The following is a 144,179-nucleotide window of genomic DNA, read 5'->3' as shown; positions in this document are numbered from 1 at the left end:
CTGAGACATAAAAATACACAAAGAAAATGGGAGACGTTTATTAGCATCCTGAATAGGACCTGTGCACAATATATACCATATGGGAATAAACATGCTAGAAATAGGAGGAAACCACTATGGCTAAATAGAGCTGTAAGGGGAGCAATAAGAGATAAAAATAAAGCATTTAGAGAATTAAAGCAAGTAGGTAGTGATGAGGCATTAAATAAATACAGAAAATTAAATAAATTCTGTAAAAAGCAAATCAAGACAGCAAAGATTGAGACAGAGAGACTCATTGCCAGAGAAAGTAAAAATAATCCCAAAATATTCTTTAACTACATAAATAGTAAGAAGCTAAAAAATGATAGTATTGGTCCCCTTAAAAATAGTCTGGGTGAAATGGTGGATGAGGATGAGGAAAAAGCCAATATGCTAAATGACTTTTTTCAACAGTATTTACACAAGAAAATCCCATGACGGATAACGTGATCAGGGATAAAAATTCTCCGTTAAATTTCACCTGCTTAACCCAGCAGGAAGTACTAAAATTGACAAATCCCCGGGCCCGGATGGGATACACCCCCGAGTACTGCAGGAATTAAGCACAGTCATAGATAGACCATTATTTTTAATCTTTAAAGATTCCATAATAACAGGGTCTGTACCACAGGACTGGCATATAGCAAATGTGGTGCCAATATTTAAAAAGGGGACAAAAACTGAACTTGGAAATTATAGACCAGTAAGTTTAACCTCAACTGTGGGTAAAATCCTGGAGGGTTTTCTAAGAGATACTATACTGGAGTATCTGGAGAAGAATAACCTTATGACCCAATATCAACATGGGTATACAAAGGACCGTTCCTGTCAGACTAATCTGATAAGCTTTTATGAAGGGGTAAGTTCCGGACTGGACCAAGGGAATGCAGTGGACGTGGTGTACATGGACTTTTCAAAAGCTTTTGATACGGTGCCACACAAAAGGTTGATACATAAAATGAGAACAATGGGGATAGGGGAAAATATGTGTAGGTGGGTTAAGAGCTGGCTCAGGGAAAGGAAACAAAGGGTGGTTATTAATGGAGCACACTCAGACTGGGTCACAGTTAGCAGTGGGGTACCACAGGGGTCAGTTTTGGGCCCGCTTCTTTTTAACATATTTATTAATGACCTTGTAGGGGGCATAGAGAGTAGAATTTCAATATTTGCAGATGACACTAAACTCTGCAGGGTAATCAATACAGAGGAGGACAATTTTATATTACAGGAGGATTTATGTAAACTAGAAGCTTGGGCTGATAAATGGCAAATGAGCTTTAATGGGGATAAATGTAAGGTCATGCACTTGGGTAGAATGAACAAGATGTATAATTATGTGCTTAATTGTAAAACACTAGGCAAAACTGTCACTGAAAAAGACCTGGGTGTATGGGTGGACGACAAACTCACATTTAGTGGCCTGTGTCAGGCAGCTGCTGCAAAGGCAAATAAAATAATGGGATGCATTAAAAGAGGCATAGATGCTCATGAGGAGAACATAATTTTACCTCTATATAAGTCACTAGTGCGACCACACTTAGAATACTGTGTACAGTTCTGGTCTCCGGTGTATAAGAAAGACATAGCTGAACTGGAGCGGGTGCAGAGAAGAGCGACCAAGGTTATTAGGGAACTAGGGGGTCTGCAATACCAAGACAGGTTATTACACTTGGGGTTATTTAGTTTGGAGAATCGAAGGCTTAGGGGTGATCTTATTACAATGTATAAATATATGCGGGGACAATACCAAGACCTTTCTAATGATCTTTTTACTCTTAGACCTGTGACGGGGACAAGGGGGCATCCTCTACGTCTGGAGGAAAGAAGGTTTAAGCATACTCACAGAGGCGGATTCTTTACTGTAAGAGCAGTGAGACTATGGAACTCTCTGCCATATGATGTTGTAATGAGTGATTCCCTACTAAAATTTAAGAAGGGACTGGATGCCTTTCTTGGAAAGTATAATATTACAGGGTATATACACTAGTTACCTTAATATTGCGTTGATCCAGGGAGCTAGTCTGATTGCTGTATGTGGAGTCGGGAAGGAATTTTTATTCCCCAATGTGAAGCTTACTGTTGCCACATGGGTTTTTTTTGCCTTCCTCTGGATCAACATGTTAGGGCAAGTTAGGATAGGATATGGGTTGAACTAGATGGACTTAAAGTCTCCCTTCAACCTTAATAACTATGTTACTATGTTACTATGTAATGGAAAGTTGAGTGGAAGGAAAAAGTGTGATAGAAAAAGGTGCAGTCTTGCATAAATCAATAATTAGAAGGGTGTGCATAACCTGCTAACTAGAATTAACCTTTACAAAATATAACTTGTGTTAAGTTCCATATAAAAATAATATTTATAAACCCACCACACAAGGTGAAAAGTGCAATGTGCAAGGGAAAATTGGTCATATCGGGTTAGAAAGAACGATTCAAAATATAGACTGGTATAGCATATAAAAGCCTAGCTATATTTTCTCAAGTGCAGTAGTATATTACTTTACAACTGCTATGAATTATTTGGACATCACACAGGGTTAATCAGATAGTTTAACCAGTGAACAGATAAATGGCGACTACTAGCCCTATGACACAATGCCCTATCATAGGAGACGATATAGCTACTTGCCTAGGGTACCCCACATAATTCCCTGCCTAGACAGATGGTCAATTGCTACATTGGAATGACTAATGGCTGTGATTACAAACAATAACCAGTCAAATTAAGCCGATGTGGAGAAGGTGGTGTACTGGCCCTACATGCCGCCCCTGCTGTACACCTACCTATTTGTGGAGGTTGGCACCCTAAGAATGCAAGAGATGGCGCCCCCGCTCGTGTGTCGACTGCCCCTATGCTCCTACACAGCCCTGATGCAGACGTATAGTGAGAAACAGAGGGCCAGATGGCCTGTATCCACTGTTAGTAGTGTGTGAGGTCACAGATAAGGATATAAGACTTCGCAAAAATACAGATCTCACATATAGAGTACAATAAGGGTATATGTGTGAAATATGATGGATCACAGGAGCAGACACACCACATGAATCTTGAGTGCTAGATGAATATAGCACACCTTTAACCCCTTAACTACCAAGGGTGGTTTGCACGTTCATGACTGGACCAATTTTTACAATTCTGACCACTGTCCCTTTATGAGGTAATAACTCTGAAACGCTTCCATGGATCTCGGTGATTCTGACATTGTTTTCTCGTGACATATTGTACTTCATGTTAGTGGTAAAATTTCATTCAAATAACTTGTGTTTATTTGTGAAAAAACAGAAATTTGGCGAAAATTTCGCAATTTTCCAACTTTGAATTTTTATGCCCTTAAATCACACAGATACGGCACACAAAAAACTTAATAAGTAACATTTCCACATGTTTACTTTACATCAGCACAATTTTGGAACCAAAATTTTTTTTATTGGGAAGTTATAAGGGTTAAAAGTTGACCAGCGATTTCTCAATTTGCAACACCATTTTATTTTTACGGACCACATCACATTTGAAGCCACTTTGAGGGGTCTATATGATAGAAAATACCCAAAAGTGACACCATTCTAAAAACTGCACCCCTTAAGGTGCTCAAAACCACATTCAAGAAGTTTATTAACCCTTCAGGTGCTTCACAGGAATTTTTTGAATATTTAAAAAAAAAAATGAACATTTAACTTTTTTCACAAAAAAATACTTCAGGTTCAATTGTTTTTATTTTACCAAGGGTAACAGGAGAAATTGGACTGCAAAAGTTATTGTGCAATTTGTCCTGAGTACAAAGATACCTGATATGTGGGGGGGAACCACTGTTTCGGTGCATGGCAGAGCTCAGAAGGGAAGGAGCGCCGTTTGACTTTTTCAATGCAAAATTGGCTGGAATTCAGATCGGACGCCATGTCACTTTTGGATAGCCCCTGATGTACCTAAACAGTGGAAACCCCCCACAAGTGACCCCATTTTGGAAACTAGACCCCCCCAATGAACTTATCTAGATATGTGGTGAGAACTTTGAACCCACAAGGGCTTCACAGAAGTTTATAACGTACAGCGGTACAATTAAAAAATCATATTTTTTCCACAAAAATGATCTTTTCACCCCCAATTTTTATTTTCCCAAAGGTAACAGGACCCTAAAAGTTATTGTGCAATTTGTCCTGAGTACGCTGATACCCCATATGTGGGTGCAAACAACTATTTGGGCGCATGGCAGAGCTCGGAAGGGAAGCAGCGCCATTTGACTTTTTTGGCAGGAATTGAGATCGGACACCATGTCGCGTTTGGAAAGCCCCTGATGTACCAAAACAGTGGAACCCCCCCACAAGTGACCCCATTTTGGAAACTAGACCCCCCAATGAACTTATCTAGATGTGTGGTGAGAACTTTGAACCCACAAGGGCTTCACAGAAGTGTATAATGCCCGGGCGTGAAAATTAAAAAAATCATATTTTATCTACAAACATGATCATTTAGTCCCCAATTATTTTATTTTCCCAAGGGTACAAGGAGAAATTGTACCCCAAAAGATGTTGTCCAATTTGTCCTGAGTACATTGATACCTCATATGTGGGAGAAAACTACTGTATGGGCACACGTCGGGGCTTGGAAGGGAAGTAGTGACTTTTGGAATGCAGACTTTGATGGAATGGTCTGCGGGTGTCATGTGCGTTTGGAGAGCCTCTGATGTGCCTAAACTATTCAAACTATTCAAACAAGTGACCCCATTTTGGAAACTAGACCCCCACGGAACTTATCTAAATGTGTGGTGAGCACTTTAAACCCCTAAGTGCTTCACAGAAGTTTATAACGCCCGGGCGTGAAAATAAAAAAATCATATTTTTTTCCACAGAAATTATATTTTTGCCTCCAATTTTTTATTTTCCTAAGGGTACCAGGAGAAATTGGACCCCAAAAGTTGTTTTGCAATTTGTCCTGAGTAGGCTGATACCCCATATGTGGGGGTAAAACACTGTTTGGGTGCATGGCAGAGCTTGGAAGGGAAGGAGCATCATTTGACTTTTTCAACGCAGAATTGGCTGGAATTGAGATCAGATGCCATGTTGCGTTTGGAGAGCACCTGATGTGCCCAAACAGTGGAAACCCCCCCAATTCTAACTCTAACCCTAACCCACCCCTAACCCTAATCTCAGCCCTAACCCTAGCCCTCACTCTAACCCTAATGGGAAAATGGAAATAAATACATTTTTTTTAATTTTATTATTTTTCCCTAACTAAGGGGGTGATAACGGGGGGTTTGATTTACTATTCATGGCGGTTTTTATGTTTGGCAGCTGTCACACGCTAAAAGACGCTTTTTATTGTAAAAATAGTTTTTGCATCACCACATATTGAGAGCTATAATTTTTCCATATTTTGACCCACTGAGTCATGCGAGGTATTATTCTTTGCGGGACGAGTTGACGTTTTTATTGGTATCATTTTCGGGCTCATGACATTTTTTGATCGCTTTTTATTCCGATTTTTGGGACGCAGAATGAACAAAAACCAGCGTTTCATGAATTTCTTTTGGGGGGGTGCGTTTACACCGTTCCGCGTGCGGTAAAATTGATAAAGCGGCTTTATTCTTCGGATCAGTATGGTTACAGCGATACCTCATTTATGTCGTTGTTTTATGTTTTTTGGTGCTTTTATGCAATGAAAACAATTTTATATAAAAAATAATTATTTTTGCATTGCTTTATTCTGTGAGCTATAACTTTTTTATTTTTTCGCTGATGATGCTGTGTGGCAGCTCGTTTTTTGCGGGACAAGATGATGTTTTCAGCGGTACCATGGATATTTATATGCGTCTTTTTGATCGCGCGTTATTGCACTTTTTGTTTGGCAGTATGATAATAAATCATTATTTTTTGCTTCGTTTTTTTATTTTTATTTTTTAAGGGGTTTGCTAAAGGGGTTAACTAATGGGACAGTATTATAGGGCGGGTCATTACAGATGCGCCGATACCAAATATGTGTACTTTTATTGTTTTTTTTCTTATTTCCAAAAAATGAATTTATTAGGGAATATTTTTTTTTTTTTTTAATTTATTTAGCGATTTTTTTTAAAAATTATTTTTACACTTTTTTTTTTTTTTTTTTTTAAATTTTATTACATTGTCCCAGGTGGGACATCACTGTCCTGTGACACTTTGCTGATCTGTCACATCACAGATCGCTGTGACAGATCAGCAATCTGTCACAGGCACTACACGGGCTTCCTCCTTGCCTGCGCTTTGCAGGCATGAGGAAGCCAGCTCCCTGAAGGCCCCCGAAGGTCCCTGTCGCCATATTGGATCCGGGGACCTGCAGGGAAGGAGCCCCTTGCAGCAGCACTACACATTGCGCTGCTGTGGGGGGCTCAGGGAAGCACGGAGGGAGCCCCCTCCCTGCAGATGCTTCCCTTTAACCCCCGGTACACCGCGATCGTGTTTGATCGCGGTGTGCCAGGGGTTAACGTGTCGGGGGCCGTCCGTGACCGTCCCTGACACATTGTGCCGGGTGTCAGCTTTGATAATCAGCTGACACCCGGCAGCGATCAGCTGCGCTCCCCCCGTGAGCGCAGCTGATCGCATTAGACGTAATATTCCGTCCATGGGAATTAGGTCCCAGGTCACATGGACGGAATATTACGTCCATTGTAGGAAAGGGGTTAAAGTATTAGAGACAGGTAAGATATTATTATTATGAGCACTAAACATTTCACAGCAGATGCATATATATATAAACCAATTGGCCCACCCAACACAAAATCAATATAACAGGGATATAGGGTCACAATTGATAGCTTATCTGCTTAGGTGTGGTGCTCCAGGTAAAGGATAATCATGCCAGATAAGATCTCACCGAAATAAGATCTCGACGCGGTTTATGTCACCAACTGATCCCTTGCTGGTGCCGCCCTAATCCTGAGCCAGTGTCAGTCAGTAAAGGGGGCACAGTTACAGCTTCTCTCTATACAAAGAGCAGTGACTGAGCCCCCACCGGTGCTGCCCCAATCCTGAGCCAGTGTCAGTCATTACAGAGGACGTGGTTACAACCGCTCTCTATACACAGAGCAGCGACTGATCCACCGCTGGTTCCGCCCCAGCCCTGAGCCAGTGTCAGTCAGTACAGAGGATGCAGCTACAGCCGCTCTCTATACACAGAGCAGTGACTGATCCCTTTCCGGTGCTGCCCCAATCCTGAGCCAGTGTCAGTCAGTACAGGGGACACGGTTACAGCTGCTCTCTATACACAGAGCAGTGGCTGATCCCCCGCCGGTGCCACCCCAATCCTGAGCCAGTGTCAGTCAGTAAAGAGGACACGGTTACAGAAAATGTCACCGTCATTATATCACTGAATAAGTCTGAGATAGACGTATATGAGAAGTGAATAATTTGGGCAGATGGACCATGAGGTCTATTTATGCCACCAGGCTTTTAGGTGTCGTCTGTCCATATACAGGGAGCACCCTCTAGTGGTAGTGGGTCACCCTCCCAGGGCTGTGGGGTACTCGGTCCTGGGGCGATGTCAGGGGGATGTGTCACAGCAGCGGTGACCCGGTCCGTGGCCCTGGGCGCCCAAGTAATCAGGGGTGTTGAATGGTGGTTTGTAGTTAATGGAATAGTTTGTGACGCCACCTGTGGTGTTAAGCAAGTGTGATGTTGGGCCGAAGCTGCATGCAGATCCTCTGGGGCTGGTGGTGTGTTGCAGCCAAGATGGTGAAGCTCCCCACAGGTGGAGCTGTAGCCCCAGGGCAGTGTAGATGTAGGGGCAGAGGAGAGGTGCAGGTGGTGTACAAGCTGATACCCAGATGTAGTGGCACAGGGTGTGTTGGCGCAGGAATAATTGGAGGACACCAGGGCGTGCAGTTCCAAAGCTTTACTTAGACTGTAGCACACACAGATGCCTGCCTCCGTGCTGTGTCCTCCGGGTCAGGGACTCAGTCAACCTCCAGGCAAGATGGAATGCTCCCTTTCAACACTCTGCCAACATGTGCCTTTCTGAGCGTCTCCTCTTATAGCGCCTTTAAGTGTGAAGTACTCCTAGTACTGAGTTACACTGGAGTGCCTCCTGACAGATGTTCCAAGAACTCTAATTGTACGGCAGACAGCTGTAGCCTGCTTCGGGGACTCCTCTCTCCTGAGTCCCGGCTCACTATCCAAGTTGCTGTTGTGCCCCCCAGTCTTAGATAGGAGTAGTGTATTTACAGCCCACTACTCCACCGGTGTCTGCTGCAGGACCTTCAGTATCCATACAATCTCAGGGACCGGGCCCCGGCCTTGCGCTTAGAACTTCTAGGTAGGGTTCTCCTGTAACCCACGTCCTCTCTGTTCCCTTTTTACTCCTTCGTTCCGTACTAATCTCTCTCTCTCATAGAAGATCAGGTTTCAGTCCAATGTCTTTCTCCTTTTTTCCTTGCCTGTGCCAGCTGGCTCAGATCACTGAGGCAGCTGCAGCACTCCTTACTCCATCCCTCTTCCAGGGATCCTCACTCCTCTCTGAGTGACTCTCACCCACTCACTGACTAACTGACCTAAACCTTCCCGCTCTTTATGTATTCTAAACTCCACCAGCCTCCCAGCACCTTTCGTATTTCAAGCAGGGAGCCACCAAAGGTGCTCTGCTACACTCCAAGCAGGGAGCCGCAATGTGGCTTTGCTGAACTACCATGTTGTGTGGGATGCGAGTGTTGGAGCGTGGTCAGGAGCCTCCAACTCACCTGGATGGTGGGGAACCACACCTCAGGAGGAGAAGCAGTACCTCTGTGGCAACTGAATCCTCAGGGGCGCCACAGTAGCTTAATGATGACAAAATTGTATCATTTGTGTGATGTCGATGGAAAATGTTGGGAAAGTATCTTGTATGGAGGCCGAGGAGCGGAATATCTTCACAAATGCTCCTCAAATTGCTGATATTGCTACACTTACATATGAGATGATGAGTGCTTTTTCCTCAGGTAGAGATGATATAAACCTGTCGGCACATACTATATATCTGTCTGCATGATAGTTGTCATTCAGAAGGCGAAAGTCGTTTCTCAGTCTAAGAGGTTTATAGGACACATGATTTAGAGGAAGTTTACTTATTTGACTCTTTAATATGTGCGAGAAGGACCACCTTGGGGCATTATACTGTGTGTGGGTGCAACTTTTTGCTGTCTCATGTGTGGGGTCATCGTAATATGTTTGTTGGGGGTATTACCCTATGGGTGGGAATGCATCACTGGGCCATCATACTATGCATCGTGGGGTGTCATACTGGGGGGGTTATACTATGGGAGTGGAAAAGATAAACAAAATGTCACTTTTTATTGAAGATTTGGAATTTATGCACCAAGTAAACATAAGGGCGCATCATTCAGGGGCCTTAAGGGCATTTTAACCCCTTAATGACGTGACTAATTTTAGCTTTAAGAAACAGTTTGTTAATAGAACAAAAAACTTTATCGGAGTTACATTAAGAAAGAAAATCTAAGGTCCAGATACATCAAGGTGGTGTTGATGAGGGTGACCCTCCTGATCCATGAAGGGATGTTCGCCTCTTCTGGAAGTAGGAGCATCTGACAAGTGGCGTCCACCTCTGTGCGCCACACCAGAAATCTTACTGTTGTGCCTCTGGGTAACCCTGGACTCTGATCTCTCCTTCAAATCATATATCCAATCCTTTCCACTTCCAGCCGACTCCAACTCAAAAATATTTCCCGGATCCGCACATTCCTTAATAAAGAATCTGCAAAAACACTAGTGCATGACCTCATCATCTCCCGCCTTGACTACTGCAACCTCCTGCTTTGTGGCATCCCTTCTAACACTTTTGCATCCCTTCAATCCATCATCAACTCTGCTGCCCGAATAATCCACCTGTCCCATTCATTGCTATTCCCCGGTGTTAGCAGCGGATAATTCAGGATACTCTCCAAGCGGGTGACAACAGCGCTTCTTTATTCAGGAAAAATCAGGAACAATATATGATAAGCTTAATAGATCAGGAATACATAATTTGTGTGTGTCTATCTGTGCATCATCTACAGTAGGCTGCGTCTTAACTCATACATAGACACAGGAAACAAAACAGAAAATACAGTCACATGCTCGTCTTGTGTGAGCCTCTGGGAGTTTTTTTTGTTCTAAGGGCCCCGTCACACATAGCGACTCACCAGCGATCCCGACAACGATATCAATGTGTCAGGATCGCTGGTGAGTCGCTACATGATCGCTGGTGAGCTGTCAAACAGACAGCTTCACCAGCGATCAGGACCAGCGACGCCGAGCGCGGTGTGTCGCTGTGTACTTTAGTTACCAGCGCGCTGATGCAGGGAGATGGTAATTAAGGTACACATCGGGTTTCTAAGGGACGTGCGTCACTTAGAAACCCGATGTGTACCTTAGTTACCAGCTCCCTGCATCAGTGTGCTGGTAACTAAGGTACACAGAGGGTTTCTAAGCACAGCGCAGTGCTTAGAAACCCTGCGTTTACCTTAGTTACCAGCTGATCGCTGGTCTCCCGCCTGCCACACGCAGCAATGCGTGCTGGCCAGCGGGAGACCAGCGACCAAAAAAATGTCCAGGGCTTTTCTACAGCGATCAGCAATACCGGCAGTGGGGCCGGTCCCTGATCGCTGTCACACACAGCGATCTCGCTGGTGAGATTGCTGCTATGTCACAAAACGGGGCACTAACTTTATAAGCAACTAACTGAAAAAAACCCTATTAAAATATAACTTTTATTAAGTACAAAAATAACAATATAAAATTACACAGATGTCCCCTATTTTAAAGCCTAGAAAAAAACGGGCTATTATATTGCTGGAAAGAGATAAGGTATGTCCTATTAAGGGAATAGAAGAATCCAGGATATCTATAAACAGAAATATAGTGAGGAAACACTTAGCTAACATAAATGAATTCAAGTCTCCAGGTCCAGATGAATTACACCCCAGAGTACTGAAGGAGATAGCAGAAGAAATTTTTGAACCCCTCTCCATAATCTTTGAAAATTCTTGGAGAACAGGAGAAGTGCCAGAAGACTGGAGAAGAGCAAATGTTGTTCCTATCTTCAAAAAGGGGAAGAAGGTGGACCCAGGCAACTATAGGCCGGTGAGTCTGACTTCTATACCAGGAAAGATCTTTGAGCAAATTATTAAACAACATGTATGTCAGTACCTGGATAGGAATGAAGTGATTAAACAGAGTCAGCATGGGTTTGTAACTAATAAGTCATGTCAGACTAACTTAATTTCCTTCTATGACGGAATCACTGATTGGGTGGATCAAGGAAATGCTGTAGATATAGTATATCTTGACTTCAGCAAAGCATTTGACAAAGTATCTCATGCAATCATTATTGAAAAAATGACTAAGTATGGAATGGACAAGGCAACTGTTAGGTGGATTCATAACTGGCTTAGTGATCGGACCCAAAGAGTGGTCGTAAATGGCTGCACATCCAGTTGGAAGAATGTCTCAAGTGGGGTACCACAGGGCTCTGTCCTGGGCCCTGTATTGTTCAACATCTTTATCAACGATTTAGATGAAGGAATTGAGGGTACACTGATTAAATTTGCTGATGACACAAAGCTAGGAGGGATAGCTAATACTAGAGAAGAGAGAGAGAGGATTCAAAAAGATAAACTGGAGAAGTGGGCAGCAACTAACAGAATGGTTTTTAACAGGGAAAAATGCAAAGTACTACATCTGGGCAATAAAAATGAAAAAAGCATATACAGAATGGGAGGAATAGGGCTAAGCAACAGCACATATGAAAAAGACTTGGGTATACTAATAGATCACAGACTGAATATTAGTCAACAGTGTGATGCAGCAGCAAAAAAGGCCAATGCAATTCTAGGATGTATTAACAGAAGCATACAGTCTAGATCACGTGAAGTCATTATTTCCCTCTACTCCTCTTTGGTCAGACCTCATCTGGAATATTGTGTCCAGTTTTGGGCACCACATTTTAAAAAAGACATCAACAAACTGGAGCAAGTTCAGAAAAGAGCGACCAGAATGGTGACCAGTCTGCAAACCCTGTCTTATGAGGAAAGGTTGCAGGATTTGGGAATGTTTAGTTTGCAAAAGAGAAGACTGAGAGGAGACTTAATAGCTGTCTACAAATATCTAAAGGGCTGTCACATTGTAGAAGGATCAACTTTATTCTCATTTGCACAAGGAAAGACTAGAAGCAATGGGATGAAACTGAATGGGAGGAGACACAGATTAGATATTAGATAAAGCTTTTTGACAGTTAGAGTGATCAATGAGTGGAACAAGCTGCCACGAGAAGTGGTGAGTTCTCCTTCAATGGATGTCTTCAAACAGAGGCTGGACAGACATCTGACTGGGATGATTTAGCAAATCCTGCTTTGAGCAGGGGGTTGGACCAGATGGCCCAGGAGGTCCCTTCCAACTCTACGATTCTATTCTAACAGTTAAACCAAATATAACCAGCTGAATCTGCCAATACAATCACATAGTCATAAAAATCTGAATACAAGCAGTTAAAAACTGCAAAATACTATTCTAGCCCAAAAACCTCAAAAAACTGAAAAAAGGGAAATGGACATAAAGAGAATGTGAAAAAATTGATAGTACGCGCTACCATCTGATTTCACTCAGCCGATGTGAAGAAAAGATTGACCTGGCCCTAGACAAAGTGACTGTCTGAACACCTACCCAGGTGTGGAGGTTGGCACCCTAAGAAATATGAGAATGGCGCCCCCGTTCCTGCGATGGCTATCCCTAATCTTCTATATCATCCTATAAGACAACAGATTAGTAACAGAGGGCCAGACGCCTGTATCCAATTGCTTAGAATATCTTCATGAATGCGGTAAAACAGATTTATACAATCATATATGGATGTGAGGAAAGGTAGAAAGTCCAAACAGTCTGAATAGATGCAACACTCACAGTAGAACCAGTTACATATAAATTAGTAGCAAATTATGCCCTTTTCCAAAAACCACCATGTTATGTATATGAAGTATATGTAAATTGTCACAGAAAGTACCCAGATAAAAAACTACCAATTAAACACAATGATAAATCAATAGTAGGTATACAAGAAAGGCTTATCTGATATCAAATTGTCAGAAATCCTAGACACACTCATAGACACCACTGAATATGCCCGATTTACAAGTCTCAGTGTAAATTAGCAGGGGTACTACAGCCACTCCAGATAACAGATATATACCATACCCCTAGTTTGAATCACCAGATACTGACAACAATAAGCCCATACATGCAAAAAAAAACAGTACTTATCTGTGCATATATACTCCTTTATAATGATAGCCATAAGGTCCATGATAACATCATTCCTCATATATAGTCCGTACACTCTCAACGCGTTTCCCCCTACTGCGGGTTCATCAGGAGAGATGCATATTGGTCAGAGCGGTCTGGCAGTGGAGACTAATCCAATTGATGAATATATAAAAATACAATAGTAACAAACATCAGGTACATGCAATCATCACTACACAATACGCTATACACATAACAAACATGGGGGTATCAAAATAAACAAAAACATAAATGAAAATTTGCAATAAACAAATCCCCTTGTGATCACCCAATACAGATGTAGCATCACGATCCCCATGGTGACAATGCACCAATCAAAAATCACCTCTCTTCAAAGCGTCCTCCCCACCAATGGAAATATATCACAGCGTTGGCGCCAATTGTGCAACCCATGGGAGATATTTACACATTCCTTAAAGGCCAACCCCTTGTACATATGGGTCGCCCTCCCAGGGCCGGGGGGTACTCGGTACCAGGCCGGTGTCAGCGGGATGTGTCACAGCAGCAGTGACCCGGTCCGTGGCCCTGTCCGTGGCCCTGGGCGCCCAAGTAATGGCGGGAATTGGAAATGGTGGGATGCAGTTAATGGAATAGTTCGTGGCGCCACCTGTGGTGTTCGGCAAGTGAGATATTAGGCCGACGCTGCTTAAAGATCCTCTGGGGCTGGTGGTGTGTTTCAGCCAAGATGGTGTAGCTCCCCACAGGTGGAGCTGTAGCCCCAGGGCAGTGTTGATCTAGGGGGAAGAGGAGAGGCGCAGGTGGTGTGGAAGCTGGTACCCAGATGTAGCGGTGCTGGGTGTGTTGGCGCAAGAATCAATGGAGGACACCAGGGCTTGTAGTTCCAAAGCTTTACTCACAGTCTGTAGTACACACAGGTGCCGGCCTCCGTACTGTGTCCTCCGGGTCAGGGACCCAGCCAACCTCCAGGCCAGATGGAATGCTCCCTTCCCACACTCCGCCAACATGTGCCTTTCCGAGCGTCTCCTCTTATAGCGCCTTTTAGTGTGAAGATCTCCTAGTACTGAGTTACACTGGAGTTCCTCCTAACAGATGTTCCCAAGAATGCTACTTGTACAGCAGACAGCTGTAGCCTACTTCGGGGACTCCTTACTCCTGAGTCCCGGCTCTCTATCCGTGTTGCTGTTGTGCCCCCAAGTCTTAGATGGGAGTAGTGCATTTACAGCCCACTACTCCACCGGTGTCTGCTGCAGAACCATTAGTGTCCATACAACCTTGGGGACCGGGCCCCGGCCTTGCTCTTAGAACTTCTAGGCAGGGTTCTTCCTCTAACCCACGTCCTCTGTGTTCCCTTTTTCTCCTATGTTCCGTACTTGTCTTTCTTTCCTATGGAAGCTCAGGCTTCAGCTCAATGTCTTTCTCCTTCTTTCCTTTCCCGTGCCAGCTGGCTCAGATCACTGAGGCAGCTGCAGCACTCCTTCCTCCATCCCTCTTCCAGGGTCCTCACTCCTCTCTGAGTGACTCTCCTACTCACTGACCTCTAAGACTGACCTGTCATCCTAAACCTTCCCACTCTTTTATATATTCTCAACTCCACCCACCTCCCAGCACGTTTCGTGTTCCAAGCAGGGAGCCACCAAAGGTGCTCTGCTACACTCTAAGCAAGAGCCGCAATGTGGCTATGCTGAACTAACCGGTTGTGTGGTGTGCGAGTGGTCAGGAGTACCCACCTTACCTGGATGGTGGGGTACCACACCTCAGGAGCATGTGCAGTACCTCTGTGGCGACTGAGCCTCAGGGGCGCCACACATACATCACCGGCTCCAAGATGACGTGCAGTGCAGGAGCGCAGCCGCAGCCAGATGAGACTACAGGATGAGATCCCGCGATACAGCACCGGCAGAGACACCGCGCATGCGCGGTATCCTAGCCAGCACGCCACCGACGAGACCACATCCCGCCCCATGAGACCGCGATCACGCACGCGCACAACATCCTCATCAAGACAATGAGCCTTACCTTGGCCCAGATATGTCAGCTAGAGCACAAGCGCCAGTCAGAGAGAGAAAACCATCACATGACAAGTCACATGGACCGGTCACATGAGCGGAATCTCACCACAGACCAGACTCCAGCGCTCCCAACATAACAACAGAGCCATAGTTACATATATTTACCATATCCAGGGGAAGAGTCTTGAGGAGATCATTTGCATATTCCCAGTGCCTTCTGGGATAAGTGAAGAGTCTCCGCGAGCTCAACGATCACTGGGTTTTGGCCGTTGCAGCTGAAAAGAGGAAATCGGAAAACCAGGGGAAGAGTCTTGAGGAGATCATTTGCATATTCCCAGTGCCTTCTGGGATAAGTGAAGAGTCTCCGCGAGCTCAACGATCACTGGGTTTTGGCCGTTGCAGCTGAAAAGAGGAAATCGGAAAACCAGGGGAAGAGTCTTGAGGAGATCATTTGCATATTCCCAGTGCCTTCTGGGATAAGTGAAGAGTCTCCGCGAGCTCAACGATCACTGGGTTTTGGCCGTTGCAGCTGAAAAGAGGAAATCGGAAAACCAGGGGAAGAGTCTTGAGGAGATCATTTGCATATTCCCAGTGCCTTCTGGGATAAGTGAAGAGTCTCCGCGAGCTCAACGATCACTGGGTTTTGGCCGTTGCAGCTGAAAAGAGGAAATCGGAAAACCAGGGGAAGAGTCTTGAGGAGATCATTTGCATATTCCCAGTGCCTTCTGGGATAAGTGAAGAGTCTCCGCGAGCTCAACGATCACTGGGTTTTGGCCGTTGCAGCTGAAAAGAGGAAATCGGAAAACCAGGGGAAGAGTCTTGAGGAGATCATTTGCATATTCCCAGTGCCTTCTGGGATAAGTGAAGAGTCTCCGCGAGCTCAACGATCACTGGGTTTTGGCCGTTGCAGCTGAAAAGTGGAAATCGGAAAACCAGGGGAAGAGTCTTGAGGAGATCATTTGCATATTCCCAGTGCCTTCTGGGATAAGTGAAGAGTCTCCGCGAGCTCAACGATCACTGGGTTTTGGCCGTTGCAGCTGAAAAGAGGAAATCGGAAAAACTGCGCGCCTATCGGCGCGCGAATTTGGGCTCATCTTTCATCGTTTTTAAGAAATCTCAAGATGGAAGAGGCCAGGAGCCATTTGGTGAGCTGCATTTCTTGCTACATGTTCACAGACTTACCAGTGGAAAAGCCAAACTTCACATGCCACAAATGCAAGCTTGTGTCCCTGTTGGAGGAAAAGTTGCAAAATCTCAAAGAGAGGTTAGCTACGTTGAAGATCATTAAGGAAGGTGAAGAGTTCTTGGACAGAGCAGAATTATCTCTTCATGTTACAGAAAGAGAAGAAATTCGAAGTGCACCTGAAGAAACAGAGGAATGGAGACATGTGACCCAGAGAAGCAGGAGGATCAGGAGGCAGTCAGCACCCATACTGCTCAGAAACCAGTACCAGGCTCTCACGCAGGAAAACAATGAAGAAATACATCAGGATAAGACTTTGCCAACAAGCAGCAACCTTGTACGCCTTCAGAGTCCTCCTGGATGGAGAAAGAAAAATGTTGTGAAGAAGAAACGGAGAGTGGTGGTCATGGGGGATTCCCTGTTGAGAGGAACTGAGGCCGCTATCTGCAGACCGGATATAACTACAAGAGAAATGTGCTGTCTTCCAGGTGCAAAAATTAAAGATGTGTCTGACAGGATATCAGGACTCTTCAGACCTACAGATGACTACCCATTCCTGCTACTACATGTGGGGACAAATGACACTGCAAGAAACGACCTGGAAACCATCTGCAGAGACTTTGAAGACTTAGGCAAGAAAGTGAAAGAACTGGGAGCGCAGGTGGTCTTCTCTTCCATCCTCCCAGTGGATGGCCATGGAACAAGGAGGTGGAATAAGATTCTGCAGGTGAACAACTGGCTACGTCGATGGTGCCGTCAGCAACGATTTGGATTTCTGGATCACGGAGTGAACTACTTATACGATGGACTACTTGCTAGAGATGGGGTGCACCTTACGAAGACTGGAAAGCATGTATTTGGAAGTCGCCTTGCTACACTTGTAAGGAGAGCTTTAAACTAGAACAACATGGGAAGGGAAGCAAAAGACCAGAAAAAGCCATACACCTGACAAATGCTATTGAGAACTCTGCTATTAGAAGTGGAAAGGAAGAACAAAGACGAAAGAATCTAATTAATAAAAATATTGGAGAAAGAGAAACCAATCACAAACTAAAATGTTTCTATACTAATGCACAAAGCATGGGCAACAAACAAGGAGAATTGGAACTACTAACACAGGAAAAGAAATATGATGTCATTGGAATCACTGAAACTTGGTGGGACAATACACATGATTGGAATACAAGACTAGAAGGATACAACTTATTTGCAAGAAACAGACTTGATTAACGAGGAGGGGGTGTCGCATTGTATGTTAGAAACGCGTATATCTGCACAGAGATTGAAGCTTCAGAGACTGGGAGTTCTGTGGAAACTGTTTGGGTAAGAATACAAGGACAGAACAATGGAAAGGACACCATTGTAGGCATTTACTACAGGCCGCCTGTGCAAGCTGAAGCTATGGATGAACTCTTTATGCATCAAATGGCCAAGTTCTCCAAAAAATATGACATAGTTGTCATGGGAGATTTCAACTATCCAGACATTTGTTGGGAATCTCTCTCAGGCAAAACTAACAGGTCAAGGAAATTCTTATCCTCTCTTGCTGACAACTTTATCTTCCAAAAGGTCAGGGAGAAAACAAGGGGAACTGCTACCTTGGATCTAATCCTTATAAACAGGGAGGAAATGGTTGAGGAGGTAAAAGTGGCTGGGACCCTAGGAGGTAGCGACCATGCTATTTTAGAATTTTGGATAACTAGAGGCGGAAGACCTGTGAAGACTCAGACGTCAAGGTTAGATTTCAGAAAGGCAGATTTTAAGGGATTCAGAAAGAGAATTGGAGGGATCCAATGGCTGGATATCCTTAAAGACAAAAATGTCCAGGAAGGATGGGAAATCTTGAAAAATGAAATTCTCAAAGCACAGTTGTTAACAATTCCGAAAAGAGGGAAGAATAGGAAGCAGTTAAGGAAACCAGGATGGATGAACACAGAACTTAAGCACATGCTAAAAAGGAAGAAAAAAATGTTTATAAAATGGAAAGAGGGAGGCATATCTAAAGAAGAATATAATGCTGTCTGCAGAACCTGCAGGGCACAAATCAGATTAGCTAAAGCTGAAAATGAATTGAGGCTTGCAAGAGATGTCAAAAGCAATAATAAAGGATTTTGGGGATATGTCAAAAGTAAAAGAAAAGTCAAAGATGCTATAGGATTTTTACAGGATGAAAATGATGAAATGGTAAGACAGGATGTTGAGAAGGCTGAACTTTTAAATTCCTATTTTGCATCTGTTTTCTCTCAGAAAGGAAATGTAACATCAACTGTTATTCACTGTCCTATTAAGGGAATAGAAGAATCCAGGATATCTATAAGCAGAAAGATAGTGAGGAAACACTTAGCTAGCCTAAATGAATTCAAGTCTCCAGGTCCAGATGAATTACACCCCAGAGTACTGAAGGAGATAGCAGAAGAAATTTTTGAACCCCTCTCTATAATCTTTGAAAATTCTTGGAGAACAGGAGAAGTGCCAGAAGACTGGAGAAGAGCAAATGTTGTTCCTATCTTCAAAAAGGGGAAGAAGGTGGACCCAGGCAACTATAGGCCGGTGAGTCTGACTTCTATACCAGGAAAGATCTTTGAACAAATTATTAAACAACATGTATGTCAATACCTGGATAAGAATGAAGTGATTAAACAGAGTCAGCATGGGTTTGTAACTAATAAGTCATGTCAGACTAACTTAATTTCCTTCTATGACGGTATCACTGATTGGGTGGATCAAGGAAATGCTGTAGATATAGTATATCTTGACTTCAGCAAAGCATTTGACAAAGTCTCTCATACAATCCTTATTGAAAAAATGATTAAGTATGGAATGGACAAGGCAACTGTTAGGTGGATTCATAACTGGCTTAGTGATCGGACCCAAAGAGTGGTCGTAAATGGCTGCACATCCAGTTGGAAGAATGTCTCAAGTGGGGTACCACAGGGCTCTGTCCTGGGCCCTGTATTGTTCAACATCTTTATCAACGATTTAGATGAAGGAATTGAGGGTAAACTGATTAAATTTGCTGATGACACAAAGCTAGGAGGGATAGCTAATACTAGAGAAGAGAGAGAGGATTCAAAAAGATTTAAATAAACTGGAGAAGTGGGCAGCAACTAACAGAATGGTTTTTAACAGGGAGAAATGCAAAGTACTACATCTGGGCAATAAAAATGGAAAAAGCATATATAGAATGGGAGGAATAGGGCTAAGTGACAGCACATGTGAAAAAGACTTGGGTATACTAATAGATCACAGACTGAATATGAGTCAACAATGTGATGCAGCAGCAAAAAAGGCAAATGCAATTCTAGGATGTATTAACAGAAGCATACAGTCTAGATCACGTGAAGTCATTATTTCCCTCTACTCCTCTTTGGTCAGACCTCATCTGGAATATTGTGTCCAGTTTTGGGCACCACATTTTAAAAAAGACATCAACAAACTGGAGCAAGTTCAGAAAAGAGCGACCAGAATGGTGACCGGTCTGCAAACCCTGTCTTATGAGGAAAGGTTGCAGGATTTGGGAATGTTTAGTTTGCAAAAGAGAAGACTGAGAGGAGACTTAATAGCTGTCTACAAATATCTCAAGGGCTGTCACATTGTAGAAGGATCAACTTTATTCTCATTTGCACAAGGAAAGACTAGAAGCAATGGGATGAAACTGAATGGGAGGAGACACAGATTAGATATTAGAAAAAACTTTTTGACAGTTAGAGTGATCAATGAGTGGAACAGGCTGCCATGAGAAGTGGTGAGTTCTCCTTCAATGGAAGTCTTCAAACAGAGGCTGGACAGACATCTGACTGGGATGATTTAGCGAATCCTGCTTTGAGCAGGGGGTTGGACCAGATGGCCCAGGAGGTCCCTTCCAACTTTACGATTCTATGATCCATGGCAACCATATAAATATGTATAAATACAAGATAACCTTTAGAAAAAAATATATCCCTATAATGGAGAACCGCCTTTTTAATCAAAATACAGCACATCATTGGTATATTAACATTCACATAATAGCATGTAAGGAAAGAAGAAAGGGCATGGGGATCGAACACAACACAGTGGAAATGTGAACAGCCCCCGGGACCGGGACATTGCAAGGTCGTATATGTTCTATGTACACCTGTACATTTTTACATTAGAGCTGTTCACATTTGCATCAGGAATGGTAGTGGTATTTTTTTGGGTCCTATGGACAATACATATGGGCATTATGCATATATTTAGTTAGCCTACCATATATCGTTGCTATATCATAGGCATTATACTTATATGGAAAAGTGTCTCATTGTTACAACGTGATAGACATTAATCTTGTTTAAACATTAGCACTGTTTTTTCCACTTGGCAATAGTGCAGACTTCATCTTTGGATATATATGAGCACTGCTAACTGACTTATTTGTATTTACCAGTGTGATTTTTTGAGCCTATGGCTGACATAGTTCACATTTAGCAGGACTACCAATTCTCCTGAGACAGCATACCTGACAGATGTGGTGATTAATCCTTCTGAGACAATATAATCTGTATATGTACTTTACTTCATTTGATGATTTATATTTGTTCAGTCATTAACCTAGTTGGAGGTTATATCTGCCGAGTAATAATATTGGTGTATATATATATGGGTCGCCCTCGCACACCCAGGGCAGCGGGGTACTCGGTACCGGGCCAGTGTCAAGGTGGGAATGTGTCACAGCAGCGGTGACCCGGTCCGTGGCCCTGGGCACCCAATATCAATGGCGGTGATGTTAATGGTGTTATAGTTTATTAGAATAGTTTGTGACGCCATCCGTGGTGTTTGGCAAGTAAGATGTTGAGCCAACGCTGCATGCAGATCCGCTGGGACTGATGGTGTGGTGCAGCAAAGATGGTGTAGCTCCCCACAGGTGGAGCTGTAGTCCCAGGGCAGTGTAGGTGCAATGGATGAGGAGAGGCGCAGAATGGTATGGAGGCTGGTACCCAGGTGTAGTGGTGCGGGAATAACTGGAGGACACCCGAGTATGCGGTTCCAAAGCTTAACTCACTGTTTGCAGTTCACTCAACTGCCTGCCTCCGTACTGTGTTCTCCAGGTCAGGGCTCCAGCCAACCTCCAGGCAGGATAGGATTCTCCCTTCCACACTCCGCCAACATGTACCTTACTGAATGACTCCTCCAATGCGCCTTTAGGTGCGAAGCACTCCAGTACTTTTCTTACCCTGGAATGCCTCTCTCTAGGTGTTCCTAGTCCTTACTTGTATGACAGACAGCTGTAGCCTGCTTCGGGGACTCCTCACTGCGTCCCGGCTCTCTATTCAGTTGCTGTTGTGTCCCAAGTCTATGATGGGAGCAAGGCGCTAGCGGCTCACTACTCCTCCGGTGTCTGTTGCCGGACATAAAGGTCCAATCAACCTCAGGGACCGGGCCCCAGCCTTTGCGCTCTCTGGACTGGAAGGGTTCTCTATCTTTCTTCAACCAGCTTCCCACCGTCCTTCTATTCTCCTTCGTTCCGATCTGTTCTATCTCTCTTATGGAAGGTTAGGTTATCAATCTTATCAGTCTCTTTCTCTGGTCTTTCTCGTTTCAGCAGCCCAGATCACTGGGACCTGCTGCAGCACGTCCTTCAGACACCCATCTTCTCTCTTCTCTCTCCAACTAACCAACCAACTCCACTCCCTAACTCTCACTCTTCTCACTCTTTTATATCATCTCACTCCACCCGCATCCCAGCACATCTCGTGTTACGAAGCAGGGTTCCACGAGGGGTGCTCTGCTAACCCCCAGCCTGAAGCTGTTAGGTGGCCCCACTGAACTATCCTGTGTGTGGAATGCAGGTGTGGAGCATGGTCAGGAGTTCCCACCTTACCTGCATGGTGGGGCACTACACCTTAGGAGAAGGTGCAGTACCTCTGTGGCGACTGAAGCCTCAGGGGTACCACATACTCCCCGTTAAACACAGCACGTCCGCGGGCTGTAAGACAACAAAAGGTACAATACAGGAACACACAAAAATTTTTAAATGCTATTCAACAATACTTATCTAATCTTCCTAATGTAGGAGGCACATTTCTTAAATGTTACAAACAGGTTAACTTCCTATCTTAGTATCAAAAATTTACTTAAGTGCAATTCCTAGTTCAAAGTGCAATTCTTTCTCTCTCTTTCTACTGGATGCAAGACACTGACCATCTGTACTTGCCCTGTCACCTGTCACTTTCAATTCTTCAGTCTTTATTCAATTCTCACATTCTATCTCAAAACTTTTCTAATTCCCTGTATCAAATATTCTATAAAAGACATTTACTTTTCACAAGCCACAACATTATCAAATACGTTATCATAAAACATTCAAAGATTCTTGCAAAGTGCTGAACACTGCTCCCAGCTGGGCTTTCTTGCAGTGTCCCTTGAGGTAGACATCATTCTTCGAAAAGTGTCCATGCAAAAACATTATCTTCGCAAAGTGTCTTTATATGTAAAACCAAGAAAGGGCACCTAAAGAGGTGCAACTATTTACAATAAAAGTTTTTGGATCAATCAGCGTCTATGATCTCCACAGTTCCATTTCAAAAACAACGCTGCCAATCAAAAACTGGGCAACATGATGAACAAAAAGGCAAAGGCACAACTGGTGCAACAAACCCTCCTGGGTAACAAGATTTAGTAAATTATTTTAATTGTGGTCCCCTCCTGGGGTTCTGGTAGCTGAACTGGAACTGTTCTCATCCTGATTCTGGTTCCTTGCTATGGGGTCTTGAAACTGTGGTAAATAGAATCCATGATGCATCTCCATGCCAATCAACTGTTCTCCCTTGATAGGTGGTTCTGCTGTTCTGGTATGAGGCCTAGCTCCTAGGGCCTCTGCAGTGTTTTGGTGCTGATGAGCAACTGCCTGAGGATTTGGCAGTGAAGGGATCCCAAGATCACCGTCCCACAATGATCCAGATCCCCCTCTGACCTGTAGATGTCAGATCGGGCGCATCGGCTCCAACCGTACCCCCCAGCAGCAGGGTCCTTCCCCTTCTCCCCATCAACCCATTAGGAAGGTCAGGGTATATACCTGGGAGTTCCCGGCGATGCGGTCTCTGTTCCGGTGCAGGCATGATGGCAACGGGTGCTGCCCGGCGAGACACCAGGGACGGTGGTGGGGCCAGCAGCAGCTCCGGGTCCGCGGGGATCACTGGCAGGACCTGCGCAGCCGTGCCAGGTCCAGGCAGGAGTTTCTCTCCCTCCGCTTCAGCTCCCTGGGCTGTGTGCAACTCCTCCGGTATTAGTGGCAAAGAAGGGACAGAGTACGCTGCTGATGGCATGGCAGCGGCTCCAAGCTCTGCAAGGTCTGCCCAGAAAAGGTCCGGTGCCACAGCAGCGGGTACCGATGGAGAGGGTACCGCAGGTGTAGGCCCCGCCGGGGCGCGCTGCCGTCTCAGCTTCTCCAAAGCTTCCTTCTTCTGCTGCAGGCGGGTGGTCAGTTCCATTATTTCCCCGGCTAATTGCCGGCAGTTCATTCCGGAATCAGGGTTGGAGCCGTCAGCCATGGCGCCGGGGAGATTCAGTTCCCCGCGCTCCGCAGTCCTCTTTCCCTTGTTCTCCAAGATGGCGTTCTGGCGGTCTTCTCCTTGCTCCGCCCTTCTGCTCGCTGCTGACTTTCTCTTCCGCTCCTTCCGGGGGCGGCGTCTTCTTCCAGCGCCTCCATATCAAGCCAGTATACGAACCCCTCAGGGGGTGGGCCATGCATCGGTCACATAGTAAGTCAGGCAGGGACGGCCCAAGACTCTTTGCAGTCTTTTCTTAGGACCTCCCATCTTTTCACGCACTTCTTCTCTGCGCCAGCGGCCATTTCTAATGTCCATTTTACAGTCTATTAAATTTGGTCTTCTGCACATTTTCAAAAGTTGAAAATCCAAGGCACACAGAACCCGATGGCATCGGGTCTCGTCATCCTGTTCGTGATGCCAAAATTGGGTCGCCCTCACACACCCAGGGCAGCGGGGTACTCGGTACCGGGCCGGTGTCAAGGTGGGAATGTGTTAGAGCAGCGGTGACCCGGTCCGTGGCCCTGGGCACCCAATATCAATGGCGGTGATGTTAATGGAGTTATAGTTTATTAGAATAGTTCGTGACGCCACCCGTGGTGTTTGGCAAGTAAGATGTTGAGCCAACGCTGCATGCAGATCCGCTGGGACTGATGGTGTTGTGCAGCAAAGATGGTGTAGCTCCCCACAGGTGGAGCTGTAGTCCCAGGGCAGTGTAGGTGCAATGGATGAGGAGAGGCGCAGAATGGTATGGAGGCTGGTACCCAGGTGTAGTGGTGCGGGAATAACTGGAGGACACCCGAGTATGCAGTTCCAAAGCTTTACTCACTGTTTGCAGTTCACTCAACTGCCTGCCTCCGTACCGTGTTCTCCAGGTCATGCTCCAGCCAACCTCCAGGCAGGATAGGATTCTCCCTTCCACACTCCGCCAACATGTACCTTACTGAGCGACTCCTCCAATGCGCCTTTAGGTGCGAAGCACTCCAGTAATTAGTTACCCTGGAATGCCTCTCTCTAGGTGTTCCTAGTCTTTACTTGTATGACAGACAGCTGTAGCCTGCTTTGGGGACTCCTCACTGCGTCCCGGCTCTCTATTCAGTTGCTGTTGTGTCCCAAGTCTATGATGGGAGCAAGGCGTTAGCGGCTCACTACTCCTCCGGTGTCTGTTGCCGGACATAAAGATCCAATCAGCCTCGGGGACTGGGCCCCAGCCTTTGCGCTCTCAGGACTGGAAGGGTTCTCTATCTTTCTTCAACCAGCTTCCCACCGTCCTTCTATTCTCCTTCGTTCCGATCTGTTCTATCTCTCTTATGGAAGGTTAGGTTATCAATCTTATCAGTCTCTTTCTCTGGTCTTTCTCGTGCCAGCAGCCCAGATCACTGGGACCTGCTGCAGCACGTCATTCAGACACCCATCTTCTCACTTCTCTCTCCAACTAACCAACCAACTCCACTCCCTAACTCTCACACTTCCCACTCTTTTATATCATCTCACTCCACCCACCTCCCAGCACATCTCGTCTTACGAAGCAGAGTTCCACGAGGGGTGCTCTGCTAACACCAGCCTGAAGCTGTTAGGTAGCCCCACTGAACTATCCTGTGTGTGGAATGCAGGTATGGAGCGTGGTCAGGATTTCCCACCTTACCTGGATGGTGGGGCACTACACCTTAGGAGAAGGTGCAGTGCCTCTGTGGCGACTGAAGCCTCAGGGGCACCACATATATATATATATATTGTCACAACTGTGTAGGAACAATTTAAATGGGAGAATAATTGGTAATATACTACAGTATTACTGTGTTCAACATTGATCCAGTGGTGTTGCTGTTCATTCACTTTTCATATGGCTCTATGTTTGTGCAGCATGTAACTTACAACTACGTGTATTTCATTGCTTATGACATATACACTCTGCAGTGTCATATTGGATATATATCTCAGTTTTAAATTGTCTATGTCTTTTTTGTATGGACTTTAATAAAGCTTTGTGATTTTTATGGCCATATGCTTCCCTATCGTTTTTGGATGCTATAATAAAGAACAATATTTCAGGACTGTTCAGTCCTCGAGTTACTCCCGACAGCCAAATCTATAAAAAACAAGAAAAACAAAAAACATTAAAAACTCACTAAACACATAAAAATAAAAACAGAGGATGATGTTTAGCAGATGAGGAGGGTTCAAGTAGTGCATCTATGCCTCTTTTAATGCATTCCATTATTTTATTTGCCTTTTCAGCAGCTGCCTGACACTGGCCACTAAATGTGAGTTTGTCGTCCACCCATACATCCAAGTCTTTTTCAGTGACAGTTTTGCCCAGTGTTTTACAATTAAGCACATAATTAAACATCTTGTTTGTTCTACCCAAGTGCATGACCTTACATTTATCCCCATTAAAGCTCATTTGCCATTTATCAGCACAAGCGTCTAGTTTACATAAATCCTCCTGTAATATAAAATTGTCCTCCTCAGTACTGATTACCCTGCAGAGTTTAGTGTCATCTGCAAATATTGAACTTCCACTCTCTATTCCCCTTACAAGGTCATTAATAAATACGTTAAAAAGAAGCGGGTCCAATACTGACCCCTGTGGTACCCCACTGCTAACCATGACCCAGTCTGAGTGTGCTCCATTAATAACCACCCTTTGTTTCCTATCCCTGAGCCAGCTCTTAACCCACCTACACATATTTTCCCCTATCCCCATTGCTCTCATTTTATGTATCAACCTTTTGTGTGGCACCGTATCAAAAGCTTTTGAAAAGTCCATGTACACCACGTCCACTGCATTCCCTTGGTCCAGTCCGGAACTTACCTCTTCATAAAAGCTTATCAGATTAGTCTGACAGGAACGGTCCCTTGTAAACCCATGTTGATATTGGGTCATGAGGTTATTCTTCTCCAGATACTCCAGTATAGCTTCTCTTAGAAAACCCTCCAGGATTTTACCCACAGTTGAGGTTAAACTTACTGGCCTATAATTTCCAAGTTCAGGTTTTTGTCCCCTTTTTGAATATTGGCGCCACTTTTGCTATACGCCAGTCCTGTGGTACAGACCTTGTTATTATGGAGTCTTTAAAGATTAAAAATAATGGTCTATCTATGACTGTGCTTTATTCCTGCAGTATTCGGAGGGTGTATCCCATCCGGCCGGGGGATTTGTCAATTTTAGTGATTTTTAGACGCCACCGTACTTCCTGCTGAGTTAAGCAGGTGACATCTAATGGAGGACTTTTATCCCTTATAATGTTATCCGTCATGGGATTTTCTTGTGTAAATACTGTTGAAAAAAAGTCATTTAGCATATTAGCTTTTTCCTCATCCATCATTTCACCCAGACTATTTTTAAGGGGACCAACACTATCATTTTTTAGTTTCTTACTATTTATGTAGTTAAAGAATATTTTGGGATTATTTTTACTTTTTCTGGCAATGTGTCTCTCTGTCTCAATCTTTGCTGTCTTGATTTGCTTTTTACAGAATTTATTTAATTTTCTGTATTTATTTAATGCCTCATCACTACCTATTTGCTTTAATTCTCTAAATGCTTTATTTTTTATCTCTTATTGCACCCCTTACAGCTCTATTTAGCCATAGTGGTTTCCTCCTATTTCTCGCATGTTTATTCCCATACGGTATATATTGTGCACAGGTCCTATTCAGGATGCTAATAAACGTCTCCCATTTTCTTTGTGTATTTTTATGTCTCAGGATATCGTTCCAGTTAATTGCGCCAAGATCATCTCTCATCCTTTGGAAATTTGCTTTCCTGAAGTTTAGTGTCCTTGTAACCCCTCTACTACACATCTTATTAAAGGATACATGAAAACTTATTACCCAAGTGACCCCCAACCCTTACATTTGATATGCGGTCTGGCCTGTTGGTTAATATTAGGTCTAGCAGTGCCCCCCCTCTTGTTGGGTCCTGAACCAGTTGTGAAAGGTAATTGTCTCTCATAGTTGTCAAAAACCTATTACCTTTGCCGGAACTGCAGGATTCGGTTCCCCAATGTATTTCAGGGTAGTTGAAGTCCCCCATAATAATGACTTCTCCTTGAGTCGCTGCTTCATCTATTTGCTTGATGAGGATATTCTCTGTTGCTTCCATTATTTTTGGAGACTTATCACAAACCCCTATCAGTAATTTATTATTTTTCCCCCCTCCCCTTATCTCTACCCACAGGGACTCTACATTTTCATTAGATTCATATATATTATCACACAGGATGGGTTTTAAGGATGATTTTACATATAAACACACACCTCCCCCTCGCTTATTTGTACGGTCATTTCTGAACAAACTATAGCCCTGTAAATTAACCGCCCAGTCGTGGCTCTCGTCCAGCCATGTCTCAGATATCCCCACCATATCATAATTATGTTCCAACAAAATTAATTCTAATTCCTCCATATTGTTGGCGAGGCTTCTGGCATTAGTATACATGCACTTTATGTATCTCTTTGTACCTCTATTCTTTCTTAAATTATTAACTGTTCTAACCCCACCCCCCATGCCACCCCCACCCCCCATTTCATTATTTGTGCCCAGGTCTCTATCTGCACTGTCTTCCCCTCCTATAAAAGGAATACCCTCCCCCCAGTCCCTAGTTTAAACACTCCTCCAACATTCTAGCCATTTTCTCCCCCAGCACAGCTGCACCCTCCCCATTGAGGTGCAGCCCGTCCCTAGCGTAGAACCTGTAGCCAACTGAGAAGTCAGCCCAGTTCTCCAGGAACCCAAACCCCTCCTTCCTACACCAATTCCTGAGCCACTTATTAACCTCCCTAATCTCCCGTTGCCTCTCTGGCGTGGCACGTGGTATAGGAAGTATTTCCGAAAATACCACCTTGGAGGTCCTTGCTTTAAGCTTGCAGCCTAATTCCCTGAAATCATCTTTAAGGACCTTCCACCTACCTCTAACTTTGTCATTTGTGGCAATGTGCACCATGACCGCTGGCTCCTCACCAGCCCCTCCCAGTAATCTGTCAACCCGATCAGCGATGTGTCGGACTCGAGCGCCTGGTAGGCAACACACCGTTCGACGATCCCTGTCTTTGTGACAGATTGCCTATCTGTTCCCCTAATAATTGAGTCCCCCACTACCAGCACCTGTCTGGCCTGCCCTGCTCTTCTATTTCCCCCCTTACTGGAGCAGACACTCCTCCGGCGGCTTTCAGAGGACATGCCTTGCTGCAGCAGTGCTACTCCTGCACTGACACTCCCCTCATCTGCCAACTTAGCAAACATATTGGGGTGTGCCAGATCAGGACTAGCCTCCCTGGTGCTCTTCCCTCTACCTCGCCTTCTAACTGTCACCCAGCTGGCTACTTCACTGTCCTGCAGCTCCAACCTAGCATCCCCCCCTCATCTATCCCATTAAGCGTCTGCTCAGTGAGCAGAAGACTCCTTTCCATATTGTCTATGGATCTCAGTGTTGCCAGCTGCGCATTTAGATCCAGTATCTGGGCTTCCAAATGCACAACATGCTCACATCTCGCACAGCAGTATGCACCCTCGACCGGCTGGTCAAGGATGTTGACTTGATGGCATTGGCAATAGTGGAGCACAACCTAACAGGGATTGCACCAGACCGAAAAGATAAGTAAAAAAAAAAAAAAAGTATTAATAAAATAAGAGTAATTCAGTAATACCTCCCTTGGAAACTCCCTGAATCCAATGTCACTGAATCACAAGTCACACACTTACCACAGTTCGCACTTATGCTCAGGTCACACTCCGCTCGTTCACACTCGCTCAGACAGAAGATTTAAAGTTTTTTTTTCCCTTCAACAGCAAACCACCCTGCTGCTCAATGTACTTCCAAAAAAACAAACTTGATTTTCTGAATAATTTGTGCTAGAAAGCTGTAGGCATTTCTTAAATATATGAGGGCAATTCAATTTTTAATTATCTATTTTTTCTAGGGTCATTGGACACAAGCAGTAGAATAGAAGAAAGCATGCAATAAAAAAGAAAAAAAAGCATAAAATCAATTGATTCATTTTTTTGATTTTCATGATGATTCAAAAAGCTTTCTATAAATCTTATGTTCCATTCAATCAATAAATAATCTAGAAATCTAAGTATCCGTGTGTTGTTTTAACAAGCTGTACTTATTGTCAGGATGAGGTCTTGATGGACCAGAGAGATTTCTCCATCTAAAATAAATGTAATAAGTAGATTTTCAAGGCCTCATTTAATATCAGGAGTAAGCAACCTGAGACTAGATTTATATTCCACTCAGGAGGTATGCGCCAGACGATGTGCACCGTCAAGATGGATGCCATGACATCCGTCCACCATAGGGACCCACTGTTAAAGGAAATCTACCACCAGGATTTGCTCCTCTGTCTGAGATCAGAATTATGCAGGGCCGAGACCCTGATTCCAGCAATTTGTCACTTAGTGGACGACATTCTATAATTGTGATAAAATCAATGTCCTATCTTCTGCAGAACTATTAGAGCACTTTATAACCCAAAAAAGACTACTTCACTGCAGAGCTTTCCTATACAGTAAAAGAACGGCATGCAGGTGAACCCCAGGCACACTTCCAGCTTTCGTCTGATGAATGGTCATCTATGGCATATGGAAAAGCTTCTAGACGTACACTGTAGGCTAGGTGAACAAACCTTAGATCTTGTGTTGTAGCTTTAGAGAGTCTTAAAATCTACTTGGTACTAGGTTGTGATTGAACCTTGGGGTTAGTGTGAAACTTATCATCGGTGGTGCTAGGATTGAAAGAATGGTGGCCTTGTGTGGATTGTACTTTATAAATTCTGTTTAATGCAATAGAACAGACAGGAGGACATTTTACTGATAAGATGCAGTCCTAGGCAAAATACCATGATTACCAACATTGTTGTTGCCAAAATAGTCCATTATTGCCAATATTTAAATCCAGCCCCAAGTCCTGCCAAGGAACGCCCCAAGCAGAGGTGAACCACCCACTTGTGGAAAGTATTTTTTAGAAAAAAATCATCTAAATAAAAATGGTAATTATCTTTACCATCAGTAGGTTGTGTATGAATTTATTATTATCTTTAAGAAAACTTGGAGGAAAATCTCTACCCAGTGAGCTGCTGCTTACAGTGACAGAAGGCTATGATGTTACGCTATGAATATGTGGAAGGAACCCAGGGACTTGTATCTCTTTAAGAGTTGAGCCGATCAATCCAATGCAAATCGACTGAGTTGAATGTTCTGACATTTGCAGATGTCGGCAAAATCAAACAATTTGCAATTCGATTTTCCCGGCGCCATTCCTCACATTGCTGAAGAGTGAATCAGCCAGAAAACGGGCTCAAGACATCAAGACTACCCCAAAATTCTTTGCAACTATAACATTACATGAATTACCAGAAATGCTCTAATAATAAATTAATGGCATTTCATACAATACATTAAACACATTCTCTGGTTGGATAAGATCATCCAGAGTAAACAAGAGAACCATCATAATTAAAATCAGTGTTTAGAAGAAAACCAATTTAAAAAAAAATCAGAGTACCTAGTTAGAGGGATGCCGCTGTATTATTTAGTAAATGTCCACTGACTCCACATAAAATGTGTCACACTGATCACATCCAATTGAATCAGATCATAAGGAATTCTATCTTTAGAATATAACAATAAATCAAGTAATATCAATAGCGAAAGAGAAAAGGAATTCAACTCAAAAATAAAGCAGTACATCCTGACTATGGTGTTACAAAAAATACATAATATGGAGCCAAAAGAAGGCAAGGACCTAAGGTGTATACAGAGGGGCTGTATGGTTACATTAACTGTAAAGGGCAAGAGAAACTCTTTGTAAATATTGCCATAACAAAATCCCATAAACATAGACTATGCCACTGTAAGAAGCATATATCCTTATACACAAAAGTATAGTCCACACCTAGAAATATAAAGTAAATAATAGAATTATACCTGCAAGAAGATCATACCAGAAAGGCAGGAGAGGTCAGGAAGAATGGATGTGGTGTCCCCCCACCTTGACGCGGCTTTCGTCTCTAGCTTCTTCCAGTAGACGCAGCATCTATGAGATGTCAATTTGACACCCAAATTACTAACCCAGTAATAAGAAAACACACACACAAAAAATACTTTTTTAAATACTGTTTTAATCAGCCATCAAGTGCCTCTAACAGTCGTGGGTGGATCTTTCCACCCGTGACTGTAAAGACGTTAAATGCCGCTGTCAATCACTGACAACGGCATTTAACACTCATCGACAGGAAGAGCATCATTGATTATACTCATCGGCACGCCCATCCTAGGATCATAGGGTGCCAATGAGTTGTCATGAAAGTCGGGTGTCGCCAAGGCTGGCTTTCAAAGGAAATCGTGATTTTTGCTATGCATAGCAGAGCTGATGGACTGCTATGTATAGCACAAGTGATCAGGCGATTGCAGCTTCGAGTCTTCTAAAGCAGGGGTCCCCAACCTTTTTTGCACCAGGGACCGGCTTCAAGCACGACCATTCTTCCATGGCCCAGCAGGGTGGGGATGGAGGAGTGTCAGGGGTGGGGCTTTGGTCATAAGGGTGCGGGGCTATGGACAGGGTTGTAGTTTAGTAGTCAGTGCATACTTATCATTTAATATAACATTTATAATGTGAATGTGACTCAACTCACCATAGGTTTTGAATGAGTGGGCGCACCGGGCTTGTTTCCCTGTATCAGTGGGAGCACTGGGCTTGTTTTCCTCCAACAAGACGGTCCCATCTAAGGGTGATGGGAGACAGCGACACCCGAAGTGTGTTCCTTATGTCCAGTCTACTCCGTAATCTCGTTTTTGCTGCTGTCATTGCAGAAAATCCAGAGTGGGCTTGGGGCATTTGAATCGCCTGTTGCGATGAACCCATAATTTAAGTAGGACTCATTGTATTTTCTTTTAAATGCAGCTTTCTTTCTTTTAGCAGTCATGGAGTCTTCATCTGTCTCATCATTAGGTCTTTCTCCCTTTTCAAAGAAGCTCTCTAGCAATGTTTGTTTTTTACTCATTTTACAAGAGTTTGAGGCGGAGGCGTAGTGGGCCCCTAACGCTGAAAGATGGCTACTGCTACTGATGACCATCACTGCTAATGATGATTGGAACCTACAAGGAAATGGAGCATTGAGCACATAGAAAAAATTGTACTGTAGTACTGTACATGCTGATTATTTTTTAATCATGGTGTATGCATGGCTCTGCTCCCAGTCTCCCATCCTGTATACATGGCTCCCAGTCTCCCATCCTGTACACATGGCTCCGCTCCCAGTCTCCCATCCTGTATACATGGCTCCGCTTCCACTCTCCCATTCTGTATACATGGCTCCCAGTCTCCCATCCTGTATACATGGCTCTGCTACCAGTCTCCCATCCTGTTTACATGGCTCTGCTCTCAGTCTCCTATCCTGTATACATGGCTCCGCTCCCAGTCTCCCATCCTGTATACATGGCTCCGCTTCCACTCTCCCATTCTGTATACATGGCTCCCAGTCTCCCATCCTGTATACATGGCTCTGCTCCCAGTCTCCCATCCTGTATACATGGCTCTGCTCCCAGTCTCCTATCCTGTATACATGGCTCCCAGTCTCCCATCCTGTATACATGGCTCTGCTCCCAGTCTCCCATCCTGTATACATGGCTCTGCTCCCAGTCTCCTATCCTGTATACATGGCTCTGCTCCTACCATCCCACGCTTGTATATATGGCTGTCCTGGTATGCATGGCTCCCCCGTCACTGTCCTGGTATGCATGGCTCCCCCGTCGCTGTCCTAGTATGCATGGCTCCTCATCCCATCCTTGTATGCATGGCTCTCCCATCCCTGTATGCATGGCTCCCCTGTCCCTGTCATTGTATGCATGCCTCCCCATCCCTGTCATTGTATGCATGGCTCCCCTGTCCTTGCCATTGTATGCATGCCTCCCCCATCCCGTCTCTGTATGGATGACTCCCCCATCCTGTTCTGGTATGCATGCCTTCCCATCCCTGTATGCTTGGCTCCCCTGTCCCTGTCAATGTATGCATGCCTCCCTCATTACGTCCCTGTTTGCATGGCTCCCCATCCTGTCCCTGTATGCATGCCTCCCTCATCCCGTCCCTGTCATTGTATGCATGCCTCCCCGTCCTGTCCCTGTATGCATGGCTCCCCCATCCCTGTCCTTGTATGCATGGCTCCTCTATCCCTGTCATTGTATGCATGCCTCCCCATCCCTGTCATTGTATGCATGCCTCCCCCGTCCCATCCCTGTATGCATGGCTCCCCTATCCCTGTCATTGTATGCATGCCTCCCCATCCCTGTCATTGTATACATGGCTCCCCTGTCCTTGTCATTGTATGCATGCCTCCCCTATCCCATCTCTGTATGGATGGCTCCCCCATCCTGTTCTGGTATGCATGCCTTCCCGTCCCTGTATGCTTGGCTCCCCTGTCAATGTATGTATGCCTCCCTCATCCCGTCCCTGTCATTGTATGCATGCCTCCCCGTCCTGTCCCTGTATGCGTGGCTCCCCCATCTTGTCCCTGTATGCATGGCTCCTTATCCCCTATCCCTGTTTGCATGTTTCCTATTGAATAAAATAAAAATAAACATCCTACTCACCTACCTGCGCACCCTGGGTGCTGACACTGCAACTCGTTCCGGCCGCCGGTGCCTGCAGCTCTTCCTGCCGAGCGCTCACGTGGCCCCGCTCATTAAGGTAATGAATACGCGCTCCACGCCTATGGGAGTGGAGAACAGTGCATATTCATTATCTTAATGAACGGGGCCACGTGAGCGCTCGGCAGGAGGAGCTGAAGGCATCGGCGGCCAGAAGGAGATGCAGTGCCAGCACCCAGGACGCACAGGTAGGTGATATGATGTCTGTGTGCTGGAAGATGCTGGCTCCTGCTTCTTTGACCCGCCGCTCCCCCTCCCCCGCCGGCTTTCTGGAACAATGACTCGTGTATAAGCTGAGGGGGGCATTTTCAGCACAAAAAATGTACTGAAAAACTCGGCTTATACACGAGTATATACGGTAAATAACCTACCTCCACAGAAGTGCACAAAAATCCAAATGGCAGTATATTAGTATATAATACCAGCAGAAAAATGTCACATTAACAATGATTCATGGAAAACAGAACAATGATATGTACTCTTACTGAATGCTTCAACCCATGAACCCATAGATGCGCAAAAAACATGCACAATATGAAGACAGTAAAAGACTAAATAACCCTATTCACAACACCATGATGTCAGTATTTAAGGGATAGCAGCCGAGACTGAAATACAAAAAACAGAGCTGGTTGTGGACTACCAGAAGGTTTAACCCATAAAGTGATTATCCCAAAAGAGAATACATAAGGGAAAAAAAAAAAATGGAAAAACTGTTACTAGCAAGAAAGCCTTGCTAGCTATTCAAAAATATTTGTGAAAAAAATATCAGGGTTCAAACCTGCTGGTATTAGGGTATTAAGATGTAAAATTCCTATTTGGAGCCATTTTTGCCAGTAGAAAATTTGTGGAGGAGCAGACCCCCAATCTTTTGATCGCCCATTATTTTTATTGCAATGTTGCACCGACCAGAAAAAAGTAATTCTGGCATTTTGAATTTTTTCTCGCTACGGTGCTTACCGATCGGATTAATTATTTTTATATATTGATAGATCAGGCGATTCTTGACGAGGCGATACCAAATATGTATGTATTTGATTTTTTTATTGTTTTATTTTGAATGGGACGAATGGGTGGTGATTTGAACTTTTATTTTTTTAATATTTTTAAAAACTTTTTTTTTACTTTTTACTTGCTTCACTAGTCTCCATGGAAGACTAGAAGGTGCAGTCATCCGATTGCTTGTGCTACATAGAACAGGACTGCAGTCCTGCTCTATGTAGCAGAAATGCTCACTTGCTATAGCTATCCGGCTATGACAACCACAGGGGTCTCCTGCAGACCCCGGGCTGTCATGCCAACCCATCGGTGACACACTGTCATGTGACACGGGCGCCAATGGGGAGGAGTTAATTATGCGATTCCTGCGCGTCCATGTTAAATGTCACCATGAGAGTTTGACAGCAGTATCAGCTGTCATGTGCTGGAAAAGATGCGGGCTCATCGCCGGAACCCGCACCAAACGGGGAGGTGTCCCAATGTCAGATACATCCATCATAGGACATTAAGGGGTTAAAAAACATCATCTCAACGAGCAAAAATAAGCCCTCACCCAACCCCAGATCACGAAAAATGGAGACGCTACGGGTCTCAGAAAATGGCGACAATCTTTATTATCATTTTTGTTTTACAAACTTTGATTTTTTTTTCACCACGTAAATAAAAAAAACCCTAGACATGTTTGGTGTCTGTGAACTTGTAATAACCTGGAGAATCATAATGACAGGTAAGTTTTAGCATTTAGGGAACTGTCAGAGACACTGCACTACACTCGCTCACAGAGCCAGTGCGCGTGTCCTGAGTAAAGCAACAGTGCTAAAAGATACCTGTGGAGCAGGGCAGCAGAGGTGACAATGCATGCTTCAAACTATTAGTGTTAGGGTCCAGTCCATGCCGGAAAATAAAGAGGCACAGGACCTGCGGACACTGAAGTTAGCAAGCTGGCACAGGACCTATGGTCAGGTGACTGCAAGGGGGCGGGGCTTAGCATCCTGCTTTCAGATATGACAGGATTCCATGCAACAACTCAGAGTCAGGCAAAACGGAGGTCACAACACTAGGGGCAAACGAGGCACAGGTTGGACAAACAGACGGGTAGTCAGACAAAGCCAAAGGTCATACACAAGAGGGCGACGTGGTACCAAGGGGACGAGCAGAGAGAAGTCGGGTCACAAGCAGAGAGTCATACACGAGAGGTAGCGCAGTACAAGAGGGGTAGGCAGAACTCGTAACAGGGACAGAACCGGATCAAAACCAAACAAGCAAGCAAGATATCAGGCACAAGGCACACGTACGCACAAGGTCAACTAACTCAGCCGAGGGCAGGAGTATAACTGACACCGGACCTAGGTCCAGTGAGCATTAAATAGCCGCCCTCTGCCAGAGAGAGACGGAAAAATTAACCCCCAGTCTGATCAGGACTGGCCAAAGCGAAACCCCGTCCTGGATCATGACAGGAACACGGTAACAAAAATCCCAAAAACAATGGTGGAATTGCACTTTTTTTTTGCAATTTTACCGCACTTGGAATTTTTTTCCCCCCACTTTCCAGTACACGATATGGTAAAACCAATGGTGTCATTCAAAAGTGCAACTCGTCCCGCAAAAAACAAGCCCTCACCTCAAATGGCCATATTGACTGAAAAATAAAAAAGTTATGGCTGTGGGAAGAAGGGGAGAAAAAATGGAAATGCAAATATCCCTGGTCCTTAAGGGGTTAAAGGGAAACAAAGATCTTAGGTGTATGACCTCAGTCTCTGGTATGTTCAAGTTAAGAATATCTGATTTGAAAATATTTACCTTGAAGTCTCTGCCTGATGAAGAGACCTGAGTAATCTCGAAAGCTTGCAATGTGTTACCATCTTTTCAGTTAGCCATTAAAAGGTATCAACCACTGAGGACTCTCAGTTCCAAATATTTTTTTTACCTTGACGTTATAAAGAGATTAAAAACGTTTAAATTCTGATAAAATCACTGGAAGGGAGATTCTCAGGGAAGAGATATGTAATAAAAGATCATCTACAAAAATGGACATCTTATGTATTTTGTTACCCATCCTAATTCCAAATATTGCAGCGGGCCAGTCATGTATAAACTAGAAACATAAAACTAATCTACTTTATTTCAAAAATTGATTAAAAAAGAACCACAGTTCCTATAAAAAATGCGCATGTACAAAAACACAAACAACAAAAACCACACAGAAACCGCTCTTGAAAATGCGGTAGGTAGTACACCCAAACTTTAGACGGGTTTTGCAATCTCAGCACCTTGATGTAAATCTCATATCCAGAGACAATCTTTCTTAATCTCTCCTTTATACAACTTTTTCCGTAATTAGAACAGTTTGGAAATACCAGCAACACTCCTCTATAAATCCTGGAATGTTGTAAACTGTCTATGGTCTGTCCAACACTCAGAGACCTAGGTAGTAATCATATATCCATAAACCCACATATACCGTCATTGCTCACAGTTCCCATAGACAAGTTATAGTAGTGACAACCTGTAAAAAATAGGTGGCATATCATGCAGACTGAGATCCTTCACTTATGTATACATATTCATTGCTCATATAATGTATACTTCGTATACTTTCTCATACTCTCAAAGTCTGCACATGTAGCATATATCATGGAAGGGTCTCACCCATAATCATTTCAATGATGAGTTCCTCCATACACATAACGCTCCCTTCTGCCTACGTGTTTCACTGTTCTCCAGATCACCAGGGGAGTTTCTGGGTACGGCTCAATGCCTCCATATTCAAGAAATGCCATCACCAAGGCTGCTCACCTGTCTGCCTTTATATCATGCGCTACTTTCAAAATTTCCTGCCTCTTGCAGGTGGGCAGATAATTACCAATGACCACTTCCTGTTTCTCAACTTCTATGGGGAAGCATACAATGCTTGCGTGCTTCCCACACACCGCTTGCCCTACCACATTCATTCAGTTCTACTGCGCGGGTGCGCTCAGTACTTCCTATTATCGGGCTGCCACGCAGAGACATCCATATGCCGAAGGAGCGTACCGCGCATGCGCACTCCCCATATAGCGTTTGGCAGCCTACACTTAATCAGATCTATTGCATAGTCGCACCTACTTTTCATTCTCTTTAGGTTGCGGTATACAAGTATACAGCGCATGCACACATCTACCACTCTACAAGATCCAATTGATGGTGACCATTGCGCATGCGCCTACTCTGTATAACTACGGCGTCTAAGAGAGAAAGATGAGATACATTATGCAAAGTATACCTTCACAAGGCAGCATGAAAATAAATAAATACTCTGCTATCATGTCAGTTCCTAACACTAATATATATACATTACGGCATCTGGTTATATCGTTACCTTTATATTATGCCATTAGACTCCTTATTCTATCATCATTCTCAATAATGCTATTCCAATCGCTTTCTTTGGCGACATTCATAAAACAAAGTATTTAGTTACCATTTTATTTCATACAAATTAGTGGACTCCTCGTCATCTTAAACCCTAGAGTGGCCATGGAAAAAAACCATACCTAATATCGGTATTATTATATAAGGTTGTCAATCATCTCAACCCCCAAATTAGTTATGGATATCCACCCAAATACTATTCACTTAATTTTCAGCCTATTCAAGTATAAAAGGAGTTTCAATCCTTGTCATTCTCCTTTCTTATTTAATCCAAAATCTGGATCACCTAGGACAATGTACAGTACTTGACATGATTTTGACACATTCAGCTTGATTCAAAAAAGGATTTCTTGGCTTTTTTCTTTTTATTTTCTTCATCCTCTTTTTTCTAAAATTGGATAAATTTTTTTTTATTATTTTGGCCTATGTATAATCCCTCCTGTAGTGAAAAATAGTGTAAACCCTTAAGGTAACCTCACGAGTAACCCCACAACCCTTTAACCCCTGTACAGGGATCTGGCTTTACGTGGAGTACAATGGAGAGTAACCTCCGGGTTATCACTCAGATCACAAGTCTGGATAACTATATACGATCTGGCATTGTACCTCACCACCTGAGAATTACCCTCACCCCTGGCTTTAGATATAAAAGTGCTCCCCTATTCACCAAGTGGGAGAAGGAGGAAACTGAGAGTTCTATCAGATTTATGAGACTCCTCTTGGAGGAAGAAAAAGGTAATCTCAGTAAACTTACGGAATCTTTAAAAGAGCAGATTGAGATTGCCAAAAAATATTCAAGTGAATCTGATTTCTCTGTAAAAGAGGCCAATCTGCAAAGTAGCCTTGAAAAATTTCAATATCACCTAAAAGAGAAGAAGCAAAAGCTATATAATAGAGATCTCCAAGAATTTAGATGCAATAAAGCATATACAGTACAGGTGGTCAGAAACAATAGACCAGTAGAAACTGATATATCTTCGTCAGATGCAGAATTTTCCGATACAGAGAATAGATCAAGGCACTTTAGAGGTAGAGGAAGGGGCAGAGGAGGACAAGGGGGTAATTACAACAGAGGTTCTAATAAGAGGTCACCACAGAAAGATTTTTTAGATCTAAGTTACCCGCTAAGGAACCGCTTGAATCCAAAAGCGGACCAGAGGGCCAGAGGTGATCAATTTGTCCCAACGACCCCTAACTGAAATTGAGATGTATGTATTGTAAAGGTCTTTCGTTTGTGCCAACATCAGATTTGGACATTTTTTAAACCATTAAAGATCTACACTTGTTTGCCCGCAAATTGAAATGGAAAAAGCACTTTGCTAAGCAAGACCAGAGGTCTTCTCTAGAATTGGGTATTTCTGAAGACCTGTTACAGGACGTACGGTTTCTATTTCATCTGGGGGAGATTGATCCAAATCTGAGAGGAGAGGGCCCGTTTTCAGATCTGAAAATGAAAAGTACAACTATGCCCCCTCCATCTGGTGATGTCACTTCAATTGACATCTTTGTGAATCTTGTCACAGATGATCTGATGAAATCTGGAGATCTCTTGAATTCAAAGTCCTATAATTTGAGTAAGGAGGAGATGGTGAGTCTCAAGAGTCTTGAGAACGATAACAGTATTACTATTAAAAGCACTGACAAAGGGGGTAATACTGTTATCATGGACACAACACAATATAAGAGTTTGTGCCTCTCTATACTAGAAGACCAGATGAATTATGAGACTCTACCATCAAACCCAATAGCGAATCTATCTGATTCCCTCAAATTGCTGGTCAATGAAGGCTTTGATGTTGGAGTTATTGACAAAAAGGGGAAGGTTTTCTTGATTCCATTACATCCCACTATGGCGACATTTTACTGTCTCCCAAAAATCCACAAAGGTCTGAACCCTTTAAAGGGCAGACCTATAGTGGCAGGTATTGATAGCATGACTCAGAATCTGGCCATGTATATTGATCAGATACTAAGACCATTTGTGGCAAATCTGAGTTCATACATACGGGATACGGGTGACCTTTTATGCAGATTGGATGGTCTATGCCTGGAGGAAGACATGATTTACGGCAGTATAGACGTGGAGACCTTGTACTCCTCGATACTCCCCTTAAAAGGACTGATGGCCGTCGAATATTATTTAAAGACTCGTGGATGTTTCTATACGAAACATAATGCCTTTGTTTTGAAGGCTTTAAAATTCTGCCTAACGAATAATGTCTTCCTGTTTGGAAAAGTACTTCCACCAGCTCAGGGGCACTGCAATGGGTTGCCCTTGTGCGCCCACTTATGCAAATTTGCTCCTGGGCTGGTGGGAAGAAAAAATTGTATTTAATGACATGAACTCTCGATATGATAGCGTAGCCTTATGGCTACGCTATATTGATGATATATTTGTGATTTGGAAGGGCACAGAGCTTGATTTCATCTCTTTTGTGGAGGGTCTTAACTCTAATGATTTTGGCCTACGGTTTACTTATGAGGTACATGGGTGACAGATGATGTTCTTAGATGTTTTCATCCAAAAAGGAATAAATGGAGAAATAGAAACCAGCAACTATAGAAAGCCGACAGCTACTAATTCATTGTTGAGGTGGGAGAGTAGCCATCCCCTTCCTCAGAAAAAGGGAATACCAAAAGGGCAGTACCTAAGGATACGCCGTAATTGCTCAAATCCTTTGAAATTCAAAGAACAGGCTGGTGATATGAGAGGGAGATTCCGAGAGAGAGGATATCCAGACCATGTACTGAAAGTTGCCTATGAGGAATCCCTCAAAAAAGATGGCAAAGAATTGCTAAAGAAGGTAGAAAGGAATGAAGAAAAAGAGGTTACATGTTTCATCACTAAATTTTCAAATGGGTCGGCAAAACTCAAAGAAATCCTAGAATGTCATTGGCCAGTCCTAAAAATGGATGTGGACATCGAAAAGACTCTAGGCCCTAGACCTCAAGTGACATACAAAAAGAACAGATCCTTGAAAGACAGATTAGTGCATAGCCATTTTAGAGAGGCCCCGACACGCACATGGTTAGAGAGGGAGGTTAAAGGGTGTTATAAGTGCGGGAACTGCAAAGCATGTCAGTCAGTGACACAGGGGAAGACCTTTAAAAGCACAAATAGTGATAAAGTATACACCATTAAACAATTCATTAACTGCCGCACCACTGGGGTAATTTACAAGGCTACATGTACATGTGGGATGGAGTATGTGGGGAAAACAAGGAGGGAGTTCAGGAAAAGAATTCGTGAACACATTGGTGATGTGGTGAATCGAAGAGATACAGCAATAGTGAGCTAGATTAATATGGTACATGAAGGAGATCATAAGAAAATTCAGTTCATGGGAATTGAAAGAGTCTCTTATCCCTGTAGAGGAGGAGATTGGGATAAATTGATCCTCCGGAAGGAATGTAAGTGGATTTTTTGGTTGAAGACGCTTCAACCAACAGGCTTAAATGATCAACTATCCTTTGCGGCTTTTTTGTAGGTCTCCCTCCAACATTTTTGAATTTTTTACCATGTGATCTGAGTGATAACCCGGAGGTTACTCTCCATTGTACTCCACGTAAAGCCAGATCCCTGTACAGGGGTTAAAGGGTTGTGGGGTTACTCGGGAGGTTACCTTAAGGGTTTACACTCTTTTTCACTACAGGAGGGATTATACATGGGCCAAAATAATAAAAAACATTTTATCCAATTTTAGAAAAAAGAGGATGAAGAAAAGAAAAAGAAAAAAGCCAAGAAATCCTTTTTTGAATCAAGCTGAATGTGTCAAAATCATGTCAAGTACTGTACATTGTCCTAGGTGATCCATTTTGGATTAAATAAGAAAGGAGAATATGACAAGGTTTGAAACTCCTTTTATACTTGAATAGGCTGAAAATTAAGTGAATAGTATTTGGGTGGGTATCCATAACTAATTTGGGGGTTGAGATGATTGCCAACCTTATATAATAATACCGAAATTAGGTATGGTTTTTGTCCATGGCCACTCTAGGGTTTAAGATGACGAGGAGTCCACTAATTTGTATGAAATAAAATGGTAACTAAATACTTTGTTTTATGAATGTCGCCTAAGAAAGCGATGGAATAGCATTATTGAGAATGATGATAGAATAAGGAGTCTAACGGCATCAGTGGCGGATTATAATGAGGTCAATTTGGGCAGTTGCCCCGGGCCCAGTGGGGTTAAGGGGCCCACAGCCCAGGCCAGTAAATTGCCCCATTATAATCCGCCACCGCGCAGGGCCGGATTATAGGCAGGGCAGGCGGGGCTTCAGCCCCGGGGCCCCCACCACAAGAGCTTCTAAGGGGGCCCCCACCACATTCCTGCTGGCTGCTGCAATGGCACTCCATCTTCTCCCCACCTAAAAGTGAGTGACCGTGGGGGCGGTATTATGTGCTCTGCTACCAGCAGCATCTACAAGTAGCGTGAACGTTGATGCTGCTGGTAGCGTGCAAAGGCTTGTGATGAGATCACAGGAGGTAAGGTGTCAGGGCCCCCGATCATGTGACCCCTGTCTCCTCCCCTCCTGTGACCTCATCACAGGTCCTGTGCGCACAGCACAGAGCACTGAGAGCAGCCATGTATGTGGAGTGCGGCTCTGCGGGTGGAGGTCAGTGCTGGAGGCCCCATTATCCTCTATGTGGAGTGCGGCTCTGCGGGTGGAGGTCGGTGCTGGAGGCTCCATTATTCTCTATGTGGAGTGTGGCTCTGCGGGTGGAGGTCGGTGCTGGATGCCCCATTATCCTCTATGTGGAGTGCGGGTGGAGGTCGGTGCTGGAGGCTCCATTATTCTCTATGTGGAGTGAGGCTCTGCGGGTGGAGGTCGGTGCTGGAGGCTCCATTATTCTCTATGTGGAGTGTGGCTCTGCGGGTGGAGGTCGGTGCTGGAGGCTCCATTATTCTCTATGTGGAGTGTGGCTCTGCGGGTGGAGGTCGGTGCTGGAGGCTCCATTATCCTCTATGTGGAGTGAGGCTCTGCGGGTGGAGGTCGGTGCTGGAGGCTCCATTATTCTCTATGTGGAGTGCGGCTCTGCGGGTGGAGGTCGGTGCTGGAGGCTCCATTATTCTCTATGTGGAGTGCGGCTCTGCTGGTGGAGGTCGGTGCTGGAGGCCCCATTATTCTCTATGTGGAGTGTGGCTCTGCAGGTGGAGGTCGGTGCTGGAGGCTCCATTATTCTCTATGTGGAGTGTGGCTCTGCGGGTGGAGGTCGGTGCTGGAGGCTCCATTATTCTCTATGTGGAGTGTGGCTCTGCGGGTGGAGGTCGGTGCTGGAGGCTCCATTATTCTCTATGTGGAGTGTGGCTCTGCGGGTGGAGGTCGGTGCTGGAGGCTCCATTATCCTCTATGTGGAGTGAGGCTCTGCGGGTGGAGGTCGGTGCTGAAGGCTCCATTATTCTCTATGTGGAGTGCGGCTCTGCGGGTGGAGGTCGGTGCTGGAGGCTCCATTATTCTCTATGGGAAGTGTGGCTCTGCGGGTGGAGGTCGGTGCTGGAGGCCCCATTATTCTCTATGTGGAGTGCGGCTCTGCGGGTGGAGGTCGGTGCTGGAGGCTCCATTATTCTCTATGTGGAGTGTGGCTCTGCGGGTGGAGGTCGGTGCTGGAGGCTCCATTATTCTCTATGTGGAGTGTGGCTCTGCGGGTGGAGGTCGGTGCTGGATGCCCCATTATCCTCTATGTGGAGTGCGGGTGGAGGTCGGTGCTGGAGGCTCCATTATTCTCTATGTGGAGTGTGGCTCTGCGGGTGGAGGTCGGTGCTGGAGGCTCCATTATTCTCTATGTGGAGTGTGGCTCTGCGGGTGGAGGTCGGTGCTGGAGGCTCCATTATTCTCTATGTGGAGTGTGGCTCTGCGGGTGGAGGTCGGTGCTGGAGGCTCCATTATCCTCTATGTGGAGTGAGGCTCTGCGGGTGGAGGTCGGTGCTGGAGGCTCCATTATTCTCTATGTGGAGTGCGGCTCTGCGGGTGGAGGTCGGTGCTGGAGGCTCCATTATTCTCTATGGGAAGTGTGGCTCTGCGGGTGGAGGTCGGTGCTGGAGGCCCCATTATTCTCTATGTGGAGTGCGGCTCTGCGGGTGGAGGTCGGTGCTGGAGGCTCCATTATTCTCTATGTGGAGTGTGGCTCTGCGGGTGGAGGTCGGTGCTGGATGCCCCATTATCCTCTATGTGGAGTGAGGCTCTGCGGGTGGAGGTCGGTGCTGGAGGCTCCATTATTCTCTATGTGGAGTGTGGCTCTGCTGGTGGAGGTCGGTGCTGGAGGCTCCATTATTCTCTATGTGGAGTGTGGCTCTGCGGGTGGAGGTCGGTGCTGGAGGCTCCATTATCCTCTATGTGGAGTGAGGCTCTGCGGGTGGAGGTCGGTGCTGGAGGCTCCATTATTCTCTATGTGGAGTGCGGCTCTGCGGGTGGAGGTCGGTGCTGGCGGCTCCATTATTCTCTATGGGGAGTGTGGCTCTGCGGGTGGAGGTCGGTGCTGGAGGCCCCATTATTCTCTATGTGGAGTGCGGCTCTGCGGGTGGAGGTCGGTGCTGGAGGCCCCATTATTCTCTATGTGGAGTGCGGCTCTGCGGGTGGAGGTCGGTGCTGGAGGCTCCATTATTCTCTATGTGTTGTGCGGCTCTGCAGGTGGAGGTCGGTGCTGGAGGCCCCATTATTCTCTATGTGGAGTGCGGCTCTGCGGGTGGAGGTCGGTGCTGGAGGCTCCATTATTCTCTATGTGGAGTGGGGCTCTGCGGGTGGAGGTCGGTGCTGGAGGCCCCATTATTCTCTATGTAGAGTGTGGCTCTACGATTCGTGACCCCCGTCACGTGACGAGGGGGGCCCACAGAGTCTGAACTGCCCCGGGCCCTGGCTACCCTTAATCCACCCCTGAACGGCATAATATAAAGGTAACGATATAACCAGATGCCATAATGTATATATATTAGGGTTAAGAACTGACATGATAGCAGAGTATTTATTTATTTTCATGCTGCCTTGTGAAGGTATACTTTGCATAATGTATCTCATCTTTCTCTCTTAGACGCCGTAGTTATACAGAGTAGGCGCGTGCGCAATGGTCACCATCAATTGGATCTTGTAGAATGGTAGACATGCGCATGCGCTGTATACTTGTATACCGCAACCTAAAGAGAATGAAAAGTAGGTCCGACTACGCAATAGATCTGATTAAGTGTAGGCTGCCAAACGCTATACGGGGAGTGCGCATGCGCGGTTCGCTCCTTCGGCATGTGGATGTCTCTGAGTGGCAGCCCGATAATAGGAAGTACTGAGCGCACCCGTGCAGTAGAACTGAATGAATGTGGTAGGGCGAGCGGTGTGTGGGAAGCGCGCAAGCGCTGTATGCTTCCCCATAGAAGTTGAGAAAAAGGAAGTGGTCATTGGTAATTATCCACCCACCTGCAAGAGGCAGGAAATTTTGAAAGTAGCGCATGATATAAAGGCAAACAGGTGAGCAGCCTCGGTGATGGTGGGTCGCCCTCCCAGGGCCGTGGGGTACTCGGTACCGGGCCGGTGTCGGCGGGATGTGTCACAGGCGGGGACCTGTTGAAGTGCATTGTGCACGAAACGGCTGTTGTCCATCTTTTTACATTCCTCCCGTGCCGGTGCCTATGCTTTGTCGATATGAAATAAAGTGAATCATTTCAAGAGAACGGTGAGTGCCATCCTGCTGTCCTTTTTACTATTGGTAATTATCCGCCCACCTGCAAGAGGCAGGAAATTTTGAAAGTAGCGCACGATATAAAGGCAAACAGGTGAGCAGCCTCGGTGATGGCATTTCTTGAATATGGAGGCATTGAGCCGTACCCAGAAACTCCCCTGATGATCTGGAGAACAGTAAAACGCGTAGGGAGAAGGGAGCGTTATGTGTATGGAGGAACTCATCACTGAAATGGTTATGGGTGAGACCCTTCCATGATATATGCTACATGTGCAGACTTTGAGAGTATGAGAAAGTATACGAAGTATACATTATATGAGCAATGAATATGCATACATAAGTGAAGGATCTCAGTCTGCATGATATGCTACCTATTTTTTACAGGTTGTCACTACTATAACTTGTCTATGGGAGCTGTGAGCAATGATGGTATATGTGGGTTTATGGATATATGATTACTACATAGGTCTCTGAGTGTTGGACAGACCATAGACAGTTTACAACATTCCAGGATTTATAGAGGAGTGTTGCTGGTATTCCCAAATTGTTCTAATTACGGAAAAAGTTGTATAAAGGAGAGATTAAGAAAGATTGTCTCTGGATATGAGATTTACATCAAGGTGCTGAGATTGCAAAACCCATCTAAAGTTTGGGTGTACTACCTACCGCATTTTCAAGAGCAGTTTCTGTGTGGTTTTTGTTGTTTGTGTTTTTGTACATGCGCATTTTTAAGAGGAACTGTGGTTCTTTTTTAATCAATTTTTGAAATAAAGTAGATTAGTTTTATGATTCTGGTTTATACATGACTGGCCCGCTGCAATATCTATATAATTTGAGCTAGTTGATCACTTGCTAAACTATCCTAATTCCAGAAATGGATTTGTTGGACCTAATGGCATTAGCCAATGATTCCATTACCAGAACGTAGAGGAGAGGGGAAAGGGGACACCCTTGACGAGTACAGTTAATGACCGACAATGGGCTTGAAACACCACCATTAACTCTTACAGTATTTGGGCCATAGGAAATGTATACAGAGCCATGATACAGAGTAGAATTTTGTCACCCAATCCGATCTTCTGTAATGTAGTTCTGAGGAAAAGCCGTCCCACCCTGTCAAAAGCTTTCTCCGCGTCTATAGATACTAAGCAGGATGGGACTTCCTGGGAGCGAAATTAAGGATTGAGACTGTTTTGATAGTATTAACCCTTGCCTCTCTTCCTAGGACAAACCAGACCTGATCTTTATGTATGATGTTGAGGATGAGTGGTTGGATTCTAATGGCAATTATTTTAGAATATATCTTTAGGTCAATGTTGATTATCGAGATACGACAGAAGTTATTACAATGTGTGATATCTTTGCCTGCCTTAAGAATAACCATTATATGCACCAAGAGGGGCTAAGTGAGAAAGTGGCTGCCCTGAGCGATTGAGTTGAAGAATTGCAAAAGGATTTGGGTTAGCTGCTCTATAAAGAGTCTGTAAAACCTAGGGAGAAGCCATCAGGGCTTCAACTCTCACCAATTTTAAGGTCTTTAATCACCTCTAAGACCTCTTCCCTATTAAAGTCTGACTCTAGATCTAGGGAATCAGATTCCTCTAAGGAGGGGGGAGGCAAAGGAGTCCAGATATTTCCTAATTTGTTGATGTTTATCTCCTTCAGAAATGCTTTCTCTGTCTATGTGATATAGGGAAGAGTAGTAGAGTCTAGATTCTTCTAATATATCCAAAGGAGAGTGAACCAGGCCTTTAGAAGGAGACACAACATGCGACGAGAAAAGGCGGGGTTAGAGTGCGCATGAAAGCCATCTACCACATTTATTGCCATATTCAAAATAACCCTTATGGATTCTATCTTGTATACACAAAGATTTACGATTCAGTATTTGGAGAATCTGTCTTTGTGTATTTGATATCTCAGCTTTAGTAACATCAGAGGGATTATTTTTATTTAAGGCTTTCATTGAGGATAAAGAAGACAAAAATGACTTAAGGGTTCTGAATTTTCTTTTTTAATTCTAGCACCATGAACAATAAAGATGCCCCTTAATATACATTTCAATGTTTCCCATTTAATGGTAGCGCAAGCATTGTCATTTTTGTGGACTTGAACAAATGTGGAAATGGCTTCTTCAATTTCTTTAGCACAAAGATGGTTTCCTAAAAGATGATTGTTAAGTCTCCAAGAGAAATTTCTAGAAGGTTTTAGAAATAGATTGAGCTCTTTCAGGACTGGTGCATGATCTGACCATATAACTGAAACCAAGGAACTGGCGGGGGAGGTGTCCTAGAGATTGTGTGAGACAAATAGTCTATACGACGGTATGTATTGTGTATGAGGGAATGGTGGCTGTAGACTTTCTGGCCAAGGTGGAGAACCTTCCATAGGTCAACCAGATGGAGTTGCTCCAGTTTCTTTTTTATTTTATGGACTGGGAAAGAAGGGACGGTTGACTTACTTGTTGATGAGTCAATAGTGGGTTCCAAGAGAACATTAAAATCACCATCTAGGATGAAACAGGTTCCCTCCTCGAAATCATCCAAAATCTGCAGAACATTTGCACCATAAGACCCCTGTTATAAATTGGGAAAATAAGCAATAGCAATGATAAAGGTCTTATTAGCAGTACATATTTTAAAGAAGATAAATCTGCCTTCAGGATCTATGTTAGAGTCCAGAATTTGAATATGTATGGATTTATTAAAGGCAATAGACACCTCTTTAGTTTTATTAATGGGGTTAGTAGAATACGACCAAACCGTGTAGTTCTTGTTTGTACATTTACGAATTGAAGAATATTTAAAATGTGTTTCTTGGAACATGGCTATTGTAACCCTTTTTTTATGAAGATGGTATAATATTTGGTTACGTTTAGTGGGACTGTTGAACCCTCTCACATTGAAAGAAATAAAGCTTATTCTAGCCATTAAAATTGCATAGTATAAGAGTATGTGAGGAGGGGAAACACAAAGACAAGGACAAGCAATACATATGGAAGAGACATACAAGCATGTAGATATCAGGAGGTGCAATCTCCAAGATCAAAGATAAACGTACAAGTCCAAATAGGAAACTAATGGAAAACCTAAATATTAGGTCCAAAAGCGGGAAGGAGGAAGCCATGACAGGAAGAGGCATCCTTATATGACTCTTATTAGCCATAACACAAGAGTTATATCAAACATCAGGAAATGGGAAGAAAGAAGAAAAAGAAGAGAGAAAAAAAGGGAAGGGGAAGAAGGGGAAAGTACAACAAAGTTATCTCAGAGATAGATGAACAAGTCAGTAAATCATTCTGGAGAAGACATCATGTCCCTGCGACGGATAGAACATTGTGCTTTGAGCGGTCAAACCATTTCCCAATCCGAACGGGGAATGAGTGGAGGAACCACATGGAGTGACAGCCACTCTGAAAGTGCAATCTGAGGTAGATCAAAACTTGCACTGAATGCAGGATATCCCCTATGTTCTTGAGTACAGCAGAGCGTCCATCTTTCCCTTCAATTAATTGTTATGGATATCCCCAGCGGTATGCAATGTCTTGTTCTTGGAGATATTGTGTAAGAGGGCGTATGGCTCTTCGTAGTTGGAGAGTGCGTTGTGCCAGATCTAGCAGTATGAGAATTGAATGTCTCTTTTGGCTCTGGCAGCCTGCAGATTGGTTTCTTTTTTCTTTAAAAAAGTGAACTTTACAAATAATGTCCATTGGCCTAGATGCAGAAGCAGGTATTGGGCCTGGGGCTCTAACCTATGGTTAGGTTCAATAACCAATCAAGTAACAGAAAAGATTACTCATGGTTTTCTCCAAATCTTGGGGAGCGATGTTCTCTGATAAGCTCTTAATGCAGAAGACTTACATCTATGGCGGTTTTCTATGTCATCCAGATGAGTGAGGATCTCTGTAAGCCGGTCCATATGCTCAGATGTAAAAAGGTGTTGTTCATCCAATCTCTGATGTAAAAACATTGAGTCCGCTACTAATTCCCCTACTCTATTGCCCACACGAGTGATTGATCTCTTGTCAGATTCAATTGCCCGAGTCTGTGTCTCCTCAAGGTTGTGAAACATGGCTTCCTGCGTTAGCTTTGTGTGAATGGAGCGGATGTGCTCTATCCAATCCCACTCATCCTCTTGGTTATGCGAGGGATAAATCAATGTGGGAGACAGATTCGGAGCTAAATGAGAGGTCTCAAACATTGCAGACAGCTGGGGGTTGGCACCAGTCTCTGCGGTCTCCGCAATGTTTATTGTCTCCATTTTCTCCTGTGTTTCCTGTGCAGAAGAGACTGACCTGTGACGTAGAATAGCGGGAAATGCCTGTGTCGGTGGGTGCTGAGCTCGGAGTAGAGGCTGAGGAATTTATTTTTTAATATTTTTTAGAACTCTTTTTTAACCTTTTATTGTATTCAATAGTCACTTTAGAAGACTCGAAGCTGCAATCACCTGATCACTTGTGCTATACATAGCAGTACATCAGCTCTGCTATGCATAGCAGAAATCACAATCTCCTATCAACGCCAGCCTTGGCGACACCCGACTTTCATGACAACTCATCGACACCCTATGATCACAGGATGGGCGTGCCGATGAGTATAATCAATGATGCGCTTTCTTTCAACAAGTGTTAAATGACGCTGTCATTGATTGACAGCGGCATTTAACTTCTTTACAGTCACGGGTGGATCAAAGATCCACCCGCGACTGTTAGAGGCACTTGATGGCTGATTAAAACAGTATTTAAAAAAGTTTTTTTTTGTGTGTGTGTGTTTTCATTTTACTGGGTTAGTAATTTGGGTATCTAGTTGACATCTCATAGATCGCTATTGATATTACTTGATTTATTGTTATATTTTAAAGATAGAATTCCTTATGATCTGATTGAATTGGATGTGATCATTGTGACACATTTTTATGTGGAGTCAGTGGAAATTTACTAAATAATACAGCTGCATCCCTCTAACTAGGTACTCTGTGAATTTTATTTTTAAATTGGTTTTCTTCTAAAGATTGATTTTAATTATGATGGTTCTCTTGTTTACTCTGGATGATCTTATCCAACCAGATTATGTGTTTAATGTATTGTATGAAATGTCATTAATTTATTATTTGAACATTTTTGCTAATTCATGTAATGTTATAGTTGCAAAGACTTTTGGCGACGTCTTGAGCCCGTTTTCTGGCTGATTCACTCTTCACCAATGTGTGGAATGGCGCCGGGAAAATCGAATTGCAAATAGCTTGATTTTGCCGACATCTGCAAATGTCAGAGCATTCAACTCAGTCGATTTGCATTGGTTTGATTGGCTCAACTCTTAAAGAGATACAAGTCCCTGGGTTCATTCCACATATTCATAGCGTAACATCATAGCATTCTGTCACTGTAAGCAGCAGCTCACTGGGTAGAGATTTTCCTTCAAGTTTTCTTAAAGATAATAATAAATTCATACACAACCTACTGATGACAAAGATAATTACTATTTTTAATTAGATGATTTTTTTCTAAAAAATACTTTCTACAAGTGGGTGGTTCTCCTCTGTTTGGGGGCGTTCCTTGGCAGGATTTGGGGTTGGATTTCAATATTGGCAATGATGGACTGTTTTGGCAACAACAATGTTGGTAATCATGGTATTTTGCCTAGGACTGCATCTTATCACTAAAATTTTCTCCTGTCTGTTCTATTGCATTAAACTGAATTTAAAAAGTAAAATCCACACAAGGCCACCATTCTTTCAATCCTAGCACCACCGATGATAACTTTCACACTAGCCCCAAGGTTCAATCACAACCTAACACCAAGTAGATCTTAAGACTCTCTAAAGCTACAACACAAGATCTAAGGTTTGTGCACCTAGCCTACGGTGTACGTCTAGAAGCTTTTTCATATGCCATAGATGACCATTCATCAGACGAAAGCTGGAAGTGTGGCTGGGGTTCACCTGCATGCCGTTCTTTTACTGTATAGGAAAGCTCTGCAGTGAAGTAGTGTTTTTTGGGCTATAAAGTGCTCTGATAGATCTGCAGAAGATAAGACATTGATTTTGTCACAATGATAGAATGCCGTCCACTAAATGACAAATCGCTGGAATCAGGGTCTCTGCCCTTGCATAATGCTGCTCTCAGATAGAGGAGCGAAACCTGGTGATAGATTTCCTTTAACAGTGGTCCCTATGGTGGACGGATGTCATGGCATTCATCCTGACGGTGCACATCATCTGGCGCATACCTCCTGAGTGGAATATGAATCTAGTCTCAGGTTGCTTACTCCTGATATTAAGTGAGGCCTTGAAAATCTACTTATTACATTTATTATAGATGGAGAAGTCTCTCTGGTCCATTAAGACCTCAGCCTGACAATAAGTACAGCTTATTAAAACAACACACGGATACTTAGATTTCTAGATTATTTATTGATTGAATGGAACATAAGATTTATAGAAAGTTTTAAGAATCATCATGAAAATCAAAAAAATGAATCAAATGATTTTATGCTTTTTTTTTCTTTTTTATTGCATGCTGTTTTCTATTCTACTGTTTGTGTCCAATGACCCTAGAAAAAATAGATAATTACAAATTGAATTGCCCTCATATATTTAAGAAATGCCTACAGCTTTCTAGCACAAATTATTCAGAAAAACAAGTTCAAATATTATGTATCTTATAAAGTACACTCATGTAGGCTCATACTTTTTGCACTATTACTGTGTTATATGCCTTTGACTGGCCTTTATTGTATAATGAAGTAGGAGCTCAAATTGTGAAATCTGTTTGAATTTCCGCAGCTTAAGGTCACAGACTGCGGATTTCTATTCCACCCTGTCGGTCAATTTACCCTGCAGATTTTCTCCACAACCTGTAGATGAGATTTGATAAAATCCTGTGATCTGCAACATATTTTCCTTCTGGAAAATCTTGTCTAGAATATCCATTCCGTATCTGACCCGTGTAGACACACCTTAAATGAACTTTTCAAGAAGTTGCAGAACCCATAGCAAGTGTTGAAAATTAAAAGGACTGGTGACAACACCTACATTGTGGGGAGAAATTGGCAAAGGGTATGTCACATTTCAGACACACAGCAAAAGATCTACTGCCAAATTAAAAGTAGAGTAATGGGGTGATGTGTAGCTACAAGAGGTAGGGAAATGGTATGGATTTTGTCACAGATCTGCATTGCAAATATAAAATACAGAGAATTTGTCAGTAATGGTTAGAAAAAGAAATAAAACATGAATTCCTTTAAATTCTATGTTGACCGCATATTGTAAATTTACGGCATGTGATCACATCGAGGATTTCTATGTGCAGCGCTCGTATGTAATACGGAATAAATTGTGATGCTCTGAAAAAGTTGCCTCCATCTTATCATAATTTTTGTATATAATGAACATGTCTATCCATTCTGTGATCTTCGTAATTCCACAACTTTCCTTCTTGGCATTACCACTTAAGTGATGGGGAATGTTTAATTTCCTAATAGAATGATGTGTTAAATGTTCATATTGAGGATTATTTGCATTTTATCACAGATTACCAGATTTCTTTGTTAGGTAGGATTAAACTTTATCTTAGCCACGGCCATTGAGAACGCTTCCTGCGCCAAAGATCCTAACTTGTCCACTGAGAATTTTGAGCTAAATGAAAATAAGACACATTGGAAGCAAGGACTAAATATTTAAGGAAAACAATGCAAAGATAATTATAAGATAAATACTAGTAATTCGTCACAGAGCTCAACGTTTCCATGAATTTCTAACAATTACATTTTCTGCAGAAGATTTTCATGAGAGAGAAGCAAAGATTTGACGTACTTTCTACATTACTTCTAATTACTAGCAATAAATAATCATTGAAGAGCTGATTACATGTCCAGGAATTGCATTTACATCAACCCCATAATAAATATCTATCTCTTCATATTTGGATAATTTCGTCTTAATGGGAAAACAAGTGCATCAAATTCTCCGCCATACAGGTGTATGCAAAGGATACTCATACTATACAAGGCCCCCAATTCATCCAAGTGTTATTACCACAAATCTGACGTGACACATTTTGATAAGTCGTAAAATATTTTTCCAGCTCGAGGTTCCTCAAAAATGTTGTAACTTTTGGTGTTTTCACAGCAGTTTCACCAAAACAAGCAGAGATAGGGTTGGAATAGCAACATGACACCACAGTCTGTCTAATTTATGATGAGCTGTGGCATACCTTACGCCAGAAATCTTATTCCAGTCCCTAACTAGGGTAAGATTTATGGCAAGGCAAATAGAGGCAGTCGCCACTTTTCAGACATGCCCCATTCATTAAAAGGTGTGCGACTCTTAAAGGCGTTTTTTCACTAGCAAAGTGAATTTTAATGTTGATTTTAATCAATAGATCTTGTAATAATAATATTTTCCATAATTGGATGTTTTTACAAAAAATGTCTGTATGCTGAGATAATCTTATAAATGTGCCCCTGCTGTGTAATGGATGTGTCTGACCGTACAGGAACATGGTCTGATCACACCACAGCTCCTGGTGGGGGGGGGAGAGCAAAAGAGAGTATACAGACATTACAGCACAGGATCGCAAAATATTCTTTTCTTGAGGTAAAACATTTCCCTGCTTGCTTAAAAAAAAAGTTTTATATCAAAGAAATAATTATTTACTATCCTATGTTGTAAAATTGTACTATCAGTATAGTATTATACTTCTTCCCTGCACAGGAGCTGTGGTATGCTCAGACCATGTTCCTGTACGTACAGATAGTGTTAAGACGGTCATAAAGGGGAGCGCCAGCCGTGCAAGATTAGGGGAGCAATGCTCCAGCCGGGGACCTCTAGAGAGGAGAGTATTTGCAGTTCTGGGTTGTGGACTATGCAATAAAAAGAAGATTTTAAATCCACTATCTCCAATCTTTGTGCTCCTCTTTGACCGGGATATAACCCAGCACCGCATGTTCCTGTACGGTCAGACACAGCCATTACACAGTACACAGCAGGGACACATTTATACGATTATCTCAGCACAGGAACATTTTATTTAAACACATCCAATTGTGGAAATTATTATTATTCCAAGATCTATTGAATAAAATGAACTTTGCTCGTAGGAAACTCCTTTAACCCCTTCCTGACATGAGACGTACTATCCCGTCCACGGTACCCGGGCCCGTATGACCGGGGACGGGATAGTACGTCTACCGCGATCAGCGGCGCCCACGTGGTGAGCGCCGCTGATCGCGGCCGGGTGTCAGCTGATTATCACAGCTGACACCCGGCACAATGTGTCAGGGGCGGTCACGGACCGCCCCCGACACATTAACCCCTTGCACACCGCGATCAAACGCGATCGCGGTGTACCGGGAGTTAAAGGGAAGCATCGGCAGGGAGGGGGCTCCCTCCGTGCTTCCCTGAGCCCCCCACGGCAGCGCAATGTGCAGCGCTGCTGCGGGGGACTCCTATCCTCCAGGCCCCCGAATCCAAGATGGCGACGGGGGCCTTCGGGGGCCTGGGGAAGCTGGCTTCCTCAGTGCCTGCAAAGCGCAGGCATGAGGAAGCCTTGTGCACTGCCTGTGACAGATTGCTGATCTGTCACAGTGATATGTGATGTGACAGATCAGCCATCTGTCACAGGACAGTGATGTCCCACCTGGGACTATGTAATAAAGTAAAAAAAAATTTAAAAAAAAGTGTAAAAATAAATTAAAAAAAATCGCCAAATAAATTAGTAAAAAAAAAATAAAATATTCCCCAATAAATTCATTTTTTTTAAATAATAAAAAAAAAAAACAATAAATGTACACATATTAGGTATCGCCGCGTCCGTAACGACCTGCCCTATAAAACTGTCCCATTAGTTAACCCCTTTAGCGAACCCCTTAAAAAATAAAAATAAAAAACGAAGCAAAAAATAATGATTTATTATCATACCGCCAAACAAAAAGTGCAATAACGCGAGATCAAAAAGACGCATATAAATATCCATGGTACCGCTGAAAACGTCATCTTGTCCCGCAAAAAACAAGCCGCCACACAGCATCATCAGCAAAAAAATAAAAAAGTTATAACTCGCAGAATAAAGCGATGCAAAAATAATTATTTTTTATATAAAATAGTTTTCATTGCATAAAACCGACAAAAACATAAAAAAACGACCTAAATGAGGTATCGCTGTAACCGTACTGACCCGAAGAATAAAAGCGCTTTATCAATTTTACCGCACGCGGAACGGTGTAAACGCACCCCCCCCAAAAGAAATTCATGAAACGCTGGTTTTTGTTCATTCTGCGTCCCAAAAATCGGAATAAAAAGCGATCAAAAAATTTCACGTGCCCGAAAATGGTACCAATAAAAACGTCAACTCGTCCCGCAAAAAATAAGACCTCACATGACTCGGTGGGTCAAAATACGGAAAAATTATAGCTCTCAATATGTGGTGATGCAAAAACTATTTTTACAATAAAAAGCGTCTTTTAGCGTGCGACAGCCGCCAAACATAAAAACCGCCATAAATAGTAAATCAAACCCCCCGTTATCACCCCTTTAGTTAGGGAAAAATAATAAAATAAAAAAAATGTATTTATTTCCATTTTTCCATTAGGGTTAGGGCTAGGGTTAGGGCTAGGGGTGTGTTGGGGTAGGGTTAGGTTAGGGTTAGGGCTAGGGTTAGGGTTAGGGCTAGGGTTAGGGTTAGGGCTAGGGCTAGGGCTAGGGTTAGGGCTAGGGTTAGGGCTAGGGTTAGGGCTAGGGTTAGGGGCGTGTTGGGGTTCGGGTTGGAGTTAGAATTGGGGGTTTCCACTGTTTGGGCACATCAGGGGCTCTCCAAATGCAACATGGTGTCTGATCTCAATTCCAGCCAATTCTGAGTTGAAAAAGTCAAATGGTGCTCCTTCCCTTCCAAGCTCTGCTATGCGCCCAAACAGTGTTTTACCCCCTCATGTAGGGTATCAGCCTACTCAGGACAAATTGCAAAACAATTTTTGGGGTCCAATTTCTCCTGTTACCCTTAGGAAAATAAAAAATTGGGGGCAAAAATATCATTTTTGTGGAAAAAAAATGATTTTTTTATTTTCACGTCCGAGTGTTATAAACTTCTGTGAAGCACTTGGGGGTTCAAAGTGCTCACCACACATCTAGATAAGTTCCGTGGGGGGTCTAGTGTCCAAAATGGGGTCACTTGTGGGGAGTTTCAATAGTTTAGGTACATCAGGGGCTCTCCAAACGCACATGACAACCGCAGACCATTCCATCAAAGTCTGCGTTCCAAAACGTCACTGCTTCCCTTCCGAGCCCCGACGTGTGTCCATACAGTAGTTTTCTCCCACATATGGGGTGTCAGCGTACTCAGGACAAATTGGACAACAACTTTTGGGGTCCAATTTCTCCTGGTACCCTTGGGAAAATAAAAAAAATGGTGACTAAAAGATCATGTTTGTGGAAAAAATACGAATTTTTTATTTTCACGCCCGGGCGTTGTAAACTTCTGTGAAGCACTGGGGGGGTCAAAGTGCTCACCACACATCTAGATAAGTTCCTTGGGGGGTCTAGTTTACAAAATGGTGTCATTTGTGGGGGGTTTCCACTGTTTAGGTACATTAGGGGCTCTCCAAAGGCAACATGACACCCGCAGACCATTCCATCAAAGTCTGCATTCCAAAACGTCACTACTTCCCTTCCGAGCCCTGACGTGTGCCCATACAGTAGTTTTCTCCCACATATGGGGTATCAGCATACTCAGGACAAATTGGACAACAACTTTTGGGGTCCAATTTCTCCTGGTACCCTTGGGAAAATAAAAAAATGGTGACTAAAAGATCATGTTTGTGGAAAGAATACGAATTTTTTATTTTCACGCCCGGGCGTTGTAAACTTCTGTGAAGCACTGGGGGGGTCAAAGTGCTCACCACACATCTAGATAAGTTCCTTAGGGGGTCTAGTTTCCAAAATGGTGTCATTTGTGGGGGGTTCCACTGTTTTGGTACATCAGGAGTTTTCCAAACGCGACATGGTGTCCGATCTCAATTCCAGCCAAAAACGTCAAATGGCGCTGCTTCCCTTCCGAGCTCTGCCATGCGCCCAAATAGTGGTTTACCCCCACATGTGGGGTATCAGCGTACTCAGGACAAATTGCACAATAACTTTTAGGGTCCTGTTACCCTTGGAAAAATAAGAATTGAGGGTGAAAAGATCATTTTTGTGGAAAAAATATGATTTTTTAATTGTATGGCTTTATGTTATAAACTTCTGTGAAGCCCATGGGGGTTCAAAGTTCTCACCACACATCTAGATAAGTTCCTTAGGGTGTCTAGTTTCCTAAATGGTGTCATTTGTGGGGGGTTTCCACTGTTTTGGTACATCAGGGGTTTTCCAAACGCGACATGGTGTCCGATCTCAATTCCAGCCAAAAACGTCAAATGGCGCTGCTTCCCTTCCGAGCTCTGCCATGCGCCCAAATAGTGGTTTACCCCCACATGTGGGGTATCAGCGTACTCAGGACAAATTGCACAATAACTTTTAGGGTCCTGTTACCCTTGGAAAAATAAGAATTGAGGGTGAAAAGATCATTTTTGTTTAAAAAATATGATTTTTTAATTGTATGGCTTTATGTTATAAACTTCTGTGAAGCCCATGGGGGTTCAAAGTTCTCACCACACATCTAGATAAGTTCCTTAGGGGGTCTAGTTTCCAAAATGGTGTCATTTGTGGGGGGTTTCCACTGTTTTGGTACATCAGGGGTTTTCCAAACGCGACATGGTGTCTGATCTCAATTCCAGCCAAAAACGTCAAATGGCGCTGCTTCCCTTCCGAGCTCTGCCATGCGCCCAAATAGTGGTTTACCCCCACATGTGGGGTATCAGCGTACTCAGGACAAATTGCACAATAACTTTTAGGGTCCTGTTACCCTTGGGAAAATAAAAATTGGGGTGAAAAGATCATTTTTGTGGAAAAAATATGATTTTTTAATTGTACCGCTGTACGTTATAAACTTCTGTAAAGCCCTTGTGGGTTCAAAGTTCTCACCACATATCTAGATAAGTTCCTTGGGGGGTCTAGTTTCCAAAATGGGGTCACTTGTAGGGGGTTTCCACTGTTTAGGTACATCAGGGACTCTCCAAACGTGACATGGCGTCCAATCTGAATTCCAGCCAATTTTGCATTGAAAAAGTCAAACGGCGCTCCTTCCATTCTGAGCTCTGCAATGCGCCGAAACAGTCGTTCCCCCCCACATATCAGGTATCTGCGTACTCAGGACAAATTGCACAATAACTTTTGCAGTTCAATTTCTCCTGTTACCCTTGGTAAAATAAAAAAAATTGAACCTGAAGTATTTTTTTTATGAAAAAAAGTTAATGTTCATTTTTTTTTAAATATTCAAAAAAATTCCTGTGACGCACCTAAAGGGTTAATAAACTTCTTGAATGTGGTTTTGAGCACCTTAAGGGGTGCAGTTTTTAGAATGGTGTCACTTTTGTGTATTTTCTATCATATAGACCCCTCAAAGTGGCTTCAAATGTGATGTGGTCCTAAAAATAAAATGGTGTTGTAAAAATGAGAAATCGCTGGTCAACTTTTAACCCTTATAACTTCCTAACAAAAAAAAATTTTGGTTCCAAAATTGTGCTGATGTAAAGTAAACATGTGGGAAATGTTAGTTATCAAGTTTTTTGTGTGCCTTATCTCTGTGATTTAAGGGCATAAAAATTCAAAGTTGGAAAATTGCGAAATTTTCAAAATTTTCGCCAAATTTCCGTTTTTCTCACAAATAAACGCAAGTTATTTGAATGAAATTTTACCACTAAGATGAAGTACAATATGTCACGAGAAAACAATGTCAGAATCACCGGGATCCATGGAAGCGTTCGAGAGTTATGACCTCATAAAGGTACAGTGGTCAGAATTGTAAAAATTGGCCCGGTCATGAACGTGCAAACCACCCTTGGGGGTGAAGGGGTTAATGAATCAGGAGCATCTGACTGCAACTCATCCCGTCATCAAGACCTGGTGCTGTTCACTGGACTATGTCAGACAGTGAAAGGAGACACACAACTGACAGCAGCATTGCCGATTTTGCAAAATTTCGCACCTACAAAGAATGGAGAGGTCTGTAAGTTTTATCGTAGGTACACTTCAACTGCGAGAGACAGAATCTAAAAAACAAATACAGAATATCACATTGAATGATTTTTACATAATTCATTTGAATTTTATTCCATGACATAAGTATTTGATACAATAGAAAAACAGAACTTAATATTTGGTACAGAAACCTTTGTTTGTTATTACAGAGGTCAGACGTTTCCTGTAGTCCCTGACCAAGTTTGCACACACTGCAGCAGGGATTTTGGACAGGTGACTTTTATACAGGTAACGAGTAATTAATACAGGTAACGAGTGCAGAGTAGGAGGACTTCTTAAAGAAAAACTAACAGGTCTGTGAGAGACAGAATTCCTGCTGGTAGGTCGATGATCTAAAACTTATTTTATGCAATAAAATGCAATCTAATTATTTAAAAATCATACAATGTGATTTTCTGCTTTTTACTTTTAGATTTTGTCTCACAGTTGAAGTGTACCTACGATAAAAATTACAGATCTCTCCATTCTTTGCAGGTGGAAAAGCTTGCAAAATCTGCAGTGTATCAAAAACGTATTTTCCCCACTGTGTGTGTGTATATATATATATATATCAGCAATTATCTTTGAAATGATGACAAACTGTATAGAATAAAACTTACCACTCTGCATATATTGTCGCTTACTACTGTTTTGCCTGATACTTCGTCATCAATATCATCCTGTAGTAAAATAGCATTGTTAGATTGCATATAGTTTACTCTTCTGTGATATTCTAGGTAAATTATTATTATTATTGTGTTTTAATGTATGAACGGTTAATGAAAATTTAAAATCTAATTACTGTATTCAGCTAAATACTTCAGAACATGTTATACATTACAGGGTCTCAGCTGTGTGTGTACTGTATATCTCTGAGGATAAAACTTTTATATTGGAGAATAAATTAAAATGTTCTTCTTGTAGGCAGCACGATATAAAGGCTGCGTCAAAAATGACTTGAAGAGACAGATCATAAGTGATTGGATAAGATCTTACTTCCAGGACCCTTTTAGTTTCATAGAATGGGTCAGTACTGACTAGATATGGATTTGCGGTCTTTCTTAATTTACATTCGAGAGTCCTATTCCTGCTGCTATTTCTCATCTTGGTCCAGTATATTATCAGTTCTTGCTAAATTGTATATTGTTGCAAAGTCCTTTTTGATTTAGTCCATGTGCAGATGCTGAATTCTTGCACCAGATTTTTCTACAGATAAAGACCAGCATGTCGGCAGAAAAAATACTGTAAAATATGCACTTTTTAATGTGCGTTTTTACATGTTTTTTTCCTATTCGTTTGAATAGGTGGAAAACACCAGAAAAACACTGAAAGAATTGTCATTCTGCAGATTTATCAATAATACTTTGATGGTTCAAATCTGCAAGGAAATAATAAGCAGCGTTCACTCTGCGGAGACCAGAGCAGAGGAGGAACGGGGAGGAGAGGTGAGTATTGTATTTTATTGTTTTCCAGAACACTACGTGCAGATAAAACTGTATTGAGGACCATGGGGGCCTGTATTATACTGTACAGATAATTAGGAGGTGCTTTATAAATGAGGGGGGCTGCGATATACTGTGCGGACCATGGATGTTGATGCTTTATACTACATGAACCATTGGGGGGATGTATAATGCTGTATAGACAATGCGGGGTGCTTTATTCACGAGGGGGAGGTTTCATAGTGTTTGGACCATGGAGCGATGTATTATACTGTATGGACCATGGGGGATGCATTAAATTGTATAGACAATGGAGGGGTTGTTTTATGCTGCATGGACCATGGGGATGTATTATACTTTATGGACTGAGGGGTTGCATTATAATGTATAGACAATGGGGGAATGCTTTATATTGTATGGACCATGGGAGGGGATGCTTTAATCTGTATAGACCATGGGGGATGCTTTACAGTATGGACTATGGGGGGATTTAATATATTGTATGGACTATTTGGGGATGTATTATACTGTATAGACCATGGGGTGATACTTTATGCAGTATGAACCATGGGGGGATGTATTATACTGTATGGACCATGGGGGGATTGTTTTATACGGTATGTACCATGGGGAGATATATTATGCTGTATGGACCATGGGGGGATGCATTATACTGTATGGACCATGGGGGATGCATTATGCTGTGAGGACCAGGTGGGATGCATTATACTGTATGGACCATGGGGGATGCATTATGCTGTGAGGACCAGGTGGGATGCATTATACTGTATGGACCATGGGGGATGCATTATGTTGTGAGGACCAGGGGTAATAATTATACTGTATGGACCATGCATTATACTGTATGGGACATGGGGTGCATTATGCTGTATGGAGGACTATGTGGGGCTATTAAAATATTTGGAGGCTTACGTGTGAGTCTTTAAACTGTATCCAAGCAATTATATAGTGTGAAAGTTTGTACAGGGTTAATCATACTGTGTGGGGGCAATATACAGTGTGGAGAAGTGTGGGGCCATTATACTATACTACTTGGAGGGCTGTGTGGGGGTCACAGTTGGGGGATCATACTGTGTTAGGGGTCACCATACTTTTCCGAGACAGTTGCGGTGTGGGGTACAGTAGGGTCATCATACTGTGTTTGTGTGGAGGGTACTGTGTAGGAATTCACTATGGGAGTATCTTAGTGTTTGTAGGGCACTTTTGTTGACATCACACTTTACAAGTGCAATGAAAGGGAAATCTAGGGCTTCAGTAGGAGGAAAATTACAGGGCACACAGTAGGTGAAGTTATAGGGGCACATGGCAGCAGCGGCTCAGCATTGGGGTGTCAGCAGGATGAGGAGGTTGTGGATAAATGGAGACGGTGCAGGAAATGTGAGAAACCAAAGCACCTTCATGGAGAAATTGCCCATATATCAGTTATTAACTATAAGAAATCATATCTTTGCATCATTATACAGTATTTATGTCTAATGGGCAAAAAAACTCCAATGGACTATGTATAGGGACAATCGTAATTATAATTGACAAACAACAGAAAGAAAAATGATCAAGAGTCCCAAGATTAATGAAAAAATACAAAATGTACTTTATTAAATGTCACAGGATATAGGGGTCAACAGTGAAAGGCATAAATTCAAGCCAAGTAGCACATGTGGGGCACAAAAAAGGACCACACATGGGTGGGAGTAAGGGAAAGAAATTGAATGTAAATCACATTTCAATAAAAGCGGCTATAGTGTATGCCCATATGCATATTGCATCAATCCCAACTGGCCTAGAAAACAACTAACAGAATACATAGTATAAATGGGTATGGAAATAAAAGTGGAAATAAAAGTCCATTACCTGTGCCGGCCAGAGGCTACCCACCCGGTGCGACGCATCGGGTGGGTAGCCTCTGGCCGGCACAGGTAATGGATTAACACTTTTATTTCCATACCCATTTATACTATGTATTCTGTTTGTTGTATTTGTTGTATTCTAGGCCAGTTGGGATTGATGCAATATGCATATGGGCATACGCTATAGCCGCTTTTATTGAAATGTGATTTACATTCAATTTCTTTCCCTTACTCCCACCCATGTGTGGTCCTTTTTTGTGCCCCACATGTGCTACTTGGCTTGGATTTATGCCTTTCACTGTTGACCCCTTTATCCTGTGACATTTAATAAAGTACATTTTGTATTTTTTCCTTAATCTTGGGACTCTTGATCATTTTTCTTTCTGTTGTTTGTCAGGAAATGTGAGTCAGATGTGTCTTTGTTGTAATCTCAGCAGACGAGTCCTGGCTGGAGAATTCGTCATGTTGGTCTGGGCCAGAAGGAAAAGACGAGAAAACTGAATGACTCCACCTGAAAGATTGTCCTCTGTAAGTCTCCATCTATAACTGTGCTGTAGTCTTACATGTTTCACATGACTGGTATCTACCACTGTCACCATATGGCGGTAATATCGATGTTTGTCTTTATGTGGAGATTTTTTTCAGTAACAGCGCAGTCATCTGCTGAGGTTCTCTTACATCCACTATTAGGGTGCGCCACCATAGTTGTAATCAGGGTTACATGGTTAGGGGCCCACTCAGAAGTTTCTCCCCTCCGAACCAAACCCCTAGCTACACCTCTGACTAGCCACAATCATCTTAGAATATCACAACATGTTAATTAACTAAATGAGTAAATTTAGAGATATCTATTCTAAAGATGTTTGCATGGAGCAGTAATTTGTGAGATACTTACAGCCAGAATGTCAAGGAAGCCATTCACTGTAGGAGCAAGAGCGTAACCCAGTTTTGCAAACAATTCTTCCTGTAAAATATATGTCATGTTAGCTGTTCAGCTTTTATCTGTCATTTACATCTTGCTAATGTTCATTTCTTAGATTGGCAAAAAGCAGGTGACAACAGAAAATCAGCTATAGGCACAATCAGTAATAGATTTGTAACCTGTTTTCTATATTACAAGAAGAAAACGAGGTTTCCCCTAACTTGTGGACAGATAACTTGTTTTCACTGGACAATCTCAGTGGTCACCTCACTATCATCACAATTGATAATGGTCACAACCTCCCTCCTCCTCTGCTCAGGTAGATCATTACCAAAAATCATTCTCTAAGAAATGTAATGAAATAGGTAACAGTTCTGTTATTAAAAAAATATTTATATACTTTATTAGACTTTATTTGTAAACAACTTAAGAACAAAATGAGGACATTTTTTCTTACCACTTTATCTTTGGTCCCAAGAGCATCACCCACAAAGCAACCAAGCTGTTGCTGAAATAAAAATAAAATATTTCTAACTTTTCTGTACACATTCCTCGATATTCATGCATTTGAAGTAGCAGCAATCTTATAGTATTACTGTAACTGTTCACACTTGTGTCATAGTTTATCTTTATAACAGAAACAGCACAGTGACGGATTTGTCAGATTTCTGAAACCATTAGTACCTGACAGATTCCATTGGCGCATACTAGTGTATGCCAATCAGTAGGAAACACAGCGCTGCATGTAGATCAATTCTTCCAGCAAAATCTGACGGAATAAGCAATGGAGTCTCCAAACAATTGTGAAAGTTAAAGAATATCTGATCATTTACCCTAATATATTATTTTGGGTATGTGTCACTTGATGTACGGTAATTGATCCTCTATGTGTAAAAGTAATTTTCTATCTGCGCCAGGTCTATTTTTGCACTGATTGGTGAATCTATCAGCAGCAGTTCTCTTATTTGTTAATAACTATTTCATAGCCATACTCACCAGAGGCGACTGCACCACTGCTGGGAGCCATATAGGATAAGGCCGGGCTCACACTGCGTTTTAGGCAGTCCGTTGACGGACTGCGTTACACCGTGGTATAACGCGGTGTATCGCAGTCTATTAATGCTGCCATTGAGCCCCATTGTCGGGCACATCGTGATGCATGCCGTAAAGCGGCACGCGTTCGCGATGTGCCGTCATTCAGTGACTGCACCTCGGATGTGGCCTGCAACGTCTGAGGCTTCGTCACCGCTAGCGCTGATGAATCATCTGTGCTAGCACAAATGATTCATCTGCGCTAGCGGGTATAGCATAACGCGATCGCATTATGCTATGCCATTTGTTATGAGGCTGGCGGAACGCACCAAATAATAAAGATGAAATAATATATAAGGTGCGTTTGCAGCCCAGGGCCCACCGTGCAGAGGTGACCAACTGCTGCTGAACAATGAGAGAAAGGCGTGTAGGAGTAAAGCCGGACACCGGTGCGTAGTCACTGAGCCGTTGCTAACAGGCACGTGCGCCGTTACTTCACGTAACATGTCTGCCAGCGAACAACCGCAACCTGTTAGCGTCACAGGTCGTGAACCACTGCTGCAATGTTTGCAGTATCCGCCCTGACGGACGCCACTAACCAGCCTAATAACCAGGTTTGAAAAGCGCTATTAAAGCGCACGGCGCAACTAGCGGACGCTCCGATAGCAGTGGCCAAGGAAACCTATACTGGCCGACGCCCTAGGCGCTAGCGGTGGATGTGGAGCAGCACTGCGGCGCTATGCAGTGTAGAGCTAACGTACTGACTCTAATCTCCCACCCTAACACATGCTTAATATCCAAGGAGGGGGAATTATAATGCGTCAGTCGCCAGGCTCATTCATTCATCATCACACATACACTAAATGCACTTGCCTCAGAGTCTATCATAGCGCATGGTGGGGCGGCCATGCGAGCCTTTTATAGCCGTGCCCTTCCAGGACCTTTCTGATCCTCTAGATGGACGAATCAGAACAGGAGAAGGACCTGAGCATGTGACTCCCGATCCCCAATGGGAGATCGTCTCCTGAGCATGCTCAGTGGAGCGAAGGAAGGACTTAGCCTGGTTTCACATTAGCGCTTTTTAAGCGCACGCACGGCCGGGGGTAGCTCCGCCCCTGAGCCGGCTCTCTGCCCGGCGTGCCCGCCCCTTGCTTATAGCGCCGCCTCCTAGCGCACAGCGGCGCCTGCGATCAGCGCACCCTATCTTTAGCATAGGGTGCGCAGGCCGTGCGCTAGTTGCGCTTTGACCTGCGCTGCGCACTTTTGACGGTTCGCCGAGCACGCCGAAATCCGAAAAGTTTGATTTTGGCACGCACGGCGCACCGTCAAAAGTGCGCAGCGCAGGTCAAAGCGCAACTAGCGCACGGCCTGCGCACGATCTGCGCACCCTATGCTAAAGATAGGGTGCGCCGATCGCAGGCGCCGCTGTGCGCTAGGAGGCGGCGCTACAAGCAAGGGGCGGGCACGCCGGGCAGAGAGCCGGCTCGGGGGCGGAGCTACCCCCGGCCGTGCGTGCGCTTAAAAAGCGCTAATGTGAAACCAGCCTTAGACTCTGAAGTCTTTTGCGCTGGACATGATTGTTATGATGAGACCGAAGGAGGAAAAACAAAAATACTAGCTAAGTCCAGAAAAAACAGAGAGGTTGGCAGCTATCGGGTTGCAGACCCCTGAACCTATCACAACAACTAGCAGTAGCCGTGGGGGTTCCTACGGTGCCCTAGACCCCTCGATCACACCCGGAGAGCTAAATAGCCTAAAGACAGAAAGGGGAAATCTAAACTGCCCCAGAGCAGACCCCAAAGCAATAGGCAGCGCCCAACATATAATGACGGTGAGGCAAGATGAAAACACTAACACAGATAGAAAGATAGGTTGAGCAAATGATGGGGCCCAAGCTAACTAAATAGGACAGGATAGGAAAGCTGCTGTCTGCAATCCGCAAAAAAACCCTCTCAAAAATGACCAAGCCGACTGATAGGAAAAACAGGCCCTGAAGTCGCTAGACTTCAAAAGACTATATCAGCACTCAGGTATATTCTGAAGACAGAGCAAGAGATAAAAAGATCAGAGACAAAAATGGAATTCAGCTCACCCCCGGCCGGGGATGGCTGAACTCCAAATAACAGAGAAAAACAACACCAAAACAAGGGTACAAACGCAGAGCAAAAACTTAGCTTTGAGCAACAGGAATCAAGCTGGTCTCCAAGAATCCAGCAGGAAAGTCACCAGCCAGGCAGAAGGGCGTCGGCTGCCTTATATCCAGTCTGCAGTTCCAGCCACCCAGTCATGATCTATCTGCTCAGGTGTTTGGTAATCAGCTTCACTACCTTCCTTCACCAGAAGAGGGAGTTCATCAGACCTCAATGGTGAAGGGAAAAATGAACTCAACACATGCTGCATTGCCATAACTGGACCATAGATGGCAGCAGCAACCAAACCCACGATGCTGGTGTGGGCAGAACGCCGGGATCGTGGAGTCTGCTGAGCAGGCTCCACTGCGGCTGGAGGGGAATGGGAGACCACAGATGGCAAGGCTCAGGATTCCAGCTGGGCAGCGCCCGGAATCTGATGCCTAACATTACCCCCCCTCCTAGGGCCCCCTCCCCTCTGAGCCTCGTTGCGCTCAAATGCTGCGATAAGGAGCGGGGCGTGGATATTCTCCACTGGCTCCCAGGTCTGAGCCTCAGGTCCATGACCCTTCTAGTCTACCAAATAAAATTTTTTGCCACGCACCAACCTGCATCCCACGATGACATTGACCTCAAACTCATCCGAAGACAGGTCGGATGTCCCGGCAGATGACTCGGAAAACCAGGACAAGTTGGCAGGCTTAAGGAGGGACACGTGAAAGGTGTCCAAAATGGCCAAGTGGGGAGGAAGAGCCAGGCAATAAACCACAGGGTTAACCTGCTCCCAGACCTTGAAGGGACTGATATATCGCAGCGCAAACTTGGTGGACTCAGCCCGCAGCCTGATATTTTGGGCAGAGAGCCACACCAAGTCACGAGGGACAAAAGTTGGAGCGGGGCGCCGATGCGTGTTGGCGGACGCCCTCATTCTCTCCTTAGAGGCTCGTATGGCATCCTAAGTGTGATCCCAGATGTCGCGAGCCTCCACTGCCCAGTCTGCCACCCCGGCATCAGTGGAAGATACTGGCATTGGGACAGGGATGCGTGGATGCTGGCCGTAACTAAGGAGGAACGGGGTCTGACCGGTGTAATCAGCCACTGCATTGTTCAGAGAAAATTCTGCCCACGGTAGTAAGGATGCAGTCATCCTGTCTGGCCGAAACAAAATGTATGTGACCAGAGTTTGGTTAGCTCTCTCAACCAACCCATTCATCTCGGGGTGATAGGCGGAGGACAAATTTAGCTCAATGCTGAGCAGACTGCAGAGCTCCCTCCAAAACCAAGATGCAAATTGGGGACCCCGGTCACTAACTAACTATTTTGTCTGGCATACTGTGCAAATGAAAAGCGTGCTTAATGAACAGCGTGACGAGACCACGAGCGGATGGCAGCCGCACGAGTGGCACCAGATGCACCATTTTAGAAAAATGATCGGTGACCACCCAAATGACCGTGCTGCCACTGGATTTGGGCAGGCCGACCACAATATCCATGCCGGCCATCTCCTAAGGTCTGTCTTCCACCGGCAAGGGATACAGTAACCCAGCCGGCCTCTGTCTAGAGGACCTGTTCCGAGCACAGGAGACGCATGCCTGAATGTATTCTCTTGTGTCCCGAGCCATGTGCGGCCACCAATAAGTCCTTGCCAGGAGTTCCGTAGTCTGCCCAATACCAAAGTGACCACCCACCCTGGGCGCGTGAGCCCACGCGAGATCCTCTGGCTGCAGGCGGGGAGGGACAAAGGTCTTGCCCGGCGGCACTGACTCAAGAGCGTCCAGGCCCACGGTCCTCAGACTCCCAGAAGGGACGATTAGCCGAGGCTCAGCCTCCTCCTCCTCCGCTGACACCGCCGAGCGAGAGAGAGCATCAGCCCGGATGTTCTTCTCACCGGACAGATAGTGCAAGGTGAAGCGAAAGCGGGAGAAGAAAAGTGACCACCTGGCTTGGCGAGAGTTCAACCGCTGGGCCGTTTGTAAATACACCAGATTTTTATGGTCGGTGTATACCTGAAAGGGAAACCGGGCTCCTTCCAGGAGATATCTCCACTCGGAAAAGGCCAATTTCATTGCCAGCAGCTTCCTGTGCCCGATGGAGTAGTTTCTCTCCGCCGGCGAGAAGGTCTTGGAGAAAAAGAAGCAGGGATGCGTCCGACCTTGGGCATCCTTCTGGAAAAGGATTGCCCCTGCACCGACGGAGGAGGCATCTACCTCTAGGATAAAGGGTTTATCCACATTGGGATGATGGAGGATAGGAGCACCAGCAAAATGGGTCTTAAGAGGCGAAAAGGCCGTGGAGACCTGTTCCGACCAAACCTTTGGACTGGCTCCCTTTTTGGTGAGGGCGACCAAAGGAGCCACCAGTGTGGAGAAGTGAGGAATGAACTGGCGGTAATAATTAACATAGCCAAAAAACGCTGCACCGCTTTAAAAGAGTGGGGCTCCTGCCAGTCCATTACCGCCTGCGATTTGGCAGGATCCACATCCAACCCCTGGGCCGAGATGATATAGCCCAAGAACGGCAAGGACTCCTGCTCAAATTGACACTTCTCCAACTTGGCGAAGAGAGAATTCACCCGCAAACCGTCAAAGACCTTGCTGACGTCTCTCCAGTGAGAGGCCAAATCTGGAGAGAAGATGAGGATGTCATCCAGATAGATCACCACTGAGGTGGAGAGCATATCGTGAAAGACATCATTCACAAAGTCCTGGAAGACAGCTGGTGCGTTACAGAGGCAGAAGGGCATGACCAGATACTCATAGTGGCCATCCCTGGTGTTAAAGGCTGTCTTCCACTCGTCCCCTTCCCGTATGCGGATCAAGTTGTAAATCTAGCTTAGTGAAGATCCGGGCCCCTCGCAACCTGTCAAACAACTCAGAGATCAGGGGAAGAGGGTACTTGTTTTTCACGGTTATAGCATTGAGAGCACTGTAATCAATGCAAGGACGCAGCTCTCCACTCTTCTGTATGAAGAAGAACCCTGCCCCTGCTGGTGACACCGACTTCCTAATAAACCCTCTTGCTAGGTTCTCCTGGATATATTGTGACATGGCCTCTGTCTCCGGGAGGGATAGAGGGTACACGCGGCCTCGAGGAGGTTTCGCGCCTGGCAAAAGGTCTATCGGACAGTCATAGGGGCGATGAGGCGGAAGTGTCTCTGCAGATTTTTTAGAAAAGACATCCGCGTACTGCTGGTAGTGTCTGGGAAGCGCAGAGAGATCCGTGGGCACTTCGGTAGAGGCTACTTGAACGCTGCCCCCCATGCACCTTCCCTCACAGTCCTTACTCCAACCCAGTATTCTCCCCAAGGACCTCTCTATATGAGGAGAATGGCAGCGGAGCCAGGGAACTCCTAAGAGCACCTGGTCGATGCCCTTGGGCATAATGAGCAGAGACAATGTCTCGCGGTGAGATGGTGGGATTGAGAGCCCAAGGGGTGCTGTCTGGTGGGTAATCTGGGACGGTAAGGTTGAACCGTTGACCACCCTGATGGTCACGGGGTGAGGAAGTGGCACCAAAGGAATTGCGTGCTGTTGGGCGAAGGCCGAGGACATAAAGTTTCCTTCTGCCCCGGAATCCACGCAGACCTCTACCTCCCAGGTGGAAGCACCGCTCTCTAAAGTCCCTCGGAAGGACAGCTTGGAGGAGAAAGTTTCAATATCAAGTAGACCAACTACCACTGGACGCAATCATTTTTCCGACCGCTGAGGACACCTGTTTGCCAGGTGACCAGACTGTCAACACTGGTAACAGCATGCAGAGATTCGCACCGGGCGTGACTTGGGACCGATGAGAGACACCTCCATGGGCTCTGGAGGCATGACTCCCAGAGCTGGGGGTTCAAGAGGTTTAGAGAAGGTGGGAGCCAACCTAACCCTCTGTCTGGATTGAGCACGCTCCAACTCACACTCCGTAAAACGGAGATCTATGCAGGTGGAAAGAGTAATCAGCTCCTCCAGACTATCGGGACCCTCCCTGGTAGCTAGAGCTTCTTTGACATGCTCCGCCAAACCTCTCCAGAACACAGGGACGAGTGTCTTGTCAGACCATTCCAGGTCGGAAGCCAGTGTCCGGAAGCGGACGGCATAATGGCTGACCGAGAGGGATCCCTGTGTTAGTGCTAAAAACTGGAGAGAGGTGTTGTGAGTGACCCATGGCCCCAAAAAGACCTGCTTTAGGGAAATTAGAAACTGAGCAGCGCTCAGAACCACGGGGTCACCACGCTCCCACAGTGGAGTAGCCCATTCTAATGCCCTGCCCGACAGGAGGGAGATGATACACCCCACCTTAACCCGCTCGGAAGGGAATCGCGTGGCCAGTTACTCAAGCTGGATAGAGCACTGGCTCATGAATCCCTTACAGGTGGTACTGTCACCTGAGAACTTGTCGGGCAACGGGAAACGGGATAATGTCGGGACAGGAATGGACGTAGAGGCGCAGGAGACCGCCTCTGCTACTGCCTGGACGGTGACTGCAGTGACGTCCGCAGCTGAGGCTGAGTGCTCGAGAGTGGACATCCTGCCCTCCAGCTGCTGGACATATCGCTGCATGCGCTGCTCGTCCGTCATTGTTAGCCAGGCCCTGGCGCTATGATAATATTACAGGGCTGGCGGAATGCACCAAATAATAAAGATGAAATAATATATAAGCTGCGTTCGCAGCCCAGGACCCACCGTGCAGAGGTGACCAACTGCTGGTGAACAATGAGGGAAAGGCATGTAGGAGTAAAGCCAGACACTGGTGCGTAATCACTGAGCCGGTTCTAACAGGCACGTACGCCGTTACTTCACGTAACACGTGTCTGCCGGCGAACAACAGCAACCTGTTAGCGTCACAGGTCACGGGGTGTGAAGCACTGCTGCTGTATCTGCCCTGACGGACGCCACTAACCAGCCTAATAACCAGGCTGGAAAGCGCTACTAAAGTGCACGGCATAACTAGCGGACACTGCGACAGCAGTGGCCAAGGAGACCTATACTGGCCGACGCCCTAGGTGCTAGCGGTGGATGTGGAACAACACTGTGGCGCTATGCAGTGTAGAGCTAACGTACTGACTCTAATCCCTCACCCTAACACATGCGTAATATCCAAGGAGGGGGGAATTATAATGCATCAGTCACCAGGCTCATTCATCCATCATCACACATACACTAAATGCATTAGCCTCAGAGTCTATCATAGCGCATGGTGGGGCGGCCATGCAAGCCTTTTATAGCCGTGCCCTTCCGGGACCTTCCTGATCCTCTAGATGGACCAATCAGAACTGGAGAAGGACCTGAGCATGTGACTCCCGATCCCCAATGGGAGATCGTCTCCTGAGCATGCTCAGTGGAGCGAAGGAAGGACTTAGACTCTGAAGTCTTTTGCTGCTGGACATGCTGCTTTGCCATAACTGGACCATAGGTGGCAGCAGCAACCGAACCCACGATGCTGGTGTGGGCAGAATGCCGGGATTGTGGCGTCTGCTGAGCAGGCTCCACTGCGGCCGGAGGGGAATGGGAGACGGCAGATGGCAAGGCTCGGGATTCCCACTGTGCAGCGCCCAGAACCTGACGCCTAACACCGTTAGCAGCCCGTCAATGCTATGCATTGAACGGGCTGCTAAAACGTAATGTGAACCTAGCCTTAGTGATTTCCTACAGTCACCACAAAGGGATCTTAGTTTATGGAAATCTGAGCTGTGCCCAATAGTGGCTGCAGGGAGAGAGTTTTATCATGTGCCGTGTAAAGGGAGGTAGAGGAGTTGGAGAATCGTCAGCCTTCTTATGTCAGTCGTCTGCTATAAATACTTTGTTCACTCCGGTATTGATAATGAGGAATCGTGCTGCAGTCAGATGTGCCTGATTCATTAAGAGACACTTTTGATGAACTCAATATTAAAGCTAGCCATGATGACCAATCGTCACAGGCGTCATTTTGATTAAGGTATTTTTTTTCCACCAAAACAAAATGCCTAAATAACATGAATATATACCTATTTACATTGTATCATGCTACAGAGCAGGCGCGTGCATGATAAATGTTGATTTTTTTTTCTCAAACAATCGTATATTCTGTATGTAAAATATGAGGCAGGTCAGTGAAGGATCAGTGACCTGTCGTAAGCCCATACTGATGCACATGTAAGCAGAGCACCATATAAAGCCCTGCCCATGGCCCCGCCCACAGCCCCATCCACAGGCCGCCCCAGAGCACGAGAATCTCTTTAACTAAAAACTACAAATAAAGATTAAAAAACAACCACAAGACGGATTTCATCACCCAGGTAATATCATTTTAATCAGTATAACGGTGCCGACCTGATACTGTCTGTAGTTTACTAAGCACAATCCTGCTGACAGGTTCACTTTAAGCAACTGCTACAGGACAGCCTCACTGCTCCTGCCTGTCCATTCTGTTCTATGCTGTGCTGCTACTGGGAACCCTACCTTGCACCAGCACTTCTGTCTAGAAGATGGCTGCTGATGGAGAAGCATGTGACCAGACCATGTGATGTCATTTTTTTTTTAACAGACAAACATTGTGTTATCAGACAGACTTTTGGTCACCATCTGTTTACTTATAGCAGTATATATTGAGGTCACTTTGACATAATTAAGGCTGTGTTTGCACCCTGGAGTTTGAAAGGAATTGGACACAGTCCTAGGAGACCTCGGAGTGTTACACACTGTTTTTATTTTTAAGGCAAATGGAGGCTCGGGAGAAGGTTTGATTTGCTACAAATTCCATTTCCCGGCTGAATTTGAGTAAACAGGTCAAACTTGGGAAGATTCACTCATCCTTACACCTGATTTATTCCATATATGTATATTTGCGGGTATATAATCTTTTTTTTGTCACGTCGCCCACAGTCACACTTTCTGAATAGGTCAATATTGAGGTTTTCTTTTGGAAGGTACCTTAAAATAATGCTAATGATCAGCCAGACAACTGATATAAATGGGCAAATACTAAAGATATTTGTTTGTGTTATTCTATATTTGCTCATAAATTATCATCTCGTGTACCAAACCAGGTTCATTTTTTGGTGTCTTAAAGAAGTTACTTATTACAACGTGTCACATGTCAAGCTGTGTTTTGTTGTTTACTTATACTGAAAGTTTAATTTCCAGGTGATTATCATTATCCAGAATACAGAAGCTACATGTTATTCCGATTCCGCCTCCTCTTCCTGTGATGAGCAGCTTACTGTCTATAGCTCTGTACACAGAGCGCCTGGTGTACGCGGGGTTAGCTTTCCCAGCTCTGCTGCCTTGCCAAATCTAATAGTGTCAGAACGGCCGCACCCGGTAAACTACATCGTTGGAGTCAGGATCTCTTTCTCTACAGCATGCTGCTCTCAGATGAGGTAGAAAAACCTGCTGACAGATTCTCTTTAAGTATAAATTAATTTAAAAAATCTCAAACTTACCAAGACTAGAAATATGTTATATGCAGACAAATCTGAGATATCCTAGAAATAATAATCAATAAGTAACATGGTAAATTACAGTGAGCTCTCAGCCTTATTCACCATAATGATCTCTGTTGGGTTTCTGCGTGTCCATCCGTCAGTCAAGAGCAGCATACAGTGCTAATCTGTCCAATATATTTACCAGAATCTTCAACAGCGGCTCGTAATGCAGAGGTGAACACATCTTCCAGAGAACCTGACAGCTGACACAGGCTGCCCGAACCACAGACATCATGTATCAGACACTGACTCCATCACTTCAGCCCGGTATGTTTTATTCTGTAACACTATGGTATTTCAGAGAAAGACAATACATTTAAAAGCCAGCGGGAACCATGCCACACAGGTGACTGATCCAAAAGGCAGCGTGTCACAGTTTCTGGTCCATGCTGCCTGTCGTTCAAGGACCAACGGTCAGGTTCACTTTAAGACCTAATTCACACATCTGTATTTCTGGTCGGTACATTAGTATTTGTCAGTCAAAACAAGGAGTAGTAAAATCTCAGAAGAGGTGTGAATCTTTGTATCTGTGGAGTCTATTCCTGATTTGGGATTACAAATACAGATGGGAAAGACTGAACAAATACTGACGTGTGATACCCTATTCCAGGGGCGCACAACTCCAGTCCTCAAGGGCCACCAACAGGTCATGTTTTCAGGATTTCCTTAGTATTGCACAGGTCATAAGTTAATCGCCTGCACAGGTGATGATTCCAATACCTTGGGCTAAGGAAATCCTGAAAACATGACCTAATGGTGGCCCTTGAGGACTGGAGTTGTGCGCCCCTGCCCTATTCAGTAGCTTGCTTCAACTGATTTGTTGTGGAATCTCCCCCAGAATTTTCAACAAAATCAGGAAAATCTAAATGTTGTTTGATTCACACAAAGCGTTTATCAACAATTTCTTTATTTTAAAATTACTGAATTCAGATGTTACTCTGATGTTAAAAAACAAACAAACTGTGCTTTACACATCCTTGTAAGGTCCAGTGCTGAGTCCCTGCTGCTGCCTCTGGGGTCTGGTGTTGTCTGCCATGCTGACATATGGGCAGCGCCGCGGCCAACTAAAAAGATCAGGAACTTTGAGCAGTTTGTTGGATCAATGCGGGCAGAGCCGCTGAGCTCACTTGTTGGCTGCAGTGCTGCTGATGTCGTGTCAGTGCTGCAGACAATCACAGAGACTGGGAGCAGTAGCAGAGACTCAGCGCTGGATCCAGGGAGGGTGAGTAAGGGACAGCTTGTTTTTAGAAAACAAACTTCAACCAGGTGATAAAACTAGGTAGGGAGAAAAGGAGACTAAGAGCTTCCAGGAGGACACATTAGTATATGTGCTGGACTGCTTGTCCGTTAGATCACCTGACATATAAAGAAGGGGTAACTAAGATGGGCTAAAAGCAAAATCAAGCAGTGACAGTACTGATGGCAGAAAAACATTGAATGAGCACTAAAAAAAAAAAGGCTGACGTCCTCCATTAAGCTTATTATTCACCATGATATTCACATTCTTACCTTACAAGTCAGATCATATAGTTTTTTAATCAGGTCTGGTGTTCGGCTCTAAAGTTAAAATAAAAAAAAATGTTATTAGTCATTTCCATTTTGTGGTTAGAAATGAAATTTGAGAAGAAATACATAATATACCTTGAATAAGGAGGGCATCTGCTTTCGAATTTTCGCAGATAGGAGCCAGGGCTTAGTTGATTTATTGCTTTATGATGTGAGCCGAAATCTGAGTTACAGTGCTGTGCAAATTAATTGGGACAAAGCATTTTTTTAAAGGGAATCTGTCTCCCCTTTTTTGAGATATCATATAATGATATCATTCAATTGTGTGTCACATAAGGATTCTCTTAGCACTTTTGCTTCCCCCTGACCCCGCACCTTTCATGCATAAATACCTTTTTTATATCGGTTCAGATGTATGTAAACTGCCACGGTCCGGTCCGATGGGCGGGGCTTATTCACCTGCTCCCCCCCTCCCTGTCTTGCTCTACACAAGAAGAAATGCGTAGACCAAGACAGGGAGGGGGGGAGCAGGTGAATAAGCCCCGCCCATCGGACCGGACAGTGGCAGTTTACATACATCTGAACCGATATAAAAAAGGTATTTATGCATGAAAGGTGCGGGGTCAGGGGGAAGCAAAAGTACTAAGAGAATCCTTATGTGACACACAATTGAATGATATCATTATATGATATCTCAAAAAAGGGGTGACAGATTCCCTTTAAGTAAAATCGTAAGTTGGTTACCAGTCAGTGATTCAAACCAGTTTTAACTGCTTTGAACAGGTGTGAGTGCCCATTCAAATCAGTTAAAACTGGTTGGAATCACTGACTGGTAACCAACTTACGATTTTACTTAAAAAAAATGCTTTGTCCCAATTAATTTGCACAGCACTGTACCAGTGAGCCGTACTATCCTGCCTTTGCTGTTGCACTTCAGATCTTTTCTTGTGAATCATTTTCCTGGGGTGTACTCTATTTTTAGCACTGCATGCTAAAAATGCAATTTACATGGGGCTGTACAGAGGATGATGGGTTTTTTTCTTTATTTTTCTGTTTTTTTTTTCTGTAGCGGTACTGTATGTTTTTTTCACATGTGAAGCCAGGTACAGTATACTGCACTATTATGTGCACTGTCTGAGTCTTTGGAGTGTTGGCTTTACAATTCATTATTTGATATATTTATATGTGAAGATCATTAAGTGAAGTTGTTGAAAAAAAAAAGTAAAAAAAAATAAAACTACAAAAGTGCAGTGCAATAGTTTATTACACGTTTAATAGTTTTTCATACATTACTGTATTTATTAATAAAGTTAATTTTTCTTATTTAAAACACCTATAAAAAAAAATAGGTGTGGTTTTTGGGGAACTGGAATGGATTAGATTTTAATGGGAAAATGTAATTTGATATAAGAGCAAACTGAGTTAAGAACTCAGTCACAGAACGAATTATGCTCCTAAATCACGGTATTACTGTATTAATCCTAAAAGGTTTTCCCACAGAGTAGAAGCCAATTTTCTCCATAGGGAAAAAAAATTCCTTCCCCTAAGCTGGGTCAACCATCTACCTATAATATTCTGTTATTCGTAACCTTCTATACTGTTACTCACAATAAAAGCATCCATTCCTTTCTTAAATTCATTCAGTGAGTTGGCCATCACCACTTCCTCAGGAAGAGAATTCCAGAGCCTCACTGCTCTTACCGTGAAGAACCCTCTTCTATGCTGGTGCAGAAATTGTCTTTCCTCCAAACGAAGAGAATGCCCCCTTGTTCTTGTCATAAATAAAATTTATGTTTTCAAACGCATTCTAATAGGCAGAGTTTATATATGTTTAAGATTTTTTTTTAAGATTTACATAAATATAGATGGAATTTTTAAATTAAAGTACATAAAACAGTGAAAAAAGAAAGAATTTTCATTGATCCTGGGATTTATTGTCACAACCTATATGGGAGTTGAAAAGAATTTGAGCCCAATTATGAAATAATTTTCATCAAGCCTCAAGAGACTTGCTTTGCCCATTGCATCAATGCTGTAGGTTAGGCTGATCCAGCAATGAACAGCTTATTCAACCTATTATATAGAAACAGGCAGGTTAACACTGAATATTACAATATGTTCTACTAATGTATATTTATTTCAATATATTCATTTATAAATACATTTCATACATTTATTAAATACATTATTTATAAATAATACATATTATTATTATTATTTATTTATAAAGCACCATTGGTTCCATGGTGCTGTAGAAGAGAAAGGGTTACATACAAATTACAGATATCACTTACAGTAAACAAGCTAACAATGACAGACTGATACAGAGGGGAGAGAGGACCATATAAATACATTTCTAAACACATTATTAATGCTGTATATTATATATATTGTGATGTGACGGGTGGTCACGTGGTTAATGAAAGGTATGTGTCACAGGGATGACAGCTCCTTGAGATGTAGCCCGGAGTGTTTTCTTAAGTAGTTGCTGTTCACATTTGGGTCCGGGCTACGGGTGAGAGTTAGGAGGGTCTGGCTATCCATGTACCACACACTGTGGTGTGGGGGCTCGCTGTACCCTGTTTTGTCTGAAGATATGTGTGTGGTTGTGAATCTGCAGGACCTGTGATGAGGTCATGATCATGTGACTAGCCATGTGGTAGGTAACTGGGAGGGGTTACAGGCTATCTAAGGATGGTGTGTTGCACATGTGAGGGAGAGTGCGCATGGATCTGATTGGGCCATGTGGAAGGTCCCGGAAGGCCTAGGTGCTGGAAGGTGTGCTGCCTCCCTGAAGAGCACATGAGGCCACCGACCTGCCTGTGTATATTGGCCTGTGTGTGTGGGACAGTCCCCAGGAGGGAAGGGACGTCCTGAATGAGAAGCAACTAAGAGGTATCCCTGGACAGGGGCAAATAACTGTGAAGCTATAGAGCCTGTTTGCTGGACAAAGCACAGCCTGTGTGACCACAGGGTGAAGAGAGCGGAGCTCTACATTGAACATTCGTTTGGTCTGATGTAAGACTGTTACCTTTTGTACATGCTTCTATGGTTTATGCGGTGTAACAATAAACCATATGGACTGGTTATGTTGAAAAACCCCGTGCCGGGGTTTTTAATCGGCTGCCAAGTGAGTGTCCCCCAACACGAACAATAGGCGCTACCTTACAATTGGTACTAGTCTGTGGGCAGCGTTCCGAGGAGCACGTGTGCAGGTATTTTGCGGTGGATTGGTGGGTCCATTTTTTTTTTTTTTTTCATTCTCAACTTGTGGTGGCTTGGTGGGGCTACAAAGGTGACAAGCGTCTGGCTGTAACTTGGCGGGGTTACGAAGATTGCTGTGGATCGGCGGGTCCATGAAGACAGCGCAGCAGGAGTGTGCATGGACTTGTGGAAGCGGGAGTTGCAGTTGCAAGTTGCAGCAAGAGGTTCTGCAACAGCAGGAGCAGCAGTGACAGTCGCAGCGGCTTAGGAGCGGCAGCCGGAGGTGCCGGTGATTTGTGGCTACAGCAGGAGCTGGTGTGGTGTAGTAAGAGATTATCAGTGTTCAACCTCTTAAAGGGCCAGTACAAGCCCGAAATACATAAAATGGACTGTGTGAACTTGGTCCTGAGAGTGCCTTGGTGGAGTCCATGGAATGTACCCCAGAGAGGGGTAGTGTCCCAAAAAAGTGGGTGGTAACCCAAAAATCAATGAGTTCCCAAAAAAGGGGTGGAGTCCGAAAAGGGGGCGGTATCCCAAAAGAGAGTAGTTGCCCAAAAAGGATGGAGTCCCAAAAGGGGGCAGTATCCCAAAAGGGAGTAGTTGCCCAAAAGGGGGTGGAGTCCCAGGGAATGGGGTTGGAGCATCCCGACGTAAAAGGGGTGGTGCAGACGAACTGTTGCCAGGGGCAAATGTACTATATGTGTCCATCTGCCTTGTGAACTATCCACCCAACACGGTGCTACGGGCGTGTGCCCTACAGATAAATAATGAAGATGTGGTTGGTCTGGTCGACCCTGGGAGCCCGGTGACTCTAGTGAGGGTTGCACCTGAGGGTGACTGGGCAGAGCCTCAAAAAAGTTTGAAGGAGTCTGAATTCTTGGCAGTCAAAGCCCAGCGTGGAGAGAAGGAAATGCAGGAGTTCCAAGACCTCGCCAAAAAGTTGGCTCGAGAGAAGCACAAGGTGGCAGATTTAAAGGCCGTATTAAAGATAAGGACAGAGCTTGTAAAGCAAGAAACGGTCCTGAGACAGACAGCTGAGCACAGAGTGGGTGAGCTAGAGAAGGAAGTCTCTGAGCTAAGAAGTCACCTGGTAATGTGTCAAACCGAGAAGGCCATATTGGGAGATATGGAAGTGCTCCGGGAAGCATTAGGAGGTCTAATGCAAGAGAAGAAGTTGGAGGTTGCAGAATTACAGCGGCAGTGGCAGAGTGATAATGAGGCGGAACAAGACAATCAACCAGTCGTGGCAGATGTCTTGATGGAAAGATCCATGGCAAACCGGGAGCTATCTCTCCATGAAGAGAATGAGACCTCGCTCCTCAAGTGCGTGATAGAGGTACCTGAAGACCTGAGAGAAGCGTGTGCCAGGGAGTCTATGTATGAAGATTTCAAGTAGGCTGTGGGGGCGTGTAAGGTGTATTGGACCCCGGAAGATAAACAGTTAGTGGTACTATCCACATCTAGTGTCACAGCAAAAAGAGTAGCTATCCTGAGTGACCAGCACTGGAGATATGTGTGGACGAAGTGGTTGAACCAGTTGGAGAATGAAGAGGCTGCTAAGTGGCCGGAGCATGTGAGGACAGCTCGGAGTCTTCTGGAAGATGTAATACACGTACCTATTCCTATGGTGAGGAAAGTCATTGGGAAAAATGGTTGAGCCATGCAAGAGATGGTGAAAAAGTCTAGAGTGGTGAAGCTTATTGCAGGTGACCATGAAGATCAGATACCCAAGGAAAAGAGTATGGTATCATTCTTTGTCTTAGGTACGGTGAAGAGTCTTGGAGATATACGGACTCTGCTGGAGTATCGTTTGGCGTATCTAAAGGAGGTGGAACAGTTAAGGCTGGAAGTACGACGCCTTACGGGACTGCTAGCCCAAATCAGTGAAAGAAGATGGTGACCGCTTCCAGCCCGAGATATTGAGAAGCGAGAGACTTCTATGGAGACTGGCAATACGCTCTCTGAAGTACAGAGGGGTAAAGATAGTGACTCCACTGTTAACTCAGAGCTGAGCAGCAAAGACAGGAGACCCGGTAGAGGACGTGGTAAAAGAGGATCAGACTCAGATCAGCCAATAGGACTGATGGGACGTAGAGCTCATGACCGCAACAACCATGGGAGGTGGCCATGGAGAGAGAGGCCACGTGAAGGGACACTTATAGGAAGTGTGGTGACTAAAAAGGGTCTGGTGACACAGACAGAAAGTGACTCAAGTGCTGATATCCAAGGCCGACATTCTGAACGCTACAGGCGGGGGAGGCCTGACAAAGGGGTGATGGTGAATGAAGCCCAAAACTGACTGAGGTGGTTTTCTCAACGGATGGGGCGAGGTAATGTGTGTGACCTGTTTCGAGGTCCCGGGTATATGATAAGTGTTCAACCCCACAAGTTTGAACAGAGGGGGGAATATGTGGTGTGACGGTTGGTCGCGTGGTTAATGGAAGGTATGTGCCATGGGGATAGCAGCTCCCTGTGATGTAGCCCGGAGTGTTTTCTTAAGTAGTTGTTGTTCACATTTGGGTCCGGGCTACAGTTAGCTTTGAGAGTTGGGAGGCTCTGGCTTCCCATGTACCACACACTGTGGTGAGAGGGCTCACTGTACCCCGTTTTGTCTGAAGATATGTGTGTGGTTGTGAGTCTGCAGGACCTGTGATGAGGTCATGATCATGTGACTAGCCATGTGGTAGGTAACTGGGAGAGGTTACAGGCTACCTATGGAAGGTGTGTTGCACATGTGAGGGAGAGTGCGCATGGATCTGATTGGGCCATGTGGAAGGTCCTGGAAGGCCTAGGTGCTGGAAGGTGTGCTGCCTCCCTGAAGAGCACGTGAGGTCACCGACCTGGTGAGGCCTGTGTATATTGGCCTGTGCGTGTGGGACAGTCCCCAGGAGGGAAGGGACGTCCTGAATGAGAAGCAACTAAGAGGTATCCCTGGACAGGGGGAAATAACTGTGAGGCTATAGAGCCTGTTTGCTGAACAAAGCACAACCTGGGTGATCACAGGGCTAAGAGAGCAGAGCTCTACATTGAACATTTGTTTGGTCTGATGTAAGACTGTTACCGTTTCTACATGCTTCTATGGTTTATGCGGTGTAACAATAAACCGTATGGACTGGTTATGTTGAAAACCCCCGTGCTGGATCCTATTAATCGGTTGCCAAGTGAGTGTCCCCCAACACGAACAATAGGCGCTACCTTACAATAGTATATATCTCTATATCCTCATTGTTAATAAATTATGTTACCGCCAAAATGTTTTTCAAACAGTCTGAAGACAAAGCTCCACTGGTCTGTAAAAGAAGAAGCAGAACAGTCACTGTGTCATTACTTTTCCAGTAATGGTGCATTTTACATACAGTCATATGTAAAAGTTTGGGCACCCCTATTAATGTTAACCTTTTTTCTTTATAACAATTTTGGTTTTTGCAACAGCTATTTCAGTTTCATATATCTAATAACTGATGGACTCAGTTATATTTCTGGATTCAAATGAGGTTTATTGCACTAACAGAAAATGTGCAATCTGCATTTAAACAAAATTTGACCGGTGCAAAAGTATGGGCACCCTTATCATTTTCTTGATTTGAACACTCCTAACTACTTTTTACTGACTTCCTGAAGCACTAAATTGGTTTTGTAACCTCATTGAGCTTTGAACTTCATAGCCAGGTGTATCAAATCATGAGAAAAGGTATTTAAGGTGGCCACTTGCAAGTAGTTCTCCTATTTGATTCTCCTATGAAGAGTGGCATCATGGGCTCCTAAAAACAACTCTCAAGTGATCTGAAAACAAAGATTATTCAACATAGCTTTTCAGGGGAAGGATACAAAAAGTTGTCTCAGAGATTTAACCTGTCAGTTTCCACTGTGAGGAACATAGTAAGGAAATGGAAGAACACAGTTACAGTTCTTGTTAAGCCCAGAAGTGGCAGGCCAAGAAAAATATCAGAAAGGCAGAGAAGAAGAATGGTGAGAACAGTCAAGGACAATCCACAGACCACCTCCAAAGACCTGCAGCATCATCTTGCTGCAGATGGTGTCACTGTGCATCGGTCAACAATACAGCGCACTTTGCACAAGGAGAAGCTGTATGGGAGAGTGATGCGAAAGAAGCCGTTTCTGCAAGCACGCCACAAACAGAGTCGCCTGAGGTATGCAAAAGCACATTTGGACAAGCCAGTTACATTTTGGAAGAAGGTCCTGTGGACTGATGAAACAAAGATTGAGTTGTTTGGTCATACAAAAAGGCGTAATGCATGGAGGCTAAAAAACACAGCATTCCAAGAAAAACACTTGCTACCCACAGTAAAATTTGGTGGAGGTTCCATCATGCTTTGGGGCTGTGTGGCCAATGCCGGCACCGGGAATCTTGTTAAAGTTGAGGATCGCATGGATTCAACTCAGTATCAGCAGATTTTTGACAATAATGTGCAAGAATCAGTGACGAAGTTGAAGTTACGCAGGGGATGGATATTTCAGCAAGATAATGATCCAAAACACTGCTCCAAATCTACTCAGGCATTCATGCAGAGGAACAATTACAATGTTCTGGAATGGCCATCCCAGTCCCAAGACCTGAATATCATTGAACATCTGTGGGATGATTTGAAGCGGGCTGTCCATGCTCGGCGACCATCAAACTTAACTGAACTGGAATTGTTTTGTAAACAGGGATGGTCACAAATACCTTCATCCAGGATCCAGGAACTCATTAATAGCTACCGGAAGCGACTAAAGGCTGTTATTTTTGCAAAAGGAGGATCTACAAAATATTAATGTCACTTTTATGTTGAGGTGCCCATACTTTTGCACCGGTCAAATTTTGTTAAAATGCAGATTGCACATTTTCTGTTAGTACAATAAACCTCATTTGAATCCAGAAATATAACTGAGCCCATCAGTTATTAGATATATGAAACTGAAATAGCTGTTGCAAAAACCAAAATTGTTATAAAGAAAAAGGTTAACATTAATAGGGGTGCCAAAACTTTAACATATGACTGTATATACGGTATATTCTTTTTTTTCATTTTCTACTATTTGTGTAATACATGATAACTCAAAGAGATGTGGAAAAATGTTAGTCAGCTGAAGCAAAATGCTAAACTATTTAACATCACTGTATTATGTACTTATTTGTCACAGAAAATATTAAAAATCTTCGTGGCCCCTCGTGTCCACCCTCCCTTTTTTCTTTCATCTGTCATGTGTCTTGAGGAGACAATGGTGAGTGCCTTTATATAAAATCTCACGTTGCATTTTGGTGCACTCGGTGCACCGTCAAAAGGACGCATGTGCCGGCAAACGCATACCTGCGCACGGCCTGCATACCCAATGCTAAAGATAGGGTACGCAGGTCGCATGCAGTGTCATGTGCCCATAGGCGGAGCTGACCGGAGGAGGCGTGGCAGTGGGCGGGGCATAGCGGCAGCCGTGCGCAGCTCCAAGGAACCCAAGTGTGAAACCAGCCTAATTAAAATGTGAGGATTCCCCACAAAGAGACAGGAAAAGGTCTTGTTAGGACCTGAAGTGGATCAAAGAGCAAATTACACCCTTTACAAATCGCCAAGGAGAGCAGACAGTATGGCTCCGGGAGAAAATATGGAATATTGAATTTTCTATACATCCAATATTAATGAGATGTACATTGCTGGCATTGGGATAACTAGGCCAAAAATACACATTTTTTCTCATAGTTATAACCCCCACCAAAAAGTCCCAAATCCATAGGGGCCATATAACCACCAGCAGCTAGGCAATGTTTGGTCTCTAAGTGTAGCTAAAATCCTGATTGAAAACATGACACCAGTCTCGACCTTCTGTGATCGCTCTATGAGAAGTTATTACATACATTGGGATTTCCTAAAATTATGAAGGGCTGAGTCTGGCCCACAACCGGGACCTTGCAAGGTCATCGTAAAGCGGTAAGTGGGTTGGACTCAGGGTCTGATAAAAGATCAATCCTAATTATCATCAGTGTTTGTACATAGAGTTACATTTCATGTATGTAGGGACCCTGTTTATCGACAGACTAATCGAAGCGCTCGCCTTCAGCTTAAGGCGGAGTTCACACGTGGCGTTTTTTTTCGCGTTTCCGTGTGATTTTGCCCCGAAAACGCCAAAAATAAGCATCCCATGCATTCCTATGGGATTCCGCAATGCTGTACTAATGCTGCGGTTTTTACCACGGCGGAATTGCTTCACGGTAAAAAACGCAGCATGCTCATTAATTTCGCGGAATCGCGGCGATCTTGCACCCATAGGAATGCATTGTTCTGCTTACTTACCGCATGTGGCTGTGCCCACCATGCGAAAAGAAAGCAGAACATTTGCGGATGGTACCCACGGTCCGGAGGAGAGGAAACTGTCCTCTGGGCTTTGGGTACCATATCCCTGTAAAAAATAGAATTTAAAATAAAAAATATTGTTATTCTAACCTTCCTATGTCCCGCGCAGCCTTCCCGCCTCTCTCCATGCTCCCGGTCCCAGTAAACCTTTGTGAGCGATGACGTCCGTTCTCGCGGGATCGCAAAGTCTCGCGGTCATTAGCGCGACGTCATCGCGATCCCGCGAGAACGGACATCATCGCGGTAATTGTCGCAAAGGATTACTGCAGAGCGTGAGCGTGCAGAGAGGCGGGAAGGCTGTGTGGGACGTCAGAAGGTGAGAATAACAATATATTTTTTTTTATTATTATTATTTACATTCTATCTTTTACTATTGATGCCGCATAGGCGGCCTCAATAGTAAAAAGTTGGTCACACTCGTCAAACACTATGTTTGACGAGTGTGACCAACTTGTCAATCAGTTCTCCAAACGATGCTACAGATCGCTTGGAAAACGCTAGCAATTCTGCATGCTAATTACGCTTGCAAAATGCTAGTTTTTCTGCGGGAAAATCACAGGAATTTAAAATGCGATTTTCCCGCGGAATGGAATTCCGGAATTTTCGCAGTAATTTCCACGAGAGTTCCGGTACGTGTGAACCCAGCCTAACTGTATCATCTCTGCGATCGGTGTAGTAAGTTCTCCTGTTAGTCCCTTTTATTTAGGTAACTGTCTATGCTGTATTGTTTTGTCCCCATTGTAAAATCTTTTGTATATTTTTCATAAACACTGCTTCCCTTTGGATTAAATATAAATGTAATAGTTTTGTTCTGTAAACTATGCCTCAAAGTAATGGCTACTGTAAACGGTGTCCATTCGACCGAATCAGATTGGTGGTGGCAGCGAGTAGTTTTGGGGCATCTGAAAATTGGCTGTGACCGTACCGGGGTGTGTACACATATTCCCTGTGTTGGAATCCGGAGGTGTATATGCCATACGTTCACAGTTAATTTTCTGATAGCCGGCCTAGTGGTGAGAACAGGCTGCGGCCTTCTCTGTGGATCGTCGGCCAATTGTGTAATTGTCCGGACTATAGGAGGTAGCAGAGAGCTGTTTGCTCTAAAGATCACAGCGGGTGGTACTCGTGACCTTCCTGGCCAGTGATATCAGGGATTTGTGGGATTAAGAAAGTCTGGAGAAATATTCACATCTATTATTAAATAGTTATTCCCATCTATGCAAGTTATCAACTATCCAAAGCACAGGTTACAACTTGTTGACCACTGGAAACCCCACTAATCCTGAGAGTCCGGTGTTCTGAGGTGCCCCTGTGGAATGGAGCGGAGGCCACACATGTATAATGTAATCCGCTATCATTGGCAGTTCATACACAATCAATGAATCAGAGGCCACAATGTGCGGCCACCCTCTTAATTCCAATTAATAATGTCAGAGCCCCATTTTGACTTGGAGTGTCCAACTAATTATCTTATATTATATTATTACTATTGCTAATAGTAATAAATAGCAAATAAATACATAGTTTCAATTTATTACACTTTGCATTATGACTTTATTCTTTCTATATAGGCAAAAATTACTTATGATACCAGAAAAATACAGTTTCAATGTATAACCATGTCCTTACCAGCTTGCACAACACATCTGTAAGCTTGGGGGTTAAGCCTAGTCCATCCTGCAGTGATAAAAATCACAAGATGGTTAAACATTGTGTTTTTTTATTTTATGTGTAGAAACGTTGATAAAGCACAAGCAGATCAGGTTGGCATTAGTATAAAGATTTCCTAAAATTGGACAATTTATCCTGATGTGACCAGAATGTCATTGTTTATTACTATATGAATGCTGATTGTTAATGCTGAATACATTTCAAGCTCATCCCAATCTTGTGATTACTGAGCCAGATGGAAATTGCAGAGTTCATCAGCAGCAACCAAGGAAAATGTATTGGAAGCTTTATATTAATTGTTGAAATTTTCATAGACCTATTGGTGTAACGACAAGAGGACGCAGCAGCTGCAGATGGGACCGCGGCCTGACGTTACGATGTTCCCGGGCCCCTCACACCATTTCTTAACAAGGTGACTGACAAAGATTTTGCACAAGCAGCATAAAATCAGCAGCTCGGAGAAAGCCAGTTATATTCTTGTACAACAGCTTCATGCCGGGCAGAAAGCCCATCTACCGGTCAGGCTCTTCCACTGGACCCTACATGCTGGTAAGCACTCCAGGCATATTCTTCAGATATCTCAGCTGCACCCCAACCTTGCAGTGTAGGGTAATAATTTTCTCAATTGCTGCAATACTGCACATTGCTGTGATTTTCATAAGACACAGATCATAGGGAACAGATTTTGCCGTGATTCTAAAAATTGTGTCAAAAATAGCGTTAATTAAGGACATAGTGCAATTTCTTCCATTTCTGAATTTTTTGTGAAAATCTTGTCAAAACTCGCAAATTGACCCTATTATGTGAATATACCTTTAGGGATATCAGCCACCCTTAGCATGTTTTACACATCTGTGAAACACGGACTGTATTTGTATCGGAAGACCAGGCCCAGCTCATCTAAGTGTCAATGAAGCAGTTAGCTCAGGTTGTGCGACCTGGCAGTCAGATCGGGTCTTCCAATCTATGTTTCACAGACTTTTGGAATGGGCCTTAGATCTCGCTAAAGTGACCGTGTTTTATCGGCAAGCACTCAGCCAAATATTAATCTATGCGGCACTGCAGATCTGTATATTTTTCTCACACCACATGTCGGGTGTGGGTACCACAGGGGTCAGTTTTGGGCCCGCTTCTTTTTAACATATTTATTAATGACCCTGTAGGGGGCATAGAGAGTAGAATTTCAATATTTGCAGATGACACTAAACTCTGCAGGGTAATCAATACAGAGGAGGACAATTTTATATTACAGGAGGATTTATGTAAACTAGAAGCTTGGGCTGATAAATGGCAAATGAGCTTTAATGGGGATAAATGTAAGGTCATGCACTTGGGTAGAATGAACATGATGTATAATTATGTGCTTAATTGTAAAACACTGGGCAAAACTGTCACTGAAAAAGACCTGGGTGTATGGGTGGACGACAAACTCACATTTAGTGGCCAGTGTCAGGCAGCTGCTGCAAAGGCAAATAAAATAATGGGATGCATTAAAAGAGGCATAGATGCTCATGAGGAGAACATAATTTTACCTCTATATAAGTCACTAGTGCGACCACACTTAGAATACTGTGTACAGTTCTGGTCTCCGGTGTATAAGAAAGACATAGCTGAACTGGAGCGGGTGCAGAGAAGAGCGACCAAGGTTATTAGGGAACTAGGGGGTCTGCAATACCAAGACAGGTTATTACACTTGGGGTTATTTAGTTTGGAGAATCGAAGGCTTAGGGGTAATCTTATTGCAATGTATAAATATATGCGGGGACAATACAAAGACCTTTCTAATGATCTTTTTACTCTAAGACCTGTGATGGGGACAAAGGGACATCCTCTACGTCTGGAGGAAAGAAGGTTTAAGCATACTCACAGACGCGGATTCTTTACTGTAAGAGCAGTGAGACTATGGAACTCTCTGCCATATGATGTTGTAAAGAGTGATTCCCTACTAAAATTTAAGAAGGGACTGGATGCCTTTCTTGAAAAGTATAATATTACAGGGTATATACACTAGTTTCCTTAATATTGCGTTGATCCAGGGAGCTAGTCTGATTGCCGTATGTGGAGTCGGGAAGGAATTTTTTTCCCCAATGTGAAGCTTACTGTTTACCACATGGAGTTTTTTTTGCCTTCCTCTGGATCAACATGTTAGGGCATGTTAGGATAGGATATGGGTTGAACTAGATGGACTTAAAGTCTCCCTTCAACCTTAATAACTATGTTACTATGTTACATGCTGTGAGTGGATCCACCGATCGGATCACACTCACCCATTCAAGTCTATGGGTGCGTGTACAACATCAGACTGCACTCAGATGTCCTCCGAGTGCAGCATAGTTTCCGCAGACTCAGACAATGGAAAAGATAGAGAAACTAAATCCGTATTCTCTACATCTGTGCTGCGATTTTCTCATGCAAGAGAATTTGATCACACTAAGGCCTCTTTCACACTTCCGTTTTTTACAATCAGTCACAATCCGCCAGGTTTTTTAAAAAAACGGATCCTCAATTTTTTTTTGAGGATCCGTTTTTTTCCCATTGACTTGCATTAATGGCGGATTGTGACGGATTGCTGTCCGTTGCATCCGTTTTTTGTGAGGATCCGCCAAAAGTTGCTGTCCGTCACCATTCTCAAAAATGTCAAAACGGAGCTTGTAACGTTTTTTTCTCTGGCGGATCCTGCAAACACTGATTTAACCCGAATTTCTTTCTGGGTGCCGGACAAAAAAAAATTCTCTCTCTCTCTCTCTCTCTCTCTCTCTTTCTCTTTCTCTTTCTCTTTCTCTTTCTCTCTTTCTCTCTTTCTCTCTTTCTCTCTTTCTCTCTTTCTCTCTTTCTCTCTTTCTCTCTTTCTCTCTTTCTCTCTCTCTTTCTCTTTCTCTTTCTCTTTCTCTTTCTCTTTCTCTTTCTCTCTTTCTCTCTTTCTCTTTCTCTCTTTCTCTTTCTCTTTCTCTTTCTCTCTCTCTCTCTCCCGCCCAGCGATTCCTTTAAATTTCTTCATTTTCAGGATCCGTCTGAAAACGGATCCTGTGCCATCCGTTCACATCAGTTGAGAACGGATCCGCTTGTCCGCCTTTTTGGCGGATTATAACTGATGCAAAAAACTGAAGTGTGAAAGAGGCCTAAGGTGACAATCGGATGAAACTTGAAGCAGAGTGTCATCAACATAATGGATCCAAATATATGATCCTCTGACCCCGGCTCAGTGCGGATTAGAAACAAATCTGCCAAATCTGAAATGGCCTCTGGGTATATTCTAATATAGCGGTCATGCTGTTGTCTATTGTTGCGGCTGCTGCAAATTCACAGTAAAATGCAATAGATTTTCTATTTCACAAATTTTCCAGCATTTCAAAGCAATTTTGGTAAATCATCTCAAAATAACAGGACATACCCTATATATTTGAGGGTACGCTAATGTAATTTTAAACATGGCAGATCTGCACCAAAAATGCCCTATAATTATTATACAATACATTACAATGGGGATATAAAAACACAATACATATACAGCAAAAATAAACCCAAAGGAATTTAGGGCTTCTCTATGGGTAGACAGGCGTCTAGTGGGCAGTTATCTTATGTGTAACGCCAGGATTACACCCAGGGTTACATCATGTAAGTATTAGCGCCCTTTGGTTTAGATGACATCATTATTTGTTGCATTCACCTTTATCTTTCAGCACAAACCAAGTCTATGCTGGCAAATGTCTCAATGAACAGTCATTTACTTATCAGATGTATTAGATGTTATTGCTTGTTTTTTGTAAAACTGGAAAAATTATACTGAAAAACTAAAATGTAACCATATTCATAGTATTTTTAAAAAAACAAAAAACAAAATAACAACTTACGGTAAGTCTGAGAACAACGCTGCCAGCATGTTCTGCAGCCTTTGCTGCATCTCCACCAATATCTTCCTGTAGTGGGATACAAATGTATAAATATTTTACAGTCATTTCAGACTAAGAAATAGATTTTCTAATCATTATTTTATTATTTGACTTAGATATAAAAGCTTTCATGAATACGTAAATGAAATGCAGACTTTCAGATTCTTAATTTAGATTTGGAATTCTTTCTATGGGTTAATACAAGTATACCGTACGCATTGGTTTCAGTTTTGCAAAACAAAAACATATTGTTTAAAGCTTTATTTAACTTTGTTTTCTTAATGGACTGGATGTGTTATCAAGTACAATATGTAGAGAACATACACATGGTATATTATAGTAGCGTGGTAGAATCCACAATAAAGGAAAATGTGAGTTGAACTGAATATTAATGTCACGCCGTGCTCACCTGGGGGCGGGACCTCGGTCCCGACGTCATCTCTTCCGGAGCTGCGGTCACTCCGGGGGTCCCGTAGGGTGCGCACGCGCAGCTCCCGTCCCCGGGCCTCCTCCTACATGTCACGTTTGCGCTTGCGCGCTCCTGTCAGTGCTGTATAGGGCTCGGTCCTCTCTATGGTAATGGAGGACCTGACCCGGAACCTGTAGTGGTCATGTGCTTTCTGGCTAGGTCCTGACCCGGAACCAGTAGTAGTCATGTGCTATATCAGACGACCTCCCCCTAGGGGAGGTGCCTGATTATTGTTGTGCTCCTGGCTTGGTCTGCCGTGTCCCTGCCTGGCTGTGCGCTGTACTCAGGTCCTCTGCCTTGCACTCTGTTGTGCCTCTTGGCACACGCTCTGAATCTGCACTCTGCTTTGTACTTGGTTGTGCCTCCTGGCACACGCTCTGACCCTGTGTTCTGTCTCGTACTCGGTTGTGCCTCCTGGCACATGCTCTGACACTGTACTCTGTCTCATACTCGGTTGTGCCTCCTGGCACACGCTCTTACCCTGTACTCTGTCTTATACTCAGTCGTGCCTCCTGGCACACACTCTGATTCCGTGCTCTGTCTTATACTCAGTTGTGCCTCCGGGCACACACTCTGATCCTGTACTCAGTCTCTTACTCTGTTACACCTCCTGGCACACCTGCTGCCTGATTCTGTGCTCTGACGTGCTCCTTGCACGCTTCCTGCTTCACTCACACCCGGACGAACGAAGTCTCTGTATACCACGTGTTCCCGTGTCCACACTTTACACGTTCCTACAGACACTCTCACCCACTCGTGTCTCCTGTGAGCCGGCCGCCTGGTGCCAGCAGTCGTGGTGCTTCACCCCCTGGGGCTTGCCCCTGACACTCCCTGTATAGGGGGTGGTCTTCACTAGGTCAGCTCGCCCTGGGAGGGTTGGTGTCACGACCCAGAGGGTCCACTCCAGGAGTCGTCACAGTATAATCAGGCCATGGACCCCGCTGGTGCCACCACCTCCATCCAAAAGGAACTGGTGTTCCTACGGGAGAGTCAGACCAGGATTATGGTCTTTTTGAAATCCATGGAGTCTCGTTTGTCGGCCATACAATCCGTTTCTGCCCAGTCCTCGGCCCCGCACCCGATACCGCGCCTCGGCAAGCCACCCCGATATAGCGGGGACCCTAAGTTTTGTCGAGGATTTCTGAACCAATGCCGGTTACATTTTGAGCTTTTGCCGCAGCACTATCCCACTGAGCGCGCCCAAATTGCCTTTATTGTTTCACACTTAGAGGGGGAGGCATTAGCATGGGTGAACCCCCTCTGGGAGCGCAATGACCCACTCGTCTCTCGGCTTTCCACCTTTTTGGACACCTTCCGCAAGGTGTTCGACGAGCCGGGTCGGCTGGCCTCTATCACCGAGTCCCTCTTTAACCTTCATCAGGGTACGCTACCGGTAGGACAGTATGCCATCCGTTTTCGTACCTTGGCCTCTGAACTTGGTTGGAACAACGAGGCTCTCGTAGGGATCTTTTGGCGTGGCCTGTCCAGTCGGATCAAAGACGTACTGGCAGGTCGGGATACTCCCACCTCTTTAGAGGATCTGATCTCACTGGCGACACGCATCGACCTGCGGTTTCAGGAACGTGCCCGTGAATTAGCCAGAGAGAGGAGCTCCTCTCCCCTCCTCCGTTCCTGCTCCAAGAAGCCGGGAAACTTCTCCGCCTAGGGTTGATAGGAGAGGCCTCCCTAGGTGTACGTGATTCCTCTCCTCCCCTGCTCGTGTCCGTATTATTGAATCTCGGTGCCAAGCGTTATTCTGAGGAGGCTTTCCTGGATTCTGGCGCGGAGGGGAATTTTATCACACTCGAGGCGGTTAAAAAATACCGGATTCCTGTCAGATCCCTGGAGACTCCTCGGTCGATTGTTTCGGTCAATGGTACGTCCGTGCTGGAGTCCGTTACCCAGGCCACCGAAGAGATCGAGCTGCAGATCGGAGCCCTGCACCTGGAGAAGATCTCCTTCCTCGTCTTGTCCACCATGTCTCACGCACTTCTTCTAGGCCTCCCTTGGCTACGGACTCATGAGCCAACCCTGGACTGGCGGTCGGGCGAGATACTCCGGTGGGGACCGTTCTGTCAGGAGAAGTGCCTGTTGCCCGTCCGTCTGATGAACTCTGCCGGTCCATCCCCGGCACCTACAGGTCTGCCGTCGGCTTACTGGTCCTTTGCAGATGTTTTCGACAAGAAGGAGGCCGAGACTCTGCCCCCCCATCGGCCATATGACTGTCCGATTGACCTCATTCCTGGTTCTACGCCACCCAGGGGTAGGATATACCCGCTATCCCCTGCTGAGACCCAAGCTATGTCTGACTATATCCAGGAGAACCTTGCTAGAGGTTTCATCCGTAAGTCCTCCTCGCCCGCGGGAGCGGGATTTTTCTTTGTAAAAAAGAAGGACGGCTCCCTCCGTCCTTGCATAGACTACCGAGGCCTGAACAATATCACGGTCAAGAACAAGTACCCATTGCCATTGATCCCGGAGCTCTTTGACCGACTTAGAGGAGCTCGAATTTTCACCAAACTGGATCTTCGTGGGGCCTACAACTTGATCCGCATTCGTTCCGGGGATGAGTGGAAGACCGCCTTTAACACCAGAGACGGTCACTACGAGTACTTGGTCATGCCCTTCGGCCTCTGCAATGCCCCAGCGGTTTTCCAGGAGTTCGTGAATGACGTCTTCCGGGATATGCTGTACTCCTGCGTGGTAGTCTATCTGGATGACATCCTCGTTTTTTCTCCAGACCTCTCCGCCCACAGAAAGAACGTGCGTCAAGTCCTCCAGCGCCTGAGGGAGAACCGCCTTTATGCCAAGCTCGAGAAATGTGCCTTCGAGCAAACGTCCCTGCCATTCTTGGGGTACATTATCTCAGAATCAGGTCTATGCATGGATCCGGCAAAAGTGTCCGCCGTCCTCGATTGGCCACAGCCCCATGGGGTGAAGGCAATCCAACGCTTCCTTGGTTTTGCGAACTACTACCGACAGTTCGTTCCTCATTTTTCCTCGTTGGTTCGCCCCATCTCGTCCCTTATCTGCAAGGGAGCTAACCCAAAGGCTTGGCCCTCTGAGGCTGAAGAGGCCTTCCAGTCATTGAAACAAGCCTTCGCCGCTGCTCCGGCGCTTCACCGACCTGAGATTAGTAGACCTTTCACTCTCGAGGTGGACGCATCCTCTACTGGGGCTGGCGCTGTCCTTCTGCAGAAATCCTCTTCTGGACGTTTTGTCACCTGTGGCTTCTTTTCTAAAGTATTTTCCTCCACTGAGCAGAACTACTCCATTGGCGACAAAGAGCTATTGGCTATTAAGTTGGCCTTGGAGGAGTGGAGGTACTTACTGGAGGGTGCCATACATCCATTCAAGATCTTCACAGACCATAAGAACCTGGCGTACATCCAGTCCGCACAGAGGCTCAATCCTCGGCAAGCCAGGTGGTCCCTATTCTTCGCCCGCTTTGACTTTGAGCTACATTTTCGGCCCGGCGATAAGAACGTTAGAGCGGATGCGTTGTCAAGATCATTCCTGTCGTCTGATGCAGAGGAAGAACCCTCTCATATCATTGATTTATCCAAAGTAATTACTGTGGCTCCTGTCAAGTTAACCACGTTACCTCCGGGAAGAACCTTTGTGGCTGAGAATAACCGAAAACGAGTGCTAAATTGGGGACATTCGTCCAAGATTGCCGGCCACGTTGGTGTCAAAAAGACTTTGGACTTAATCTCTCGCCATTATTGGTGGCCTTCACTCTCCCAGGATGTTAAAGACTTTGTAGCATCTTGCCCGTCCTGTGCCCAGAACAAGATACCCAGACAACCACCCTCCGGTCTTCTGTTCCCGCTTCCCATTCCATCGGCTCCATGGCAGCACATAGCCATGGATTTCATTACTGATCTGCCTTGTTCTTCCGGTTGTACTGTGGTCTTGGTGGTTGTAGACCGATTTTCAAAGATGGCTCACTTCATTCCTCTTCCCGGACTACCCTCTGCTCCTGACTTGGCGAAGATCTTCATTTCCCATATCTTCAGGATTCACGGCTTCCCCCAGCACATCGTGTCGGATAGAGGGGTCCAATTCACCTCCCAGTTCTGGAGAGCTCTATGCGGACTCATGAAAGTGTCATTGGATTTCTCTTCCGCCTATCACCCCCAAACCAATGGGCAGGTGGAACGTACCAACCAGATCCTTACATCCTATCTCCGGCATTTTTCTAATGCTCATCAGAATGACTGGGTCGGTCTACTTCCTTGGGCTGAGTTCGCCTACAATAATCACTCCAGTGAATCGTCTACCAAGTCTCCTTTCTTCATCGTCTTTGGACAGCATCTCAATGTGCCTCTACCGGTACTTCCTGTCTCGGGGGTACCTGCTGCCGATTCTCAGTCTGTGGAGTTCTCCAGGGTATGGCAGGAGACCAAAACCGCTCTCGAGAAAGCACGGGACAGAATGAAATTACACGCTGACAAGAGGCGCCTGGACGTTCCTCCATTTCTCCCTGGTGACAAGGTGTGGCTCTCCACCAAATACGTCCGCCTTAAGGTACCATCTTACAAACTGGGTCCCCGTTACATTGGTCCTTTTGAGGTCCTCAGGCGGATTAATGATGTTGCTTACAAATTGAAGCTGCCTCCTTCACTCCGTATTCCCAATTCCTTCCATGTGTCTCTCCTAAAACCTGTGGTTCTTAACCGATTTCATCCTTCTCCAGGCCACACACCCCAGCCTGTTGGCTTGGGGGATGAGTTTGAGGTGAATGACATTTTGGCCATGAAGAAGGTAAGAGGGAGAACCATGTTCCTGGTCGATTGGAAGGGTTTTGGTCCCGAGGAGAGGTCATGGGAACCCAGGGAGAATATCCACGCACCCCAGATTTTGTCTAAGTTCCTCTCCAGTTTTAGAAAGAGGGGGCGTAAAGGGGGGGGTACTGTCACGCCGTGCTCACCTGGGGGCGGGACCTCGGTCCCGACGTCATCTCTTCCGGAGCTGCGGTCACTCCGGGGGTCCCGTAGGGTGCGCACGCGCAGCTCCCGTCCCCGGGCCTCCTCCTACATGTCACGTTTGCGCTTGCGCGCTCCTGTCAGTGCTGTATAGGGCTCGGTCCTCTCTATGGTAATGGAGGACCTGACCCGGAACCTGTAGTGGTCATGTGCTTTCTGGCTAGGTCCTGACCCGGAACCAGTAGTAGTCATGTGCTATATCAGACGACCTCCCCCTAGGGGAGGTGCCTGATTATTGTTGTGCTCCTGGCTTGGTCTGCCGTGTCCCTGCCTGGCTGTGCGCTGTACTCAGGTCCTCTGCCTTGCACTCTGTTGTGCCTCTTGGCACACGCTCTGAATCTGCACTCTGCTTTGTACTTGGTTGTGCCTCCTGGCACACGCTCTGACCCTGTGTTCTGTCTCGTACTCGGTTGTGCCTCCTGGCACATGCTCTGACACTGTACTCTGTCTCATACTCGGTTGTGCCTCCTGGCACACGCTCTTACCCTGTACTCTGTCTTATACTCAGTCGTGCCTCCTGGCACACACTCTGATTCCGTGCTCTGTCTTATACTCAGTTGTGCCTCCGGGCACACACTCTGATCCTGTACTCAGTCTCTTACTCTGTTACACCTCCTGGCACACCTGCTGCCTGATTCTGTGCTCTGACGTGCTCCTTGCACGCTTCCTGCTTCACTCACACCCGGACGAACGAAGTCTCTGTATACCACGTGTTCCCGTGTCCACACTTTACACGTTCCTACAGACACTCTCACCCACTCGTGTCTCCTGTGAGCCGGCCGCCTGGTGCCAGCAGTCGTGGTGCTTCACCCCCTGGGGCTTGCCCCTGACACTCCCTGTATAGGGGGTGGTCTTCACTAGGTCAGCTCGCCCTGGGAGGGTTGGTGTCACGACCCAGAGGGTCCACTCCAGGAGTCGTCACAATTAACCCCTCAGCGTGTGGTTATGTCCTGAGGAAGAAGAGTGTGTACTTTGAAACGCGGAGATTAAACAACTATTGTACAAACTCCAGGCGTTGGATCCTTTATCTACTCGTCAGCAGAGCGGAACTTTCCACGTTTTCTCTCCTAAGACCGATGTATTGGTTGGATGACCTATGGATCTGCAGCAGCTGGAGTTTCTATAACTATACTTTGTTGGGTATTAGCACAACCTATACATTTAGAACTGATGTATCCTGGGTAAGACCCTATTGTGCATTTTCAGCTCCCAGCTTCTGCACATATATCCGGTACCTTTTTCATGGTTTCATAGGTACAGCTGAATTAGGGGTTCGTTTTTATGGATTGTGGGGTACATAAAACAATCCTTTACTTTTAGTGGAAAATGTAACGTATCTTTCCATCATTTACCTTTTAATGCTGTTTATAACATTTAAAAAAAAATTAAAGTTATTATATATTGAGGGAAAAATTGAGCCTCTGCTTTTTTGGTTTGCAAGTGTGTGTGTGTATATATACTGCTCAAAAAAATAAAGGGAATACAAACAGCCTGTTGCAAATGGAATAGTGTTCCCTTTATTTTATTGAGCAGTGTATATATATATATATATATATATATATATATACAGTACAGACCAAAAGTTTGGACACACCTTCTCATTCAAAGATTTTTCTGTTTTTTCATGACTGAAACTTGTAGATTCACACTGAAGGCATCAAAACTATGAATTAACACCTGTGGAATTATATAATTAACAAAATAGTGTGAAACAACTGAAAATATGTCTTATATTCTAGATTCTTCAAAGTAGCCACCTTTTGCTTTGATTACTGCTTTGCACACTCTTGGCATTCCAAAAATTGAAGATTTGATTTTCCCTCTTGCTTCTCTTTTCGCTTACACTTTCTCAAGATAGATTTTAGTCCCAACTGATTCCAGCAAAACAGCTGGGAATAACACTCAAATTCTGTATTAATTCTACTATTTTTCCAGGCAGATTTTTCTTTCCAATCTTACTCTTTCTCTTTCTTTTTCTCTTTACTTAAATAAGAAGTGAAATTGAGTCTTCTGAAGACGCTACCCTGTATAACACAGTGTAAACTATGAACATTATCCTGTGACATTTTAATTTGTTTTCTATGTTATCTTACAATTGTTGCAGCTGTTCCAAGTATGCCATTAACTTCACATCCAAAATGTATCTATTAAGAGATAAGAAGAAATAAAAATAAAGTCAAGTTCAAGCTTTGAATCTAAATGAAAATAATTGTATTGCAGTTGTATTATTTCTTCATTTGCGACAGGAGTTTTTCTTACAAGTAGGAAAACTATCCTTAGGGTCTGAGCATAAGACGACGTCTTTATCAGGCAGATATTCACCATATAAACCATCTCAAAAACCTGTTAGAAAAACCTGAAAAGAATGAACATAAGCATTTATTTCTTACCAATGTTTTTTTCAATTCATTGAAGGCATTTTTATAGTTTTCTACATTGCCGTCAAACTGTGAAATAAGAATTGACAAAATATCTAAAATTAAATGTATGTAAAATTACATTATCAACTGATCAGCTAAGAGGTATTCCCACTATACAGCACACTCCCTTGACGGAGGTTATAAGGTTTAAGCCTTTGCTAAGTTAATGGGAGCCTATGGATACCATTGATCTAAGCTTTGGAAGTTTCCCTGGCCCATAAGGCAGGTGGGCAATACTGAATCAGTAGTGAAAGACCCTAATGCGTTCTGTAGGTCAGGTTGGTGCAGCTGAAGTCTTGAGGACGGCACATATGAACGTCTGGGTCTTTGTTACTATACGCATTATACATTGCTTTGGAGAATAAGCCGCCTATGCCTTATTCCTGCTCTTACTGACATAATGACGTTTCTGTGATTAGCAAATGATTGGCCAAGTTTTCAGTAAATGTTTACACTCAATGACAAGAAAGCGACGTTTTGAAAATTTCAATGACAAAATATTAAACAGGTTAAATTAATATGTAATTACATGCACCCCTTTACTCCTTTATACTGTTTTCCAATAAGCAAGATCACGTAGTAAAGTCAAACACAATATGGTTTGGTAGAAATGGCCATGAATTCTAACAGTAGCCATCATTTTATTATTTTTCTACGTTAATCAGTAATGATTGCGAAAATAACAAACTTTGTAATATATCTTACCAGAGAAATTTGCTGATTTCTCCACCTGGACTAATCTTCATTCTCAGTTCACAGGTAAAATCCATCTTCAGTAATTATAGACTTTCCCATTACTGAGATATGAGATATCATTAGGTAAACTTGCAGCAGAATGACTGTGTTGGCCTCTAGCTCCTCCTCCTTTCTCCATAGAACATTATGAGCACCAGCTGTCATCTCCTATTTCAGTAATTTGTAAATCTGCCTTCACTAAATCACTGGATACAGATTTTATCCATGAACTGTGAATGTTTTGAATGAAATATAAGTCCAGGAGGGGAAAGAAACAGATTTCTCTGATAGATATATTACAAAGCTTCTTATTTTCATGAGTACTATTGATTTATGAAATATAAATTAAAATGATGGCTACTCTTTAAATAAGTACTCCCACTTACTTTTTTATGCATTATGTGTCTGTACATGCATGTAATGTAGTGAGTGGATTAATATACTCCCCTTCCGCTGTTTTCTCCAGTGTCCAGCCCCATTCTCTGCTTCTCAGTGATGTCACCACTAGAGTTGAGCAAAATGGGTCGGTCAAATTCAAAAATCGCCGACTTTCGCCAAAGTCGGGTTTCATGAAACGAAACCCGACCATAGCATGAGGTCGGCGACCCGAGCGCCAAAGTCGCGTTTCAAATAATGCTTCCAGTGCCTTTTTTCAGCCAATGATGGAGGACGCACACTGTGGGCAACACCATGACATGGGCAGTGGCCACCACCATCTTAGAGAAGGGCATTGAAGTGATTGGCTGGCTTTGTGTGGCGTCACAGGGGCTATAAAAGGCCGTGACCGCCGACCGCCATCTTACTTCTGCTGATCTTAGAATAGGGAGAGGTGCTGCTGCTGCTGATTCTGTATAGGGAGAGCGTTAGGCAGGGAAGAAGAAAAAATAGCTTCTGCTGATAGCGCTTTTCACTGTACAGTTAGTGTGCAGTGAAAGGGGAGGATTTTTGTTGTGTGCAGCACCGCTGGTGGTGATTAGGCTGTCTTTTCAGGCTACCTGATAGCTGCATTGGTGTGTGCACACTGCTGTTCAAACTGCTTTTTTCAAAGCACTCCAACTTTTATTATTTTGTTCTGCTCAGTTACCGAGCATTCATTTTTTCACACACCGTATAGCGGTGTATGCTCCTCACAAACTACCATGTACCGGCTGGTATCACGGACAAATACAAGCTATCTATGTGTGACTCTGGAAAAACAAACAGCAGATTTTCCATTTTTCCAGACCTACACCCTATAGAGCTGTCCACTTTTTAAACAGTTTCGCATATCTGCTGTTTGATCACGGTCAAAACTATACAGAGACAGCGTGTGTCACTGTGTATAAAAATAGACGAAGATTGACAATTTTCCATACAGACACCGTATTGAGCTGTCCGATTCTCAAACAGTATTGTATATCTGCTGTTCGCATTACAGTCACATCTATACAGAGTCAGCGTGTGTGTGACACTCCGTAAATACATATACGAAGATTGTTAGTTACACAAAAAACGTATCCAGCTGTACACTTCTGATACAGTATCATATATCTGCTTGTTGTATTACGGTCCAATACATACTGGGAGAGCGTCTGTGACTAACAAAATATATATGTAGATTTAATTTTTTTAATACACCTTACACAGCTGGATGCTCCTCATACAGTACCATCTCTCTGCTGGTATTTTGGGTACATTTTCCCAAACATGAGGAAGAATGGTGGAAGAGGCCTCGGACGTGGGCAGGGGGCGCAGCTGGTACTGATGGTGGTGGTGCATCGGCTGGTTCTGGCAAAAGCACAATAGCAGCTAAGGCAGGAGGTGTTGAGCCTGCGTGATTGTCTGGCCCAAGAAGGCCTGTAAGGTTCCCTTTTCTTGGAGTAGAAAACGGCTTTTAAAGCCGGAGCATCAGGAACAGGTTTTGGCGTACATTGCCGAAACAGCCACCAGCTCTATTGCCTCCTCTTCTGAAAAAACACCTTTCCTTGTGTCCTTCACCCCCACCAAATGCTAAGGATGCGGCAGCCGACACTTCAGATTACTCTATGGAGCTCTTTTCACTTACCATGCCTGGGTTATCCAGTCAAATCCTGAATTCCCCAGTCCAAGATGAATCTGACATGGAGTGCACTGATGCACAGCCACTGCTAGATGATCCTGCTGGTACATTGACCAGAGCACTACATTGCCCTTGCAGTCTACTTAGCCAGAATCTGACCCTGATGAAACTCAGGTGCCCCTTCCCGCATACTATACCAGCTTACACGGTGACACAGAGGAAGGTAAAGAGGAAGGTGCAGATGACATTGCAGAGGAGGTGATGGATGACCCAGTTCTTGACCTGGATTGGCATCCATTGGGGGAAGAGGGTGGCGCTGGCAATAGTTCAGATAAGGAGGAGGATCTGCAGCAGGCATTGACATCACAGCAGCGGTTATCTGGCAGGCCCGTAGCTCTCCAAAAACGTGGACCATAAAAAAATGAAACGCAGGACAGCTTGGCCAGACGGTCAACTTAGCACAGCGTGCAAGGCCAGAAAATGTATACCATAGTAGGAAGAGTGCAGTGTGGCCCTTCTTTGTCTAAAATCCTACTGATGAGGCAAAGGTTACCTGTAAGAAGTGTGGATGGACCTTTAGCCGAGGTAAACAACTCAGAAATTTGAATACCAGTTGCATGCTTAGACATTTAATCAACATGCACTTGCAAGCATGGACAGACTACAAAACCTCAGGTAGCACATGTGCACCTGCTTCGACTGAAGGTAGCCAGCAACGCTCCATCACTTCCCCCACTGTAACACCACCACCACCGTTAAGCACACCACCAGCACTAAATGTTGAGGTGTCGTCGCAAGGCCAAATCTCTCAGGGAATCACAATGGTTTTGCAACACAACACTGAATCTAGGCCATCACCACCAATACCATCACCAACCCCATCTCACTCCATCCGGTCCACCGCTACTTCCCCCATATGCAGCTCTCCAGTCCAGCTCACCCTACCAGACATTCTGAGTAGGACAAGAAAGTACTCATCCTCTCATCCGCGTACACTTTGTTTGAACTCCTACATTGCCAAACTAATCTCATTAGAGATGATGCCCTACTGTTTGGTTGAAAGCAAAACTTTCCGCGAGCTCATGGCCTATGCAGTCCCATGCTATGACCTACCTAGTCGGCAGTTCTTTTCTCGAAAAGCTATCCCAGCTCCTCCATAAGCGAAACCTCATCCACAGAGCGCAGTCGCACGAGCACTCCATCCGCAGCTGGCATTGCTGCACATGATGTGTCCCACTATCGAACAGCTAGTGATAAGCGTCAGCAGGCTGTGTTAAAGATGATGTCTTTGGGCGACAACAGACACACCACGGAGGTACTGGCCGACTACTTGCAGCGACAAACTGAGTCTTGGCTGGGCAGTCTACATCTTGAGCCAGGCAAGGTAGTCAGTGATAACGGCCGTAATTTTGTGGCAGCCATAAGCATTGCAAAACTCACACACATACCTTGCCTGGCTCACACTTTGAACCTGGTGGTGCAGTGCTTCCTTAATAATTATCCAGCGTTAATATCCCTGCTCCATAAGGTGCGAAGACTGTGCTCGCACATCCGTCGCTCAGCCGTACACTCCAGTCGTATGCAGAAGCTGCAGCGATTGCTCCACCTTACCAAGCACCGCCTAATCAAAGACGTTGCAACAAGGTGGAACTTCACCCTGCACATGGTTGAGAGGCTGTGCGAACAGAGGCAGGCTGTAGTGCATTCGTGTGAGGATACATGGGCAGGCAGCTTGAGTGCAGACGTGGAATTGTCGGATGTGCAGTGGTCAAAGCTGAAAGACCTCTGTAAAGTCTTTCAGTGTTTTGAGGAATGCACATGGCTGGTAAGCGCAGACGACGCCATCATAAGCATGAGCATCCCACTTATGCGTCTCCTCATGCAAAGTTTGACACACATTAAGGAATAGGCGTCTGCAGCGGAGGAGGAACAGGAGGAGGAGGAGGAGGGAAGCCTTGCTGACAGTCAGCCATTGTCTGGTCAGGGAACTGTCCTGGGTGAGGTGGAGGAAGAAGAGGAAGAGGAGGAGGAGGAGGAGGATGAGGGGAATGATTATTTTGGGCAGGAGGATGCTTCTCAGGGGGCAAGAGAAAATGTTGGCGTTCCAAGGTCAGGTACAGGGTTTGTGCGTGACTGTAGGGATGTGCATTTGCCAGAAAGTGCTCCTGCACACAGCAGTGGCAGTGCATTATTGACACCAGGAACATTGGCCCACATATGCGACTATGCGTTACGGATCCTAAAAAGGGACTCCCGCATTGCCAAAATGATGAAGGATGAAGACTACTGGCTGGCCAGCATCCTCGATCCATGCTACAATGGCAAATTACACAACATCATGCCACAGGAGAACCTAGAGATAATATTGGCTAACAAACAAGCAACTCTGGTAAACTGTTTGTTTGAGGCTTTCCCAGCATACAGCAGGGTGTTGTTTTTCCCACGAGCCGTAGTGGGCACAATGGAAGAGGTGTTCGTGGTACACACAGCTGAAGTGGTGTTGGAGACAGGGGTTTCATGACCATGTTGTGGACTGATTTCTCAAGTACCGCTCACACGACTGGTAATACTGCATTGATTAAAAGAGACAGGAGACAGCAGTTGTCAACTATGGTTACAAACTACTTCTTCCATATCGATGTTCTCCCTTACAGGTCATTCCCCTTTGACTATTGAGCTTCTAAACTGGACACATGGCCTGAATTGGCACAATATGCGTTACAGGAGCTCGCTTGCCCAGCTGCTAGTGTGTTATCTGAAAGAGTCCTCAGTGCTGTTGGATCAATCCTGACAGAAAAAAGGACCCGTCTGTCGACCCAAAATGTTGATGATCTAACCTTCATTAAAATGAACCATGCATGGGTTGCAAAGGATTTTATCCCACCTTCCCCTGATGACACATAGGTTGCCAGAAAACTGCCTCGCTTTTGTTCTCCTCTTCCTCGGACTTGCCCAATTCTGCTTTTTACAGCTGCTGAATTTCCAGCCTACACATCAACATATGCCATTTTTTAAACCTCCCTAAGTGGGCTGCCCCCCCAAGGGCTGGGGTCAACACCTGGCGCACCAGGCAAGTGCCGTTGCTCTGAACAGGTGGATGGGCCCACTGATGGCCGATGGCACTGGCTCAGGGCCCCTCATAGTACAACACAGTGTCTCTGACGGTGGGGGGGCCCACTCGCCGTCAGACACACCAGCGTGCTATAAGGGGCCCTGTGCCAGTACCATCACCCATGAGTGTGCCTCCCCGCTTGGTCATGGCCACAGCACTTGCAAGTTGCAATACTTACCTCTCCGTGTGCCACCGCTGTGTAGTCTGGGCAGTTAAATCCTTCACAGGGACGGCCACTAGAAATTTGGTGTATTGATCGATGATGGTTAAGATGTAGCTATGGCCTGTCCTGCTGGCTTCTACCTTCAGATGATCAATGGCTACCATTTGTAATGGACGTCAACTTACAAGCAGATGCAGTGGTGCATTATGATCACCTTTCACAGCTGTGGTAGTCACAGACGTGTGACATTCCTGCCACAATTTTTCAATGTCTCCTCTCATGCCAATCCAATAGAATTGCCTACGGCCTGTGGCTTCTGTCTTTTGCCCTCCAAAATGACCAGACACATCATGATAGGCAGTGAGGACCATGTCTACATCTCTCCCTGTGATCACAATTTGATGGAGACGAGTAACGGTGATGTGATCCACGCTACTGTGATAAAGCAATCCTTTCTTCACAAAGAACCGTTTTCGCTGTTTCCACAGACACAGTAATTGAGGGTCTGCATCGCCTCTGCAACATCTACCTGGAGGTTTTCCCGCCATGAGTAATTACCAAATTTCTGCAAACACTCGACTTTCCATCTTTACTTTTATCCATGTAGTTTCCAGTAGCGGAGAGTCTGGAATGGCTTACTGAGATTGAAATATATACGAAGATTTAAAAGTACCACAACACTGTATACTGTTGTACGCCTCGAATACCTTTCCCTTTTTCTACTTTTTAAATTCTGGTGTTATACATGCTGAGCCTGTGAGTGTCTGTATCTGACTCCGGAAATGTAGATGGAAATTTACAATTACCCCTAGACTGGATACACCTGGTACAGTTGTGGCCAAAAGTATTGACACCCCTGCAATTCTGTCAGATAATACTCAGTTTCTTCCTGAAAATGATTGCAAACACCAATTCTTTGGTATTATTATCTTCATTTAATTTGTCTTAAATTAAAAAACACAAAAAGAATTGTCCTAAAGCCAAATTGGATATAAGTCCACACCAAACATAAAAAAGAGGGTGGACAACAGTATTGGCACTGTTCGAAAAATCATATGATGCTTCTCTAATTTGTGTAATTAACAGCACCTGTAACTTACCTGTGGCACCTAGCAGGTGTTGGCAATAACTAAACCACACTTGCAGCCAGTTGACATGGATTAAAGTTGACTCAACCTCTGTCCTGTATCCTTGTGTGTACCACATTGAGCATGGAGAAAAGAAAGAAGACCAAAGAACTGTCTGAGGACTTGAGAAACCAAATTGTGAGGAAGCATGAGCAATCTCAAGGCTGCAAGTCCATCTCCAAAGACCTGAATGTTCCTGTGTCTACCGTGCGCAGTGTCATCAAGAAGTTTAAAGCCCATGGCATTGTGGCTAACCTCCCTAGATGTGGACGGAAAAGAGAAATTGACAAGAGATTTCAACGCAAGATTGTGCGGATGTTGGATAAAGAACCTCGACTAACATCCAAACAAGTTCAAGCTGCCCTGCAGTCCGAGGGTACAACAGTGTCAACCCATACTATCCGTCGGCGTCTGAATGAAAAGGGACTGTATGGTAGGAGACCCAGGAAGACCCCACTTCTTACCCCGAGACATACAAAAGACAGGCTGAAGTTTGCCAAAACTTACCTGAAAAAGCCTAAAACGTTTTGGAAGAAAGTTCTCTGGTCAGATGAGACAAAAGTAGAGCTTTTTGGGCAAAGGCATCAACATAGAGTTTACAGGAGAAAAAAAGAGGCATTCAAAGAAAAGAACACGGTCCCTACAGTCAAACATGGCGGAGGTTCCCTAATGTTTTGGGGTTGCTTTGCTGCCTCTGGCACTGGACTGCTTGACCGTGTGCATGGCATTATGAAGTCTGAAGACTACCAACAAATTTTGCAGCATAATGTAGGGCCCAGTGTGAGAAAGCTGGGTCTCCCTCAGAGGTCATGAGTCTTCCAGCAGGACAATGACCCAAAACACACTTCAAAAAGCACTAGAAAATGGTTTGAGAGAAAGCACTGGAGACTTCTAAGGTGGCCAGCAATGAGTCCAGACCTGAATCCCATAGAACACCTGTGGAGAGAGCTAAAATGGCAGTTTGGAGAAGGCACCCTTCTAATATCGGGGACCTGGAGCAGTTTGCCAAAGAAGAATGGTCTAAAATTCCAGCAGAGCATTGTAAGAAACTCATTGATGGTTACCGGAAGCGGATGGTCGCAGTTATTTTGGCTAAAGGTTGTGAAACCAAGTATTAGGCTTAGGGTGCCAATACTACCATAGAATTTGTGTTTGCAATCATTTTCGGGAAGAAACTGAGTATTATCTGACAGAATTGCAGGGGTGTCAATACTTTTGGCCACAACTGTATGTGCTGATACAGTACCTTTGTTCAAAATTTTTTATTACGGTATCATCCATAGTGAGTGAGCGTGTGTGGCTTATGCATTCAATATACTGTATACGGTGAATCGGAGATACCAATTTTTACCCTATACTCGATACAGCTACAGAACCAGGAGATAATGGTGTCCTTGAAGCCAATGGAACGGAGCATAGTGAGGAGGAGGAGGAGCTGATGATCCACAGTGTCGAATGCTGCAGAGAGATCCAAGAGAATTAGCATGGAGTAATGACCATTTGATTTAGCTGTTAGTAGATCATTAGAGACTTTAGTGAAGGCATTTTCAGTAGAGTGTAAAGAGCGGAAACCGGATTGGAAAGGGTTAAGAAGAGAGTTATCAAAGAGATAGCGGATAAGACGGGAGTGGACCAGGCGTTCCAGGAGTTTAGAGATGAAGGGAAGATTAGAGACAGGTCTATAGTTAGCGGCACAGGGATGGTTTTTTAAGTAGTGGATGTATGATGGCATGCTTAAATGAGGAGGGAAAGATACTAGAAGAGAGAGAGGTTAAATATTTTAGTTAGGTGAGGGGTGACAGCAGGGGAAAGGGACTGGGGGAGATATGAAAGAAATGGGTCACTGGTGCAATTGGTTGGTCGAGAAGATACAATGATCCTGCTTACTTCTTCTTGTGTGACTGGTTCAAAATCAGAGAGTGAGCTACTGTAGATGCAGTGGGGGAGGGAGAACAGTGCATGGTATGAGGTGATTGGGAGATAATTTCCTGTTGGATCTAGTCAATTTTTTCTTTGAAGTAATTGGCCAGATCGTCAGCTCGAAGCTCCGTGGTTGGGGCCTGTACTCTTGGGTTGAGTAGAGAATGAAAAGTGTCAAAGAGATGTTTAGGGTTATTGGACAGTGAGGTGATGAGGGTGTTGAAATAGGTTTGTTTTGAGAGGTGAAGGGCAGTGTTGTATGTTCTAAGCATAAACTTATAATGGATGGTGAACTTATAATGGTATGTGAAAAGAGTTCCATGGAGTTATCTGAAGTGTGTGCTACCGCATTCTTCACTTTTGGTGAGGGTGAAGGACACAGGGAAAGGGGTTGCTCCTGACCAGAAGCCTGCACTTACGACTCAATGCTTGCATTTTTGCATTTTTTGAAACTTCAGAAGAGGAGGCGATAGAGCTGGAGGCTGTTTCAGCAATGTAAGCCAAAAACAGTTCCTGATGCTCCGGCTTTAAAAGCAGTCTGCCTACTCCCAGAAAAGGGAGCCTTACAGGCCTTCCAGAGCTACACCTTGATGCAGGCTCAACACCTCCTGCCTTAGCTGCTATTGTGTTTTTGGCACTACCAGCAGATGCACTACCACCACCATCACTAACAGGTGGCCCCCCACGCCCACATCCACATCCTCTTCCACCATACTTCCTCATGTTTTAGAAAATTGACCCAAAATACCAGCAGATATATGGTACTGTATTAGAAGCATACAGCTCTATACAGTCTAGGGATAACAGTAAATCTCCGTATATATTTTATGAGTCATACACAGACGCTCACAGGCTCAGTATGGATTACCCAATAAAATAAAAAGGTGAAAAAGGTACAGTATCACCAGATACAAGGTATATATAGTATAGTGTAAACATTCTGAATCTCCGTATACATTTCAGGAGGCAGACACAAACGCTCTCAGGCCCAGTAAGGATTACACAAGAATATGAAAAGCTGTAAATGGGTAATGTAACACAAGCATACAGCTGTATACAGTGTTGGGCAAATTTGAAATCTTGGTATATATTTCTGGAGTCACCCTCAGATGCTCACTCAGTCTGGGTTTGACCATAATAAAAAATGTTGTAAAAAAGGTACTTGATAACAAGATAGCAAGTATATATATTATAGGGTACAATTGAAATCTCCATATACATAGTCCCATAGTCAGTCTCAGACGCTTACCCAGTATGGATTTGACCGTAATACTAAATGTCAAACAAAGGTACTGTATAACAAGATACAAGCTGTAGCGAGTTTAGGGTAAAAATTGGTATCTCCGTTTCACCGTATATATAGAAGGCATAAACCACACACACTCACACACGCTCACTCACTATGGATCATACCGTAATACAAAATTTGGAACAAAGGTACTGTATCAGCACATACAAGGTGTATCCAGTCTAGGGGTAATTGTAAATTTCTGTCTATACTTCCGGAGTCAGATACAGACACTCACAGGCTCAGTATGTATTACACCAGAATTTAACAAGTAGAAAAAGGGAAAGGTAGTCGAAGCATACAACAGTATACAGTGTTGTGGTACTTTTAAATCTTTGTATATATTTCAATCTCAGTAAGCCAGTCCAGACTCTCCACTACTGGAAACTACATGGATACAAGTACAGACGGAAAGTCGAGTGTTTGCAGAAATTTGGCAATTACTCATCAAGGGAAAACCTCCAGGTAGATGTTGCAGAGGCGATGCAGACCCTCAATTACTGTGTCTGTGGAGACAGCGAAAATGGTTATTTGTAAAGAAAAGATTGCTTTATCGCAGTAGCGTGTATCACATCACCGTCACTCGTCTCCATCAAACTGTGATCACAGGGAGAGATGTAGACATGATCCTCCCTGCCTATCATGATGTGTCTGGTCATTTTGGAGTGCAAAAGACTGAAGCCACAGGCCGTAAGCGATTCTATTGGATTGGCATGAGAGGAGACATTGAAAAATGGTGGCAGGAATGTCACACGTCTGTGACTATCACAACTGTGAAAGGTGATCATAAAGCACCACTGCATCTGCTTGTAAGTTGACGTCCATTACAAATGGTAGCCATTGATCATCTGAAGGTAGAGGCCAGCAGGACAGGGCATAGCTACATCTTAACCATCATCGATCAATACACCAAATTTCTAGTGGCCGTCCCTGTGAAGAATTTAACTGTCCAGACTACACAGCGGTGGAGCAGGGAGAGGTAAGTATTGCAACTTGCAAGTGCTGTGGCCATGACCAAGCAGGGGGGGCACACTCGTGGATGACAGTACAGGCACAGGGCCCCTCATAGTACGCTGGTGTGTCTGAGGGCGAGTGGGCCCACCCACCGTCAGAGACACTGTATTGTACTATGAGGGGCCCTGTGCCAGTGCCGTCGGCTATCTATGGGCCCATCCACCTGTTCAGAGCAATGGCATTTGCCCGGGTGCGCCAGGTGTTGACCCCAACCATTGGAGGGGGTGGGCAGCCCACTGAGGGAGGTTTAAAAAATGGCATATGTTGATGTGTTGGCTGGACATTCAGTTGCTGCAAAGGGCGGAATTGGGCAAGTCCGAGGAAGAGGAGGACAAAAGCGAGGCAGTTTTCTGGGAACCTTTGTGTCATCAGGGGAAGGTGGGATAAAATCCTTTGCAACCCATGCATGGTTCATTTTAATGAAGGTTAGATCATCAACATTTTGGGTAGACAGACGGGTCCTTTTTTCTGTCAGGATTGATCCAACAGCACTGAAGACTCTTTCAGATAACACACTAGCAGCAGGACAAGCGAGCTCCTTTAAAGCATATTGTGCCAATTCAGGCCAGGTGTCCAGTTTAGTGACGAAATAGTCAAAGGGGAATGACTTGTGAGGGAGAACATCGATATGGGAGGAGAAGTAGTTTGTAACCATAGTTGACAACAGCTGTCTCCTGTCACTTTTAATCGATGCAGTATTAGCAGTCGTGTGAGCGGTACTTGAGAAATCATTCCACAACATGGTCATTAAACCCCTGTCTCCAACGCCACTTCGGCTGTGTACACCACGAACACCTCTTCCATTGTGCCCACTACGGCTCGTGGGAGAAACAGCACACCTGCTGTGTGATGGGAAAGCCTCAAACAACCTGTTTACCAGAGTTGCTTGTTTGTTAGCCAATATTATCTCTAGGTTCTCCTGTGGCATGATGTTGTGTAAGATGCCTTTGGTGCGTGGATCGAGGATGCTGCAGCCAGTAGTCGTCATCTCTCATCATTTTGGCAATGCGGGGTCCCTTTTTAGGATCCACAAGGCATAATTGCACATGTGGGCCAATGTTCCAGGTGTCAATGATGCACTGCCAGTGGTGGGTGGAAGAGCACTTTCTGGCAAATCCACATCCCTACAGTCATGCACAAATACTGTACCTGACCTTGGAATGCCAACATTGTCTCTTGCCCCCTGAGAAGCATCCTCCTGCCCAAAATAATCATCCCCCTCCTCCTCCTCTTCCTTTTCTTCCTCCACTTCTTCCAAGACAGTTCCCTGACCAGACAATGGCTGACTGTCATCAAGACTTCCCTCCTCCTCCTCCGCTGCAGACGCCTGATCCTTAATGTGCGTCAAACTTTGCATGAGCAGATGCATAAGTGGGATGCTCATGCTTATGATGCCGTCATCTGCGCTTACCAGCTGTGTGCATTCCTCAAAACACTGAAGGACTTTACAGAGCTCTTTCAGCTTTGACCACTGCACACCTGACAATTCCATGTCTTTTCTCAAACTGCCTGCCCATGTATTCTCCCACAAATGCATTACAGCCTGCCTCTGTTCGCACAGCCTCTCAACCATTTGCTGGGTGGAGTTCCACCTTGTTGCAACGTCTATGATTAGGCGGTGCTTGGGGAGGTGGAGCAATCGCTGCAGCTTCTGCATATGACTGGAGTGTACGGCCGAGCGACAGATGTGCGAGCACAGTCTTCGCACCTTATGGAGCAGGGATGTTAACTCCGGATAATTATTAAGGAAGCACTGCACCACCAGGTTCAAAGTGTGAGCCAGGCAAGGTATGTGTGTGAGTTTTGCACGGGCTATGGCTGCCACAAAATTACAGCCGTTATCACTGACTACCTTGCCTGCCTCAAGATGTAGACTGCCCAGCCATGACTCTGTTTGTTGCTGCAAGTGGTCAGCCAGTACCTCCGCGGTGTGTCTGTTGTCACCCAAAGACATCATCTTTAACACAGCCTGCTGATGCTTACCTCTAGCTGTTCGATAGTGGGACACCTCGTGTGCAACACTGCCAGCTGCGGATGGATTGCTCGTGCGACTGCGCTCTGTGGACGAGCATTCGCTGATAGAGAAGGAGGAGGAGCGAAATCCTACAGCCAACTGTTTCCTATACCGTTGGCTAGGCAGCACTGTTCCACCGCCACTGTCCCCAGTGGAGCCTGCATCCACCACATTAACCCAGTGCGCAGTGATGGACATGTAACGGCCCTGGCCATGCCTACTGGTCCATGCGTCTGTTATGAGGTGCACCTTTCCACTCACTGACTGTTTTAGTGCATGGACAATGCGGTCTTTCACATGCCGGTGGAGGGCAGGGATGGCTTTTCGAGAAAAGAAGTGCCGACTGTCTAGGTCATAGCGTGGGACAGCATAGGCCATGAGGTCGCAGAAAGCTTCGCTTTCAACCAAACGGTAGGGCGTCATCTCTAATGAGATTAGTTTGGCAATGTAGGCGTTCAAACAAAGTATACGCGGATGAGATGATGAGCACTTTCTTGTCCTACTCAGAGTGTCTGGTAGGGTGAGCTGGACTGGAGAGCTGCATATGGGTGAAGTAGTGGTGGACCGGACGGAGTGAGAGGGGGTTAGTGATGGTATTGGTGGTGATGGCCTAGATTCAGTGTTGTGTTGCAAAACCATTGTGATTCCCTGTGGCCTTGCGACGACACCTCAACATTTAGTGCTGGTGGTGTGCTTAACGGTGGCCGTGGTCTTACAGTGGGGGAAGCGATGGAGCGTTGCTGGCTACCTTGAGTCGGAGCAGGTGCACACGTGCTACCTGAGGTTTTGTAGTCTGTCCACGCTTGCAAGTGCATATTGATTAAATGTCTAAGCATGCAACTGGTATTCAAATTTCAGAGTTGTTTACCTTGGCTAAAGGTCCATCCGCACTTCTTTCAGGTAATCTTTGCCTCATCAGTAGGATTTTGGACAAAGAAGTGCCACACTGCACTCTTCCTACTATGGTATACATTTTCTGGCCTTACACGCTGTGCTAAGTTGACCGTCTGGCCAAGCTGTCCTGCAACTCTTTTATTTTTTGAGCCACGTTTTTGGAAAGCTACGGGCCTGCCAGATAACCGCTGCTGCGATGTCAATGCCTGCTGCGGATCCTTCTCCTTATCTGAACTATTGCCAGCGCCACCCTCCTCCCCCAATGGATGCCAATCCGGGTCAAGAACTGGGTCATCCATCACCTCCTCTTCAATGTCATCTGCACCTTCCTCTTTACCTTCCTCTGTGTCACCGTGTAAGCTGGTATAGTATGCGGGAAGGGGCACCTGAGTTTCATCAGGGTCAGATTCTGGCTCAATAGACTGCGAGGGCAATGTAGTGCTCTGGGTCGATGTACCAGCAGAATCATCTAGCAGTGGCTGTGCATCAGTGCACTCCATGTCAGATTCATCTTGGACTGGGGAATTCAGGATTTGAGTGGATAACCCAGGCATGGTATGTGAAAAGAGCTCCATAGAGTAATCTGAAGTGTGGGCTGCTGCATCCTTAACTTTTGGTGGTGGTGAAGGACACAAGGAAAGGTGTTTTTCCTGACCAGAACCCTGCACTGACGACTCTGTGCTTGCAGGTTTCGAACGTTCAGAAGAGGAGGCAATAGAGCTGGTTGCTGTTTCGACAATGTACGCCAGAACTTGTTCCTGATGCTCCGGCTTTAAAAGCGGTTTTCCTACTCTGAGAAAAGGCAGCCTTACAGGCCTTCTTGGGCCAGACAATGACGCAGGCTCAACACCTCCTGCCTTCGCTGCTATTGTGCTTTTGCCAGAACCAGCCGATGCACCACCACCATCAGTACCAGCTGCGCCCCACTGCCCACGTCCGCGGACACTTCCACCATGCTTCCTCATATTTGGGAAAATGTACCAAAAATACCAGCAGAGAGATGGTACTGTATGATGAGCGTCCAGCTGTGTAAGGTGTATGAAAAAAATTAAATCTACGTATATAATTTGTTAGTCACAGACGCTCTCACAGTATATATTGGACCGTAATCCAACAAGCAGATATACGGAACTGTATCAGAAGTGTACAGCGGTATACGTTTTTTGTGTAACTAACAATCTCCGTATATGTATTTACGGAGTGTCACACACGCTGACTCTGCATAGATGTGACTGTAATTGTGGCGCCCCTGAGGCTCAGTCGCCACAGAGGTACTGCACCTTCTCCTAAGGTGTAGTGTCCCACCATTCGGGTACGGTGGGAACTCCTTTCCACACTCCAACACTTGCACCGCACACAACAGGGTAGTTCTGCACAACCACATTGCGGCTCCGTGCTTAGAGAGTAGCAGAGCACCTTTGGTGGTTCCCTGCTTGGAACACTGGACGTGCTGGGAGGTGGGTGGAGTTAAGATACATAAAAGAGTGGGAAAGTGTAGAATGACAGGTCAGTCTGACAGAAGGTCAGTCGAGTAGGAAGTCACTTGGATAGGAGTGAGGATCCCTGGAAGAAGGGATGGAGGAAGGAGTGCGGCAGCTGCCTCAGTGACCTGAGCCAGCTGGCACGGGAAAGGAAAGAAGGTGGAAAGACATAGAACTGAACCCTAAGCTTCCATAAGAAAGAGAGATTTTGTACGGAACGAAGGAGTAGAGAAAACAGAGAGGACGTGGGTTCAGGCTCAGGGTGTAGCAGAGCACCTTTCGTGGAACCCTGCTTCGTAACACGAGATGTGCTGGGAGGTGGGTGGAGTTAGTATAAAAGAAGGGGAAAGATAGGAACTACAGGTCAGTCTGGGGTGAGTCCCAGAGGAGAGCAGGCTGGCAGAAGGTCAGTCAGCCGGGAGGCTGGGAGAGGAAGACAGTCAGTCAGGAGAGTCTGAGGACTGGTCTGAGGAGAAGGAGTGCTGCAGCTGCCTCTGTGATCTGAGACAGCTGGCACGGGAAGGAACGGAGAAAGAAGGAGAGACGTATAACTGTAACCTAACTTTCCATAGAAGATAAGTCAAGTACGGAATGAAGGAGAAGAGAACAGAGAGGAGGAGTGGGTAGGATAGGAACCCTGCCTATAGGTTCTCAGCACAAGGCCGGGGCCCAGTCCCCGAGGTTGTATGGTTCTGCAGCAGACATTGGTGGAGTAGTCGGCTGTAAATGCACTACTCCCATCTAAGACTTGGGGCACAACAGCAACTGGATAGAGAGCCGGGACTCAGGAGAAGGGAGTCCCCGAAGCAGCCTACAGCTGTCTGCCGTACAAGTAGAGTTCTTGGGAACATCAGTCAGGAGGAGCTCCGGTGTAACTCAGTACTAGGAGATCTTCACACTTTAAGGCGCTATAGAGGAGTCATTCAGAAAGGTACATGTTGGCGGAGTGTTGGAAGGGAGAGTCCTAACTTGCCCGGAGGTTGATTGAGTCTCTGACTCGGAGGACACGGTCTGGAGGCAGGCACCCGTTTGTGTGTACAATGGACTGTGAGTAAAGTTTTGGAAGTACAAGCCCTGGTGTCCTCCATTCATTTATGCACTCTCTACACTGCCTGCGCCTTTCCTCTTCCATAGCACCACACTGCCCTGGGGCTACAGCTTTGCCTGTGGGGAGCTACACCATCTAGGCTGCAATACACCACCAGCCCCACAGGTGGCGTCACGAACTATTCATATAAACCACATTACAGACCTCCCTTGATTTGGGCGCCCAGGGCCACGGACTGGGTCACCGCCGCCGTGACATATCCCCCTGACACCGGCCCGATACCGAGTACCCAGCTGCCCTGGGAGGGCGACCCAACTTGGCGTCACGAACAGGATGACGAGACCCGATGCCATCAGGTTCTGTGCGCCTGAGATTTGTTGGACTTTACACTTTTGAAAATGTGCAGAAGACCTAATTTAATAGACTGTTAAATGGACATTAGAAATGGCCACTGGCGCAGAGAAGAAGGGTGTGAAGAGATGGGAGGTCCTAGGAAAAGACCGCGAAGAGTCTTGGGCCTCCCCTGCCTGAATTACTATGTGACAGCAACATGGCCCACTCCCCGAGGGGTTCATATACTGGCTTGGTATGGAGGCACTGTAAGAAGACGCCGCCCCCGGAAAGAGGGGCAGAAGAAGCCAGTCGTGGGAAAGGGGCCGAGGCAGGAAGAAGAACACCAGAACGCCATGATGAAAAGAGAGGAGAAGTCAGAAGAACAGGGGGAGGAGAAGCCTCTCACCCCCAGGCCGCCCCTGCGGAGGCTCCGACCGCTGATACATCCTCGGCAGCGTCCACCACCACCTCACAACAGATATTGTCATTGGGTGAGCCCCGTCCGGAGGAGATATATGCGGGCCCTGGAACAGAACGGAGGGCCGGGACCGCATCCCCGTCAAGACCGGGTGCGGTTGCACCAGCCTCCACCGATGACCCCGGCAGGAGCCGATCCTGCCCCTGCCCAACTTCAGCTGCGTTCCATCACGTCAAGAACTCTGGGAGTTGCGGCAGCTGCCGTCCACTACCAGGTACCGAGCCGGAGCCGTGGCTGGGAGCGCCGGTTACGACTACCGCTCCAGGCCTGACCCTAGCTTTGGGAGCGGAACCCACGAGTAGGAATGGCCCGATTGACCTCCGCCGGCGACCCCCGACTGTTATGTTGCTAGCTGAGGTCCCAATGGACACAGAAGAGTCAGACCCTGAGGAGTTAGCGACAGCTCCGGCTGAGTCACCAGCAGCAGCAGTACCATCAGTGGTAGCAGATATGCCGTCCCCGCAAGCAGTTGATGTTTCCATGGCCCTTTCCATTACTCCAACCAGTCCTTATCTCACCCTCTGGGAGGCAGAGTATATGCGTTTAGCAAGCAGCCAGCAACAGGATGAGGACATTCCCCGTACCACATCTAGTAGCAGTTCCACTACAGCTTCCAGAACCCCAGGAGGGGACAACTAGCTAGAATCTACACAAATCTCGTTACCCAGGAGGGTTTGTTTGCACCGTTGTGCCTTCTTTTTGTTCATCATGTTTTCTGTTTGCCCTTTTGTTGCCTAGTTTTTGATTGGCAGCGTTTTCAAATGTGAACTTCTGTGATCATGAACTTAGAGTGCATCACAAACTTTATTGTAAATAGTTGCACCTCTTTAGGTGCCCTCTCTTGGTTTTACATAAGAACACTTTGCGAAGATAGAAGTCTACCACAAAGGACACTGCAAGAGATCTCGGCTGGGAGCGGTGTCCAGCACTTACAAGAATCTTTGAAAAGTTTTACTGTGGAATATTTGATAATGTGTCTTATGATAGTAAATGGCTTTTATAATGTTTTGATATGTAGAGATGAGAAATTTGAATAAAGAATTGAAAATTTTAGGTGACGAACCAGGTAGTTACGGTTGTCATCCAGAGTCTAGAAGAGACAGTGACAAGAAAGAAATGTATTGATGAAGAATACTGAAGTAATAGTGAGTAACAGATGACAGCACTTTGAATTGAGTAGAAAAAGAAAATTTTGCACTTTTGACTTAGGATTTTAGATAGATAAAAAGGAATTGTTTGCAACGTTTAAGAAACAGTGCCTCTCTTATTGGGAAGTTATAGTATAAGAAATGTTGTTCAGCATTGCAAAATTTTGTATGTTCCTGTACTGTCAACTTTGTTTGCGTTGCAGCCCGCGGACGTGCTGTGTTCAACGGGGGGTATGTGGCGCCCCTGAGGCTCAGTCGCCACAGAGGTACTGCACCTTCTCCTAAGGTGTAGTGCCCCACCATCTGGGTAAGGTGGGAACTACTTTCCACACTCCAACACTCGCACCCCACACAACAGGGTAGTTCTGCACAACCACATTGCGGCTACGTGCTTAGAGAGTAGCAGAGCACCTTTGGTGGTTCCCTGCTTGGAACACTGGACGTGCTGGGAGGTGGGTGGAGTTAAGATACATAAAAGAGTGGGAAAGTGTAGGATGACAGGTCAGTCTGACAGAAGGTCAGTCGAGTAGGAAGTCACTTGGATAGGAGTGAGGATCCCTGGAAGAAGGGATGGAGGAAGGAGTGCGGCAGCTGCCTCAGTGACCTGAGCCAGCTGGCACGGGAAAGGAAAAAAGGTGGAAAGACGTAGAACTGAACCCTAAGCTTCCATGAAAGAGATTTGTACGGAATGAAGGAGTAGAGAGAACACAGAGGACGTGGGTTAGAAAAGGAACCCTGCCTATAGGTTCTCAGTGCAAGGCCGGGGCCCGGTCCCCGAGGTTGTATGGACACTTATGGTTCTGCAGCAGACACTGGTGGAGTAGTCGGCTGTAAATGCACTACTCCCATCTAAGACTTGGGGCACAACAGCAACTGGATAGAGAGCTGGGACTCAGGAGAAGGGAGTCCCCGAAGCAGGCTACAGTTGTCAGCCGTACAAGTAGAGTTCTTGGGAACATCAGTCAGGAGGAGCTCCAGTGTAACTCAGTACTAGGAGATCTTCACACTTTAAGGTGCTATAGAGGAGTCGTTCAGAAAGGTACATGTTGGCGGAGTGTTGGAGGGGAGAGTTCTAACTTGCCCGGAGGTTGATTGAGTCTCTGACCCGGAGGACACGGCCTGGAGGCAGGCACCCGTGTGTGTGTACAACGGACTGTGAGTAAAGTTTTGGAAGTACAAGCCCCGGTGTCCTCCATTCATTTCATGTGCACTAACACCTTCAGCCCCGCTATAGCTGGGTACCACTCTCTACACTGCCTGCACCTCTCCTCTTCGATAGCAACACACTGCCCTGGGGTTACAGCTTCGCCTGTGGGGAGCTACACCATCTAGGCTGCAATACACCACCAGCCCCAGAGGATCTGCATGCAGCGTCGGCCTAACATCCCACTTGCCGAACACCACAGGTGGCATCACGAACTATTCATATAAACCACATTACAGACCACCCTTGATTTGGGCGCCCAGGGCCACGGACCGGGTCACCGCCGCCGTGACACATCCCCCTGACACCGGCCTGGTACCGAGTACCCCGCTGCCCTGGGAGGGCGACCCATAATGTGAACGGCAGATATACAATACTGTTTGAGAATCAGACAGCTCTATACTCGTTTTTTTTTCCAGAGTCACACACAGATAGCTTCTATTTGTCCGTGATACCAGCCGATACACGGTAGTGTGTGAGGATCGTACACCGCTATGCGGTGTCTGTATGGAAAATTGTCAATCTCCGTCTATTTCTATAGGGACTGACACACGCTGTCTCTCTCTAGTTTTGACCGTAATCAAACAGCAGATATACGAAACTGTTTGAAAAGCGGACAGCACTCTAAGGTGTAGGTCTGGAAAAACGGACAAACTCCTCGGCTTTTTCTTCCAGAGTCACCCCCAGTTAGCTTCTATTTGTCCGTGATACCAGCCGGTACACAGTAGTGGGTGAGGAGCGTACACCGCTATACGGTGTGTGAAAAAATGAACGCTCAGTAAGTCTCCAGGACAAAATAATAAAAGTTGGAGTGCTTTGAAAAAAGCAGTTTGAACACCAGTGTGCACACAGCAATGCAGCTATCAGGTAGCCTTAAAAGGCAGCCTAATCACCACCAGCGTTGCTGCACAAAAGCAAAAATCCTCCCCTTTCACTGCACACTAACTGTACAGTGAAAAGCGCTATCAGCAGAAGCAGTTTCTTTTTTCTTCTTCCCTTCCTAACGCTCTCCCTTATTCAGAATCAGCAGCAGCAACCTCTCCCTATGCTAAGATCGGCAGAAGTAAGATGGCGGTTGGCGGTCACAGCCTTTTATACTCACTGTGACGCCACATAAAGCCAGCCAATCACTTCAATGCCCTTCTCTAATATGGTAGTGGCCGCTGCCCATGTCATCGCGTTCCCCACAGTGTGCGTCCTCCATCATTGGCTGAGAAAAGGCGCTGGAAGCATTATTTGAAATGCGACTTTGGCGCTCTGATTGGCGACCTCTTCGCCGACCTCACGCTATGGTCCGGTTTCGATCGGCGAAACCCGACTTTAGCGAAAGTCGGCTATTTTTTAATTTGACTGACCCGTTTCGCTCAACTCTAATCATGAGTTGTGGTATGTGTTAAAGGGGTGCACAGACACTCTTTGGCCCAGGGCACACGAAAACCTGGAGCCAGCCCTACCCCCCCACAACTTTAGCCAAATAACTCCCAGTTTTCAATGAGTAACTATCATTATGAAGTAAATTAAGGTTGACAAGCTTAAGTAATAAGAATTGATGTTGTTGGCATTGAAATGGGTCCTGTAGGTGTGTTTACTGTCCTCCATTCCCTGTCGACTTTGCTTCCCCATTGATTTGCATTGGGTTTCGTGTTTCAGTCGGCGTCCGACTTTTCCCTATAGTCGGCCGATTTCGTTCGACCCGACTTTTGCGAAAGTCGGGTTTCATGAAACCCGACTCGACCCTAAAAGAGGCAAAGTCGCTAATCTCTAGTCACCACAATAATTGTGACTAGCCGGCTCACTCCTTGCGGTCTGCGTGATTACAATGAAAGCCTATAAAGTCTCGTTCTGATGCTCCATAGGTTTTCATTGTAAAGAGACTTTCGGGTCATGCAGAGCTCAGCGTGAGCTGGAGAGTCTGCAGAGCGGTGATATCACAGAGAAGCAGAGAATAAAGGTGCTGGACACCGGAGAAAGCAGCAGTAGGTAAGTATATTAATACATTAACCAGCACTAGGTCCCAGCCAATACGAGCGGCACCAATCTCTCAAAAATTAGAACAGAGTAATAGCTAGGAGAGAGAATAATTTTTGTAATCCTAAAAATTAATTTTTATTAAAGTCATTAAGAGGAGCTAAGCTATCTGACAAACCATAAACCAAACCAGACCCTATAAAAAGGTGAAAAAAATCAATTATGAGTGCTGAACACAATAGTGTGTATTATAAAATGGTCTCATCTCAGCCATTTATTGTCATGGAGATTCAGAGTGAAGAAATGATTCAGGGGCTTGGGGGTATGGGAAATGTGCTAGATCCCCTGTGGTGTAATGACAGAGTTACAACATGGTTACGATGCGGAGTCCTGTAGTGACAGGAATCCCCACAGTGGCGGTGTAGAGTGCTGCACTCGTCAGGGCGGGAGCCATCGCAAGGGGCACAACAGGGAACCTAGAACATTTCCCATACCCCCAAGACCCTGAATTATTTCTTCATGCTGAGTCTCCATGAAAACAAATGGGTGAGATTAGACCATTTTTGTTACTTTTGTTTGATTTTTTTGGCCTTTTTTAGAGGCTATTAATACACTCACACTACATTAGATGTATAGACACACATTTAATGCTAAAAAAGTTACTCAGATCACTGGTAACAAGTTATCATTCTTGTACTATCATGGGGTAGTATTGTATAGCGGGATGATTTGAGGTTGAGGTTTATAACTTCTTATTCTTAAACTTCTATAAAGGAGTAATAGTTATATGTAGAATAATCTCTACCATTTTTACAACATTCACCATAGGGAATATTAATGACTGACAGCAAGAACACGTCGGTTTTCCTTCATACTTTCTTTTCTAACTCATCTACAGGACAGGAGAGAGGAGGCACACTATCTCAAGTGTGAGTTAGAACACAAGTACAATATAGGAACAGGCTGCTAATGACTCTGTTCACACTAGATCATGGATTTTGTGTATAATCATATCAACAATGCTGAATCCATTTTATAACAAATACTATCATTTTTGGGGGGTTCTATTAGGGCTCTGGAAATTTTACACTATAGGTTGAACTTTTCATTATAATAAAAAAAAGCACAGTAAGCTCTGAACACTAGCAGGAACAGTTTTTGCTAATTGATTCTCATATTTTTAAAATGCAATTAACCCCTTCATGACCCAGCCTATTTTGACCTTAATGACCTGGCAATTTTTTGCAATTCTGACCAGTGTCGTTTTATGAGGTAATAACTCAGGAATGCTTCAACGTATCCTAGCGATTCTGAGAATGTTTTTTCGTGACATATTGGGCTTCATGTTAGTGGTAAATTTAGGTCGATAATTTTTGCGTTTATTTTGAAAAAAATGGAAATTTGGCGAAAATTTAGAAAATTTCGCAATTTTCACATTTTGAATTTTTATTCTGTTAAACCAGAGAGGCATGTGACACAAAATAGTTACTAAATAACATTTCCCACATGTCTACTTTACATCAGCACAATTTTCAAAACAAAATTTTTTTTTGTTAGGGAGTTATAAGAGTTAAAAGTTGACCAGCGATTTCTCATTTTTACAACAAAATTTACAAAACCATTTTTTTAGGGACCACGTCACATTTGAAGCCACTTTGAGGGGTCTATATGGCATAAAATAACCAAAAGTGACACCATTCTAAAAACTGCACCCCTCAAGCTACTCAAAACTACATTCAAGAAGATTATTAACCCTTCAGGTGCTTCACAGGAACTAAAGCAACGTGGAAGGAAAAAATGGACATTTTAATTTTTCCAACAAAAATTTTCTTTTAGCATCAATTTTTTCATTTTCACTTGGGTAACAGGATAAAATGGATCATAAAATTTTTTGGGCAATTTCTCCTGAGTACACAGATACCTCATATGTGGTCATAAACCACTGTTTGGGCGCACGGCAGGGCTCAGAAGGGAAGGAGCGCCATATGACTTTTTGAATGGAAAATATGCTGGAATATTTAGCGGTTGCCATGTCGTGTTTCGAGAGTCCCTGTGCGCCTAAACATTGGAGCTCCCCCACAAGTGACCCCATTTTGGAAACTAGACCCTCCAAGGAACTGATCTAGATGCATAATGAGCAATTTGAACCCCCAGGTGCTTCACAAATTGATCCGTAAAAAAAAAAAAGTACTTTTTTTTTCACAAAAATGTTCTTTTAGCCTCAGTTTTTTCATTTTCACATGGGGAACAGGATAAAATGGATCCTAAAATTTGTTGGTCAATTTCTCCTGAGTACACCGATAGCTCATATGTGGTCATAAACCACTGTTTGAGCGCACGGCAGGGCCCGGAAGGGAAGGAGCGCCATTTGACTTTTTGAATGGAAAATTAGCTCCAATTGTTAGCGGAGCTAACGATAAGGAGTTTATCTAAATGTGTGGTGAGCACTCTGAACTCCCAAGTGCTTCACAGAAGTTTATAACGCAGAACCGTGAAAATAAAAAATATTTTTTTTCCCTCAAAAAATGATTTTTAGCCCACAATTTTTTATTTTCACAAGGGTAATAAGATAAATTGGACCCCAAAAGTCGTTGTCCAGTTTGTCCTGAGTACGCTGGTACCCCATATGTGGGGGGGACCACTGTTTGGGCACACGTTGGGGCTCGGAAGGGAAGTAGTGACGTTTTCAAATGTCGACTTGATGTAATGGTCTGCGGGAGTCATGTTACGTTTGCAGAGCCCCTGATGTACCTAAACAGTGGAAACCCCCCACAAGTGACCCCACTGTGGAAACTAGACCACCCAAGGAACTAATCTAGATGTGTGGTGAGCACGTTGAACCCCCAAGTGCTTCACAGAAGTTTATAACGCAGAGCTGTGAAAATAAAAAATAATTTTTTCTCCACAAAAATTATTTTTTTAACCCCCAATTTTTAATTTTCCCAAGGGTAACATTAGACCCCCAAATTTCTTGTGCAATTTTTCCTGAGTACACTGATACCCCATATGTGAGGGTAAACCACTGTTTGGGCACACGTCGGGGCTCGGAATGGAGGCAGCACTGTCCGACTTTTTGAACTCAAAATTGGCTGGAATAAATGGTGGCGCCATGTCGTGTTTGGAGACCCCCTGATGTGCCTAAACAGTGGAAACCCTTCAATTCTATCTCCAACCCTAACCCCAACACACCCCTAACCCTAATCCCAACCCTAATCATAAACCCAACACACCCCTAACCCTAATCCCAACTCTAACCCTAATCACAAACCTAACCCTAATCCCAAACCCAACCCACCCCTAACCCTAGCCCTAACCCTAGCCCTAACCCTAGCCCTAGCCCTAACCCTAGCCCTAACCCTAACCCTAGCCCTAACCCTAGCCCTAGCCTTAACCCTAGCCCTAGCCCTATTTCTAACCCTAACCCTATTTCTAACCTAATTGAAAAATAAAAATATTTTATTATTTGTCCCTATGGGGGGTGATAAGGGGGGCAGTGATTTACTTTTTTTTTATTTTGATCACTGTGAGAGTTTATCACAGTGATCAAAATAAAAAAAATGTGAATCTGCCACCGGGAAATACTGGCGGGCGCACTGCGCGTGCGCCCGCCATTTTCCAAGATGGCGGCGCCCATGGACTGGGACGGCCGGACGGCGGGACACTGGGATGGCCAGAGGGGGTTAGTGAGTATTGTGGGGGGGGATCGGAAGGTGGGGGGGAGCGGAGAGAAGGGGGAGGGGGGCAGATTGTGACAGCGGTGGCCGATTGCCGTCGGCGGGGGAATAACTTAGTGTTAGTGCTATTTCAGCATCGGCCATGGCTGGATTGTAATATTTCATCAATTTTCATTGATGAAATATTATTATCGCTCTGATTGGCTGTTTCACTTTTAACAGCCAATCGGAGTGATCGTAGCCACGTGGGGGCGAAGCCACACACCCTGTGGTGAAGAACAAAGCCCCCTGTATCTGCAGGTCAGGTGACCTTTCATTGACCCCGGTCACCCGACCCGCAGGGGGGCTTTGAAGTCATGACACAGGGTATGCATCATGGGTCGAATTGGCACCGACTTTCATGACGCATACTCTGTGTCACAGGTCGTGAAGGGGTTAATTTATTTTATCATCATTAATAAAGACTGACATAATGAGATAAGCTGTACTTACTTTGCCTCTATATTTACAAATAAATTTAGCCAATTCTTGCAGGGTTTTTGGCGCCGTCTAATTAAGAGAAGACAATCAACATGATCAGTCAGCAGTGTAGGCATAATAATGTTGGTACAATGAAATGAACATACAGTATGTACTATACAGTGTAAAGCTGCTATTACATAGAAATTAGTTATGTTTGAATAAAAACAAGTTAGCGTTTATTATTATAGATGTGTTCAAATTTCAGGGTGAAATTAATTATTGACATTTTTCACTTCAGGAATCTTACCTCTAGTCCAATAAACAAGCATTGCCATCTGGATCCAGGATCTGTTTTTCCTTCACAAATCGAGCAAACACAGACAAGTTATTTCAGAATGCATCAATATAATCAAGGTTGCAACACAATGTCACAATCTATCTACATACCTGCAGCGAGGCTGAGACCAGCCAGAACAAGGAATATGATCATCTTCATTCTGCAGATAGTGGAGCTCAAGGCATGAATGGTGCCAGTCAGTGCCCTTCTTTTATATCCCAAAATCAGGTGGCAACCCTAAACACACAATATGGCCCTATGCACATTGGAAACTGTCCTAGAAGGTGGTAACTTTGATGCTAGAACTAATTCAATCAAGTCTATTGGTTTAGCTAAGACAACATTTAACATTTGCCAATATTTCACATCCTGCATTAAATGTAAACATTAATATACCATGATGCTTTTTTTACCCTTTAGCTTTTCTATCTGCCAGATTTTGCTGTTATTTTATTTGATAAATGCATTATTGCAGACTACAGTAGGAAACCATCAAATCTGTCAAAGTCTTAACATCCAAGTAATGCAACTTTATCTTCTAAAGGATTGGTCTGATGGGCACAAATTCTGTGCCTGTAAACCTAGCTGTAGAGTTTGCTCACATGAACATCTTATCAGTCAGTGTGCCATCCATCACCAAGGACAGCACACTGACCAACGAAAGTCATAGTGCTAGAGCATAAGAGCGATCTTGTACATGGACCAATGGTCTGTGGGTAAATATCGCCCTAGTGTCATCCGATGAGATCTGATAAGACAGTGTTATTGTTCAATGGCAAACAGCTGCAAACATCCATGATTCATATTAACATATGGAGACGGAGCTGCAATTTCTGCATTACTTTTACAGGTTTCCTAAAGATGAGTGACAGATGTCTACCATAGCAAGAGACCTTTCAATTACCTGTACCGGTGCTGGTAAGAGCCAGCCAGAGATAATGCCAGTGTGGCGCCCGCTAGGGCCGGGGGCGTACTCGGTCCCGGACCAGTCAGTTCTTCAGGGGATGTCACGGCAGCAGTGACCCGGTCCATGGCCCTGGGCATTCCAAGTAAAGTAAAGATGACTTGGGGGAATAAATATGGGAAAAGTTATAGGGGAAAGTTCATGACGCCACTCGAGGTGTCTGGCAATAAGAAGATGACCAATCTGATTCAGATCCACTGGGGCGGTTGGAGATGCAGCAAAGATGTTACAGCTCTCCACGGGTAGAGCTGGGCCCCAGGGCAGATATAAGATAGTAGATGATGGTAATGATTGCAGTGCAGGGCAGATGATGCAGTAAATAAATCTGAGGACACAGCGGGGTGCAATCTTCACACTTTTACTCACGGTCTTCCAAGTTACAATCCCCAGCCGGGGTGCTGTGTCCTCTGGGTCGGTGCTCCAGCCAACTCTCAGGTAGTTTGGGATACACTTTTCCAGTACCCCCTTCTTATGTTCCTTCTCTGGTCGTCTCACTGTGCTGGCTCCTGCTTAATAATAATCTTTATAATAATAAAGGCGCTTCACCTTCCCTGCGACTCACACACAGTGTTCCAAGCCAGTAGCCTCGGATCCTGTTGGGTGACGATCTCCCGGTCCGCTTGACCCTATGTGGATGCCTTTTCAGTGAATGTGTGTGGATTTGGCTGTCGCACATACAGATACTCCAGCCTACGGTTTTCTAGCTGAGTCCTACAGTCTCTCCACTAGTCTGGGGCCAGTCCCCACACTGCGGCCTGGTCCCTCCACCCAACTACGGTCAGCGTGGATTCGGGCGCCACGGGTGGACTCTTCACTTCCCTGGCCCCTAGGACCCCTTCTTCACTCCACTTACTCTCCAGTCCTAGGACAAGCTCCTCACTCCTTCAGTCCCCTCCACCAACTCTGCTAACTCCTCCCCTTCTGTACTTCCTCCACTCACATCCTCTACCTAGTTCCCCGTTGGCCTAGAGGGATCTGGTGTTGGATGCTAGTGTCTGGGTACTGGGTAGTGTCTCCTCCTTACCCGAGAGCAGAGTACCACACCTCTGGCTGAGATACAGTACCTTTGTGGCAACAGGAGCCCCAGGGGTGCCACATCCCCCCAGTTAAACACAGCACATCCTCGGGCTGAAACAGAGCAAACATGTTAAAACATACAAAACATTTTTCTGTAATGCAGCATTACAATGGGTATAATAATCAAACATGTAAACAAGTAACTCTTCCCTTTGTGGGAGGCACTTTTCTTTAAACGTTACATATAGCTTCTATAAATATAAAATATAACTTGAATATAAATACTAGCTATCAAAAATATGAAATATAGCTTTTACTATCAATAAAACTTTCCCTATCAAGTTTAACAGGTGTCAGCAAGATCCCGAACCTGGGTGTTTTTCTTCTTTTCCTAGAAAGATGAACGGAGGTATCACTTATGCGTTGCTGAGATGGAATATCTTTAAAAAGAAACACAGAAACACAGCATAAAAGACTGCCCTTCCAAACAGTCTCACCGGGTTTGTCCTGATGAAGAGGTCCTGTGTGACTTTTAACCTGTTCTAATAAATGTTTTTATTCTAAGGATATTCTATCTCTGCAGCGCATAAGTGATACCTCCGTTCGTCTTTCTTTTATACCTCTGGTTGTCCTCTCGACCGGTATCTGTGCAGCAGCTGTTACATGCCGTTTGTAAGTTGCTATCTAGCAACTCAGCAAGATGACTGTATCTTCCCCTTTTCCTGACACCCCATTGTCATTGGATAAGACCCTATTGCGCTTTTTCTTTTCCCAGGTTCTGTTCGTATTTCTTCTTTTCATAAGGGCATTATGGGGGAACCCGTCTCAAACCCCCAACGTAGGCCCAGGGCGTGGCTACAAGGCATATCTAACTTGTTGGACCACCTTTTGGCCACACAAGATGGTTTTTGTTCTGTGGTCTGCTGTAACATATAGAGTGTTTCACTCGCCCTCTACACAGTTGCTGTAAAACCAATAAGGAGCACATATAGTGCTAACTATATACAAAAGTTCTGGCCATTCACTGTCCATGGTCACATTATCTTTAACTTTAACAAAAAACCTAACCAGGTTAACTTAACTACTGTATTTACATTTTTACTCAGTCACATCTTACTTCTTCTGTTTCCAGGGCAATTCCTGAGGCCCACAACCTCCTGGTAGGGGTAGCTCTGGTTCCTGTGCCACTCCAGGTAACACAGAGAGTTTATGTCCTACCTCCGGGGTCTGGGTAGTCTGGGAGCGTACTGCTGCTGATGTTGCTGCTGCTACAGATACCGGTGTAGCATCAGAGTTGGTAGCTTCTGACAGCCTTTCTGGACTGGCAGCCACCAGCTTGAGTGTTGTATGCCTCCCTGGGTATTTCCATACATTCAGGGCGTACCACCCCTTTTCACCCCAATGCCAGGTGTAAGTGACTTGGTCTCCCAGGTACAGATCACAATCTGGATGTCCCTCCAGAAGGTACGATTCCACATCCCTCCAGGTGACCAAGACTTCTGAGACCATACCGGGCTCCTTTATGAACCCCCGGCCTTTCTTTAGCTTGAAGGTCACCACTACGCCCTGCCTCAACGGACCCCGGTCTGCATTTCTGGCCTTACTGGCCTTGGCCTGCCTGTTCCATTCATCCATGGCCCTCTGCTGAACTGCGCGCTCTTCCTCCTCCTTCTTCCACATGTACGCCAGCTGCTGGCAATATTCCTCCTTGCTGATGGTCTCCACACAGCCCTCCCCTTGGGCCTCTCCTGGGAATCCCATTAAATTGGCTCCTGTGTGCTCCAAGCATAACGCCACTCATTCTCCGCGCACCCACCGGGGCGTACGGTGGTTTTGTAGCAGTACCTCTAGTTGGTCCTCGATGTCTGAGGTTCGGTCCCAGGCTTGATTTCCGCATGAAAAAAAGAAAGTAATTCAGCTCACCCTTATGATGGTGTCCTCACAGCCATGAGAAGCTTGATCGGAGCAAGGAAACGTGTTATGATTGAGTCACAGTAGGAGGCAAAAACAGAAATGCTAGCTAAGTCCAGAAAACCAGAGAAGTTGGCAACTATCAGATTGCAGACCCCTGAACCTATCAACACAACTAGCAGTAGCCGTGGGGGGTTCCTACGATGACCTAGACCCCTCGATCACAGCCGGAGAATTACATAAGCCTAAAGAAGGAAAGGGGAAATCTAACTGCCCCAGAGCAGACCCCAAAGCAACAGGCAGCCCCCCACATATAATGACGGTGAAGCAAGATGAAAACACTTACACAGACAGAAAGACAGACTGAGCAAAGACGGAGCCCAAAAACTACCTAGATAGGAACAGATAGGAAGGCTGCTGTCTGCAATCTGCCAAAACCCTATCAAAGACAAAAGCCAACAAGCTGATATAAAAATGGCCCTGAAGCAACTAAACTTCAAAAACTAAATCAGCACTCAGGTACTTTCAGAAGACAGAGCTAACGTAATACTGCACACTCCAGCAGGGAGTGGCAGAATCCAAAAAGCAAGAAAAACAAAAGCAAATCTTAAATGCAAAAAGGCAAAGCAGAAAACTTAGCTTTAGGAGAGCAGGAATCAGACTGGTGTCCAAGAGTCCACAGAGAAATCACCCGCAGGGCAGAAAGGGCGTAGGCAGCCTTATATCCAGTCAGTGACTCCACTCAGCCAATCGTCTTCATTAGTCCCAGGTGCCTGATAATCAGGCTCACTACCTTCCTTCACTAGAATAGGGAGTTCACCAGGCCTCAGTGACGGAGGGGAAAATGAACTCACAACAGAAACGTCTCTGCCTGACGTCAAATACTTGAGTATGAAGAAAAAAGGTGTCCAGCTCCGGAAATAAAATCATATATTTTATTTATTAGAATAGATTTAAAAAGTAAGCTGCTTTGTTAGACCAGTACATACTGGGGGAAAGAATGTCCGAAAAAACTGGATGCGTTTCGAACACGTGTAGTGCTCTTAGTCCTCAGTTTTTTCAGTTAGATTTCCGCATGCCTTGCCAGGTTTGAGGGCTAATGGGGGCTGCAGTGGGTATAACAAGGTCTCCTTGGTCACCAGGGCAGAGTTGATCACAGTACCTGCGTCAGATGTTTCTCCGATGCTGGACTCCTCCTCCGCTGTAGTCGGGTATGCTGGTCGCAAGGCCGCCCGCCGCTCGCACACTTTCTCCAATAAGGCGTTCCATGCCGGCACTGCGGTGATCTGCGACCGCAGGAGCTGGCGGCTCAGCTCCTCCCCCTGCTCCAAGGATCTCCGGGTCCCCGATAGGCAGCTGGTCTTGGTTCTCATCCTGCTGGCTGGGGGAGTCCTCCGCTTCAACCCTATGCTCCCGGTAAAAACTGTTCACCATCTTGTTTGCCAGGTTTTCTGCCGGGCCCACAAGCTGTTCCCACTCTCTCCTTCGTGGGTGGTCCTTCTTTTTCTTTCTCTTCCCGCCAATCCAGACTAGTAGGCAGATGTTTGTGGCTGACGGGCATGTCCTCAGTGCATAGAAGTATCTACAATGGGCGGGCATGGTTTTCACGCCTATCTTCTCAGTTCTGCCCATAACGACACACTCCCTTCTTCCCGCGTGCCCAGTGACTCAGTAATGGTGGCACTTTTACAGTTGAACAAGGTCTCTGGCACACAGTACCCAGCAATGCCGGGCCACAATATCCTGTTCATGATGCCAAGTGGAACGCCCGCTAGGGTCGGGGGACTTGGTCCGGGCCTTAGTCAGTTCTTCAGGGATTTTGTCAGGGCAGCGGTGACCCGGTCCGTGGCCCTGGGCATCCAGTGAAATAAAGATGGGGAAGTTAGATGAAATAAAGTTGTGACGCCACCCGTAGTATTCGGCAATAAGGTGATAGGGGATTCTGCTTAAGGAGGCCGCTGGGGCTGTTGGTGATGCAGCAGAGTTGATACAGCTCTCCACGGATAGAGTTATGCCCCAGGGCAATTATAGTGTTAAAGATGTTGGTAATGGTAGTAGTGCAGGGAAGATGATGCAGTAAATAATCTGAGGACTCAGCGGAGTGCAGTTTTCACACTTTTACTCACAGTTCTTCCAGTTATAATCCCCATCTGTGTCCTCCAGGTTGGTGGCCCAGTCAGATCTCAGGTAGTTTGGGGTCCACTGTACCAGAACCCCCTTCTTATGTTCCTTTCCTGGCCGTCTCTCTGCTCTGGCTCCCACCTCTTCTGCCCTGCGCCTTCACACACAGTGTTCAGTTTTACTCACAGTCTTTCAAGTTACAATCCCCAGCCGGGGTGCTGTGTCCTCCGGGTCAATGGTCCAGCCAGCTCTCAGGTAATTTGGGGTACACTTTGCCAGAACCCCCTTCTTATGTTCCCTCTCTGGTCGTCTCTCTGCGCTGGCTCCCGCCTCTCCTGCCCTGTGCCTCACACACAGTGTCCCAAGCCAGCACACACACAGCACTGCACCATTCTCTCACACACACACAAAGCGCCGCACTACATGCACGCACATACACACAGGCAGACAGACACACAGCACCACTCACCTATCCGCAGCCGCAGCACATCCCGACAGAATCTTCCTCGTCGGCAGCTTTCTGTCTGAAGCAGCATGCTGATTGATGACATCTTCCAGCTGCGCTGTGTCAGACAGGAAGCTCCGGGCAGGAAGCAGGACTCCTCCCTAATCAGCTGCTGGCCCGTTTGCCAAAAGGTGTCAGTGCCTGGGTCCACCCGAGAATTCTCCGTTTCTCTGGTGGGCCAGTATGACCCTGATGAGGGGGCAGGATGGATATACAGGGAGGGGCAGGATGGATATATAGTGGGGCCAGGACAAGGGACCAGGATGGGGCACATTATAAAATAAAGGGTGCTAGGCTGCGTGAGGTTATTAAATAAGGGGGGCTAGAATGGGGAACTTAATTACTGTTTGGGGCCAGAATGAGGAATATGCTATATCAGTTTATTGTGACAAGTGGGCAACATAATTTCTTTAGCATCCAATTAGGGACGTTATTACTACTGTGATATAATTTACTTTTTCGGAAACTGTTTTCCATGGAATGGAGGGAACAAAAGGGGGGTTCTGTTACTGTGCAGGGAAAGGCATTTTTTCTTCATCAGACGTAGTATAGAAGTCAGGGAAAAAGTGGGGAATGTGCTCTGGAAGCGTTCAGCTATTGATGACTGTTATTTTTTGCAGAGAGAAGTACTGGCTGGAAAAAGTGATGGTGGTCTGTGCCAGATGAAGTAGAAAAGCGAAGATGAAGGACTTCAACTACAGACATCACTGGTGAGTCAGTGTACAGTCATGGCCAAAAGTTTTGAGAATGACACAAATATTATATTTTCACATGATCTGTTGCCCTCTGGTTTTTATGTGTGTTTGTCAGATGTTTTTATCACATACAGAAATATAATTGCAATCATATTATGAGTAACAAAAGGTTATATTGACAGTTAGAATGAGTTAATGCAGCAAGTCAATATTTGCAGTGTTGACCCTTCTTCTTCAGGACCTCAGCAATTCTCCCTGGCATGCACTCAATCAACTTCTGGATCAAATCCTGACTCATAGCAGTCCATTCTTGCAAAATCAATGCTTTTATTTTGTCTGAATTTGAAGGTTTTTGTTTATCCACCCGTCTCTTGATGATTGACCACAAGTTCTCAATGGGATTAAGATCTGGGGAGTTTCCAGGCCATGGTCCCAAAATCTCTATGTTTTGTTCCCTGAGCCATTTAGTTATCACCTTTGCTTTATGGCAAGGTGCTCCATCATGTTGAAAAAGGCATTGTTGATCACCAAACTGCTCATGGACGGTTGGGAGAAGTTGCTCTTGGAGGACATTCTGGTACCATTCTTTATTCATGGCTGTGTTTTTAGGCAAGACTGAGAGAGAGCCCATTCCCTTGGCTGAGAAGCAACCCCACACATGAATGGTTTCAGGATGCTTGACAGTTGGCATGAGACAAGACTGGTGGTAGCGCTCACCTGGTCTTCTCCGAATAAGCCGTTTTCCAGATGTCCCAAACAATCGAAAAGGGGATTCATCAGAGAAAATGACTTTACCCCAGTCCTCAGCAATCCACTCCCTGTACCTCTTGCAGAATATCAGTCAGTCCATGATGTTTTTTCTGGAGAGAAGGGGCTTCTTTGCTGCCCTCCTTGAGACCAGGCCTTGCTCCAAGAGTCTCCGCCTCACAGTGCGTGCAGATGCACTCACACCTGCCTGCTGCCATTCCTGAGCAAGCTCTGCACTGCTGGTAGCCCGATCCCGCAGCTGAAACACTTTTAAGAGACGGTCCTGGCGCTTGCTGGTCTTTCTTGGGCCCCCTGGAGCGTTTTTGGCAACAAGGGAACCTCTCTCCTTGAAGTTCTTGATGATGCGATAGATTGTTGACTGAGGTGCAATCTTTCAAGCTGCGATACTCTTCCCTGTTAGGCCATTTTTGTGCAGTGCAATGATGACTGCACATGTTTCTTTAGAGATAACCATGGTTAACAGAAGAGAAACAATGATGCCAAGCACCAGCCTCCTTTTAAAGTGTCCAGTGGTGTCATTCTTACTTAATCATGACAGATTGATCTTCAGCCCTGTCCTCATCAACACCCACACCTGTGTTAATGAAGCAATCACTGAAACGATGTTAGCTGGTCCTTTTAAGGCAGGGCTGCAATGATGTTGAAATGTGTTTTGGGGGATAAAGTTAATTTTCTAGGCAAATATTGACTTTGCAAGTAATTGCTGTTAAGCTGATCACTCTTTATAACATTCTGGAGTATATGCAAATTGCCATTAGAAAAGATGAAGCAGTAGACTTTGTAAAAATTAATATTTGTGTCATTCTCAAAACTTTTGGCCATGACTGTATAATGTCAATGGTGATCACTGTATTACCTGTACACTATGCACTATATACAGAGCTCCTGTGTATAAAATCTCTGGTGATCACTGTATTAACTGTACACTATACACTATAAACAGAGCTTCTGTAGCACGCTATAAAAGATTGGAGTACATAAAGACCACCAGAAGGATAATAAAATTCAAATTTTTTTTCTGTGGAATAGGTGGGTTTGCTCGACAACAGCCAACTTCAAGTGACAGTCCATCATTCTTACCGATCGTTTAAAGGAGATGGGTTATAGTCGCAGATGCATCGAAGAGGGGTATAGACGGGCCAGGTTCACAAGAAGGGAGGACTTACTTGTCCAATCCAAGAGGGACCATCAACAGGGTTCCAATGATATTAGGTTCATCTCCACTTCCAATTGCTGTTGAGATCTGATCCATGAGGTCCTATCTAAACATTAGTCTGTTTTGCGCACTGATGGTGTCCTGGTGACACATCTGTCTTCGCATCCTCTTATGACACAACGCAGGGGGAAAAATTTGAGGGACTGTTAGGCGTCAGGTTTCTGCGTTTGCTCTGCAGGAATCCAGAGCCTCACATTCTGCGGTCTCCTGCTGTCTTTCTACTGCAGAGGAGATTATTTTGCAGCAGACCGCTCCAGAGACTAAGTCCCTCTGTGCTCCTACTGGGCATGCTCACGAGATGATCTCCCATTGGAGATCGGGAGTCATGTCCAGGTCCTGTTCCAGATCTCATTGGTCCATCTCGGAGATCTGGAAGGTCCCGCACGGCTATAAAAAGTGCGCATGGCCATTCCGCCATGCGCTAGTATAGACTATACTGCTATGTGTGAATGGTGACGGATGTATGATTTGTCATGATCCAGGACGGGGTTTCATTTTGGCCCGTCCTGGTCAGGCAGGGGGTTAATTGTTTCTGCCTCTCTCTGGCAGAGGGCGTCTATTTAATGCTCACTGGACCTAGGTCCGTTGTCAATTATACTCCTGCCCTCGGCTGAGTTAGTTGACCTCTTGTATACGTGTGCCTTGTGCCTGATAACTTGTTGCTTGCTTGGTTGTGATCCGGTTCTGTCCCTGTTACGAGTTCTGCCTGCCCCTCTTGTACCACACCGCTCTCTTGTGTATGACTCTCTGCTTGTGACTCGACTGCTCTCTGCTCGTCCCTTTGGTACCGCACCGCCCTCTTGTGTATGACCTTTGGCTTTGTCTGATCTCCCGTCTGTTTATCCCTCCTGTACCTCGTTTGCCCGTACTGTGTATGACCTCCGTTTTTCCCGACTCTGAGTTTTCTACCTTCTCTGAAAACAGGATGCTAAACCCCACCCCTTTGCAGTCACGTGACCGTAGGTCCTGTGCCGGCTTGCTAAACTTCAGCGTTCAGGTCCTGTGCATCTGTATTTTCCGGCTGTTCCTGTCCCCAGGGGTCCCTGCAGTGCGGGCGAGTCCCTGCTCAGCGGAGGCTGTACGCCGGCGCTGTCAGGATCCTGACATGATTCTGGTGACTGACTTATTATGAAACCCCTTCCCTCTGATATTATGCATGTGGTTAGGGAATTAGTTCAGTAGTCTGCGTCAGTCTGTGGCAAGCCTTAGGCCACTGTGCACACCGCACGTCTGCGCTAGCGTCCGACATAGCGCCTGCTTTGTAGCTGTGTCATCCAGCCGCAGTGTCTTGTGCTGCGCTGCAGTTGCAGCCCTTCTTGGTGCTCGCAGTAGCGACACCGCACACACGGTAGGTCTAAACGGACGCAGCCCCTATGTCATAGTTCCTGCTCCTGTGACCTTATACCGTGTGTGCATTTACCTGAGGCCTGTGACTCTAACAGGCTCAGCCTTTTTGTATATTTTTGTTGCGGCGCCTCTGTGTGTGAACAGAGCCCGCTCTGTGCACTTCGGGTGAAGTTGAACCCGTGCGCATTATATCCCCATATTGCTCGTCTGCCATTACTCATCAGCGGTTGTAACACCTACTGCAAGGTGGACCCCGAGCGGAGAACGCACTTTATTATTATTTTTATTTAGTGCGTTCAGCCGTTCATAACAGGGACCATCTTGTTAGGAGCCACTATGTGGCAAAGCCCCATACTATATTTAATCTGGGGAGTCCAAAAATTGGCTGTTTCCCCTGCAGTTCTTGTGTTGCTTGCCCCAATATCCTTAGATGTGGGACCTGTACATCATCGGATGGGAGCAGAGAATACATGACTCTGGCAAGGTAGATTCCTGGTGGACTTGTTCCCCCTAACCCCCCTCAACAAAAACCAGCACAACCTTTCTTGGGTGTAAAACGACCACAGCAGCCAATTTATTAATATTTGATACTTAAGAGAGAGTTGGTGAGGTCCTCGAAGCTAAAGGGGGGGGGCTGGTAGTTTATCATTCCAAGGGCATTGCCCCTTCCCTCCCAACCTTACTTCTAGCCGCGAGACTCAGAAGCACCAACAATTCGAGGGAGAGGTTGCCCTCCTGCCAATGTGATCCCGTTCTGGTAGTTTATCATTCCAGGGCATTGCCCCTTCCCTCCCCACCTTACTTCTAGCCTCAAGACCCAGAAGCACCAATAAACCGAGGGAGAGGTTGCCCTCCTGCTAATGTGATCTCGTCCTTCCATCACCAGATATCACCCAAACTCCTAGTACTGTGACCCCGACGCTCAGTCGCCGGGTATCACCCAATGTTCCATTAATGTGACTCTGACTTTCCACCGCCGGGTATCACCCAATCTCACCAGACCACCACCACAACACCGTCCAATGAAGGAGATCCATGGATTCCAGGAATCCCCAAACATGTAATTTAGCCAACTTTGAGGACCCACCAGCGCCACCATCGTATATCAACGCATCCGGGTAGTACCCCTCTGCTCACACAGAGCTATCCGCAAGCCAGTCAGGAGAGGAAAAACCCCCTGTGGGGGAAACCTCCAGGGAATTGTGGCTAACGAACTGCCCTTCCCCTGGGCTTAAGAAGTACAGTTGTGGCCAAAAGTATTGACACCCCTGCAATTCTGTCAGATAATACTAAGTTTCTTCCTGAAAATGATTGCAAACACAAATTATTTGGTATTATTATCTTCATTTAATTTGTCTCAAATGAAAAAACACAAAAAGAATTGTCCTAAAGCCAAATTGGATATAATTCCACACCAAACATAAAAAAGAGGGTGGACAAAAGTATTGGCACTGTTCGAAAAATCATGTGATGCTTCTCTAATTTGTGTATTTAACAGCCCCTGTAACTTACCTGTGGCACCTAACAGGTGTTGGCAATAACTAAATCACACTTGCAGCCAGTTGACATGGATTAAAGTTGACTCAACCTCTGTCCTGTGTCCTTGTGTGTACCACATTGAGCATGGAGAAAAGAAAGAAGATCAAAGAACTGTCTGATGACTTGAGAAACCAAATTGTGAGGAAGCATGAGCAATCTCTAGGCTACAAGTCCATCTCTAAAGACCTGAATGTTCCTGTGTCTACCGTGCGCAGTGTCATCAAGAAGTTTAAAGCCCATGGCACTGTGGCTAACCTCCCTAGATGTGGACGGAAAAGAAAAATTGACAAGAGATTTCAATGCAAGATTGTGCGGATGTTGGATAAAGAACCTCGACTAACATCCAAACAAGTTCAAGCTGCCCTGCAGTCTGAGGGTACAACAGTGTCAACCCGTACTATCCGTCGGCGTCTGAATGAAAAGGGACTGTATGGTAGGAGACCCAGGAAGACCCCACTTCTTACCCCTAGACATAAAAAAGCCAGGCTGGAGTTTGCCAAAACTTACCTGAAAAAGCCTAAAACGTTTTGGAAGAATGTTCTCTGGTCAGATGAGACAAAAGTAGAACTTTTTGGGCAAAGGCATGAACATAGAGTTTACAGGAGAAAAAAAGAGGCATTCAAAGAAAAGAACACAGTCCCTACAGTCAAACATGGTGGAGGTTCCCTGATATTTTGGGGTTGCTTTGCTGCCTCTGGCACTTTACTGCTTGACCTTGTGCATGGCATTATGAAGTTAGAAGACTACCAACAAATTTTGCAGCATAATGTAGGGCCCAGTGTGAGAAAGCTGGGTCTCCCTCAGAGGTCATGGGTCTTCCAGCAGGACAATGACCCAAAACACACTTCAAAAAGCACTAGAAAATGGTTTGAGAGAAAGCACCGGAGACTTCTAAGGTGGCCAGCAATGAGACCAGACCTGAATCCCATAGAACACCTGTGGAGAGATCTAAAAATGCCAGTTTGGAGAAGGCACCCTTCAAATATCAGGGACCTGGAGCAGTTTGCCAAAGAAGAATGGTTTAAAATTCCAGCAGAGCATTGTAAGAAACTCATTGATTGTTACCAGAAGCAGTTGGTCGCAGTTATTTTGGCTAAAGGTTTGTGCAACCAAGTATTAGGCTGAGGGTGCCAATACTTTTGTCCGGCCCATTTTTGGAGTTTTGTGTGAAATGATCAATGTTTTGCTTTTTGCTTCATTCTCTTTTGTGTTTTTTCATTTAAGACAAATTAAATGAAGATAATAATACCAAAGAATTTGTGTTTGCAATCATTTTCAGGAAGAAACTGAGAATTATCTGACAGAATTGCAGGGGTGTCAATACTTTTGGCCACAACTGTAACTGTCAATATTTAATTTTTTATTTTTTTTGTAAAATAAAGCATTACATATATATACAGTACATATAGCATTGACTTGTTAATGCTGCCGATCCTTGCCGCTGGGACCCGTAATTCTTCTGCTCATGGGTGGGTGGGTATTTCTTTCTCCTTCACAGGTCGTCTGAGGACAAAGAGAATTAATCGCCCCTTGCCCTGTCCTTTTGTGTCCTCATTTAACTCTACCTCCCTATGTCATTTCCTTTCTTAGCCCCCTATACCCTTGTTCGTTGTCTCATCCCCCCCGCAGCCATCTTATTCCTCCCTCCCATCATCATGTTTTTACACTTGATTTTTTTATTTTTTACTTTATAGTAATGTCCCAGTGTGGGACATTACTATATAAAGTCAGATCGCTGATCTGACGCTTTGCAGTGTAATGTGTCTGATTAGCGATCTGACAGGCACTGAGGAGGCTTTCTCAGTGCCTGCTCTCAGCAGGCACTGACAAAGCCGCCTCCTTGCAGGACCCCGAAGGCCCCCACGGCCATATTGGACCCGTGAGCCCTGCTGATCGCATATGACGTACTATTCCGTTCATGGGACTTAAGATGGAATAGTACATCCAATGAAGGAAAGGGGTTAACAACTTTTTTTTTTACTTTTGACATGCTTCAATAGCCTCCATGGGAGGTTAGAAGCTGCCACAACTTGATCGGCTCAGCTACATAGAAGCAATGCTCAGATTCCCTCTATGTAGCTGAATTACTGACTTGCTTTGAGTGCCAACCACTGGGTGTCGCTCACAGCAATCCGGAACTGACAACCATAGACGTCTCAAGGACACCTCCAGTTGTCATGCCAACGACAGCCGTAAGTGCCATTTAAATGCTGCTGTCAGCATTTAACAGCGGCATTTAACTAATTAATAGCCATGGGTGGATCGCGATTCCACCCGCAGCTATTGTGGGTACATGTCAGCTTTTCAAAACATTTGTATGTGGAGTCAGTGGACGTTTACTAACTAATACAGCAGCATCCCTCTAACTAGGTACTCTGTAAAAAAAAATTTAAATTGGTTTTCTTCTAAAAATTGATTTTAATTATGATGGTTCTCTTGTTTACTCTGGATGATCTTATCTATCCAGAGTATGTGTTTAATGTATTGTATGAAGTGCCATTAATTTACTATTTAAACATTTTTGGTAATTCATGTAATGTTATAGTTGCAAAGAATTTTGGCGACGTCTTGATGTCTTGAGCCCGTTTTCTGGCTGATTCACTCTTCACGAATGTGTGGAATGGCGCCAGAATAGGAAAATCAAACTGCCAATAGCTTGATGTTACCGGCAAATGTCAGAACATTCAACTCATTCGATTTGCATTGGATTGATTGGCTCAACTCTTAAAGAAATACAAGTCCCTGGGTTCCTTCCACATATTCATAGCGTAACATCATAGCATTCCGTAACTGGAAGAAGCAGCTCACTGCATGGAGAATTTTTACAAGTTTTCTTAAAGATAATAATAAATCCATATACCACCTATTGATGGGAAAAGATAATTACCATTTTTAACTAGATTTTTTTCTAAAAAGTACCTTCTACAATTAGATGATTCTCCTCTGTTTGGGTGCGTCCTTCGGCAGGACTTGGGTCTGGACTTAAATATTGGCAATAATCAGGGGCGTATTTAGAGTTTATGCTGCCCTAGGCACTTTTAGTGCTGCCTCCCCCATTGGTGAGTATGACTAATGCAGACACTGTCGGCAGTGACTTAGGCTACTTTCACATCAACGATTTTTGCCATTCGCGGCAGATTCGGCAGTTTTTCCGGATCTGCCGCGTAACGGATCAATTATGGTAACACTGCATTCAGCTTCATTCATTCCCTATGGGACTTCCAGACATGTGCGGCACTTGCGGTTTTGCCGCGATCCGGCAAATGCGGTACTTGCAGCAACGGAAAAAAAACCTGCTAGCAGTGTTTTTTTGTCTCACGGCGAGTGCAAAACCACAAGTGCCGCACATGTCCGCAAGTCCCATAGGGAATGAATGAGCCCAAATCTATGTATATGCCCATGTAGCTCTTTCAAAGACAATTCCAGCAATTCCAGCAATATTTTCACATGTTCAGTCCATTCATCTGAAATCGGTTTGCATACATATGCAAATGAGAGAGTAGATCCATTACTCTAGCTCTATACCTGCTCAGTGCCACCTCTTCAGGATCGACTTACAGCTATTTTTTTTCCAGAAGGAAACACAGCATAGAGGCTGAAGCAAAAGGAGGTGGCTCTCTGCAGGAAATATAGTTGGAGTGATAGAGGGTTAAGATCCACCATAGTCGTTAGGCATTATTTATATATCAATTGAAATGCTGATTTGGCCCATTATTCTGATTACAGTGATACCTGGTGATGAAATCCGTCTTGTGGTTGTTTAGCTCAAAACTGAAAATAGCGATTGATGATATGCTCTTGCTCTGAGTTGGCTTCATGTGGTGCTCTGATTAGCTATTTATCTGTATGGCTTATGACAGGTCACTGAATATTGTATATATTCATTTAATTCTTTTATTTGCTGGTATAAATAAATTTATTAAAAAAATATATATGTCTCAAAATGGTGCTCCCTGTGCAGTGGCAGCTGTTGTGAGTTCATTTTTCCCTTCACCATTGAGGTCTGATGAACTCCCTCCCCTGGTGAAGGAAGGTAGTGAGGCTGATTACCAAACACCTGGGCAGCTAGATGGATATAAGGCTGCCGACGCCCTTCTTCCTGGCTGGTGACTTTCCTGCTGGATTCTTGGAGACCAGTCTGATTCCTGCGTCTCAAAGCTAAGTTTTTCTGCTCTGCTTTGTACTCTTCAGTTTTGTTTTTGTTTTGCCTTGTTTTTTGGGAGTTCTGCCATCCCCGGCCGGGGGTAAGCTGAATTCCATTTTTGTCCCTGATCTGTTGATCTTTTGCTCTGTCTTCAGAATATACCTGAGTGCTGATAGTCTTTTGAAGCCTAGCGACTTCAGGGCCTGTTTTTCCTATCAGTCGGTTGGCTCATTTTGGATAGGGTTTTTGCGGATGGCAGACAGCAGCTTTCCTATCCTGTCCTATTTAGTTAGCTTGGGCCCCATCATTTGCTCAACCTATCTTTCTATCTGTGTTAGTGTTTTCATCTTGCTTCACCGTCATTATATGTTGGGGGCTGCCTATTGCTTTGGGGTCTGCTCTGGGGCAGTTTAGTTTTCCCCCTTTCTGTCTTTAGGCTATGTAGTTCTCCGGCTGTGATCGAGGGGTCTAGGGCACCGTAGGAACCCCCCACGGCTACTGCTAGTTGTTGTGGATAGGTTCAGGGGTCTGCAATCCGATAGCTGCCAACCTCTCTGTTTTTTCTGGACTTAGCTAGTATTTTGTTTTTTCCTCCTTCGGTGACTCATCATAACAGAATCACCAGCCATACCGCAGATCCTAGGGTAGTCAATAGCAGGAGAGAATTGTAAAAAAAAAAAAAAAAAGGAAAAAAAAAGTATCAGAATTTTTTTTTTTTGTGTGCATATTTTTTCCTCTATATCTCTGAGGCCGTAGGGGGAATTTTTCTCTCAATGGAAATGAAGCAATTGTCTGATCGTGTGGAGCAGCTCGCTGCTGAAGTGCGGGGAATTTCCGCCTATCTTGCTCATTCACATGCTGCTGAACCAAAGATTCCTACTCCTGATGTGTTTTTTGGGGATCGGTCTAAATTCTTGAATTTCAAGAATAATTGTAAATTATTTTTTGCCTTGAAGCCTAACTCGTCGGGGAACTCCGCGCAGCAGGTTAAAATTGTTATCTCTTTGCTGCGCGGCGATCCCCAGGATTGGGCGTTTTCTTTGAAACCTGATGATCCTATTCTGAATAATGTGAACGCATTTTTTCAAGCCTTGGGGTTGTTGTATGATGAACCTAATGCTATTGATCAGGCTGAAAAGACCCTGTTGGCATTAAGCCAGGGTCGGGATTCGGCAGAGTTGTACTGTCAAAAATTCCGAAAGTGGGCGGTTCTTACTACCTGGAATGATGGTGCCTTGGCAGCCCTCTTTCGGAAGGGTTTGTCAGAAACTGTAAAAGATACTATGGTGGGATTTCCTGTTCCCTCTGGTCTTGACGATTCCATGTCATTAGCTATTCAGGTGGATCGGCGTTTACGTGAACGCAAAACTA

At 45.0% G+C, this 144,179-nt stretch overlaps 1 protein-coding gene across 2 annotated transcripts; it reads right to left on the bottom strand.

Moving 5' to 3' along the window:
• Positions 1-53,093: 53,093 nt before the first annotated feature.
• LOC141085703 (ranaspumin-like) lies at positions 53,094-126,818 on the bottom strand. Of its 2 annotated transcripts, XM_073571258.1 has the most exons (15): positions 126,692-126,818; positions 126,552-126,601; positions 126,275-126,331; positions 100,114-100,170; positions 99,817-99,867; positions 92,228-92,293; positions 88,335-88,382; positions 83,604-83,648; positions 77,158-77,205; positions 75,607-75,648; positions 65,495-65,545; positions 65,011-65,079; positions 61,426-61,485; positions 54,238-54,337; positions 53,094-53,253 (listed from the first exon to the last, which is right to left on the bottom strand). In XM_073571258.1, exons 1-14 carry the CDS (start codon positions 126,738-126,740, stop codon positions 54,272-54,274), a joined length of 759 nt encoding a protein of 252 aa, XP_073427359.1. In that variant the 5' UTR covers positions 126,741-126,818; the 3' UTR covers positions 53,094-53,253; positions 54,238-54,271. The 2 variants fall into 2 exon arrangements, with proteins under 2 accessions (XP_073427359.1, XP_073427360.1); XM_073571259.1 differs by lacking the exon at positions 75,607-75,648.
• Between the last annotated feature and the right edge of the window lie 17,361 nt (positions 126,819-144,179).

Source organism: Dendrobates tinctorius, unplaced genomic scaffold, assembly GCF_039654945.1.
Source record: "Dendrobates tinctorius isolate UK_male_01 unplaced genomic scaffold, ASM3965494v1 ptg000029l, whole genome shotgun sequence".
Classification (NCBI taxonomy): Eukaryota; Metazoa; Chordata; class Amphibia; order Anura; family Dendrobatidae; genus Dendrobates; species Dendrobates tinctorius.
The sequence above is the reverse complement of the archived record's forward strand: the minus strand, read 5'-3'. Positions and strand labels throughout refer to the sequence as shown.

Coding starts and splice junctions, on each gene's coding strand:
- LOC141085703 (XM_073571258.1), bottom strand. CDS start 126,740: ATGAAGATGATCATATTCCTTGTTCTGGCTGGTCTCAGCCTCGCTGCA. Junction 88,383..92,227: donor GCGTTGTTCTCAGACTTACC/GTAAGTTGTTAT, acceptor TTATCACTGCAG/GATGGACTAGGCTTAACCCC. Junction 61,486..65,010: donor GCTTCCTTGACATTCTGGCT/GTAAGTATCTCA, acceptor ATTTTACTACAG/GATGATATTGATGACGAAGT.